Source organism: Triticum aestivum, chromosome 1A (genome assembly GCF_018294505.1).
Source record: "Triticum aestivum cultivar Chinese Spring chromosome 1A, IWGSC CS RefSeq v2.1, whole genome shotgun sequence".
NCBI lineage: Eukaryota > Viridiplantae > Streptophyta > Magnoliopsida > Poales > Poaceae > Triticum > Triticum aestivum.
In genome coordinates, this window is record NC_057794.1 from 161854341 (window position 1) to 161998519 (window position 144179).

Sequence of the window (144179 nt, forward strand, 5' to 3'; positions counted from 1 at the left end):
ACCGCCCGTTTGGCCGTTAAGCCGACGATGACCTCTCGGGCCATCAAAATCCTCTTTGTATAGACCCCAAACACTCCAAGCAGATGGATCCGGCGGAGTTTTAGTCTTTAAACGAGCTCCTTGATCGTATTGCCGCCCTGGGAATCGGCACAGATTATGATCGGATCAGGCTCAAACCCGACCAAAGAGAAATCAAATCTCCACTGATCACACACAAGATAGCGGTAGTCGAGGAGCAAGACGACGACTCTTCCCCTATACTGAAGACAGACTACGTCTGGAGTGCCGACCCTGCAGAGCCGGGTACCCACACGCAAAAGGAGGTGACCGGCCTTTCGAACATAGAATCGGCCGGCGGGCAAAGGCAACCAAAAGATAATCCGGAGCACGGACTGTTAAGTTTAGAAAAACATCAGACTCCGGATCATCGATCGGGTCAGGGTCCAGATCCAATTCCACCCACCCACCCAGACATAAGCGCTCTCACGAGCATACAATAGCAGTCTCAGGAAACAGTCCACCACTTCTGGGCCACATTCCTCCTTGTCAAGGACAAGGTTAAAGATTGCCACGACGAGGACGTGATATCAGCGTTCCGTAACAATTGCACGAACGAAGGAATCCTCAACGCGATTAATCATCGCCGCATACTACACTTCGCTGACTTGGCAACTATCATACAGAAGTACAGTGCAATGGAAAGCGCCTGGAGGGATTAGGAAGCTTGTTGGGAGCCATCGGTCCCAACTCAACCAGTGGTCCAGGCAAAAAGGGCACATCCCCGTGACGCGCCCAGTCCAATAGCCAAGAAATACAAACCCATCATGTGGCGCGGAACCATTCTGGATGGATGGCTCGATGGCCCATCTAAAATACACACAACACTGGATAACATACCAACCCACAGCGTTAGAGCATGTTGGATACTCCGGCAGGTATCCAAAAGCGGCGTGGACATCCTTATCAAAAACACCCCAAAGCAACACCCTCTAGAAGATAACGACCCTAGAGTACTGACGGTCTTTGAGACATTTGCTTGAAACAAAAAACACAAAAGGGCCCTTCGCGGCCTCGCCGAAGTCTGTCAAGTCACCATAGTAAATCCTTGGAACAACACGGCTATAACCTTTAATGTCGGCGACGAACCAAACTACAGGACAGTCCGAGCACTAGCCGCTTTAGTCCTCAGCTCTATCGTGGACGGATTTCGACTTACCAAGGTCCTCATGGACGGTGGCAGCAGACTAAACCTCATCTATGAGGATACACTCCACAAAATGGAAATAGACATGAGCCGCACCAAGAAAAGCAGCACGACCTTCCGATGAATCATTCTCAGGCCGGAGGCGCGGTGTGTGGGAAAAATCACACTTGACGTGGTATTCGGCACGCCGGAGAATTATCAGTCTGAAGAAATCACCTTCCAAGTGGCTCCTTTCAGTAGCGGATACCACGCCCTATTGGGAGGGATGCTTTTAAACACTTCCAAGCTATACCTCATTATGGGTATATGAAGCTCAAAATGCCCGGACCAAACAACATAATCACTCTTGTCAGTTATCCGGACATAGCACTGCGCGCCAAAAACAAAACCGCATCCCGGGTCCTTGAGGCATTATCTGAAGCCCTCGCGGCCGAAGAATTAACTGCACTGTGCTCCACGGTGGATAGGGATGATGTAATCTTAGACAAACGACCCAAATCCACCTCCTTCAAACCGGCAAAAGAAATAGTCAAATTCCAGGTCCACCCAACGGACCCCAAGAAGACAGGATCTAGTGGAGCACAACTAGACCCAACGGTCGATGCCGCACTAAGGGATTTCCTTCATGAAAACTGGGATATATTCACCTGGCACCCTTATGACATGCCTGGAATCCCACGTGAGCTAGCCGAACATAGCCTTAATATCTTAAAGGGATACAAACCAATCAAACAAGCACTACGGTGCTTTTATGAGACCAAACACCAAGCTATGGGGGAGGAGCTGGGCAAGCTAATTGAGGCCGGATTCATCAGAGAAATAAAACATCCAGACTGGCTGGCAAACCTGGTGATGGTACCAAAGAAGGACGAATCCTGGCGGTTGTGCGTCGATTTTAAAGACCTCAATAAGGCTTGCCCTAAAGATCCCTTCCCCCTCCCCGCATCGATCAAATAATTGATGCTACCGTAGGACACGACTCACTGTGTTTCCTTGATGCATATTCCGGATACCATCAAATCAAAATGAAGGAGTCCGATCAAGATGCAACACCATTCATTACCCCATACGGGCCATTCTGCTTCAACACCATGCCCTTCGGGCTCAAGAACGCCGGCGCCACATACCAATGCATGATTCAAACATGCCTAGAGAAACAGATCGGCAAGACAGTTGAAGCTTATGTGGACGATGTTGTCATCAAAACTAGGCGTGTCAAAACACTAATAGACGATTTATGTCTCACCTTTGATAACCTCCGCGCGTATGACATGAAGCTCAATCCGGAAAAGTGCGTTTTCGGCGTCCCCACTAGAAAACTGCTGGGCTTCATCGTTTCCAACAGAGGAATTGAAGCTAATCCAGCCAAAATTCGAGCTCTAGCACAATTGGCCATGCCAACAGACCTCAAACAACTCCAAAAGCTCCCGGGTTGCATGGTAGCTCTAAGACGCTTTATGTCCAGATTGGGAGAAAAGGCACTGCCACTCTATTGCCTTCTACGGCGAACTGATCACTTCAAGTGGAAGGACGCGGCAACAGCCGGACGGGAGGAAATAAAAACCCTTCTTGCGAGCAACCCAATCCTGGCTGTGCCAAATGTCGGTGAACCGATGCTATTATATATATTGGCAACACATCAGGTGGTGAGTGAGGGAGTCCTGGACTAAGGGGTCCTCGGGCGTCCGGCCTGTTAGCCATGGGCCGAACTGATGGGCTGTGAAGGTACGAAAACCGAATACTGCACCCATATCTGGATGAGACTCTCCTTGGTGTGGAAGGCAATCTTGGTGTCGAATATGTAGATTCCTTTCTTTGTAACCGACCTTATGTAACCCTAGATCCCCCTGGTGTCTATATAAACCGAAGGACTTAGTCCGGATAGGAGAGATTCATTATAATAGCCATACAAGCTAGACCTCTAGGGTTTAGCTATTACGATCTCGAGGTAGAGCAACTCTTGTAGTACTCATATTCATCTATATCAATCAAGAAAGATGCAGGGTATTACCTCCATAGAGAGGGCCCAAACCTGGGTAAACATCGTGTCCCTTGTCTGCTGTTACCATCGACCTTAGACGCACAGTTCGATACCCCCTACCCGAGATCTGCCGATTTTGACACCGACATTGGTGCTTTTATTGAGAGTTCCACTATGCCTTCGTCGAAAGGTTTGATGGCTTGACTTATCATCAAGAAAAATATCACCTCCGGACAAGCTCTAGCCTCAGGCCAAACCCTTCGGCTGGGCGGTTTTACCATGATCGCCCGCTCGGCCTTTGAGCCGACGATGATGACCTCTCGAGTCATCGAAAATCGCCTCTACATTGATTCTAAATACACCAAACGGATGGATCCGACGGAGTTGTCGTCCTTGAATGAACCCCTAGACCGCATTGCCGCCTTGGGGGTCGGTACAGACTATGATCAGATTGGGCTTAAACCCGACCAGAGATAGATTAACTCTCCACCAATCACCCACCAGATAGCGGTAGTCGAGGAGCAAGATAACCCCTCCTCTATATTGAGGACGAACAATGTTCGGATATCCGACCTCGAGAAGCCGGACACCTACCGGCAAAAAGGCATGCCTTGTCCTGCGAACATAGAGTCGGACGATAAGCTTCAAAAATCAGAAGATACTCCAGAGCCCGGACTATTCAGTCTGGAGAAACCTCAGACTCTGGATATCGATCGGGTCAGGGTTCAAATCCAACTCCACCCACCCACCAAAACATAAGCGCTATCACGAGCATACAACAGCAATCTCAGGAAACGGTCCACCACTTTTGGGCCAGATTCCTCCTTGTCAAGAACAAGGTTAAAGATTGCCGCGACGAGGACGCGATCTCAACGTTCCGCAACAATTGCACGAATGAAGGAATTCTCAACGCCATTAATAGCCACTGCATACTACACTTTGCTGACTTGGCAAATATCGTACAGAAGTATAGTGCAATGGAAAGCGCCTGGAGAGATCAGACATCTTGGGAGCCACCGGTCCCAACTCAACACTGGTCCAGGCGAAAAGGGCGCACCCCTGTGACACACCCAGTCAAACATCCAAGAAATAAAAACCCATTACGCGGTGCGGAACCGTTCTGGAGGGATGGCTCGATGGCCCATGCAAAATACACACCACACCGGATACCATACCAACCCACAGTCGTAGAGCATGTTGGATACTCCGGTAGGTAGCCAAAAGCGGCGAGGACATCCTTACCAAAAACACCACAGAGCAACACCCTCCAGAAGACGACGACCCCAGAGTACTGATGGTCTTTGAGACATACGCTTCAAATAATAGTCGCAAAAGGGCACTCCGCGAACTCGCTGAAGTCTGCCAGATCGCAACAATAAACCCTTGGAACGACACGACGATAACCTTTAACGCTGGCAATGAGCCAAAACATAGGACAGTCCGAGCACCAGCCGCCTTGGTCCTCAGCCCAATTGTGGATGGCTTTCAGCTCACCAAGGTTCTCATGGACGGCGGCAGCACACTAAACCTCATCTATGATGATACAATACGAAAAATGGAAATAGTGATGAGCCGCATCGAGAAAAGCCACACGACCTTCCAAGGAATCATTCCCAGTCGGGAGGCAAGGTGTGCGGGAAAAATTACACTCGATGTGGTATTCGGCACACCGGAGAACTATCGGTCCGATGAAATAACCTTCCAAGTGGCCCCCTTCAATAGTGGATATCATGCCCTCTTAGGGCGAGATGCTTTTACACGCTTTCAAGCAGTGCCCCATTACGGGTACATGAAGCTTAAGATGCCCGGGCCCAATGGTATAACCACTCTAGCTAGTGATCTGGACATAGCACTCCGCACCGGGAATAAAACCGCGTCCCTGGCCCTCGAGGCATTATCTGAAGCCCTCACGGCCGAAGAGTTAACTGCGCTACGCTCCATGGTGGATAGGGGTGACGTGGTCCTAGACAAATGACCTAAATCCACCTGCTTCAAACCGGCAGAAGAAATAGTAAAATTCCAAGTCCATCCAACGGACCCCAAGAAGACATCATCCATTGGAGCACAACTAGACCCGACGGTTGACGCCGCTCTACGAGAGTTCCTGCACAAGAATTGGGATATATTTGCCTGACATCCTTCTGATATGCCAGGAATCCCACGCGAGTTGGCCGAACACAGCCTCAATATATTGAAGGGACATAAGCCAGTCAAGCAGACACTGGGGTGCTTTTCGGAAGCCAAACGTCAAGCTATGGGGGAAGAGCTAACCAAACTAATTGAGGCCGGATTCATTAGAGAAAGGAAACATCCGGACTGGTTGGCAAACTTGGTAATGGTACGAAAGAAGGACAAATCCTGGCGCTTGTGCGTCGATTTCAAAGATCTCAATAAGGCTTGCCCCAAGGACCCCCCCCCCTCATTGATCAAATCATTGACGCTACCGCAGGACACGACTCATTGTGCTTCCTTGACGCATATTCCGGATACCATCAAATCATAATGAAAGAGTCCGATCAAGCCGCAACAACATTAATCACCCCATATGGGCCATTCTGCTTCAACACCATGCCCTTTCGGACTCAAGAACGCAGGCGCCACATACTAACGCATGATTCAAACATGCCTGGAGAAACATATCGGCAAGACAGTTGAAGCTTATGTGGACTACGTCGTCATCAAAACTAGGCACATCGAAACACTAATAGATGATTTACATCTCTAATTCGACAACCTCCGCGTGTATGACATTAACCTCAACCCGGAAAAGTGCGTTTTCAGCGTCCCGGCCGGAAAAATGCTGGGCTTCATTGTTTCCAATAGAGGAATTGAAGCAAATCCTGCAAAAATCCGAGCTTTGTCACAATAGGCTACGCTAACAGACCTTAAACAAGTTCAAAAGCTTGCGGGTTGCATGGCAGCTCTAAGCCGCTTCATCTCCAGATTAGGAGAAAAGGCACTGCCAATCTATCGCCTTCTACGATGAACCGATCACTTCGAGTGGACGGACGTGGAAATAGCCGGACTGGAGGAAATAAAAACCCTCCTCATGAGCAATCCAATCCTGGCCGCGCCAAACGCCGGCGAACCGATGTTATTAAACATATCGGCAACACATCAGGTGGTGAGCGCCATGCTCGTCGTTGAACGAGAACAAGACGGACATAAATTCCCAGTTCAGAAGCGAGTATACTACGTATCCACTGTCCTTACAACATGCAAATCCCGGTACCCCCATTATCAAAAGATAGCATACCCGGTCTTCATGGCATCCCGAAAGCTCGATCACTACTTCCAGGAGTGTTCGATTATGGTGGCTTCCGAAGTACCACTCAATGACATTATAAACAACGGCGATGCCTGTCGGGGAACGTAGTAATTTCAAAAAAATTCTTACACACACGCAAGATCATGGTGATGCACAACAACGAGAGGGGAGAGTGTTGTCTATGTACCCTCGTAGACCGGAAGCGGAAGCGTTATAACAACGCGGTTGATGTAGTCGTACGTCTTCACGGCCCGACCGATCAAGCACCGAAACTACGGCACCTCCGAGTTTTTGCACACGATCACCTCGATGACGATCCCCAGACTCCGATCTAGCAAAGTGACGGGGATGAGTTCCGTCAGCACGACGGCGTGGTGACGATCTTGATGTTCTACCGTCGCAGGGCTTCGCCTAAGCACCGCTACAATATTATCGAGGATTATGGTGGAGGGGGGCACCGCACACGGCTAAGAGATCAATGATCAATTGTTGTGTCTCTGGGGTGCCCCCTGCCCCCGTATATAAAGGAGTGGTGGAGGGGGCCGGCCAAGGAGGGTGGTGCGCCCAAGGGGGGGAGTCCAACTCCCACTGGGAGTAGGACTCCCCTTTTTCCTATTAGGAGTAGGAGAGGGAAGGAAGAGGAAGGAGGGAGGAAGGAAAGGGGGGGCCGGCCCCCCTCCCAATTCGGATTGGGCTTGGGGGGGGGCCTCCCTTCCTCCTTTCCCCTCCTTTCCACTAAGGCCCAATAAGGCCCATATACCACCCGGGGGGTTCCGATAATCTCCCGGTGATCCGGTATTGTCCCAATCTTACCCGGAACCTTTATGGTGTCCAAATATAGTCGTCCAATATATCGATCTTTATGTCTCGACCATTTCGAGACTCCTCCTCAAGTCCGTGATCACATCCGGGACTCCGAACAACCTTCAATACATCAAAATATATGAGCTCATAATGAAACTGTCACTGTAACGTTAAGCGTGCGGACCCTACGGGTTCGAGAACAATGTAGACATGACCGAGACACATCTCCGGTCAATAACCAATAGCGAAACCTGGATGCTCATATTGGCTCCTACATATTCTATGAAGATCTTTATCGGTCAGACCGCATAACAACATACATTGTTCCCTTTGTCATCGGTATGTTACTTGCCCGAGATTCGATCGTCGGTATCTCAATACCTAGTTCAATCTCATTACTGGCAAGTTTCTTTACTCGTTCCATAATACATCATCTTGCAACTAACTTATTAGTTGCATTGCTTGCGAGGCTTAAGTGATGTGTATTACCGAGAGGGCCCAGAGATACCTCTCCGACAATCAGAGCGACAAATCCTAATCTCAAAATACGCCAACCCAACATGTACCTTTGGAGACACCTGTAGAGCACCTTTATAATCACCCAGTTACGTTGTGACGTTTGGTAGCACACAAAGTGTTCCTCCGATAAACGGGAGTTGCATAATCTCATAGTCATAGGAACATGTATAAGTCATGAAGAAAGCAATAGCAACATACTAAACGATTGGGTGCTAAGCTAATGGAATGGATCATGTCAATTACATCATTCTCCTAATGATGTGATCCCGTTAATCAAATGACCACTCATGTCTATGGTTAGGAAACATAACCATCTTCGATTAACGAGCTAGTCAAGTAGAGGCATACTAGTGACACTTTGTTTGTCTATGTATTCACACAAGTATTACGTTTCCGGTTAATACAATTCTAGCATGAATAATAAACATTTATCATGATATAAGGAAATAAATAATAACTTTATTATTGCCTCTAGGGCATATTTCCTTTAGTCTCCCACTTGCACTAGAGTCAATAATCTAGATTACACAGTAATGATTCTAACACCCATGGAGCCTTGGTGCTGATCATGTTTTGCTCATGGAAGAGGCTTAGTCAATGGCTCTGCTACATTCAGATCCGTATGTATCTTGCAAATCTCCATGTCTCCCACATGGACTAGATCCCGGATGGAATTGAAGTGTCTCTTGATGTGCTTGGTTCTCTTATGAAATCTGGATTCCTTTGCCAAGGCAAGTCACAAAAGATTTTCATTGGACCCGATGCACTAGATTTGACACCTAGATCGGATATGAACTCCTTCATCCAGACTCCTTTGTTTGCTGCTTCCGAAGCAACTATGTACTCCGCTTCACATGTAGATCCTACCATGATGCTTTGTTTAGAACTGCACCAACTGACAGCTCCACCGTTTAATGCAAATACGTATCCGGTTTGCGATTTAGAATCGTCCGGATTAGTGTCAAAGCTTGCATCAATGTGACCATTTACGATGAGCTCTTTGTCACCTCCATATATGAGGAACATATCCTTAGTCCTTTTCAGGTATTTCAGGATGTTCTTGACCGCTGTCAAGTGATCCACTCCTGGATTACTTTGGTACCTCCCTGCTAGACTTATAGCAAGGCACACATGAGGTTTGGTACACAACATTGCATACATGATAGAGCCTATGGCTGAAGCATAGGGAACATCTTTCATCTATCTTCTGTAGTGATCGGGCATTGAGTCTTACTCAACTTCACACCTTGTAACATAGGCAAGAATCCTTTCCTTGCTTGATCCATTTTGAACTTCTTCAAAACTTTGTCAAGGTATGTGCTTTGTGAAAGTCCAATTAAGCATCTTGATCTATCTCTATAGATCTTAATGCCCAATATGTAAGCATCTTCACAGAGGTCTTTCATTGAAAAACTCTTATTCAAGTATCCCTTTATGCTATCCAGAAATTCTATATCATTTCTGATTAGCAATATGTCATCCACATATAATATCAGAAATGCTACAGAGCTCCCACTCACTTTCTTGTAAATACAGGCTTCTCCAAAAGTCTGTACAAAACCAAATGCTTTGATCACACTATCAAAGCATTTATTCCAACTCCGAGATGCTTGCACCAGTCCATAAATGGATCGCTGGAGCTTGCACACTTTGTTAGGTCCTTTTGGATCGACGAAACCTTCCGACTGCATCATATACAACTCTTCTTCTAGAAATCCATTCAGAAATGCAGTTTTGACATCCATCTGCCAAATTTCATAATCATAAAATGCGGCAATTGCTAACATGATTCGGACAGACTTAAGCATCGCTACGGGTGAGAAGGTCTCATCGTAGTCAATTCCTTGAACTTGTCGAAAACCGTTTGCGATAAGTCGAGCTTTGTAGATAGTAACATTACCGTCAGCGTCAGTCTTCTTCTTGAAGATCCATTTATTTTCAATTGCTTGCCGATCATTGGGCAAGTCAACCAAAGTCCACATTTTGTTCTCATACATGGATCCCATCTCAGATTTTATGGCTTCAAGCCATTTTGCGGAATCTGGGCTCGCCATTGCTTCTTCATAGTTCGTAGGTTCATCATGATCTAGTAGCATGACTTCCAGAACAGGATTACCGTACCACTCTGGTGCGGATCTTACACTGGTTGATCTACGAGGTTCAGTAGTAACTTGTTCTGAAGTTTCATGATCATCATCATTAGCTTCCTCACTAATTGGTGTAGGTGTCACAGAAACCGGTTTCTGTGATGTACTACTTTCAATTAAGGGACCAGGTACAGTTACCTCATCAAGTTCTACTTTCCTCCCACTCACTTCTTTCGAGAGAAACTCCTTCTCAAGAAAGGATCCATTTTTAGCAACAAATGTCTAGCCTTCGGATCTGTGATAGAAGGTGTACCCAACAGTCTCCTTCGGGTATCCTATGAAGACACATTTCTCCGATTTGGGTTCGAGCTTATCAGGTTGAAGTTTTTTCACATAAGCATCGTAGCCCCAAACTTTCAGAAACGACAACTTTGGTTTCTTGCCAAACCATAGTTCATAAGGCGTCGTCTCAACGGATTTTGATGGTGCCCTATTTAACGTGAATGCGGCCGTCTCTAAAGCATAACCCCAAAATGATAGCGGTAAATCTGTAATAGACATCATAGATCGCACCATATCAAGTAAAGTACAATGACGACGTTCGGACACACCATTACGCTGTGGTGTTCCGGGTGGCGTGAGTTGCGAAACTATTCCGCATTGTTTCAAATGTAAACCAAACTCGTAACTCAAATATTTTCCTCCACGATCAGATCGTAGAAACTTTATTTTCTTGTTATGATGATTTTCAACTTCACTCTGAAATTCTTCAAACTTTTCAAATATTTCAGATTTATGTTTCATTAAGTAGATATACCCATATCTGCTTAAATCATCTGTGAAGGTGAGAAAATAATGATATCCGCCACGAGCTTCAACATTCATTGGACCACATATATCTGTACGTATGATTTCCAACAAATCTGTTGCTCTCTCCATAGTACCGGAGAACGGGGTTTTAGTCATCTTGCCCATGAGCCACGGTTCACAAGTACCAAGTGATTCATAATCAAGTGGTTCCAAAAGTCCATCAGTATGGAGTTTCTTCATGCGCTTTACACCGATATGACCTAAACGGCAGTGCCACAAATAAGTTGCACTATCATTATCAACTCTGCATCTTTTGGGTTCAACATTATGAATATGTGTATCACTACTATCGAGATTCATCAAAATAGACCACTCTTCAAGGGTGCATGATCATAAAAGATATTACTCATATAAATAGAACAACCGTTATTCTCTAATTTAAATGAATAACCGTTTCGCATCAAACAAGATCCAGATATAATGTTCATGCTCAACGCTGGCACCAAATAACAATTATTTAGGTCTAATACTAATCCCGCTGGTAGATGTAGAGGTAGTGTGCCAACCGCGATCACATCGACTTTGGAACCATTTCCCACGCGCATCGTCACCTCGTCCTTTGTCAGTGTTCGCTTAATCCATAGTCCCTGTTTCGAGTTGCAAATATTAGCAACAGAACCAGTATCAAATACCCAGGTGCTACTACGAGCTCTAGTAAGGTACACATCAATAACATGTATATCACATATACCTTTGTTCACCTTGCCATCCTTCTTATCCGCCAAATACTTGGGGCAGTTCCGCTTCCAGTGACCAGTCTGCTTGCAGTAGAAGCACTCAGTTTTAGGCTTAGGTCTAGACTTGGGTTTCTTCTCCTGAGCAGCAACTTGCTTGCTGTTCTTCTTGAAGTTCGCCTTCTTCTTCCCCTTGCCCTTTTTCTTGAAACTAGTGGTCTTGTTGACCATCAACACTTGATGCTCCTTCTTGATTTCTACCTCCACAGCTTTTAGCATTGCGAAGAGCTCGAGAATTGTTTTATCCATCCCTTGCATATTATAGTTCATCACGAAGCTCTTGTAGCTAGGTGGAAGTGATTGGTGAATTATGTCAATGACACAATCATCCGGAAGATTAACTCCCAGTTGAATCAAGTGATTATTATACCCAGACATTTTGAGTATATGCTCACTGACAGAACTGTTCTCCTCCATCTTGCAGCTATAGAACTTATTGGAGACTTCATATCTCTCAATCCGGGCATTTGCTTGAAATATTAGCTTCAACTCCTGGAACATCTCATATGCTCCATGCCGTTCAAAACGTCGTTGAAGACCCGATTCTAAGCCGTAGAGCATGGCACATTGAACTATCGAGTAGTCATCATCTTTGCTCTGCCAGACGTTCTTAACATCGTCAGTTGCATCAGCAGCGGGCCTGGCACTCAGCGGTGCTTCCAGGACGTAATTCTTCTGTGTAGCAATGAGGATAATCCTCAAGTTACGAACCCAGTCCGTATAATTGCTACCATCATCTTTCAACTTTGCTTTCTCAAGGAACGCATTAAAATTCAACGGAACAACAGCACGGGCCATCTATCTACAATCAAACATAAACAAGCAAGATACTATTAGGTACTAAGTTCATGATAAATTTAAGTTCAATTAATCATATTACTTAAGAACTCCCACTTAGAAAGACATCCCTCTAATCTTCTAAGTGATCACGTGATCCAAATCAACTAAACCATAACCGATCATCACATGAAATGCAGTAGTTTTCAATGGTGAACATCACTATGTTGATCATATCTACTATATGATTCACGCTCGACCTTTCGGTCTCAGTGTTCCAGGCCATATCTGCATATGCTAGGCTCGTCAAGTTTAACCTGAGTATTCTGCGTGTGAAAAACTGGCTTGCACCCGTTGTAGATGGACATAGAGCTTATCACACCCGATCATCACATGGTGTCTGGGCACGACGAACTTTGGCAACGGTGCATACTCAGGGAGAACACTTTTATCTTGAAATTTAGTGAGAGATCATCTTATAATGCTACCGTCAATCAAAGCAAGATAAGATGCATAAAACATAAACATCACATGCAATCAATATAAGTGATATGATATGGCCATCATCATCTTGTGCTTGTGATCTCCATCTCCGAAGCATCGTCATGATCACCATCTTCACCGGCGCGACACCTTGATCTCCATCGTAGCATCGTTGTCGTCTGGCCAATCTTATGCTTCTACGACTATCACTACCGCTTAGTGATAAAGTAAAGCATTACAGGGCGATTGCATTGCATACAATAAAGCAACAACCATATGGCCCCTGCCAGTTGCCGATAACTTGGTTACAAAACATGATCATCTCATACAATAAAATTTAGCATCATGCCTTGACCATATCACATCACAACATGCCCTGCAAAAACAAGTTAGACGTCCTCTACTTTGTTTGTTGCAAGTTTTACGTGGCTGCTATGGGCTTAGCAAGAACCAATCTTACATACGCATCAAAAACCACAATGACAGTTTGTCAAGTTGGTGCTATTTTAACCTTCGCAAGGACTGGGCGTAGCCACACTCGGTTCAACTAAAGTTGGAGAAACTGACACCTGCCAGCCACCTGTCTGCAAAGCACGTCGGTATAACCAGTCTCGTGTAAGCGTACGCGTAATGTCGGCCCGGGCCGCTTCATCCAATAATACCGCCGAACCAAAGTATGACATGCTGGTAAGCAGTATGACTTATATTGCCCACAACTCACTTGTGTTCTACTCGTGCATATAACATCAACACATAAAACTTAGGCTCGGATGCCACTGTCGGGGAACGTAGTAATTTCAAAAAAATTCCTACGCACACGGAAGATCATGGTGATGCACAGCAACAAGAGGGGAGAGTGTTGTCTACGTACCCTCGTAGACCAGAAGCGGAAGCGTTATAACAACGCGGTTGATGTAGTTGTACGTCTTCATGGCCCGACCGATCAAGCACCGAAATTACGGCACCTCCGAGTTTTTGCACATGTTCAGCTCAATGACGATCCCCGGACTCCGATCCAGCAATGTGTTGGGGATAAGTTCTGTCAGCACGACGGCGTGGTGACGATCTTGATGTTCTACCGTCGTAGGGCTTCGCCTAAGCACCGCTACAATATTATCGAGGATTACGGTGGAGGGGGACATCACACACGGCTAAGAGATCAATGATCAATTGTTGTGTCTCTGGGGTGCCCCCCTGCCCCCGTATATAAAGGAGTGGAGGAGGGGGCCGGCCAAGGAGGGTGGCGCGCCCAAGGGGGGGAGTCCAACTCCCACCGGGAGTAGGACTCCCCTTTTTCCTATTAGGAGTAGGAGAGGGAAGGAAGAGGAAGGAGGGAGGAAGGAAAGGGGGGCCGGCCCCTCTCCCAATTCGGATTGGGCTTGGGGGGGGGCGCCCCCTCCCTTGCTCCTTTCCCCTCCTTTCCACTAAGGCCCAATAAGGCCCATATACCTCCCGAGGGGTTTCGATAACCTCCCGGTGATCTGGTATTGTCCCAATCTTACCCGGAACCTTTCCGGTGTCCAAATATAGTCGTCCAATATATCGATCTTTATGTCTCGACCATTTCGAGACTCCTCGTTAAGTCCGTGATCACATACGGGACTCCGAACAACCTTCGGTACATCAAAATATATAAACTCATAATGAAACTGTCATCGTAACGTTAAGCGTGCGGACCCTACGGGTTCGAGAACAATGTAGACATGACCGAGACATGTCTTTGGTCAATAACCAATAGCGGAACCTGGATGCTCATATTGGCTCCTACATATTCTACAAAGATCTTTATCGGTCAGACCGCATAAAAACATACGTTGTTCCCTTTGTCATCGGTATGTTACTTGCCCGAGATTCGATTGTCGGTATCTCAATACCTAGTTCAATCTCGTTACCGGCAAGTCTCTTTACTCGTTCTGTAATACATCATCTTGCAACTAACTTATTAGTTGCATTGCTTGCAAGGATTAAGTGATGTGTATTACCGAGAGGGCCCAGAGATACCTCTCCGACAATCGGAGCGACAAATCCTAATCTCGAAATACGCCAACCCGACATGTACCTTTGGAGACACCTGAAGAGCACCTTTATAATCACTCAGTTACGTTGTGACGTTTGGTAGCACACAAAGTGTTCCTCTGGTAAAAGGGAGTTGCATAATCTCATTGTCATAGGAACATGTATAAGTCATGAAGAAAGCAATAGCAATATACTAAATGATCGGGTGCTAAGCTTATGGAATGGGTCATGTCAATTACATCATTCTCCTAATGATGTGATCCCGTTAATCAAATGACAACTCATGTCTATGGTTAGGAAACATAACCATCTTCGATTAACGACCTAGTCAAGTAGAGGCATAGTAGTGACACTTTGTTTGTCTATGTATTCACACAAGTATTACATTTCCGGTTAAGACAATTCTAGCATGAATAATAAACATTTATCATGATATAAGGAAATAAATAATAACTTTATTATTGCCTCTAGGGCATATTTCCTTCAATGCCATGGGCCGGATTGCTAAATGGGCCATTGAGTTCCTCCCATTTGACATTACATATAAACCATGTCAAGCTATTAAAGCTCAAGTACTGGCTGACTTCGTCGCCGAATGGACAGAGGCCAAACTCCCTGAAGAGTATGGCACATATTACAATTGGGTTATGTATTTCGATGGCTCCAAAATGCTGGCTGGGCTAGGAGTGGGCGTCGTTTTAATGTCCCCTACTGGAGACGTCGTTCAGTACATACTCCAAATACTATACATAGACTCCAATAATGCAGCCGAATACAAGGCCTTATTGCTGACGTAAATATGCCCTACAGGCAATAATAAAGTTATTATTTATTTCCATATTTCATGATAAATGTTTATTATTCATGCTAGAATTGTAGTAACCGGAAACATAATACATGTGTGAATACATAGACAAACATAGTGTCACTAGTATGCCTCTACTTGACCAGCTCGTTGATCAAAGATGGTTAAGTTTCCTTGCCATAGACATGAGTTATTATTTGATCAACGGGATCAAATCATTAGGAGAATGATGTGATTGACATGACCCATTTCGTTAGCTTAACACTTGATCGTTTAAGTTTACTGCTATTGCTTTCTTCATGACTTATATATGTTCCTATGACTATGAAACTATGAAACTCCCGAATACCGTAGGAACACTTTGCGTTCTACCAAACGTCACACTGTAACTGGGTGATTATAAAGGTGCTCTACAGGTGTCTTCAATGGTGTTCGTGTAGTAGGCATAGATCAAGAATAGGATTTGTCACTCCGATTGTTGGAGAGGTATCTCTGGGCCCTCTCGGTAATGCACATCACTATAAGCCTTGCAAGCAATGTGACTAATAATTTCATTGCGGGATGTTTTATTACGGAACGAGTAAAGAGACTTGCCGGTAACGAGATTGAGCTAGGTATTGGGATACCGACAATCGAATCTAGGGCAAGTAACATACCGATGACAAAGGGAACAACGTATATTGTTATGCGGTTTGACCAATAAAGATCTTCATAGAATATGTAGGAACCAATATGATCATCCAGGTTCCTCTATTGGTTATTGACCGGAGACATGTCTCGGTCATGTCTACAAAGTTCTCGAACCCATAGGGTCCGCACGCTTAAAGTTCCGTGACGATCGGTATTATGAGTTTATATGTTTTTATGTACTAAAGGTAGTTCGGAGTCCCAGATATGATCACGGACATGACGAGGAGTCTCGAAATGGTCGAGACATAAAGATTGATATATTGGAAGCCTACATTTGGACATCGTAAGAGTTTCGGGTGAAATCGGGATTTTACCGGAGTGCCGGAGGGGTTACCGGAACCCCCCGAGGGTTAATGGTCCTTATTGGGCCCTAGTGGAGAGAGAGAGGGGCCGGCCAGGGAAGGCCACGCGCCCCCTCTCCCTCTGGTCCAAATTGTACTAGGAGAAGGGGGGCACCCCCCTTTCCTTCTCCTTCTCCCCCTTCCTTTCCCCCTCCTAGTAGGAGTAGGAAAGAGGGGAATCCTACTCCTACTAGGAGGAGGATTCCTCCTCCTGGCGCGCCCTCTAGGGTCGGCCTGTCTCCCCCTTGCTCCTTTATATACAGGGGTAGGGGGCACCTCTAGACACACAAGTTGATCATTGATCTCTCCCAGCCGTGTGCGGTGCCACCCTCCACCATAATCCACCTCGGTCATACTGTAGCAGTGCTTAGGCGAAGCCCTACAACGTACCTTCATCAACATCGTCACCACGCCGTTGTGCTGATGAAACTCTTCCCCGAGCTCTACTGGATCGTGAGTTCGTGGGACATCACCGAGCTGAACGTGTGCTGAACGCGGAGGTGTCGTACGTTTGGTACTGAGGATCGGTCGATCGTGAAGATGTACGACTACATCAATCGCGTTGTCATAATGCTTCCTCTTAACGGTCTACGAGGGTACGTGGACGACACTCTCCCCTCTCCTTGCTATGCATCACCATGATCTTGCGTGTGCGTAGGAATTTTTTTGAAATTACTACGTTCCCCAACAATTGCATGGTCTCCGGATGGCTGTGCGTGGGGACTCAAACCTTGCAATATCTCAAATAAGTGGAGACTTCGATGCTAAATATCCGAAGATGGCAACTTATCATAACGCAGTCATAAAAATGTCAGCCCGGTTCGAGGGGCTCGAGTTCCATCATGTGGCTCGAGAAAGTAATCAAGCGGCAGACGTTCTTGCTTGTATCGGCGCTAAGCGCGACCCCGTCCCACCTAATATCTTTCTGGAACGTCTTTTTAAGCCATCTGTGTTGTGTCAAGGGGAAAACAGCAACACTAGTCCGGATCCAAACATAACCCCAGATCCCAGAAACACCGACGTCATCGGAGGCTCAGCCACCGAAATAACACCATCGGTGCATCTCATAACACCATCATAACGCAGTCATTGCCCCGTGGACCAAACCCTTCCTGGCCTACCTTAACAGGAAGGAGCTTCATGAGGACCGGAATGAGGCCCACTGCATTGTCCGGCGATCAAAGGCGTACAAGGTTCATAATGGAGAGGCCCACAAGAAAAGCGCTAACGGGTTCTTCAACGATGTATCTCCGAGGAAGAGGGGTGGCAGCTCTTGGCTAAAATTCACCCCGGACTCAGTGGTCACCACGCCGCAGCTCGGGCCCTTGTTAGAAAGGCCTTTCGTACAGGGTTTTATTGGACGACGGCCCGAGAAGATGCACAGGACCTTGTCCAATGTTGCGTCGGATGCCAACGCTTTGCCAACCAAAGCCATATGCCCCCCAGTGCCTTACAAACAATCCCCATCAGTTGGCCTTTCGTGGTCTAGGGATTCGACATGGTCAGACCCCTTAAACAAGGAAGCCATAAGAGAAAGTATCTGCTGGTCGTGGTGGATAAATTCACTAAGTGGATAGAGGCCAAACCAGTCAAAACAGCCGAAGTGGGGCCAATAATAGATTTCATATCCGGCGTGGTACACTGTTATGGTGTCCCGCATAGCATAATCACCGATAATGGCTCTAATTTCACAGCCAATGAAGTGGAAACCTGGTGTACTAATCTAGGCATTAAGCTCGATTACGCCTCTGTCTATCACCCGTAGAGAAACGGTCAAGTCAAACGGGCTAATGGTCTTATTATGAGCGGCATCAAATCTAGACTAGTGCGGTCTTTGAAATAATCAGGCAAGCACTAGGTGGAGGAACTTGACTCCATACTGTGGGAGCTGCGGACCACGACCAACCGCACTACTAGATATACACCTTTCTTCATGGTGTGCAGTGTAGAAGCAGTGTTACCCTGTGATATTGTTCATGACTCACCTCGAGTGGGCGTGTACGAAGAGAGAGAAGCCGAGCTTGATTGGCAGGACAACCTACATGCCTTGGAGGAGGAGTGTGAGGTCGCAAAAGCCCGTTCCGCATTTTATCAACAGCAGGGTCGCAGGTATCAGAGCAGAGACGTGCGGGCCAAGACTTATAACATTGGTGAACTTGTTCTACGCCTGTTGGAGAAGAAAAAGGACAAACTCAAGCTCAAGTGGGAGGGTCCCTTCATCATTGACGAAGTTCTCACCGGAGGAGCGTACCGCCTGCGTGATGCGTCAGACAATCAACTGGAGCCGAACCCCTGGAATGCGGCCAGACTATGACGATTTTATGCCTTGCACCAAACACTGTGTTCGTCTCCTCCCTCATGTTATTAACATTATTTTGTCTCTCTTTTCATTTTTATCATTTTTTTCATTTGCTCTTTAGCATTACGGCTTCAGTACGGATAGACCGTCCTTACCTGATGCGTACATCTCTACATATGTACGTTCATTATACCTGGGGGCTTCTCGTACAGAAGCTTGCTATTATTCTTCGAGCATCAAGCTCACCACATATGCGCTTTTCCATATGTACCTTTTCTTCGCCACTATATGCATCGATATGACTTAAGTTTTGGCCAAGCTGGGTTGCCTGGCTCCTGTGCTTATGCCCTACATTCCCGTTAGTTCGGCTAGGGCATAAAGGCAGCACCTCTACGATTGTTAGTGCCGGGTCATCCGAATGTGTACCTCAGACTAGGTGAAGCCGAAAGCTAGCATTCTTAAGGGAATATTTGGTCGACGAATTAAAGACGTTTCTGCATTCACTCCATTGTGAAACCCCAAATGTTACTTACTCTATGATTTTTTCAATCACAGTTCGTACATGCACATTAAACGCATGCACACCCAGGGAAAGGAACCCTTAACGAAACTATTCTCTCTGGAATATGTTTCTTACATAATGTAATATAACATAACTAGCCGGATACACATTGTCTGTTCAAGAAACTATGACCCCTACGTCTGGTTCCCATGCATACCCTGATATATTCTACCGATAGGGTATTCGGAAACACTTTGCACCTTCGGGTCCAGAGGTCGAAGCGAAAAGGTCGGCCATGACAATTGTCTTTATTATCCAGCTAGAAGGAAAGTACATAGTCACTCAAGACTTAAAGACTTTCTCCTCTATACCGTCCAACAGGCAGTCTAACATACAATCCTATTGGGAATATCTAGCGGCCACCTCCACTTGGTCATATACTAAACTAACGGGAATTTGTTCCCCATTCGACCCTAATGGTCCAACCCGGGCCATGTGATTCGGATCCATCTTGGTATATCGCATTTTTACCATAGCCCAGGCCTCTCGCACACCCTCTCGGCAGGCCGATACCTTTCATAGTCGGATACGCCACTGCGCTCCCTTGAACAGCTCTACCAGCTTCTCCATACTCCATGGACGGGAGTCGGATGGCCATAAGGCCTTGGCTACACTCCGCATTGCCTGCCGAGCTTGCTCGTCTAACTGCGACAGCCCTTGCAGAAGATCACTTGATGATCCGGACACCTCCTCTTCGGGGCGGCCCGTCAATACACCTGCAATCACAGATATATCAGCTATTGTTACTTCCAAACTGTTATAAGATAAATGCGGCCACATACTGAATATGTTGCCTCGTAGTTTTTCATTCTCCTTCACGGAGTCAGCTAGCTGAGCTCGCACATCTTTCAGTTCTTCACCCATTTTGGTGTTTGAATCCTGGAGCTTCTTCTTCTCGTGAACGTCTTTTGTTAACACACACTCGCCAGCTGCTAGCAGTTTTTTGGCTCCGTGTTCTTTGCTTCGAGTGGCGTCCAGCTGCTCTCGCAGTTGGTCTAACGATCCAATACAAAGATAAGCAACTGGATTAGCATTATTAGAGTGCAACTATGATTTCTCGATGGATGGAAACATTACCGAGGGATGCCTTCTTGGATTTCTCCAGTTCGGCATTGGCAGTAGACGGCTGGCTCCGACAGTTTTCTAGTTCCTGAGTTAACAGGGTGTTCTTCTCCGTAAGCACCTGGTTGTACATTGATTCTTCAATTAGTTGTTTCACTACTTTAAGTCTCGGGGGCTACTAGCATATGGTTATCATAGTCAGACAAAACAATCTTACCTGCACATCTTTTAAATGTTGTTTTGTGGCTCTGTTAAGCCCATCTCGAGCATCTCGGATATATGCATCGGCCGAGCTGAAGGCGTTAAATGACTCTTCTGAAAAGCAAGGGTCTTATAAAACGGCCCTGCGGCACCGATGATTCATGGTGCTCTCCACTTCCGAGTTGGTGACGGATACATCATCCGAGTCCTCGGCTGGAGGACAGTCCAGCGTCACCCCCGCATCAGCCCCCGTCTTCACCGCAGGATTTGTATCCTGACTGTGGGAAGTATGATTGGCCGGACCCCCGGATATAGTTCGGCACACCTTTTTCCTCATATAGGGTAAACGAAAAGGTCACATTTTGATGTGACTGCCAAGGTGCATACTTGCAAATTCATACCTCTTTGATGAAGGCTCGGCCGTATCTTCATTTGCCTTCCTCTTAGAAGGCTTGCCTGGTATGGGGGACGCTCTCTTCAGAGATGCTCCTGGGGCAGCATGGCGCGCCGAATGCTTCCCCTTCTAAGCACAGGAAAGTGTAGTGGGTAAGGAGGAATGAGAAAACTCTTTTGGATAAGGTGTCTTCGGATTACTTACACGTGAAGCAAGAAGGAGGCCGGGGTATGGGTACATATGTACCGTTGTAGCTCATCTGATAGAATATTCCATCCTCAAGCTCCACAAATATGTCCGGATCATCCTCATATCTGGGGTCAAGATCCCGGTTGCGATTCTCCGGCTGAGGGGAAGGATCATGGGACAAGTGTAAAATAGTGGAGGTGAACCTTAACCAGTTGGGAGGATTATACGTGGAAAATACTTCTTGATATTGCAGACGGGTGAACTCCTCCTTCTCCCCTTTATACAGCTCGGCTAGTATTTTGGCCAGGGCGGCAGGGGTCTTCAGGCCCTTCCGACCATAGCCTGAGGCATCGTCTTCCCCGTTATAATGCCACATGGGTAGCCCTCTGTATTGGAGTGGCTGGACCCCCCGTGTTATAGAGATCGCCGTTACCTCAATTATTGACAATCTGGACTGGGCAAGCGCCTTAATCTTGCCCAGCAGCAGGCTGACCTACACACTATCCTCTTCCTCGAGGCTCCGAGGACGCCAGCTATGGCGTTTCTTCAGAGGAGCAATTGAAAACTCAGGAAGGCCCATATGGACGGGGTCGGGCGGAGCGACATTGTCGATGTAGAACCATTCGGAAGGCCACTCTTTGGGAGATTTCTTCGGCATGCCAGACAGGTATCCAGTCCCAGCGATGCGCCACACTTTGGCTCCTCCCACTTCAAAAATTGACCCACCTTGATTGCAAGGGATGAGGAAGAACAGTCTTCTCCACAAATCGAAATGGGCCTCGCAACCCAGGAATAGTTCGCATAAAGCGACATAACCCGCAATGTGCAGGACGGAGGCCGGCCATAGTACTCCAGAAGCCCTCGGAGGAATGGGTGAATTGGAAATCCCACGCCCCTCTGCAGATAGGGGACGAAGCACACTCTTTCTCCCGTAGACGGATTGGGGAAATCCTCCGCCTAGGTTTTGCCATTGAAGGAGGCTAATCCCGCTCTAACAAGGACAGTCTGTGCACCAAACACCTCGACATTGAAGCCTGGTTCGGGGGCAACTAAGGGAGTCCTGGGCTAAGGGGTCCTCGGGCGTCTGACCTGTTATCCATAGGCCGGACTGATGGGCTGTGAAGATACAAAGACCGAAGACTGCACCCGTATTCGGATGGGACTCTCCTTCGCATGGAAGGCAAGCTTGGCTTCGAATATGTAGATTCCATTCTTTGTAACCGACCTTATGTAACCCAAGATCCTCCCGGTGTCTATATAAACCAGAGGACTTAGTCCGGATAGGAGAGATTCATTATCATAGCCATACAAGCTAGACCTTTAGGATTTAGCCATTATTATCTCGAGGTAGATCAACTCTTGTAATACTCATATTCCTCAATATCAATCAGGCAGGACGTAGGGTATTACCTCCATAGAGAGGGCCTGAACCTGGGTAAACATCGTGTCCCTTGTCTCCTGTTACCATCGACCTTAGACGCACAGTTCGGGCCCCCCTACCTGAGATCCATGGTTTTGACACCGATAGTGAGCGCCGTGCTCGTCGGTGAACGAGAACAGGACGGACACAAATTCCCGCTTCAAAAGCCAGTATACTACGTATCCACTATCCTTACACCATGCAAATCCCGATACCCCCATTATCAAAAGATAGCATACGTAGTGTTCATGGCATCCCGAAAGCTCCGTCATTACTTCCAGGAGTGTTCGATCATGGTGGATTCCAAAGTACCACTCAATGACATTATAAACAACCGCGATGCCACGGGCCGGATTGCCAAATGGGCCATTGAGCTCCTTCCATTTGATATTACATATAAACCACGTCGAGCTATTAAATCCCAAGTACTAGTTGACTTCGTCGCCGAATGCAAAGAGGCCGAACTCCCTAAAGAGTATGGCCATATTCAAATTGGGTTATGTATTTCGATGGATCCAAAATGCTGGAATGGCTTGGGGCGGGCGTCGTTTTAACATCACCTACTGGAGACGTTGTTCAGTATGTACTTCAAATACTATACACAGACTCCAACAACGCAGCTGAATACGAGGCCTTATTGCATGGTCTCCGGATAGCTTTCTTCATGGGCATACAATGGCTAGAAGTGCGAGGGGACTCAAACCTTGCAATATCTCAAATAAATGGAGACTTCGACACCAAAGATCCAAAGATGATAGCTTATTGTAATGCCGTCATAAAAATGTCGGCCCGGTTCGAGGGGCTCGAGTTCCATCATGTGGCTCGAGAAAGTAATCAAGCGGCGAATGTTCTTTCTCGTATCGGCACTAAGCGCGACCCCATCCCACCTAATATCTTTCTGGAAAGGCTTTTTAAGCCATCTGTGGTGTGGCAGGGGGAAAAAGGCAACACTAGCCCAGATCCGAACATAACCCCAGATTCCGAAAACACCGACATCATCAGAGGCTCAGCCACCGAAATAACATCGATGGCGCATCTCATCATGGCAGTCATTGCCTCATGGACCAAACCCTTCCTGGCCTACCTTAACAGGAAGGAGCTTCCCGAGGACTAGAATGAGGCACGTTGCATTGTCCGGCGTTCGACGGCCTACAAGGTTCATGATGGAGAGCTCTATAAGAAAAGCGCTACCGAAGTTCTTCAACGATGTATCTCCGACAATTTTTTTTTCATAGATGTGTCATAAGCATGAATGATTTTTTTCGTTTGGCCCAAAATGTCACGAATGTGTCTTTATTTTGTAGTGCACCACGCCCTTATCCCTGGCCACGTATACTGCATGCATCTTGCGGGGTAGGTACTGGAGGTGTGTGGCGTGAGAGAGCATCAAGGTGAGGGCCCGGCCGTCTTGAATTGGCGGAGGAGGACGGTGGCCGCCCGTTGGTGGAGCGGCTCCCCTCCCCTGTCTGCCTATAATAAGAGGGGTGGAGGAGGGCGGAGTCACCCATCCTCGCATTCTTCCTCTCCTGTCTTCGTCTGGTTATGCTGATAAAAAGAGCTTCAGGATGTGCGACATGCTCCATCTCGAAGCCTTCCGTGGATCTAAAAGGGGGACTCGGGCGGTGTGGCGACAACGCCGGGAGTGGTGACCCCGGCGTGCTCATCGCCGGGCCACTCCTGTCCTTGACTTCAGTGGGAGGGGATGCAAACGACACCATGTCGAAGCCCGTGGCTGGCATGGCGCGTGGTAGTCAATCGCTCCCCATTCTTCTTCCCTTCATGGCACATGGGAGGAGTCATGGAGGAGATTCGCCGTTAGTAGGGGCGAATCTGACTCCTCCCGGGCGTCGTCCTCTTGCCGCGCAGGAGGGGTCCTCCTTGCTCTCATACACTTCTCCAGGACGTGAAGTGACTTCTAACGTCAGGGCTCCTGGGGATGACCATGCTCTCTGTGGGAAGACCCAGATAGCATGGCATCTGACGTGATGGCCGCGCCAAGGTCTTCATGTGGTAGTGATGCAAACAACACCGACAACCCACGACGCACCAAGAACGGGGACGATCGTTCCGACAAGTCGTGTTTTCCGGTGACTCTGCATCCCCCATCTGGTCCTCCGGCAGCGTCACCATCAACGCCTACCCTCCGGTTTCTTCCTCCCTATCGGGGAGCGGCACCAGGCGCCGAATCCCAGTTGGGACCGTCGTCGGCCTCTTCGACCTCTTCCGGGGATCGCAGTGCCGGGCAATCTTCTCAACTCCTTGTCAAAGCCTAGTTCGCGGTAGGAACCTGTAGGTTCATGCAGATGAGAATGAATGCAAGATGCGATCCTGTCTATGTGAATATGCAAATGCTCATGAAATGCTTATGAAGTGGTCTTAGAATGCTCATGCATGCATGCGATCTTGGTCGGGGGCCCTCCACAATGCTTCTTTATTTTATCTTGCATAGGTTCAACGCCTGGCTTTGTATAGGGGTTACATGCAGCTGACGCAAGGCCTGTACAAAAGGGTGGCTACCGAGCAGGGCCTGACAGCCGCGCCTTACTAGTAGAACTTGCGGAGATGCTCAATATTCCATGAATTTTGCAACTGAGTGCCATCTCTGGTCTCTAGACGGACTGCGCCAGGTCTGGTGACTCGTACTACCCGGTAAGGGCCTTCCCATTTTGGTGACAACTTGTTCGAACCCTTGGCGGACTAAACACGCCTAAGGACAAGGTCACCTTCCTGAAAACAACGGGCTTGAACCCTGTGGCTATGATAGCGACACATGGCTTGCCGATAGCGTGCAGCACGCGTAGCAGCCCGAAAACGGTTCTCCTCGAGTAGCACAGCGTCGTCACGCCGGTGCTGATCTTGCGCTACTTCATCGTAGGCAACCACTCGAGGCGACCCATAAATGAGTTCCATGGGGATAACTGATCTACCCCGTAAACCAAGGAGAAAGGATTCTGCCCGGTAGCTCGATTTGGTGTCATTTCGAGGGACCAGAGAACTACCGACAACTCCTCGATCCACCGCCTGCCGTGTTTATGCAGCGTATCAAAGGTTCTCATCTTGACTCCATGCATCACTTCAGTGTTCACCCTCTCAGCTTGTCCATTGCTCCGGGGGTGTGCCACAGAGGCAATTGAGATCTTGCTTCCGAGGGGATGAACATATTGCATGAAGGCGCGACTCGTCAACTGGGTGCCGTTGTCGGTAATGATCCTTGCTGGAACTCCCAAACGACACACCATGTGCTTCAAGAACTTGATAGCTGACTGACCAGTCACCTTTCTCAAAATAGTCGCTTCTGGCCACTTTGTGAACTTGTCGATAGCAACGAACAAGAATTCAAAGCCTCCGATTGCTCGGGGGAAGGGGCCGAGGATATCGAGCCCCCTGACCGAAAATGGCCATGATAGAGGGATTGTTTGAAGAGCTTGGGTAGGCAGGTGGGTTTTCTTGGAATGGAATTGGCAGGCTTCACATTTGGTGACTAGCTTCACCGCATCTTGGAGGGCTGTGGGCCAATAGAATCCTTGCCAGAATGCTTTCCCAACTAATGCCCTTCATCCAATGGGGGAGCCGCACATGCCTTTGTGTATCTCAGCCAGAAGTTCCTTTCCTTCTTCCCAACAGACGCACTTCAATTTCACACCGTTGGGCCTCCTTCTGTACAGAGTGTCATCGACAAACTGATACATACTAGCCCTCTAGGCTACTTTTTCAGCTTTATCTTGGTCGCCGGGATGCTCTCCAGTCTGGAGGTAGTGGACAATGTGCCTTGCCCAAGTTGGAGCTTGGGGCTCGACAACGAGAACTACCGGCACCTTCTCTGCTGCGGGAGCACATGCCTCATTCGCAGGGTTCATGGGCCCGGCTGGAGGGTGTGGTCCGGCAGGCTGTGAAGAGTTGTTTCCGGGAGGGTCTTTGCGAGGAGCGGATGGCTCTACCAGGAGTGGCTTACGGAGTCCAACTTTCTCCTTTTCTTGGCCATCGTTGCTGGGGATACGGAGGGTTGAGTGAGATGGTTCCATAGGAAGCTTCTACGCAACACACTTTGATAGATGATCAGCTATGTTGTTTTCTGCATGGGGTACGTGCTCTATTTGCAATCCGTCAAAGCGTTCCTCCAATCTCTTCACTTCCACGACGTAGGCCTCCATCAATGGACTTTGGTAATCCTTGTTGACTTGTCTCACCACAAGCTGTGAATCTCCTTGAATGATCAACTTCTTAATTCCCAATTCAGCTGCAATCCTGAGCCTGGCAAGGAGCCCTTCATACTTAGTTGTATTGTTGGTCGCTTCTTCCCGGGCAAAATGCATTTGGACGATGTACTTCAAGTGCTCCTCGGAGGGGGCGACAAGTAGCATGCCAACTCCTGCACCTTGTAGGAAAAAAGCACCATCAAAATACATAATCCATTCTTGGGGGTGATTCCTTGCCGGGGATAAATGTCTCCATCACTTCCTCATTAGGGGTTGGCGTCCATTCTGCAATAAACTCTACCAATGCCCTGCTCTGAATAGTTGATGTGCTCTCAACCTTCAAACCAAAACTGGATAACTCCAAAGCTCACTTCACTATTCTGCCAGTAGCCTCAGGGTTTTGGAGTATCCTCTCCAACGGGAAACGAGTGACAACCGTGATCTCATGGGCTTGGAAGTAGTGGCGCAGTTTCCTTGAGGCCATGATGGGATCAAAGATCAACTTTTGGACGCCAGAGTACCTTGATCTAGCCCCCTGTAACAGGGAGCTAATGAAGTACACTGGGCGCTGCACCACCTTCTTCCTTGTCGCGCCCTAGAGTTCCTCTCGTTGTCGTGCTTGTTGCTGTCTTGATCCTTTTCCGACTCTGCCGGTCCCTGCTCACTCTCTGCCTCATCCACTTCTCACTGCGCTACCAAGGCTGCACTGACCACCAGGTTGGTTGCCGCTAAGTACAGCAGCAACGTGATACGCCCATTGTGTATCATGCTTTTATATCGATATTTATTGCATTATGGGTTGTTATTACACATTATGTCACAATACTTATGCCTATTCTCTCCTATTTTACAAGGTTTACATGAAGAGGGGGAATGCCGACAGCTGGGATTCTGGGCTGGAAAAGGAGCAAATATTAGAGACCTATTCTGCACAGCTCCAAAAGTGCCGAAACTTCATGGAAGTTATTTCCATAATATACAAAAAATACTGAGCGAAGAAAGTTCTAGAGTGGGGCTACACCCTGGCCACGAGGGTTGGGGGCGTGCCCTACCCCCCTGGGCGCGCCCCCTACCTCGTGGGCCCCTGGTGGCCCTCAGATGACCATCTTCTACTATATGAGGTCTTCCGTCTGAGAAAAAATTATAAGCAAGTTTTCGGGAAGAAACTCCGCCGCCACGAGGCGGAACCTTGGTGGAACCAATCTAGGGCTCCGGTAGAGCTGTTCTGCCGGGGAAACTTCCCCCCGGGAGGGGGAAATCATCACCATCGTCATCACCAATGATCCTCTCATCGGGAGGTGGTCAGTCTCCATCAACATCTTCACCAGAACCATCTCATCTCAAACCCTAGTTCATCTCTTGTATCCAAACCTCAGATTGGTACCTATGGGTTGCTAGTAGTGTTGATTACTCCTTGTAGTTGATGCTAGTTGGTTTACTTGGTGGAAGATTATATGTTTAGATCCATTACGCATATTAATACCCCTCTGCTTATGAACATGAATATGCTTTGTGAGTAGTTATGTTTGTTCCTGAGGACATGGGAGAAGTCTTGCTATAAGTAGCCATCTGAATTTGGTATTCATTCGATAATTTGATGAGATGTATGTTGTCATCCCTCTAGTGGTGTCATGTGAACGTCGACTACATGACACTTCACCATTGTTTGGGCCTAGAGGGAGGCATTGGGAAGTAATAAGTATATGATGGGTTGCTAGAGTGACATAAGCTTAAACCCTAGTTTATGCGTTTCTTTGTAAGGGGCTGATTTGGATCCATATGTTTCATGATATGGTTAGGTTTACCTTAATACTTCTGTTGTAGTTGCCTATGCTTGCAATAGGGGTTAATCATAAGTGGGATTCTTGTCCAAGTAAGGAAAGCACCCAAGCACCGGTCCACCCACATATTAAATTATCAAAGTACCGAACGCGAATCATATGAACATGATGAAAACTAGCTTGACGATAATTCCCATGTGTCATCGGGAGCGCTTTCCTTCATATAAGAGTTTGTCCAGGCTTGTCCTTTGCTACAAAAAGGATTGGGCCATCTTGCTGCACCTTATTTACTTTTATTACTTGCTACTCGTTACAAATGACCTTATCACAAAACTATCTATTACAGATAATTTAAGTGCTTGCAGAGAATACCTTACTGAAAACTGCTTATCATTTCCTTCTGCTCCTCATTGGGTTCGACACTCTTACTTATTGAAAAGCTATGATAGATCCCCTACACTTGTGGGTCATCATAATGGCTCATGGGGTTTGGGAGCCACCAAGGTAGGAACAGAGGACAAGAAGGCCTTCAATTCTTGCAATGATGCATCTGCTTTCGGGGTCCACTTCATAGGCCCTGCCTTCTTTAAAATTTTAAAGAACGGCAGGGCACACTCGGCAGACTTGGAGATGAATCTGCTTAGCACAGAAACACAACCTGTAAGACGCCTCACATCCTTAACTGTCCTTGGCGCTTGGATCTGCTCAATAGCTTTGATCTTCTCGGGGTTGGCTTCGATCCCGCGATGTTATACGAAGCACCCAAGCAGCTTGGCAGAGGGAACACCAAATACACACTTTTCTGGGCTGAGCTTCAAATTGATTTTGTGCAGAGTAGCAAACGTCTCCTCCAAATCCTGAATAAGGGTGGACCTATCCTTGTTCTTGACCACAGTGTCATCCATATAAGCTTCTATGTTCCTGTGCAACTGTGGCTCAAAACCAATCTAGACCGCCCTTGCAAAAGTGGACCCGACACTCTTTAATCCAAATGGCATGCAGACAAAAAAGTATGTACCACATGGAGTAATGAACGATGTCTTCTCTTCATCTTCCTTGGACATGAAGATTTGGTGATACCTAGAATATGCATCCAGACAGGACATCAAATCAAAACCTGAAGTGGAATCCACAATCTAATCAATATGCGGCAAGGCAATGAGCGCACTTTCCTATTTGTCACCAAGGATATCAGATGGTTGCAAGCAAACACATCGACATTCGCCCGCGGGAAGGCAACGAGCGTACTTTCCTATTTGTCATCGAGGGTGGCGCTGATAGTGAAAGTACAATCAATGCCAGCCAGCCCTGCCGGGACCTTCTTCACTTGGGGTGCAGTGACCTTGGATTTCTTACTGTTGGAACACTCTGACATGTTGTCAACGGGTGTCATTCACTCGGTGGGGGCACGCTTCCCAGGCTCCTATCGGAGGCCCTACAATCCCTATTTTTTGCTTTGCTTTCCTTGGCGGGAGCTGCTGCAGCCGCTGCCTGTGCCGCGACTGCGTCCTGGTACATCTTCTCCACACAAATGATTGCATCCTTCTCATCTGATGGGATGGTGATGACTCCCAGTGGCCCAAGCATCTTCAAGGTATTGTAGGCATAGTGGGACGCGGCCATGAATTTAGACAAGGCCGAGCATCCAAGAATCCCATTGTATGGCAGAGGGAGGTCCACCACATCAAACACAATCCTCTCAGTCCAGTAGTTTAGTTATCCCCCAAATGTTACTAGCAACATGATCTTTCCCTTAGGATGGCTCCTGCCGGGATTAACTCCTTGAAACGTGCCGGTAACCTCTAGCTCTTCCTCTGCTATCTGGAGTCCGCTGATAACTGCTGGGGTGATCAGATTCGGCCCCATCGTCCACCAACAACTTTGTGACCTTGAGGTTTTGAATTGTTGGGGAGACAAACAATGGCAAACACCCTACCGCAGTGGTACGGCTAGGGTGGTCATCCTTGTCAAAGATGATGGGTATACGGGACCACTTGAGCGGCTTCTGGGCCTCTGGCGCTGGTTCCACGGCATTGACCTCTCGTGCCCACCGCTTGAGTTGGTGGTGAGAGGTGTGCAGAGATGCACCCCCGTCAATGCACATGGCATCAGTGGCCTTCTGAAAGTCTTGCTCACTGGTTTCCTCTTCATCCCATCCATCACTCTCATCATCCCAAGCTTCCTTCTACTGACCCCTCGTGGGCTTTCCATGGTTCCGAAAGGGTTTGCCAGGGCGATTTACTTCACTACCCTGGCCCTTACCGCCTGCAAAATTTCGACCGTTCTCCTTGTCACGCTTCTCATACTCTGCTCTCTGTCTCTTGACAAGTTGCTCAGCCTGATAACACTCTTGAAGGTCGTGGCCCATGGTCCGATGAATCTTGCAATATAGCCCATCACCTTTCCCGGCTTTCTCGGCAGCAGCGGCTTCCCGGCAGTCAGCGCACACGGCAGCTTCCTTGCCGGGGGCCTCAACTTTGGCCTTCTTGCCGGTACTAGGCGTACCCGATCCTTCAACAGTCATCACGCCCTTATCCTTATGCTTCTTACTGCGCTTCTAGCTCTTCTTCTGGCTAGTTGCTTCATCATCATCTTCTGAATCAACCGTAGTGCAGTGTTCCTCTCTAGGCAACTTCCTCCCCTCCCACATCCGAGCACACATATCCACTAGGGTGTAGAACTCCTTCACAGTCTTGGGCAACCACACGTTCATCTTGGAACGAATCCGGCGGTTGCGCACATTGGACTGGAAGGCAGCCATCACAGCTGCCAGATGGATATTTGGGATATTTCTATAAACTTTGCTGAACTCTGTAAATACTTACGGAGGGTTTCTCCTTCCTTTTGTTGGAAAAGCTGCAAGTCACTGAGCCTGCCAGGTTCTTGATGGCTGCCAGTGAAGGCACCAATGAACTCGGGGCATAGGTCAGCCCATGACGAAATGGAGTTCTCCGGTAGGTGCATCAGCCAAGACCTCACATTGGACTTGAGGGCCAATAGGAAGTAGTTGGAAAATACCTTCTCATCTCTTCCCCCGGTAGCTTGAACAATGATGGTGTAGAGGCTGAGGAACTCTGCCGAGTTCAGCCTCCCATCATACTTCTCCGGTATCCTTGGCTTGAACGTGACGGCCAACGGACTTGCCGCAACTCACGAGTGAAGGCATGGCAGCCAACCTCGAAAGGTAGGCACCCATCAACACCGAGCGCGAGCTCGTCGACATCGGGGCCGTTGCACCCGTCAGTCTGACGAAGGTCATCGCGCCGTTGCTCAGCAACGACACACGTCCCTTCTCTTCTCCTATCCTCCGGGGCTCTCCGTTGGCCTGGATGCGCTTGAGGGTCAGAAGAGGCCATCGAAGCATCGTCGGGGTCTTGATTCTGTTGTGCTCACGCTGGCTGCCGCGGCGGGGACTGCACCATGGGGATAGCCCCTTCCGCACGGTCAGCAGCACGAGCCTTTCCTGTTGTTTGAGGAGGTCGCGGCGGGCCAGCTCACCATGAGCCCCCAGCTTCGGCGAAACCGAGAAGACTTTGGATGGTGGCACGCCATTCGTCCATCTGCTCGGCCACTGGCGGAAACCTCAGCAACAGTTGAGCCCGCGCCATGGCCTCCGAATCTGTACTTGGCAGGGATGATGATGAAGTCGAGCGCACCATTGCTCGGCTCCTGACGATGCCGGCGGCGGCAGCGGTGTGCCCCTGCTGATGCTGCGGGGCGCTTACCTGGATGTGGTGTGGCGAAGGCGCTCTAAGGCTAGTGGCTCCGTCGGGCGTAGCAGCTTGGTCGACCCGTCCCGAGGGAGGTGCATGTGCTACGGCCGAAGCCATGGTGGGAGCGGCGGGAGGGCGACGATTCGCCTCGGTCCATGTGCCATTACTGCGGCTATGCCTGTCGGTGAGAGAGAGGGGCGCAGATGGAGTGGCACCATCGCCCGTACCTTGTGGAGCATGGCCGTGGGGGTGTTGCTGATGCTGCTGTCCTCCAATGCCTCTGGCTCCTGCGTCGGCCGCAAGGGAAGTGGTGACGGTGCCACCTGTTCCGACCACATCTCCAGTAGCGTCCGCATCCTCGCGTGGCTCTGCACCTCCCATGGTGTTAGAGGCCGCAGGCAGCGGAGCCTTCGAGGTGGATGGGTGAGCTGAATGGCTGGGTTTCTTCTTGGGTGCCATGGTCGATGGCGCCGTCAAAGATGAAGATGGTGATGAAGATGACGCGCTGCACATGCCTTCAGGTTCGCGCAAGCGAGCCCCCTACCTGGCGCGCCAAAGATGTCGCGGGCAACCGCGGCCACCTATGGGACTAGGATGCCCCTTGCTGGTTCGGCAGGAGGACACTGCGTTGCACAAAGAGCAGAAGAGCATGGGGTAGCACATCAGAGATCACGCGAGCAGTTTTACCCAGGTTCGGGCCGTCGCGAGGCTTAAAACCCTAATCCTGATTTGGTGGACTGATGGTGGAAAGGTGGTGGTGGAGTGTGGTACACTTGCCCACATGGGTTGCCTTATGGCGACAATGGCTACATCCGTACGGGGTGTGTGTTATCCAACCTTCTAACCCTGTCTACCGTTGCCATGGGCCTCCTTTTATAGATCAAGGGGTTGCCACAATGGCAAAGTAGTCATTATGCACTGATAAGATGGCAAATAGTGCTATCATACCTTACTCTGCGGGTTGGTAGGGCTTATTTAATGCACCGCTCAATTTCACATCGTTGGTTTCCCGGCAAGGCTTGTTGGGCCATCTTGCCAGCTCCACGCCTGCTCGTTTGACACATGGCAGGACGAGTGTCATCTGTGGGTTTTTCCTGTAGAGAGAGACTGGCATGTGGCTAAGGGCTGCCACTTAGTCACTCTGCGGCTCGACATCGCACTGATCGACGACGGGGGTCATAGCGGAGTAGTTGGTGAGGTGGTCTCATCTCCGTGAGTCCCGGCAGGCCCTGCCGGGATGCCTTCGTTGGCTCCTTCTAGGCATGGCCTCGCCCTTTGCCGGGCTCGCCTGCTCAGCAAAGGAGGCCTGTCTCTTGGTGGTGTCTTGCTTCTCTAGCTCGATCCTAGTTTCTCTGATCTGTATGTTGGTCCTTAGAATCCCATAGTCTCTTGAACTCTGACTTGGGCCGATGCTTCAATCTTGTTCCCGTGCCTATGCACAGTCTGGGCAACAGACCCAGGGTTTGTTGCACCGACAATAGGAATATAGTAAGAAAATGGAATAACAATTGGTTGCTTAAATACTACACACTTCATTTGATATTGCTGGGTAAGTCAACATGCAGATACTTGAAAAGAAAACTTACGTCGAACAAAGTCTGGATGGAAGATATCACCGGAGAAGTTAGCATATATCTCATGACGAGGCTCTTTTATATGCAGTGCAATTTTAGTGCCAGCTTTGAGTACATAAAACTTAGAAATTTGTTTCCAAAGGCTAGTGCCAAAATAGGAGTCACCACATTGATCAAGTCTTATAGTAGCAACGATTGTAAATCCATGGTTTGTGTTCAGTATGACATCCCTGCAGTCTTGATTTATGTAAAGGGAAAGATTGTGCACTACAAATTATGTCACTTAGCAAGGGACGTGCTGCAGAAAATGGTCAGATTGTTAAAGAAAATATGGTAACATGCAAATATGGGCGCAAATTGAAAGAACTGTACAAACTTGAAATCGAAGGACAAAAATCTATAATTAAACAGATACGGTAAACTTGATGTCATGAAAATATGAGAGTAATCGAAAGAACAATACATCATTAATTTTCCTAATATAGAAAGAAGAGGGGGAAAATGTATGGTAATCGAAAGAAGTGGCACCTTTTATCCAAATGTAGCAATATTTAGTATATATTTATGAAAGTAGGCCATGCCAACCGATTTTGGTTGAGATTGAACATATCGCGCGCATCCTCAAGTCATCTGGTACGGTGAGATGGAACTCCATGGATGTCTGGCGGAGGCCGCAAAGTCATGATGTGTCCACGCACTATACACTCTATGAATGAAAGAAAACCCTAAAATTAGCTCGAATAAAAATGAATTCACGATGATGTCGGTCGGGTGATTAAAGGAGGTAGATGAACTGGGATAAGAGATGCGATAATATCTCGTTAAATTAGTTACCTTGTTGTCCATGAGAAAGAACCCTTAGTACAACGGATTCCCGAGCCGAGCGGAGCTAGGTCGACCGCGAGCATCGTCGAGAATGTTGATGACAATAGGCAGCGGCAAGCGGATGTGGCGAAAGGTGGTGGGGTTTGCCGGCAGCCTGGCAGCGCCGGCAAGCGTCGAGCTAAGTGGTTGCCACCGCAATAGGCGGTGCCATACATAGACGTGGAGGAGCTAGTGCAGGTGTGAATGGGGACCGGAGGGGGTGGCGGGTGGGGTGAGGGTTTTATTTTTTTCTTTTTTGAAATGGGTGGTGAGGGTTTTCTGTCGCACAAAGAATTTTGGAGGCAATGGTTTGCTAGAGCCAACCATGTGTGATTGATGCAACAGAAAAAATAAACGTCATTGCACCTGGTTCCAATTTTGGGAACCGTGTGTGATTAACGTACTACCTCCGTCCTGGTTTATTGGTCCCCTTTGTAATTCGTACCAAATTTTTACCAAATATTTAATAAGAAATGTTTATGCATGTCACCAAAAAATATATCATTGAACACTATGTTCAAATACGCATCCAACGATATAATTTTGGCTGACGTACACTAACATTTTGTTAGTTAAATCTTTGGTCAAAATTTAACACAATTTACGAATGGGACTGATACACCAGGACGGAGGTAGATTCCATCAACTGAACTGATTGTATCCATATCCCACATTTAGACATAAGTAAACATAGATTAAACATACTCAGACATAGAAAATAAGCATACACAAGTATAATTCAACCATAAGTACATAGTTTAACCGTCATTAAGCATACTCAAGCGTACATAGTTCGATCCCACATCAAATCTCATCTACCGCCACGATCCCGAAGCTTCTCAAAGTACTTGGCATACGCCACCCTACGAGAATACTTCTGCTTGAATGAGCCAACGGCTCGTCCTCTTGCATGCGCCAAAACACTTTCATACACGTCATGAAGCTCTTGGTTACAAAATGGGCATTGATAGCCTCCATCCCATGTTCTAATACGCCTGTTATGCATTCCCGCATAAAGCTCCCTCAGTATTTGCTTCTTGTACCTCCTCTGGCCATCTTGATCCTCATTGTCCACATCGTCAAACAACACCTATACAAATAGTAAAAAAATGTGGTGTCAAATTATTGTGTGCAAACTAATCTCTAGCGAACATTTGGCAGTTGCCAAAATTTGGCATCAAATCAATGTTTACATGTCGTGAAGTAGGATTGGGAATTTATGGCTATTCTTTATACATGTTCAGAGATTATGGTTCGAATTTTAAGCACAATCATCTATGTACAGACCAATCTTGAAGAAAATAATGGCACAAACATATATGTACACTACTGTAGGATGCTACTAACACGACACTACGATCAGAGACCCTTCGATGAAACTGTGTGCGATGCAATAATCGCAAACGGTGGTGTAAAAGTACCGTTAAAAAAGGCGCAAAACATTTGCGATGACAGATGCATTAAACACATTTTTGATTTTAATTGCGTGTGCGATGTAGGGCATACGGTTCAGTTCAATGAACTGTTTATGATGAGGCGGAACAAAAGAAATGGGCAGCCAGATGAAGGCATGTCCGATATACAGCATACGATTCACTCGGATTAACTGTTCGTGATGAGGAGGAAGAATAGAAACTGGCAGCTAGATAAAGGTGTGTGCGATTGACGGCATACGCTTCAGAAGGATTAACTGTTTGCAATTAGGTAATAGAACAGAAATGGTCAGCAAGATCAAAGTGTATGCGGTTGATGGCATACACTTCACACAGATGGACTGTTTGCGATTAGCCACACCAAACATAAACAATTAGATAGATCAACGTGTGTGCACTAGATGGGCACACACATTCTAATTAAAAGAAGCATGTGTGATGGTAATAATGAGCGTACACGGTTGTTGGAACAAGACGTGTGCTGACATTGCCTATTGCGGTGCACCCTATGGTGCAAATGCCACGTACACAGCAGAGAAAGCGTTCCCACATTACGCCTGCTGGGAATAGTGCCACACTTAGAACTGTCAATAAATTTTGAGCCCATGTCCCCTCACATTCCAAATTACTGCCACACTATATTTAATTGCATACTTGTTCACACCGATCAAAACCTAAACGGTTTCACACTTAGGAGCGTATTAGTACTCATGACTACACATTCCTCCTCAACTCCTCATCCACAAAAACAAACAAGTCATTCATCATCATTCCCTTGGGTCTTCCATGGCCAACGTGAGTTCTGGGTCGATAAATTGCCACCAAGGAGAGGCGAGCATGGAAGCGGAAGCACGAGAGATGTACCGCCTCGCCGCGAAAGAGCCGGCATGTCCCGCCGCGCGGCCGTAGCAGCACAGAGGTCCCGCCGTGCCGCCAAAGCAGCACGGAGGTCCCGCCGCACCATCGATGCAGCAGACTGGTCTGGTCATGCCGCGGATGCACTAGAGCTATAAGTTTATCAAGTCATAAATTTCTTGTTTCAAAACTTCATCACAAGTTTCAGATTCACGAATTTCAAGGAAAAACCTCATAAAGATAATCTAGTGTACTCAACTCACTAGAAATAGGTTCGTCATAATTGGATCTTTTAAAAAGATTAGCAAGTGCATGGTAACACGAGCAAGCGGAAGGACAAACGGAAGAAGTGCATAGAAAAAGGAAAATCTTTTCGAAAATCATTTTAGAAGTGGGGGAGAGGATAATGACAGGCGAATGGTGAATACTGTAATGAGAGGGATGAGAGTTTATGGTGGGTACTAGGTATGTCGCGGCTTGCCGTAGATCTCCCCGTTAACGGCGCCAGAAATCCTTCGTGCTACCTCTTAAGCTTGCATTGGTTTTTCCATTAAAGAGGAAAGGGTGATGCAGCAAAGTAGAGTAAGTATTTCCCTCAATATTGAGAACCAAGGTATTAATCGAGTAGGAGACAACGTGCAAGCCACCGAATACCTCCACAAACAAACACCAACTTGCACCCAATGCGATAAAGGGGTTGTCAATCCCTTCACGATTATTTGCAAGTTGAGATCTGATAGAGATAGATAAACGGTAAAGTAATATTTGTGGTATATTTGGTTTATTGAACGGAAAGTAAAAGATTGCAAATAAAGTATATAGGAAACTAGAATTATAGATCGAAAACTTATATGATGGAAAATAGACCTGGGGGCCATAGGTTTCACTAGAGGCTTCTCTCAAGATAGTAAATAATACGGTGGGTGAACAAATTACTGCCGAGCAATTGACAGAAAAGCGCAAAGTTATGACGATATCTGAGGCAATGATCATGAATATAGACATCACGTCTGTGTCAAGTAGACCGAAATGATGATGCATCTACTACTATTACTCCACACATTGATCGACTCATGCCTGCATCTAGAGTATTAAGTTCATAAGAACGGAGTAACACATTAAGTAAGATGACATGATGTAGCGGGATTAACTAAAGCAATATGATGAAAACCCCATCTTGTTATCCTTGATGGCAATAATACAATATGTGCCTTGCTGCCCCTACTATCACTGGGAAAGGACACCACAAGATTAAACCCAAAGCTCAGCACTTCTCCCATTGCAACAAAAAGCAATCTAGTTGGCCAAACCAAATCGATTGTCCGAAGAGACTTGCAAAGATGTCAAATCATGCATAAAAGAATTCAGAGGAGATTCAAATAATATTCATAGATAAGCTGATGATAAATCCACAATTCATCGGATCTCGGCAAACACACCGCAAAAGAGTATTACATTTACTAGATCTCCAAGAACATCGAGGAGAACATGGTATTGAGAACCAAAGAGAGAGAAGAAGACATCTAGGTACTAGCTAAGGACCCGTATGTCTGTGGTAAACTACTCACGCTTCATCGGAGAGGCAATGGTGTTGATATATAAGGCCTCCATGATCGAATCCCCCTGCGGCAAGATGCCGGAATAGGCCCCTAGATGGGATCTCACGGGTATACAAGGTTGCGATAGTGGAAAAGTGGTTTTGTGGCTCCCCTGGGAGTTTTCAGGGCAGGAGGTCACCGAGGGGCCCACAAGGTTGGGGGCCGCCCCCTACCCCCTGGGCGTGCCCTCCACCCTTGTGTCCACCCCGTGGCTCTTCTAACTTGCACTCCATGTCTCTTGGGTGTCTTCTGGTCCAAGAAAAATAATCGCAAAAATTTTGTTCCGTTTGACTCCGTTTGGTATTCCTGTTCTGTGAAACTCTAAAACAAGAAAAAAATAGAAACTGGCACTGGGCTCTAGGTTCATAGGTTAGTCTCAAAAATCATATAAAGTAGCATATTAATGCACATAAACATCCAAAATAGATAATGTAATATCATGGAACAATAAAAAATTATAGATGTGTTGGAGACGTATCAGAGGTCGCTATGGCTGCCATGCATGCCGACCGCCAGATCTTGGAGGAGCACCTCGTCTTCGAGCCCACCGTCGACACCGCCACGTGGTTTTCTATTTTAAAATATAGTTCATGCTATTCTCTCAAGGCCGACGCTAGTGCCTTCTAGTGATTTGTCCTCTGTAATGTTAATATACAATCTGATGTTCAGTTAACAGTTTGGTCCTCTGAAATGTAATGTCCAGCTAACACTTTGGTCCTCTGAAATGTAATTTTCAGTTAACAGTTTGGTCCAACAATTGCTACATTTCGTAGTACCATTCTGAAGCATTCTTCGTTTTGTTAACTATCTTATCTTCTAGTACATGTTTCTATTCTGCAACGTCATGCTCAGTTAACTATTTTGGTTCATTTGGTCTCCTATCCATTGAACTGTTTGGTTCTGTTTTGCAATTTGATTTCCATTTGCTGTGGGTACAATTTTGTATTGTTATGCATGTGAAATAAATTGAATTTGGTTGTACTCAGTACATATTCTACTAATAGTATGGCAACTCTCAGTTAACCTATTCAAGGTCTTCCTTATGTCTGTTGAAGGGAAACAATGGGAGACACCATGGTTTACCATCCATGTTTGTTCAAGCATGGTCCTTTGGCTAATAGCACATTATTGTGTAGTTGCATGAATCATTCTAACATTTAGGTTTCTTACAATTTGGCCTTGCACATGCAGGTCCTGCTATTAGAGGCATAAACCCATAGTTCGACCCATTTTGCATATGGGGAAATGAGATGTCCATGATTATCAGTCAAGTCATGAAACTCAGAAAGATTGTTAGGATGAAGAAACTTGCGACAAATAATAGCAAGATCTTCATTTGCACAATGAAGAAGACATCAATTAACTATAGGATGGTACTAACTCTTTTACCTTGTTTTTATCCCTTGCGCCATTTCAAAATTTATAACAGTGATTTATGCATATCTTTGCTTTCAGTACTTCTCAAATCAGTTCACCGATGATTAACTCTCAAACCACCTGCATGGTCAAGATGCGAGGAAGGTATTCATTCAACACCCATGGTACAACATTGAAGTCTTGCTTAAGTGGACGAAGGTTGGGCGGGCAATTATCCATGGCCACTGGCCAAAAGTTGCAAGGACATTCAACATCACTGAAGGCTAAATATTTGCCTTCCGCTTCTGCAGTTTCCCACATGAGATTCATTTGTCAATTTACCATGTATGATGCTACTTTCCAAAGGTTTTTGATGTTGCATGTGAAACTTGGTGCTGTTGTGTAATGGCGTAACTGAGTGTTGAAGCTATCTGATGTAATTCGATTATGAAATCATGGTTGCTGTTATACGGATATGAAATATCTAGAGTGTTTTATAAGAAATATCAATTTGATTAGTACATGGATTATCAATACTATGCTAATTACGCTGCTTATTGGGGTTTTCTATTGGAGACGGTTAATCAGACAACACCGTGGGCGATGAGCCCAAACAACCCGCACAGTTTCTAGAAAGTAGGCATGTTCGATCAACTAACAATCACACACGGCTTCTGGCAGAGAACTGTTTGCGTTAGGCCACCTTGCTCAAATGTTTCCACACAAAAAATTGTGTGTGATATACATATGAACTGAAATGATTTTCCGGGGTTCACCATGTGGGATATACATACTAAAGGAAACAATTGAGTTTTGATGCCCTTCTAGATCGCACACGAGCTCATTTTGCCCCAGCCTGTGTACCAGGAGGGCCTATCCCCAACGGTTTTTCTGGGTCGTGTGGGAAGGCCCCCGCTATCGCCCACACTCACTCGGTGATGGTTCCAAACGCCATCGCGGAAAGGAGTTAAATACCGTTTGTATGGCACGTCGTTGTACCAATGGTAGGTCATTCAAAATAAATTGTCAAGTCCTGGCTCGGAATTATTCGCACGAACACTAACCCTAGTCGGATTTCGTTTAGAAATCATTTGCACAGATGAAACAACTAATCACTTATCACTTGTACAATTCAAACAATCAATACGCTACACGGATCTAATGAAACTTACTTAGATTTCATGGATTGGGAACATAACCATAGGATTTCTATTCCAAAAAGGGGGAGGCAGGAGTAACCATAGAAACCCAAGGATCTACTTGACATATAAATGGGTATAGATGACTAACCAGTTGTCTGTCGTTGTCGGAGTCGTTGCCGGAGTGGTTGTCGGATTGATCGCCGGGGTCATTGCTCGAGTGGTCACCAGAGTTGGTGTGGAACTACGCAACCGTCTATGGAAGATCGATGCCGTCGACGACGTCAGGGTGCAGCGATACCTCACTGGCGGTGACGGCAACCTCTGTCTCCATCTCCATGCTGTGCTCCGGTGCTTTAGCAGCCTCAGCGTTGCCACTCCCTCTGATGGGGTGCTTCGGCGGCATCCTCATACATTGATGGCTTTGAGGACTGAGAGCGGCATCGAGGAGGCAAGCGGAGAGAGAGGATTGCGTGTGTGGCAAGGATGGGGGTGCGGCCGCTCGGACGCACCATTAATATGGGGTAGTGGGAGAGAGGCGGACGACGGTCAAACTGCTGGCTCGCCTCCCGGTTAGCCTGTGCACTGGACCGCTGGCATGCCTACCGTCATTTCATAGAGCTACTTGCACGCCTCCCGATGACACTGCGCAGCGAGCACGCCTCCGTCAATTCACACACCTGCACACACGCCTCCCGGTCTGCCTGTGCACCGGACTGCTCGCATGCGTCCCATCAACTCACGCCTGCTCGCACGGCACATAGCTCTTGTGGTGGCACATATATTCTTTTTCTATTTGGATGATTAATGTTTCTGCTTTATTACTTAACCGAAGCATGGCACGTATCCATTGTTGGTCTAACACTCATGGTTCGAATAAATAATCCGTTTGGGATATTGGTTCCCAATTATTAATAATCTCCTGTTTGCAAGAAGATAAAGATTACATCAAAACTGGTCTCAAATTTGACAAAAAAGTACAATGCCACTTTGTATTGGTGTCCATATGACAACACGATAAGTTTCGTGAACTTCAAATAAGTTTGGGATGTACTAGAATTTAAAAATCAAGATTCTCAATGTTTGAAATTTCTTGCATAGGGAGTAAACATGCACCTAGTGAGACACATGTGTTTTTGCAATCCATTTAGGTGCACTGTCACGTGTGCATGTAGCTCAAATTTGATTTTTGCACATTATACCACTAGAAAATCAATGAATGTACTAAACTGTCTTAATGATCTCTGTTTTTTTCGAAATTAAAACATCCCTCCCTTGGTAACATATGTTAACCACAGAATAATTTAACATGCATCGTAGTTGCGGTGGATTCGTGGTGTGTGTCTGGGTGTGTGCGTTTGGGGTTGGTCGGTGGCTCACAATACACTACGAGTTGTGAGCCACAGTGTGGGTTGGTCATTTTGTTAGGCATGTGCCACATCAGAGTCATGAATTCATTATTTAAAATATTACACAACCCTTTCATAAATACATGTTTTGGCCACATGCAGCCGATGGTTGTCCTACATGACACTCGATACTCTCGTGTGACGCTTTCTGTGGGCCCGCAAGGTCGTCGTCCATCACTTTGACGAACAGACGGCGGTGAGGTTAATTTGACCAGCAAGGTAGAATCTTTTTTGTTTGTGTTATGGTGGTAGTATATATATAGTACGCGTCAAAGAGGTGGGCGGGGACTAGCATACATACTATACGTACGCATCCGTGAACAAGTACACCTCACTCGATGTAGGGACTTTTTGGTTTCTGAGGCACGTGCCACATCAAAGTTGTGAGATTGGCTATTCAAACATCACACAACACCTCTTTGGACCACATGCATGCAGGCGGTGGTTATCCTAGCTAGGACCCTCACGTGTGACGCTTCCATCTATGGGCCCACGAGGCCATCGTTGATGCATGCATCACTTTGACCAACATCGGGAGAGGTTAATTAATTTCACCACCGAGGAGGATTCTTTCTGGGTTTTATTACGGTAGGAGCATATAGTATACGTCGAAGAAGGGGAATGGGACCATAATATGTAGTAAGCTTCATGAACCTCGCTCTGTGTGGGGACTTTATGGTTTTTGAGGCATGTGGCACATCAAAGTTGTGCATTTTGGGTATTCAACATATGTTTGGCCCACATGCAAAGCAATGGTGGTTGTCCTCTCGCACCCACTTATAAGCAGTTGTCAGCGATATCGATGCTTTCCATATGTGGGCTTGCTTGGTCCATGACTACTTTTTGCCAGACAACGAGAGAGGTTAATTTGACTTAGGAGGGGATTATTTTTTTGTTTGTAATACAATATATATATAGGTCACGATCTGGGATGACATGATACAGCTTGAGCACACACACATGAATCCCTCCCATCGAGTGAAAGTGGCCAGTACAACGACATGTCATGAACCGATCTCGACCTATGTGGTGACTGTACGATTTTGGACGCACGCGCCACATCAATGTTGTGAAATAGTATTCAAACATGCATGCACGCAGCACCTCCATACATATGCATGTAGTGGTTGTCTTTGAACGGTACACTCCCTCGCATGGTTATCGGTGACAAGCCTATATATTCGTGGGCCCGTGTGGACATCCATGATCACCTTGACTGACAACAAGATAGGTTACCATGGCAGATTCTTCCTTTGGTTCGTGTTATCATAGTATAGGTTATGGTGAGATTCAGACCTAATTAAGTTTGAGTGCATACGATGCACGCATGCATGCATGAATCCCCGTCATCGGCTTGAAGTGTTGTGTGACATACATATGCATCGTCAACCTAACCCTCACTCAGTGTGGGGATTTCTGGTTCGAAAGCACGGTGCCACATCAAAGTTGTTCCATTGTGTATTCAAAACACACCTCTCCATACATATGTTTGGGCCGCACGCATGCAGTGGTTTTCCTTGGGGTCTAGCTACTTGCGTGATTATTGGCGAGCTAGCCCATCTCCGGGGTCGCATGGACGGACATCACTTTGAGCAACAACAAGAGCGAGGTTGTACGACTAAGGTGGATTATTCTTCGTCCGTTTTACGATCCATCTTGGTGAGATGCCTCTCTGGCCCACCGACGGAAAGTGGGTGTGGGGGAGGGGGCTGCTACTTTGCACTTTGCTAGGTGAACCTCGGTTGGGGTGGCATGCATTCATAGCTTAGGATTCCCTGCGTGCCGACACGAGGGGGGGCCAAGCAATACCATACGCTTTGCGAGATAGGTGCCACATCGAAGTTGCGATTGGTATTTGAACATCAAACCACCCTTTTCATACATAAATTTGATCCACATGCAAGTGTGTTCGTGTTCTAACCCTCTCCCGCGTCATTTTTCGCCAAATTTATGAACATTAGAAAAGTCAGATGGCACAATAGACACGGGTCATCACACTAACCATGTGTCATGCCAGTGCCCCTGTCACACACATCCGCACAGTACATTGGGCTCCACAAGGCTTCCCCTCTCAACAATATCTACCCGCCTGCACCTTTTTTTGTTTGATAACATGCTCTTATAATGTTTCGAGCGTGTGTGATGTTTCTTGTTCCCAATCCTGCCTACATCCCTCAAAAATATCTGCCCGCCTCGAGGGTTTTTCTATTTCATAACACACGGTTGTTATCTGCGAACCATGTGCGGTGCACCATCATCCAAATTTTCAATAGCCCCGGCATTTGACTCCTGTGTAGTTAAATTATCAGTAACCGCGTCATTTCCTCAAACACGCCCCCACCGCCCCTCCACACACACACACACACAAACAAAAACCTCCTCGGGCACGCGTGCGCGCACACACACACACCCTCCCTCGCTCAAAACCCTAGCAAGGTCCCGGCCGCCGCTGCCGCAAGGCCTCCATTGTCAACATATCCCGGTTTGCCCTTGTAGCTTACCCATCGACCTCCATATCCAGGCTGCCCTGAGTTTCTTAGATGACGCCTGCCACACCCCGTTTCCCAGAGATCCCCATCCCCATGCCCCACTCTAGAGCGTCACAGCCTAAGCCCGGTTACACTTTCCATGGAGCTCGAGGAGCGACTGGCCCAAAAGAGGTGTATCATTGTCTCTTCGCTCGATGTCGCCGAGGAAGCTGACGACCATTACTGGTCGTAGGCAATCAATCAGCGTCCTAGAGTATGCGGGTATGTCGTGGATGCCGACTACGACATCGAGGTCATTGACAGCGACGACCTAAGGCGGGCTATGTCACAGGTTAGGTGGCCCACCCCCAACCCCTCGGGTTCAACAGCCGTCGATCTCATTCATGGCCCCGCCACTGATCTCCTCTAGCTCACTGTTAAGAATTTTCCATCCTACATCGCCATCGAGCCCCTTTTGTCATTTCAAAAGGACACGTTCTGTGACGCTGGCTTGGGATCCACAGCTTCCAAGTCAGACCTCATCGACAGTGACCACGAGGTGCGCACCCTCTCCAGCTCTTCCAAGGGGGAAAGAGCCCGTCTACATATGAGGGAGGGCACCCTATAGCCATGCTCTTCGAAGGGGAAGGAGCCCATCTGCGACAACATGGAGCGCATCTAGGGTGTGTGCTCTTCCCACGGGAACAAGCCCATCTATGACAAGTGAGGAAACCCATGATTTGTTTTGCTGTGCCTCTTCATAGGGGGGAACCCATGATTTGTTTTATCGAGTCCCTTTTGTCGTGTAGTGAGAAAATGTCCAGTTTTAATTGCTATATTTGGTTGTTTGTAGTATGCCTTGTTTATTTCAGTTGTTCACAATGTGATGCTCTATAGGTGTAATTATTTATTTTGCAGTACATTTCATCAATCCAGTTTTAAACATACCGATAGGAAAGCATATATTTGCTTGTTGTTAAGCCTGTTATAGCTAGCATATGCCTCTTTTAAAGTTTTGTTGATTGTTCGGATGTTTGTAGATAGCATATGTCCAGTGTCAAATGCTATCTTTGGTTGTTCGTAGTATGCCTCGTTTATTCTAGCTATTCATAATGTGATGTTCTATATGTGCAAGTATGAATTGTGCAGTTCAATTTCATCAATACCAGTTTCAACAATACCATTATGAATGACTACATTTGGTTGCTGCATCTTGTAGTTAACACACCTTTCCATTTCTATTTAATAATAACCAGTGTACTTAGACTGGCACAATACCAGTTTGAATGACTATGTTTGCTTGTTGTTCTATGTTAGCCCTATTGCAGTTAACACACCTTTCCACTTGTTTTATTTTACTAGGATTCTTAAACCTGCACACTGAAGCTATCTTTTGGAGATTATTTTATCTATCATGGATAATTTTGGTTGATGTTTAGCTTCTTGTGCTTAGCATGCCTCTTTATGTACCTGCACAGGACAATTTTGTGAACGACTGCTGTTTTCCATTGAGGTTAGTTTCATCCCATGGCTTATACATACTCACTGTTCAGGATATCGGTAGTTGGTATCATATAGGCCGAGGGCTGATAAGGGACTAATCGTTGCATCATACTTTTAACTGAATATATCTGTAACCCATTTATCGTTAGGTTAACTAGGGCCATATGTAATATATCAGAGGCTACATAGCAACATGCACTGTACTTCATGTCTAAATATGCAATCTTAGGCTACATAGAAACAAGGAAGAGTGTTACCTTAATGTTCTGATGATGTCTAGATATACGTAGAAGAGCAGCAGTATCAACAACAACACAACCATGTTTGGATACTCAACTTAGCTAGAGATTAGAGTTAGTTTCTAGCTCATGTCTAACCTTGAACTAACTCCATCCAAAGAGGTGTTTGGATGATAGGTTTAGATTGACAATAAATGCACTAGGAGAACTAGCTCCAATTGGCACCTTTTGGGTTGTATAGTTTTTTGGGTGGGTTAGGTGCAACTAGCTCAAACTAGCCCTCGTGTTTGGATATACTTTACAGCTATTTGAGCCTGAACTAGCTCAAACTAACTCTAACCCATGGATACAACAACAGTTAATCAGCCGATAGTTTGAAAGAATGCAATAAACTCCTTCTGGCCCATAATATAAGATGGTAATTCATCTAATATGTGAGTATATTGGATGTTATAAGATATTATAAAAGAGTGTTGTACTACATCATTGTGCAATTGCTGTTTAGCTTCTAATATTAACTTGGTGCTTTTAGGTACATACGTCATTGGTAAAGATCCGTGCTTCGACCCTTTCAGCGTATGGGGCAATGAGATATCAATAAACCATCATCAAGTGAGGAAGTTGATAAAGATTGTTAGTAAAATGGGTCAAAAGATGGCAATTACACTATATTTTACACTTTATCCAAGACAATAGCAAACAATAGGATGGTAAGTAAGAACTCTTCAGCCTTCTTTTTACTACCCATAATGAGTTGTGTTAGATGACAATGTATGAATCTTTTTCATTTGAAGTGGTTCCCAAAGCAGTTTACTCAGGATTACCTCTCAAACTACATGATTGGTGGGCATGCAAAGGTTAAAGTATTTCTACCAGAACACGATGATTATCTAGATGTTTTCATGAAGACCGTGAAGAAGGGCGGTCGTCCATCACAAGAGGTTGGACTAGAGTCGTGTGTGCCTTCTGCATGGAGGAGGGCACAATATGGGCATTCTGCTTCACCTTGTTCAGCAACCAGAATGTATTTTGCCTCTTTCTTTACCGTCTTTAACATTACAAGTATACAACTATGGTTCATCATTCTTTATTTGGTTTTTATGTAATTCCTGAACATATGTACCTATGAATTGAATAATGCATTGGTTGTTTGAACCTGATGGATATGAATAAAGCTGTAGTATACATTCAAATTCAAATTCAAATTCAAATCCCATATAATTTTAAATAGCAGCAATTAAATTATGGTGTAATTTCTCCCTCTAGGTCATTATAGCACACACTATTGGTAAAACACAAACGTTTGTGATATATACTATAATCCGACATGGTTCATAGAGAGGAAATGTGTGCAAGCATGCAGACAGTTGCTGTTCGCAAAGCATGTGTGTCGGTGTCAAAACTGGCGGATCTCGGGTAGGGGGTCCCGAACTGTGCGTCTAAGGCGGATGGTAACAGGAGGCAGGGAACACGATGTTTTACCTAGGTTCGGGCCCTCTTGATGGAGGTAAAACCCTACGTCCTTCTTGATTTATTGTTGATGATATGAGTATTACAAGAGTTGATCTACCACGAGATCAAAGAGGCTAAACCCTAGAAGCTAGCCTATGGTATAATCGTATGTTGTCCTGCGGACTAAAACCCTCCGGCTTATATAGACACCGAAAAGGGCTAGGGTTACACAAGGTCGGTTACAAAGGAGGAGATATACATATCCGTATTGCCTAAGCTTGCCTTCCATGCCAAGTAGAGTCCCATCCGGACACGAGACGAAGTCTTCAATCTTGTTTCTTCATAGTCCAACAGTCCGGCCAAAGGATATAGTCTGGCTGTTCAGAGAACCCCTAATCCAGGACTCCCTCAGTAGCCCCTAAACCAGGCTTCAATGACGATGAGTCGGGCGCGCAGTATTGTCTTCGGCATTGCAAGGCGGGTTCCTCCTCCTAATACACCACGGAAGAATTTGAATACAAGGATAGTGTCCGACCCTGCAAAATAAGTTCCACATACCACCGTAGAGAGAATAATATTTCCACAAATCTAATTTGCTGACTTGTTTTGGCAACACGACATTGTGCCATGCCCCGGTGATCTTTCGAACCATTTCCTTTAACTAGCGGCGGTTTCTTGACACGTCTTGTCAAAGTAGATATCGTGTTCCCCCAATTACGGGATTCTCATCAATATGGTCGTGGGTAATCCAACTGCGCCATCGATTACGGCGCTTTGGGGATAAGCGAGTTATACCAGGCTAGTGGGGACGCATAGTTTTGTCCGCCCATATAAAGGGATAAGGATTCACCTTTTCATCCACACGTTCTTCCTCCTTTGCTCATCCATTTTCGCACACTCGAGCTCCAGCGCCCAAGTCCACACTTCCCACCTCAAACCTCTCCAACCATGTCTGGAGCGGGAGGCAGGTGGATGGTCTTCTCCATCACGAAGGGACACATCAAGAAGCTGAGGAGAGTCGGATACCTGTCCGACGACATAGCGCACCGGCTCCCAGATGAGGGGCATCTCATCCCCAAACCCAGGCCCCATGAGAGGGTAGTGTTCCTTACCCATTTCCTCCGCGGATTGGGATTCCCTCTCCACCCATTCGTCCAGGGGCTCATGTTCTACTATGGCCTGGATTTCCACGATCTGGCCTCGAACTTCATCCTCAACATCTCGGGTTTATCGTCGTGTGTGAGGCCTTCCTCCGCATCAAGCCCCACTTCGGCTTATGGCTGAAGAACTTTAATATCAAGCCGAAGGTAGTGAGAGGCCGCCAGGCAGAGTGCGGAGGCGCCATGTTGGGCAAGATGCCCAACGTCACATGGCTCGAGGGCTCCTTCGTGGAGACCATAAAGGGGTGGCAATCAGGGTGGTTCTATATCACCGAACCACGTGACCCTGAATGGGCACCGACCCCCGAGTTCCGATCCGGCATCCCCACGTGGCTCACCTCCTGGCAAGAGAAGGGCCTGTCCTGGGGTAGTTCGGGAGAGCTGACCGTACTCCAAACATGTATCCAAAACATGGTGAGCAAGAAGCTCAAACTCGTCAACGTAGTCCAGGTTATGCTCATCCGACGGATCCTCCCGTGTCAACGACGGGCTTTCAATTTGTGGGAGTTCGACCCGGCCCAGCACCAAACTATGAACAGGCTCTTCGACACAACACATGAGGATGCCTGGAAGGTGCTATTCAAGGGCGCCGAGGTCCCTCCCTTCCTCACCGAGGACCACGGGCTAAGCGCGAAGCGTCGAGCGCATTCGGTGAGTTCTATACATCCGGTAGGATATTTTATTTCCCTTAGCTTAATTATGTGCGGGGTCTGATCTCCATGCCTTTGACAGGACTGGGTGGAGACGTCGGGGCAAATTAACTGTCCGGCCCCTCTGCCCGAAGACACTGCGGACGCTCTCCTTACAGAGATGCTGACTCCGGCCCCTTATAAGGTGCCGGAGAAGACCAAGAAGGCCAAGGGAACCCGAAAGAGTTCCCGATGCCTGGCGTTATCGGACTCATCGTCCGATAACTCTACGACACACTCCTCCCCCGAAGACGAGGAGGAAGAAGAAGATGCTCCCCCTTCAGTTGGGGGAGACAAGAAAAGGAAGGCCGCCCCAACCGGGGGGGGGGGGGGGCGAAGGGTCCAAGAAGGGAAGGACTCTCCCTCCGGACTACTCCACCACCGCCGTCAAAGGCGAAGACGAGTAGCTGCTCAGGGCCAAGCCCGTAGTGAAGTCGTAAGTATTCGGATGCCAGAGTAATTCATAGCATACCTTTGTCGCACCGCTTCTCCTAACGCCGAATTATAATTATGCAGACCACCACGAGCCCGTATCGACGTATCATCGGACGGCTCCCTCGGCTCGTCGGATATGGATAGCGATCCACCTCTGACCGCCCCCTCCCCTTGCCCTGCGGACGATGTCTTGGTGTTGTCTCAAGAGGCACTGGGTCGAGGGGAGACAGTCCCGGAGGCGCCTCAAGGCGACCTTCCGGACTCCGGGAGCGAAGGGAGGAAAGCTCCTGAGGGCTCCGAGTTCGGCCCTCAGCCGAACACTGCGCCGGAACCTCCAATGGTTTCGGACTCAGGCAGGGGGCCTCCTTCCAAAAGGGGCAAGACGCCTGTGCCGGTGACCCCTGTCCAACCAGAGGCACCGGACACTCTGCTGGGAGCGCTTCGTAGCGCTTCCATCGACTAAGAGCACCGCACTATTATGAGTGCGGTGATCTAGAAAGTTCAATCCGCCAAGAGCGGATTGACTGAAGCATGTGCCAGCCTTCTAACAGGCTTTGAGGTAAGTTTTTAAAATATGGGGAAAAATATTACCGCATAGACAGTAGCCCCTCATGCTCTGTTCGGTGTTCACAAAGAAAAGCCGAACAGAGGATCAAACAATATCGCAGGAGTCTAATATAAGTATGTCAATATGCGTATGCAGGCTTCGCTGCTGGCATCTGCCGCACTGACTGCGGAGGTCGCCGCACTAAAGCAGGACCTTAAAGGGTCCAAGGACGAGCTCGGCCTTGCCAAGAGGCAGCTCGAGGAGAACAAAGGTAAGTAGTACCTAGTGTATAGAGATAAATATATAAAAAAGGTGCGATTACAAAATGATAGGATCATCGTAAATTTGCCAGGGGCCACGACCGAGGTGGCAACCCTGAAGCAAGCGCTATCCGAGGCCGAAAACAAAGCGGCCAAGGAGCGCACTAAGCGGGATAAGCAAGAGGCTCGAGTGGGCGAGGTGCAGCATGAGCTCCAAGCTCTCGTGACGAAGCACGAGGCGTTGGAGCTTGACTCAAAGACGTGAGAGTCTGAGCTTGCCGTGGCCCTTGAGAGCGTGAAGAATGCCAAGGCTGAATCCCAAAAGGCCCTCCAGGAGATTAACACGATGAAGAAAATTGCAGCGGGTAAGGCATTCTATATGCAACGCAAGCATGTGAAAGTAAATTACCTATTACTTACCCGAATCCGGAGCTCTCCAGGAGCATTCGCAGATTTGCCGCGCAGCGTGTCGGATGACGCACAGTTTTACCAGGCCGAGGAGGGAAGCTCAACGGAGAAGCTGTTCTGGTCCCAGTATACTGGGACCGAACAACCGGTGCCTATGAGCGACCAGCTGAAGCTGCTGGTCGAGCTACACAAGGCGGCCGAACAGGCCATGAAGGGCTTTATAGTCCGGTTGTGGCCTGGCGACGTCCTTCCGAACAGCTACTTCGGCCTGGTGAGGCGGCTTGTGGATGCCTTCCCACAGCTGGAAGTCGTCAAGCGGTCCGTCTGCATCGAAGGTGCACGCCGGGCTTTCGCCCGTGTGAAAGTGCAGTGGGCCAAGCTAGACGCTGTGAAGCTGATCAAGGAAGGGCCGCTGGAGGGCAAGGAGCATCGCCACCCTGAGATGTACTATGAGGGTGTCCTGAAGGGTGCCCGTCTCATAGCGGACGAGTGTACCAAAGATATAATATTCGAGTAAACTTGCTTGTGTAATCCTGTAGTTATGAAAACTTGTTCATATGCGCTATGCAATGCTTGTTTGAATTTAAAATATTACCTTCTGTTTGGCTGTTTATCCAATCTGAGAGATGGCAAGTCCTTGGCTTCTGCCCCCATGCCATGAGGCTGGGGTGTTCGGGATAAACCAGAGCACTCTTGTTCCCATTTTTGGGAACTTCGAGGGAGGTGCTCAGCACAACGAACAAGGCAACTGGACTAATAATGCTTTATCACTCTCACTTAGCCATAGAATTCTATAATTTTAAATTTCGGCGAAGCCCCTGGTATTCGGAAGGCCGAATTCGGGGCGTGATACACGCCTTTAAGCCGGACAGGACTGACTCCTTGCTCTAAGCGGCATAAGCCTTTAGGGACTCGAAAACCTCTCGAACAGCGACCAGTCTCTCGCCTTATCATGACAGTCAGTTTTAGCTTTCTCTACTGAGGTGCTTAGCCCAGCCGAACCGGGTCACAATCGCAGTAGTTCTCCTAGTGCTACCTTAGCCGATAGAGCAGAACGTAAGGTACCAAAACATAGGAGCCGGGCAAACCCAACATTTGACCAAAGACATGATTCAGAGCTGATGCATATAATGCTATAAGTTCGGGGTGTCGCACTTGTGAAAGTGTTCGGACTTCTCACACCATATTGTGTGGTATGCGTAAGCCCCTAGCATATTGTCCGCACTAGAGTATACGGTTGCAAGGTGTCATTAATGAACACATATATAAAAAGAAGAATGCAATAATAGTCTTAATGCTATGCATTGTTTATTCGAAAAGGTGTGTTAAAGCAGAATGATACATGCAGTGCAATAAGCAAAAATTAGGACTGTTTGACATGTCCCTTCCAAGGGCAAGCTGAGGAATAGTATTAAAGCAAATATTTCACTCGTTATCGTAATCCACCTGGGAGTTCCGTGGTGTGACGTAGCTTTCTGCCTCCTTGGTTGCTGTATCATGTGTTCAGCAATCATGCTGCTGGTTAGGGTTTCCAGAGATTAAAGTTCTGAAAAGAGAAAGATAACAAAGCGGGAAGCCACTATTGCGGTTTAATCCGCGTCTTGGGGCGTGCCATAGCTGTGCCCCCCTCCCCACCTTTGCCCATGGTATTTTTAATGTGTAATTATGTACGCGTGGCATGGATTTCACCGTTTGGCTAGGACTGGGGTGGGGGCCGCATTGCTATGCGAGCTCAGATCGTGCCAGGCTGTCTAGTTGCCGATTACTCTGAGCGCGCTTGAAGGTGTCCGGGTCTTGAAACGACGAACTGGTGGATTGCCTTGAGAGGCTGCTTTGCGCTTCTGCTGCGAGGGCCGCAGTGTGCTCCTCCGTGCGGAGAGAGCGATCTGTGTTTCCATTAACTATGATGACCCCCGAGGTCCTGGCATCTTGAGCTTGAGGTATGCATAATGCGGTACCGCATTGAATGTCACAAATGTGGTTCACCCGACCAGTGCATGATAGACACTGTGGAACGAGACCATATCGAAGATTAATTCTTCGCTTCGGAAGTTATCCAGGGATCTGAAGACCACTTCCAGTGTAATTGATCCTGTGCAATGGGCCTCTACACCTGGAATGACGCCTTTAAAGGTCGTGTTTGTGGGTTTGATCCTTGAGGGGTCTATACTCATTTTGTGCACTGTGTCCTGGTAAAGCAGGTTCAGGCTACTGCCGCCATCCATAAGGACTCGAGTGAGGTGAAATCCATCGATGATTGGGTCTAGGGCTAGTGCAGCGAATCCGCCTTGACGGATACTAGTTGGGTGGTCCCTGCGATCGAAGGTGATCGGACAGGAGGACCATGGGTTGAACTTTGGGGCGACTGGCTCCAACGCATATACGTCCCTGAGCGCACGCTTCCGCTCCATCTTGGGGATGTGGGTTGCATATATCATGTTCACCGTCCGCACTTGTGGGGGAACCTCTTCTGTCCTGTGGTGTTCGGCTGCCGGGGCTCTTCCTCGTCATCACTATGTGGCCCCTTATCTTCGTTTTCAGCAATTAACTTGCCGGCCTGCTTGAATACCCAACAATCCCTATTGGTGTGGTTGGCTGGCTTGTCGGGGGTGTCGTGTATTTGACACGAGCGATCGAGTATGCGGTCCAAACTGGACGGGCCCGAAGTGCTTCTTTTAAATGGCTTTTTCCGCTGACCGGGTTTAGAGCCTTTGAATCCGGAATTGACTGCCGTATCCTTGGTATTGTCGCTGTTAATGTGGCGCTTATGTTTATTTCGACATGACCTGCCATTGCCGTCCTTGGTATCCGAAGTACCACGGCTCCTTAATATGTTATTACTAGGAGCCAGCCAGCTGTCTTCTCCCGCACAAAAGCGGGTCATGAGTGTCGTGAGGGCTGCCATAGATTTCGGCTTTTCCTGACCAAGGTGCCGGGCTAGCCACTCGTCGCGGATGTTGTGTTTAAAAGCTGCTAAGGCCTCTGCATCGGGACAGTTGATGATTTGATTTTTCTTTGTTAGGAATCGTGTCCAGAATTGCCTGGCCGATTCCTCTGGCTGCTGAATTATATGGCTTAGGTTATCGGCGTCTGGTGGTCGCACGTAAGTGCCCTGAAAGTTGTCGAGGAATGCGGCTTCCAGATCTTCCAACAGCCAATGGACTCTGTTGGCAAGCTGTTGAGCCAATGCCGAGCTGGTCCTTTGAGTTTGAGTGGGAGGTATTTAATGGCGTGTAGATCATCACCGCGTGCCATGTGGATATGCAGGAGGAAATCCTTGATCCATACCGCAAGATCTGTTGTGTCGTCGTATGATTCTATATTTACGGGTTTGAAACCCTCTGGGATTTGATGATCCATGACTTCGTCTGTGAAGCATAAGGTGCGTGCGGCGCCTCTGTATTGGGCAATATCACGACCAGCTCAAATGGGTCTTGCCCGCTGTGTTTGGCCCGGCCGGATTTACTTTTACTGTATCCGGCGTGACGTTTATCGTCTCGCATGGTGGCGCGCCCTCGTGATCCGTAGATCGATCTTGCATGTTTTTCTTTGTCCTCCCATACGTCTCGCAGGTCTGGTGTATTTCCCCATGCATTTTTATTTGAATGATGTCGGGGTGCGGGCTGAGCTTTTGGCTGGAATGCCTCTCTATCGCGGCCACAAGGTGGCCGGTCAGTCGCGTCATACGCTTCTTCCTACAGTTGGGGTAGCAACCTGCATTTTGGGTAACTCTTGGAGGGGCATTCGAGTTTATATTCCTCGGCTGCGAGGACTTCAGTCCATCTGTCACCTAGCAGATCTTGATCAGCTTGAAGCTGCTGCTACTTTTTCTTAAGGCTATTTGCTGTGGCTATAAGCCGGCGCTTGAAGCACTCTTGTTCGACGGGATCCTCTGGCATGACGAATTCATCATCGTCGAGGCTTGCCTCGTCTTTGGAGGGGGGCATGTAATTATCATCCTCCACCTCTCCATCTGCCGCTCTCTCTGGAGGGCTGGCCTTTCCATCCTCCTGTCCTGGATCGTGTTGGAGGGGATTGTTGCCATCTTCGGCACTATCCGGAGTGTTATTGTCTCCTGTGCCGGTATCACCACTTTTGCTTTGGCGGGACTTAGAGCGGTGCCGCTGACGTCGGCGCTTGGGTTGCTTCTTGGAGGGGGCATCCTCCGCTGTCTCGTCGCCATTGCCTTCTTTGGGTGTGTCCACCATGTATATATCGTATGATGAGGTGGCTGTCCAGTGCCCTATGGCAGTGGTTCCTCTTCGTCTCCCGCATCGCCGTCCATACCGTCGATGTCTTCGGAGTCAAAGTCGAGCATGTCGGTTAAGTCACCGACAGTGGCTACTAAGTGGGTGGTGGGTGGGCAGCGAATTTCTTCGTCATCTGCATCCCAGTCCTGCCGGACATAGTTCGGCCAGGATTCTCCAGACAAGGAGAGAGACCTTAATGAGTTCAGTATGTCGCCAAAGGGCGAGTGCTGAAAAATATCCACGGAGGTAAACTCCATGATCGGCGCCCAATCGGATTCGATAGGAATGGGCGCAGGCAGTTCAGAGTCCATGGCCGGAGAAGGATCCGGCAGTCTAACAACACGGCTCTCGTGCAGGGGAAGCTCGATGTTTGGCTCGATCGCCGCTAAGGGTAAGGCCTCCATGGCGGGGTCCATCCACGCGTCCATGGACGGCACAACTGGCTCCGAGTTGAGGGTCGGAGCAGCTGCCGGTGCGATCTCTTGAACATTGTCTGATGGTAGAGCTAAATTGTACTCATCATGAGCGCGTGGCGCACAAGGCAGAGGCTCGAATCCGTCGAAGTTCAAGTCTCCCCGGATATCGGCCATGTAGTTTAAGCTTCCAAACCTGACCTGGTGGCCAGGGGCGTAATTTTCAATCTGCTCCAGATGGCCAAGCGAATTGGCCCGTAGTGCAAAGCCGCCGAACACAAAGATCTGTCCGGGGAGAAAAGTCTCACCCTGGACTACATTGCTATCGATGATAGAAGGATCCATCAAGCCTAACGACGACGACACAGAGGAACTCTCAATGAAAGCACCATGTCGGTGTCAAAACCGGCGGATCTCGGGTAGGGGTCCCGAACTGTGCGTCTAAGGCGGATGGTAACAGGAGGCAGGGAACACGATGTTTTACCCAGGTTCGGGCCCTCTTGATGGAGGTAAAACCCTACGTCCTGCTTGATTTATTCTTGATGATATGAGTATTACAAGAGTTGATCTACCACGAGATCGAAGTGGCTAAACCCTAGAAGCTAGCCTATGGTATGATTGTATGTTGTCCTACGGACTAAAACTCTCCGGTTTATATAGACACCGGAAAGGGCTAGGGTTACACAAGGTCAGTTACAAATGAGGAGATATACATATCCGTATTGCCTAATCTTGCCTTCCACGCCAAATAGAGTCCCATCCGGACACGAGACAAAGTCTTTAATCTTGTATCTTCATAGTCCAACAGTCCAGCCAAAGTTTATAGTCCGGCTATCCGGAGACCCCCTAATCCTAGACTCCCTCAATGTGCGACGTCAGACAATATAAAAACGGTGCGAGCGAACTAAACATTTGTGATAGTTGCCTTATCGTACATGATTCGCATCCATGAACTCTTTCTAATGAAGTATGCCTCGTAATGTCACACCCTAGCTAGTTCAAGCATTAGAATGTGCATCATGTCTATTTTTCTCTTAAATTTGAAATGGGGATGACAGAACCCCCAACACCGCCCTGGAAACAACTAGCGTTTACTAAAATTATTTTCAATGAACCTGAAATGCCCTTCTAAAAAGTTCACCCTATTTGTCTTAGGTTAGAACCTCTGGCAAAATTGGTGTACAATTTTCTAGGTCAACAGAAGGTCATTGAATTAAATCATAAGTATTTGAATTTGGGCATTTAAATGCCATAAAATAATTTAAATGCTCAAATAATTCTGGGAATAAATGTTTCCTGTTGGAAATATTCTAAACAGAGCTTACATTTATTTTCAGGATTTTTGGAAATGTTTTAGTATTTTTAATAAAGCTAAACAGTTGCAGTTAAATAGAAAACAGAAACAAAATCAAAAAAAAGAGAAGGAAGCCACCTGGGCCTTACCTGGCTCGGCCCAGCCGACTGGCCAGCGCCAGTCACCCCCTACCTCGCGCTAGGAGGCAGGGGCGCGTGCTCGCCACGCGCCGGCCACGCGCCGGCCACCTCCTGCTTCTGCCGACGCCCGGGAGACGCCTAGAGGTGCCACGCGACCCCCACGTCCCCCTCTCATCCTCGCTCACTCTCCCCCTCGTCTCCCTCATCCTCTCCCGCGATGGCCGAGCGCGTGCCTCGCTGCCGATCGCCGTAGTTGCCACCACAGCCATCCCCTCACCTCTCCGACGAGCTCATTAGCTCCGCCTCGACTCCCTCGTCCTCCACACCGAGCCACACATCGCCGGAGGCCCTACAACGCCGCCTTCACCCTCGTCTTCAACCTCGGGCACCCGAGCCTTCTCCGGTCGATTCGCCGTCGCCAGGACCTCCCCGAGCTCGCTGACCCCCTCCCCGACTCCGCTGTGAGCTCCTGCTTCTTTCCCCATGCTTGCCCTCTCCGTTTCCGTCCCCTAGCTCCATCTTCCACCACGGCCGAAGCTCGTCAGTGTTGTGCCTCATCACCGTCGTGGCCAAAGCCACAGTGGCTTGAAGCCGGGCACACCACCATGCTCCACACCTCACCAGGAGCACGTAGCACACACCAGCGCCTCCCCTAGCGCCCTGCATCGCCTAACCCGCCGTTAGCCGAACTCCGGCCGCCGCTGTCGAGCTCGCAAGTGTCGTTTCCGGCGTCACCGCCCCCTTCGATGGGTTCTACGTAGACCTTGACGTCGATGAGTAACTAGCCACCCAGGTGGTGATCCTGGCCATGGAGGGCCCTATGTAGATAGACAAGCTTCGAGAAGCCTTCTTTCTTTCTAGAGTCTGTATTCAGACTAGTTGCTTCTGCATGTGCTTGTATGAGTGTATGACTTGAGTGTCGGGTCATGTGACCCCTATCTGTATGAACATGTTATGTATGGCTCTCTGGAGCCTTTAAATAAAGTACTTGAGTTGTAGAGTTTTGTTGTGATGCCATGTTGTATATACTCATATCGGGCATATTGTGTGTATGATTGAAATGCTTGGTATGAGTGGGATCCGACAATCTAGTTGTTTATCCTTGGCAGCCTTTCTTATGGGGAAATGTAGTCTAGTGTTCCTCGAGCCATAGTAGTCCACTACAGCCCGGTTCACCGGAGTCCTGCTAGCCCAGCACTACTGTTCAGGACACTTGACTGGCCGGCATGTGTTTCACTTCGTTCCTATGTCTGTCCCTTCGGGGAAATGTCATGCGGTGACTTCCGGAGTCCTGCCTAGCCTGCTACAGCCCGGGTTCCCCGGAGTCCTGTTAGCCCAGTGCTACAGCCCGGAATCACTCGCTGATGACCGACATGTTTGATGTGATTCATGTATGCCTATCTCCATAGGTCTGTGCCGCTTTGGGTTCACGACTAGCCATGTCGGCCCGGGTTCTCTGTCATATGGATACTAGTGACACTATCATATACGTGAGCCAAAAGGCGCAAACGGTCCCGGCCATGGTAAGGTGACACCCGTGGGATACCGTGCGTGAGGCCGCAAAGTGATATGAGGTGTTACCGGCTAGATCGATGTGACTTGGAATCGGGGTCCTGACACCGTTGGCATCAGAGCCGGACTGCCTGTAGGTTCGTTGAGCCAAACTGGTCGATGTCGAGTCTAGAAATGCTTTATTTATATGTAGGGGAATTGATTATGGGAGGGAACGTAAGGCTCTTTTACTCCTTTACCCTATGCCTCTGATCTGAGTCATTCTCTTCTCATTCAACGTGGGTTAAGGACTGGGCTCTCTTCTTCTATCAGGTTCACGTGTTACTAATCCGTAGTAGCTTATAGGATTGTTGTTACCAGTCCCAGTTCAGTTTCTACTATTCTTAGTATGTTGCTAATTGGATCAGAATCTTGATATGATGTTGTTGAGTGGTATTGCGAAGTGTTGTGGATGTCTCAAATCTTTTTCTGAGCATTTACAGCTGTTATGCTGTCCGATTTTCCCTAGAAATTCTGATGTCCTTACATTGTGGTTGTGCTTTCAGATGGCCAACCATGTTCAAAACCAAGTGGTTCGCCTGACCCGGTGCCTCGACGTGCCCGGTCATACTGCTAGGTTAGTCCGGGTAATGATCGAGACGGGCTACCTTTGGTATCCTGAATACACCGTCGAAGAGCAGTTCCGCGACTTTAATCAAAGCCAATATCTCTGCACCATCAGGATATTTCCTTCTTATCCTGGATCTATCGAGCCCCTTCACTGTTCCTATGGACTCGGGGTTACTGTTGAGATGGTTGTGCAGGATGCTGCCTATTCCATGATGACCATCTTGCGAGTCTGGACTGGCCTGCTTCGGAACACCGACTTCCGTTACATGCCAGCTTCACTTCCGGGAGCGCAAGGGTATCTTCAGGCTATCTATGCTGACTCCACTCAAGAGGACTCATTAACTCGTACCACTGCCGAGATGCTCGAAGATAAGGACTGAGAGAATCGGGCCTTGAGGCTGGAGCTTTTAAATACCCGTGCTGATCATTGGGCCACATTGACTCGGTTTGCACCTGCGGTGCAAGCTGGATGTATGGATACAAGGGATCTGTATCCTGTGAGATCAGATCTGCCAGACATGGTGGATTGGCGTGATGTGGGAGGCATCACCCCACCCCGTGGTCCTCGCAGGCCACCGTTTGTTGGTCCAAGACCTCATCCTAGCCTCTATGGTCCACAGGCTCCTCAGGATCGTCTGTTCCCGGATGGTCACGTTGAACTTCCAGGCTATGGAGGTGACTTCTATGAGAACTACTATGGAGCTGTCTGAGTTAGTAGTAGTACCACTAGTATTGTAATAGTTGTATCTCCACTGTCCTGCGTGATTTGTGGAATATGACTTTGTGTGTAATCAATTCCAGAGGTGTAGACAAATAATGTATAGGAGCTTGGAATGCCTCCGATGAGATGTAACGTCTTTCATCATAGTTGTACTATAGCCTGGGCTTGTACTAAACTATGTATGATGTGTATGACCGTTGGTATATATATGGCAGTTTTATATTACCATGATATACGGATGAACATCTTTGCATTCCGAGTTATCCATTACATTCTGCACTCCTTGCTAAGTTTGAGCCATCCTTATCTAAACCATTGACTTGTTTTATCCTAGGATGGTCAACACCCGCAGCAACCCTGCTGCCTCGGAGCAGGGGGAAGCCAGTGCAGCTAGGGGTGAAAATCTGCCTCACCCGCCTTCTCTGGCTGAAGTGATGCTGGAGGCAGAAAGAAACAAGTGTGAGACTAACCGCCTGCTGGAGCGGATTGAGCAGAACACTGCCCGCCACCCGCGAAATGACCTGGTGTCAATCAATGACTTTATCAAGCTGTACCCGCCAAAGTTTAACCATTCCGTCGAGCCCCTCGACGCGGATGACTGGCTTCGCAGCATCACTCACAAGCTACGTTCTGCCAACGTAGCTGAAGCCGACAAGGTTACCTATGCTGCCTATCACCTCGAAGGCCCTGCTAGCCTTTGGTGGGAAAACTTCGAAGCTATGCGCCCGGTCAGCCAAATTACTACTTGGGCTGAGTTCAGTGAGGCTTTCCGTGAGCATCACATTCCGGAAGGTCTCATGGATCGCAAGAGGGAGGAGTTCTGCAACTTCACCCTAGGAAGACTGACTGTGGATGCTTATAGTCGTGAATTTGGAAATCTGGCATGCTATGCTACTGAAGAAGTATCTACTGACGCTAAGAAGCAGGCAAGGTTCCGCAAGGGACTTAGCCCTGAGCTTCGCCGCGATCTTCGTCTACACGAGTGCACCTCCTTTCAAAAGTTGGTCAATAAAGCCATCAGTGCTGAGACATGCCAGACTGATTATGACGCTTCATGCAAGCACTCCCGTGACTTTGGCTCTTCATCCGGCTCTGGAGCTCAGAAGCGCCGGGTGTGGATTCCAAGCACGGCACTGCCACCCAGGTTCATTCCGAGGCCATCCTTTGAGGCGCCTCGTCCCAACAAGAAATTCGCACCGCCCAAGCCCTATGGTGGCCCCGCCGCTAATGCTGCTCCACACTCCAATGTGGTGACATGCTTTAAGTGTGGAGAGCCGGGTCACTATAGCCGAGAGTGTCCCCTGAACAACAACCCCAATCAAACTGGGAAGTCCGTTGGCCGTGGTAAGCCCGCGGGAAAAACATTCTACGCCAAGCCGGCCACCACTACACGTGGCCATGTCAACTATGTTTCAGCCGAGGAGGCTCATGAGGATCCCAACATCGTCCTTGGTACGCTCCTGGTTAACTGCCATCCGGCATCTGTTCTTTTCGATACTGAAGCATCTCATTCATTCATATCCGAGAACTATGCTCGATTGCACAACACGACATTCTGTGGCATGCCCTCTACCATGGAAATTCAAACCCCTGGCTCTAGATAGCAAACTTCTAGAGTAAGCCATGGGAACGAAATCCTTGTCGATAGACTTGTTTTCCTTGCATCCTTAATAGCTCTCAAGTCCTTGGACATAAACATCATCTTGGGTATGGACTGGATGTCAGCTCATTATGCTAAGATCGATTGTGCAACTAGAACCGTTCAACTTACTCACCCATCGGGCAAGACAGTCAATGTCTTAACTCGAGTGGCCAAGCGCCAGTTTTACTCCTTAAATGTCAACCCCCTTCCAGACCTTGAGGATATTCCGGTAGTCCGAGATTTTTCGGATGTCTTTCCAGAAGAACTGCCAGGTGTTCCACCTGACAGGGATGTCGAGTTTGTGATAGACCTTGTTCCAGGAACCGTTCCAATTTCTAGAAGACCCTACAAGATGGCACCCTTAGAACTAGCCGAGCTTAAGAACCAACTGGATGAGTCCTTGAAAAAGGGTTTCATCCGTCCTAGTTCCTCTCCTTGGGCTTGTCCCGTCCTCTTCGTGAAGAAGAAGGATGGAACGGATCGAATGGTTGTAGACTACCGCCCTGTCAACCTGGTCACCATCAAGAACAAATACTCGCTTCCCAGGATTAACGATCTGTATGATTAGCTCGCTGGATCCTCAGTCTTCTCCAAGATGGATTTGAGGTTGGGCTACCATCAAATCAAAATCAGAAACGGGGACATTCCCAAAACGGCCTTTGTTACTCGTTATGGCCAATACGAATACACCGTGATGTCCTTCGGTTTAACCAATGCCCCAGCCACCTTCTCCCGGTTAATGAACTCAGTTTTCATGGAGTACTTGGACAAATTTGTCGTAGTATACCTCGATGACATACTCATCTACTCCATGAATGAAGAGGAACATGCCGAACATCTAAGGCTGGTATTGATGAAACTTCGAGAGCATCGCCTTTATGCCAAATTCTCCAAGTGTGAATTTTGGTTGCCAGAAGTGACCTATCTAGGCCATGTAATCTCTGGCAAGGGTATTGCTGTCAATCCCGAGCGAGTTCAAGCCGTCCTTGATTGGATTCCACCTGAGACGGTTAAGCAAGTTCGGAGCTTCCTTGGCTTAGCGAGCTATTGGCGCCGCTTCATCGAGAATTTCTCCAAGGTTGCTAAACCTCTAACTGAACTCCTGAAGAAAGATAAAAAGTTCGAGTGGACTCCACAGTGCGAGTTCAGTTTTCAGGAACTGAAAAGATGCCTGACATCTGCTCCCGTACTGGTACCACCAGATTTCTCCAAGGACTTTATTATCTATTGCGACGCCTCGCGACAAGGACTAGGTTGCATACTCATGCAAGATCGTTAGGTAATTGCCTATGCTTCACGGCAATTACACCCACATGAGGAAAATTATCCCACACATGATCTAGAGCTTGCAGCTGTAGTCCATGCACTTAAACCTGGCGACATTACCTTCTCGGTAATCGTTGCGAGATCTTCACCAATCACCAAAGTTTGAAATATATCTTCACCCAACCAGATTTGAATCTCAGGCAAAGATGTTGGGTTGAGTTGATCTCGGATTACGACTTAGGAATAACTTACACCCCGGGCAAAGCCAATGTCATGGCTGATGCGCTAAGCCGTAAGTCCTATTGTAACAACCTGATGTTACAACAAAGTCAACCATTTCTCCATGAGGAATTTCGTAAGCTAAATCTTCACATTGTTCCTCAAGGATTCCTATCCACCCTGGTGGCGAAACCTACCCTTATGGATCAAATCATCAAGGCACAGAAGGTAGATCCGGGAATCTCCCGTATTAAGAGAAACATTAAGAGAGGAGTCGCGAATTGCTTCTCCATTGATGATCAAGGTGTCGTATACTTTTGTAATCGCCTAGTTGTTCCAAAGGCACGAAACCTGAGGCGGCTGATCCTTAAGGAAGCTCATGAATCCCCTCTCACCATTCATCCCGGTAGTACTAAAATGTATCAAGACCTACGCCAGAGGTTTTGGTGGACTAGGATGAAAAGAGAAATTGCTCAATATATTGCTAATTGCGATGTTTGTCGTCATGTTAAAGCAGAGCATCAACGGCCTGCTGGCACCCTTCAACCTTTGACTATTCCCGAATGGAAATGGGATAAAATTAGTATGGATTTCATCACTGGGTTTCCCAGGACCAAGAGAGGGAATAATGCCATTTTCGTCATGATCGACCATCTTTCCAAAGTAGCCCACTTTCTACCTGTTCGTGAGAGTATCACCGCTAGCCAGCTAGCCGAATTATACATCTCCCGAATAGTGTCTCTTCATGGTGTTCCATTGGAAATTAACTCAGACCGTGGGAGTCTCTTCACCTCTCGATTTTGGGAAAGTTTCCAAAATGCTATGGGAACTCGTCTCTCCTTTAGCACTGCCTTCCATCCTCAATCAAGTGGTCAAGTAGAGCGACTCAATCAAATTCTGGAAGATATGCTCCGAGCTTCTGTCATCTCGTTCGGAATGAGTTGGCAGAAATGCCTTCCATTCGCGGAGTTTGCTTATAACAATAGTTATCAAGCCAGCTTAGGCAAGGCTCCTTTTGAAGTTCTCTATGGACGAAAATGTCGAACGCCTCTTAACTGGTCAGAAACCGGGGAAAGATAACTCTTTGGCCCGGATATGATTCAGGAAGCAGAAGAGCAGGTTCGCGTTATTCGTGAGAAATTGAAAACAGCCCAATCTCGTCAAAAGACTCAATATGATCGTAAACATAAGCCTATGACTTAAGAAGTCGAAGAGAAGGCTTACCTTCGAGTTACTCCATTAAAGGGAACCCATCGTTTCGGTATCAAAGGCAAATTGGCTCCTCGTTACATTGGACCCTTTCGCATTCTTGCCAAACGAGGAGAAGTTGCTTACCAATTGGAACTACCTCCGCATCTTTCCAGAGTTCACGATGTCTTCCACGTTTCACAACTCAGGCGTTGCTTCGTGGATCCTATCCGTGGAGTGGACCACGAAACGCTTGATCTACAAGATAACCTCTCCTACCGGGAATATCCCGTTCGTATCCTTGATCAAGCCAAGCGTACCACTCGACGTTAGAATATCAAGTTTCTCAAGGTTCAATGGTCACACCATTCCGAGATAGAAGCCACTTGGGAAAGGGAGGATCGTCTTCGACTTGAGTACCCCCACCTTCTTCCTGGAGGATCCTAAATCTCGGGACGAGATTCTTTTGAGTGGGGGTGAGTTGTCACACCCTAGCTAGTTCAAGCATTAGAATGTGCATCATGTCTATTTTTCTCTTAAATTTGAAATGGGGATGACAGAACCCCCAACACCCCCCTAGAAACAACTAGGGTTTACTAAAATTATTTTCAATGAACCTGAAATGCCCTTCTAAAAAGTTCACCCTCTTTGTCTTAGGTTAGAACCTCTGGCAAAATTGGTGCACAATTTTCTAGGTCAACAGAAGGTCATTGAATTAAATCATAGGTATTTGAATTTGGGCATTTAAATGCTATAAAATAATTTAAATGCTCAAATAATTCTGGGAATAAATGTTTCCTGTTGGAAATATTCTAAACAGAGCTTACATTTATTTTCAGGATTTTTGGAAATGTTTTAGTATTTTTAATAAAGCTAAACAGTTGCAGTTAAATAGAAAACAGAAACAAAATCAAAAAAAGAGAAGGAAGCCACCTGGGCCTTACCTGGCTCGGCCCAGCCGACTGGCCAGCGCCAATCACCCCCTACCTCGCGCCAGGAGGCAAGGGCGTGTGCTCGCCATGCGCCGGCCACGCGCCGGCCACCTCCTGCTTCTGCCGACGCCCGGGAGACGCCTAGAGGTGCCACGCGACCCCCACGTCCCCCTCTCATCCTCGCTCACTCTCCCCCTCGTCTCCCTCATCCTCTCCCGCGATGGCCGAGCGCGTCCCTCGCCGCCGATCGCCGTAGTTGCCACCACAGCCATCCCCTCGCCTCTCCGACGAGCTCATTAGCTCCGCCTCGACTCCCTCGTCCTCCCCACCGAGCCATGCATCACCGAAGGCCCTGCAACGCCGCCTTCACCCTCGTCTTCAACCTCGGGCACCCGAGCCTTCTCCGATCGATTCGCCGTCACCAGGACCGCCCCGAGCTCGCTGACCCCCTCCCCGACTCCGCTGTGAGCTCCTGCTCCTTTCCCCATGCTCGCCCCCTCCGTTTCCATCCCCTAGCTCTATCTTCCACCACGGGCGAAGCTCGCCGGTGCCGTGCCTCATTGCCGTCGTGGCCAGAGCCACAGTGGCTTGAAGCCGGGCACACCACCGTGCTCCACACCTCACCAGGAGCAAGTAGCACACACCAGCGCCTCCCCTAGCGCCCTGCATCACCTAACCCGCCGTTGGCCGAACTCCAGCCGCCGCTGTCGAGCTCGCCGGCATCGTTTCCGGCGTCCCCGTGTCCAACCACTTGCCCCACTAGATCCGCACGAGCCCCAGCTACGTGTAGCACTTCTCCGCCGTCGTTTTGGTCGCCTGAGGGCCTTTTCCGAAGCCCTCCACCGTCTCGGCCTCGCCGGCGACTCAACACCGGCGGGATTAGCCCTGTTGACCGGTGTGTTTGACCACAGAGGTGGACTGGGCGGGCCCAGTTGACTTCCCTGAGTCAATGACAAGTGGGCTCCCTCTGTTAACTAAATCAGATTAGTTTTAATTAAAGATAATTAGCTTAATTAACTACTGACACGCGGGACCCACCAGTTAGGTTTGACCTGGACGTCCCCGTTGACCACTGACGTCACCCTGACGCATTGCTGACATAGTAATTGAGTTACTGGATTTATTTTTATTCAGGAAATTCCAGAAAATGTTTAAAACTTCTAAAAATCATAGAAAATCAACCATAGCTCCAAATGCAAAGATTTATATATGAAAAATGATCAAAAAATTCAATCTATCCATCTGTAATGGTTTCATGAATGACAAAACAAGTTTACCTTGCTGTTTAAGCAGAATAAGGAAATGCACTATTAAGGCCATGCTTAATGAGCTAATATTTGAATCTTTGATTCAAATGAGTTCATTCCTTTCTATTATAACTTGCATTAGGCCAAGACACACATATTGCCATGTCATAGCATGCATCATATTGTTGCATATCGTCATGTGTTGATTGTGTTCCGATGTGTTCTTCGTGGTAGGTTCTTCCTCCGAGGATATTCACGAGTATCCAACCGAAGGGCAGTATCCCACTACCACTCCATCAAGCAAGCAACCATTGATCATTCCGATACAAACCCATGTTCTCGCTTCTGCTCTTGTTTACTGCATTAAGACAACGCGATTCAAACTGCTGTGTGCTACGGTAGTTGAACCCTTATCCTCTGCATGACCTGTCATTGCCACAGTAACTAGATGAAACCCACTAGCATGTGTAGGAGTTGATTGAGCCATGTATGTGATTCCTACCTTTCTATGCCTGCTATGCTTAGAGTTGTGTCAGGTCTGGTTCATCTGGGTGATGGGCTAGAGTGAAATACTTATGTCGGTAATGTGAGGGATATGTTGAACATGTTTGGGTAAAGGTATCGATGAGAGGCCATGTAGGAGTACATGGTGGGTTGTTTCATTGAGGCCGTCCCTAAGAACTGAGATCTGTATGTGTGATTTAAGATGCAGTTACTACCGTACATTGGGCCCGAAACCAATGGTCCCTCTCGGCTTCTTAATCACCTTAGTAGTCTGTCCAGGAGTTGCAAATAGTTTCTGGTGTTTGTAGGTTATGTGTTGGCGGTCGTGCGTAGCGCTGACCCTAGGGGTGGGCTATGTTGCGGTAGATACACCGTGGCCAGGTATGCCGGGTGCCCGTTAGGCGTCTCGGGACCCTGTTCACATCGTTCGGGGCTGTATGTGGAAACCTCGGCCAGACTCCCTACGGATGGTACCTGGATAGGCGATAAACCTGGACTAGAGACTTAAGTGTTTAGGTAGGCCGTGGTCGACACCCTCGCTGGTCTTCCACTTGAAGGTTGCCGAGTACATGTCGTGTAAGCAGCGGTAAGTGGTGAAAGCGTGTATGAAGAAGTACACCCCTGCAGGGTATAAAACTATTCAAATAGCCGCGTCCGCGGTAAAGGACTACTTGGTTGCCTACACAGTTCATAGACAAGTTAATGGATACTACTAAAAGACTCAAGATAAGTGTGAGTACCGAGGATGGCCCTCTCGTAGGATGACGAGGGAGGATCCCCGGTGGATTATTGTGTTGGTGATTAGTGGACTCGTGTGCGGAAACTATTTTTACTGGTGAAGTTCCGTAGGATAGCTTAGCCAAGAGTCAAAGCTGGCTTGCTGCATTAACCCCACCACCTTCTTGAGAATAAGCATGTATAGTAGGTTCTGATGTAAGACTTGCTGAGTACCTTTGTACTCATGTTCGCTTAATTACTGTTTTCAGACAACAACACCGCCCCCTTCAATGGGTTCTACGTAGACCTTGACGTCGACGAGTGACTAGCCACCCAGGTGGTGATCCTGGCCATGGAGGGCCCTGTCACGACCGGTTTTTCCGGGTATAAATTTCCAGAAAAAGACCGTCGTGCTCATCAGCCCCAGGATTACTGTTAGCTGATGAGGCTCCAACTTGATACAGAAATTCCAAGCAAAATACAAATATGAAGTACAAGACCATTCTGGCCTGTGAGTACAACAAATGGTTTCTAGTGGTTGATGGCGGAAGCGGTTTGTGGATCATCAGTGTCTATGGGACTCCAATTCCCACAGGAACAGCTGACCAGGCTAACTCCTATCTTCACGAGGCTGCTATCATCGTTGCTTAGGTTCCGGGGCTGTCATCGCGTCGCTCCTCCCCGTGCAAGAAAATCTGGCCAAGACAATAGCCAGGGACAAGCCAGTGAGTACTTTGAATGTACTCGCAAACATTACGAACACAGGTATAATATAACAATGATGTGCTGAAAATATTTATGCTCATGACGTCAGTCACAAAAGATAAATAAAACTCTGATGCGTGCAAGCAAGTTATTTATAAAAGTGCAATAACATAGTAGTATTAGAATGTATGAAATAACAAACAATGCCACAGTCGGGCGTCTGAGCGACACCACAAAAAGGGCTTTAAGAGAAATGCCACAGTCGAGCGTCTGAGCGACACCACATAAAGGGCTTTAAAAGAAATGCCACAGTCGGGCGTCTGAGCGACACCACATAAAGGGCTTTAAAAGAAATGCCACAATCGGGCGTCTGAGCGACACCACATAAAGGGCTTTAAAAGAAATGCCACAATCGGGCGTCTGAGCGACACCACATAAAGGGCTTTAAGATAGACAATCATAGTGAATATCCCGGAGGTAGAACCATCCCAGAGATACTCGATAATAACAATAATGTCACGGGTTAGTCAACAATAATAATAATCATGATCATCATAAGTCACAAGTCACAATCCATGTTGTTCCAGTGCTGGTTAACAGTTTCACCTCCGAAGACCGACACTAAGACCGATACTTGACCCATCCCAGACTGTAGTCCTTAACCATGGACACGGCTATTCGAATAGGTTTAATCTCTGCAGAGGGTGTACTCTTTACCCACGAGTAACGGATTTCTTTAGTCCATCGGGACTAATTCCGTCTACGGTCTTTTTGTTGAAAACACACCTAACTTGCACACACCAGCTTAACTCACCGGTGTTTGGAATCACCCACGACACCTGTCAAGCAAAACTCTAAGTGGGGAGGCTACAACCTCGCGTAGCATGGGATCAAATTTATACCGCGCGCTCTAAGGGGTGCCCCCCTCTCGGTCCCAACCGGAAACACCCATGCCCCCGGACCAGGTGGCCTGCCTACCAGCTACAACCGGTATCTTCCACCCTGGCCTCTCTGTACGGTGTGTGCTAGAAAGAGGTTGACAACTTACTGAACCGTACTCTACTTGCTGTAGAGACGAGTGGTAGTACGAAACAAGTATGGGGGTTACTGGAACAAGACTCGATCTACGGTCGACTCAGGAGGTTTAAGTATTCCCTGCATGATTAGCATAACGAATATATTTCAACCAACAGAGTCACCGCTCATATCACCTTGCCATGCCATACCAGACATAACCGTCCCGACAGAGACCAGCGACAAACTCATGCCTACCCAAGGCTGAGGTTTTCCCGGGTTCCTGCCGGTATGCATGCAAGGCACATGAGGGTGAATACTATCACAAGTGTGTTCATTTCCAACAGCATGGAAATCAATAACATGCACCCATGCATATGATCATGTCACATGAAATAACAAGTTCCTCCGAAGTGAGGTGATGTTATAAACGTGTCATCGAACACACAAAAATATTATGCCGGGGTTCAGAATGCTTGCCTTCAATGTGTGGTAAGGCAGGGTGTACTTCAAAACTTTTGAAAGTATATCTCCTCTCTTCAAAAATCCTATTTAGAAATAAATGATTTAACACACAAAATAAAAACAGCACAAAAAGTTGTTCTGAAATTTTTTCAAATAAATCTTAAAATAAACTAGACAATATTTGAGAGAGGTAGGAAAAAGAATTAATTCATTTGGAGTTATATATAAAAAGATAAAGCCAGTCAAAGTTGTGGTCAAAAATCTGTTTTTAAAATAAAAATAGAAAAGAAAACGTTTCAGACAAGAATATGTTTTCGGAGCGGAGGAAACGTACTTTGCGATTTCACGTCTTCACTTAAGTCACGTGGTGGCAGGGCTAGGTCACTGAGAGTGGGTCCAGGGGGCCCACTAGTCATGTTTGACCAGTCGCCCTCCCTCCCCTTCCTCTGGCCGAACAGAGGCCGGAGCTCCGACGATGTTCGCCGGCGAATGGGGGCACTGTTAGGGAAACGGAGGCCATCTGTGGGTTCAGGGGATCGAGACGGTCACTCCGGTGGTCGATACGGTCTCTGGGGTGGGCGGAGCTGCCGGCGGCGAGCTTCACAGCGGACGGTGGTCGTCGGGCAAAGTGCTTTGTCTCCCGCAGTGAGTCCCGATCGAAATCGAGCAAGGGGATGGATTCACGAGGTGGAGAGGAAGCTCCTGGTGAAGAGAGTGGGGAGGGGGAGGCTTTGTTGGCGCCGGAATGGTCGAGACAGCGGCGGCGGCTGGAGTTGCCGGAGACGAGGAAGACGGCCTCCTCGGGTCGATTGTCTGCCATGGGGGAACTGGAGGAGTGTACTGAGGCCGCCTGCGAACGGAACATGCTCGGGGCCTCCTTAAATAGGCGCTCGGGGTTGGTTCCGACGGTGGCCGCGGATAAGGTCGCCGGCGACCGTCTTACTGTGCTGCAGAGCGACGTGGCGGTGGTTGGCTAGCTCCAGGGGCTAACGACGATCACTCCACTGTCGAAGGAGGCGAGCTGGCGCGCTGTGGTGGTTTGGGCGGCGCTGCTCATGGCAGTGGCGGGTGCGGCCACGGGCGTGCCGCCAAGCCGCTTGCTGGCTACGCTGCAGGGGGCGCGGAGGCGGTCGTGGCTTCTAGCGTGACGTGGCGAGAGGGAGAGGATTCGGATGAGCTCGGGGAAACTTATCCAGGGGGGTGAGTTGGCTCGGGCGCGAGCACGTGCAAAATGCACGCTCTGCTCGCGCTCTGGGCGTACACGGCACTCGTTCGACGAAATGCCAGGGCGAGCCAAGTTGCTAGGAAGCTAATGCAAATCCACAAGCCTAGGTTAGAGACATATAGAAGGCTACTAGACAACTTGGTTTGGACAGATGGGAAAGTTCACAACACAAACTTACAATCATGCCAAATCTGTCCATGCCCACAGGGTGTTTGATAAAATGCCAGAGGCATCTAGGCAGGTCTTGGAGGGGCAAATTCTTCCAGATCAGTGCCTCTTTGGAGGCACAAGAGGTTGGTGAGCTTAGTTAGTGAAAAGCATAAACTTGCTAGTGCAAGTTTTGCAGAACTTCAAATCTGGACAGGAGGTGAAGGGCATTATTTCATGAACCACAAATGTGCCAATGGTTGCATGCTCCTGGACTTAGGAGTTTAACATGGAGGACTACAAGTAGGAAGAGGAATCATGGATAAAGGAGCAACTAAAAATGTGGTTGCTGTACAAACCATCATGTTGGGCCAGAATAAAGATGAGGTTGTTTCACTCAAAATTTTCAAGGAACAACCCTGGATTTTTGCATATAATGAAATGGTATGCTCCTACTGACATCCCAAAATTTTGGTGTAAGCTAGAAACAAATATTTAAAAGGGTTGTAGTGCAAAATTGCTCTCTGGACCAGAGAAGAAAATTGGGTGTAGAGCTCAAAATATTTCAAGAATAAAAGATATTTTTGTATAAAAGTGATTTAAAAACATCATATGACATCTCCAAATTTTGGTTGGATTTTTAGATAAATATATCAAATGGTTGTAGTTCAAAAAGAGCTCCAAATTTTAAAACAAGTCATTTAATGAATAAAGCTCAGGGTGAAATAATTTTATAAATAAATCTACTGATTGAGGGATGTTTTTTAAATGAGAGGGAAAATAAGTCCAATATGTTTTGGAAGGATCCACTTGGGAAAAACTCCTTAATATTAAAAGAAAAGTTTTGAAATCAACAGATATATTCTTGCAGGCAAAAATTTTAAACTCTTGGCAAAATTTTAATAACTAAAACCTGGTTAAATTTTTGGGGTGTTACAATACTACCCCCCTTAAAAAAATCTCGTCCTCGAGATTTGCTAAGAGTTGTAAAACAAAAACACTTTTACTTGGTCAAAAGATCATTTTACACAGGCGGTAAAAAGAGGCTACAGTGAGAGGGCAATAAGTGGTGAGTAACTACAGTGTGGTACTGGCGCTGTGTGAAATAAAATAACCCATGTCGTGAGAAGATGCAGATGCAGCAGATCAGGGAAAAGAAATCTCCCTCCAGGATTATATGCGGAATAAAACAGTAATGCAACAGAATCACTCATATTAATTGAAGCTAAAGATTTACTTGCCGCGCAAACTCGGGGTACCACGCATAAGTTACAACACGTAAATAAAAGTTGCGATAATAAATATAACAGTGACGTCTAAATCGAAAACGGTTACTAGATGGGGCCCTGAGGAAAATGTCTCTGTCACAGGGATACACTCCTCTTCTATCGGGGAAAGTGGATTGACTAGAAAATGAATGTGTCTTTCCTGGTCGGGCCTCCGTGATCTGCCGATGGCGATCTGAGGATTTAAATCTGCGAGACTCTGGAGATAACTCGTCACGTGCTGGGCTAAATGCTCTTTCAACGCATAGGCACGACGGGTGAGGTTTGCGAGTATGGTCACAAAACCTCCAAGGCTGGTTGTTGTGGTCTCGTTGTGCATGACGGGACCAGGTATTGTGGCTCGGTTTGGGGTAGAGGCTGTGTTGTGCTGGTTTGGGGCTAGCATGCCCTCTTTATAGCAAAAGGGAACGGAGTCTTCCTTCGCACGCTTGCGAATGAGATACCTTGGTGCTGGCTACCGGTGCATGACCGACAGGCTAGGTTGATACGTTGGGCACCGACTGCCAAAAGTGTCGGGGTCACTGTGTGGCTATCTTGTACGAGAAGCTTTGGCTGGGGTTTGGTTATGGTCTGGTGGGTTGTTTTGCCTAAGTTTTTCGACCTGGCTAAGATAGGATTAGCCAATGGTCAGCCTGGCTCTGATACCAAGTCTGTCACGACCGGTTTTTCCGGGTATAAATTTCCAGAAAAAGACCGTCGTGCTCATCAGCCCCAGGATTACTGTTAGCTGATGAGGCTCCAACTTGATACAGAAATTCCAAGCAAAATACAAAATATGAAGTACAAGACCATTCTGGCCTGTGAGTACAACAAATGGTTTCTAGTGGTTGATGGCGGAAGCGGTTTGTGGATCATCAGTGTCTATGGGACTCCAATTCCCACAGGAACAGCTGACCAGGCTAACTCCTATCTTCACGAGGCTGCTATCATCGTTGCTTAGGTTCCGGGGCTGTCATCGCGTCGCTCCTCCCCGTGCAAGAAAATCTGGCCAAGACAATAGCCAGGGACAAGCCAGTGAGTACTTTGAATGTACTCGCAAACATTACGAACACAGGTATAATATAACAATGATGTGCTGAAAATATTATATGCTCATGACGTCAGTCACAAAAGATAAATAAAACTCTGATGCGTGCAAGCAAGTTATTTATAAAAGTGCAATAACATAGTAGTATTAGAATGTATGAAATAACAAACAATGCCACAGTCGGGCGTCTGAGCGACACCACAAAAAGGGCTTTAAGAGAAATGCCACAGTCGGGCGTCTGAGCGACACCACATAAAGGGCTTTAAAAGAAATGCCACAGTCGGGCGTCTGAGCGACACCACATAAAGGGCTTTAAAAGAAATGCCACAATCGGGCGTCTGAGCGACACCACATAAAGGGCTTTAAAAGAAATGCCACAGTCGGGCGTCTGAGCGACACCACATAAAGGGCTTTAAGATAGACAATCATAGTGAATATCCCAGAGGTAGAACCATCCCAGAGATACTCGATAATAACAATAATGTCACGGGTTAGTCAACAATAATAATAATCATAATCATCATAAGTCACAAGTCACAATCCATGTTGTTCCAGTGCTGGTTAACAGTTTCACCTCCGAAGACCGACACTAAGACCGATACTTGACCCATCCCAGACTGTAGTCCTTAACCATGGACACGGCTATTCGAATAGGTTTAATCTCTGCAGAGGGTGTACTCTTTACCCACGAGTAACGGATTTCTTTAGTCCATCGGGACTAATTCCGACTACGGTCTTTTTGTTGAAAACACACCTAACTTGCACACACCAGCTTAACTCACCGGTGTCTGGAATCACCCACGACACCTGTCAAGCAAAACTCTAAGTGGGGAGGCTACAACCTCGCGTAGCATGGGATCAAATTTATACCGCGCGCTCTAAGGGGTGCCCCCCTCTCGGTCCCAACCGAAAACACCCATGCCCCCGGACCAGGTGGCCTGCCTACCAGCTACAACCGGTATCTTCCACCCTGGCCTCTCTGTACGGTGTGTGCTAGAAAGAGGTTGACAACTTACTGAACCGTACTCTACTTGCTGTAGAGACGAGTGGTAGTACGAAACAAGTATGGGGGTTACTGGAACAAGACTCGATCTATGGTCGACTCAGGAGGTTTAAGTATTCCCTGCATGATTAGCATAACGAATATATTTCAACCAACAGAGTCACCGCTCATATCACCTTGCCATGCCATACCAGACATAACCGTCCCGACAGAGACCGGCGACAAACTCATGCCTACCCAAGGCTGAGGTTTTCCCGGGTTCCTGCCGGTATGCATGCAAGGCACATGAGGGTGAATACTATCACAAGTGTGTTCATTTCCAACAGCATGGAAATCAATAACATGCACCCATGCATATGATCGTGTCACATGAAATAACAAGTTTCTCTGAAGTGAGTGATGTTATAAACGTGTCATCGAACACACAAAAATATTATGCCGGGGTTCAGAATGCTTGCCTTCAATGTGTGGTAAGGCAGGGTGTACTTCAAAACTTTTGAAAGTATATCTCCTCTCTTCAAAAATCCTATTTAGAAATAAATGAATTAACACACAAAATAAAAACAGCACAAAAAGTTGTTCTGAAATTTTTTTCAAATAAATCTTAAAATAAACTAGACAATATTTGAGAGAGGTAGGAAAAAGAATTAATTCATTTAGTAAAGCCAGTCAAAGTTGTGGTCAAAAATCTGTTTTAAAAAAATAGAAAAGAAAACGTTTCAGACAAGAATACGTTTTCGGAGCGGAGGAAACGAACTTTGCGATTTCACGCCTTCACTTAAGTCACGTGGTGGTGGGGCTGGGTCACTGACAGTGGTCCAGGGGGCCCACTAGTCATGTTTGACTGGTCGCCCTCCCTCCCCTTCCTCTGGCCGAAGAGAGGCGGGAGCTCCGACGATGTTCACCGGCGAATGGCGGCGCCGTTCAGGAAACGGAGGCCATCTGCAGGTTCAGGGGATCAAGACGGTCACTCCGGTGGTCGATACGGTCTCTGGGGTGGGCGGAGCTGCCGGCGGCGAGCTTCACAGCGGACGGTGGTCGTCGGGCAAAGTGGTTTTTCTCCCGCAGTGAGTCCCGATCGAAATCGAGCAAGGGGATGGATTCACGAGGTGGAGAGGAAGCTCCTGGTGAAGAGAGTGGGGAGGGGGAGGCTTTGGTGGCACCGGAATGGTCGAGACAGCGGCGGCGGCTGGAGTTGCCGGAGACGAGGAAGACGGCCTCCTCGGGTCGATTGGCTGCCATGGGGGAACTGGAGGAGTGTACTGAGGCCACCTGCGAACGGAACGTGCTCGGGGCCTCCTTAAATAGGCGCTCGGGGTCAGTTCCGACGGTGGCCGCGGATAAGGTCGCCGGCGACCGTCATACTGTGCTGCAGAGCGACGTGGCGGTGGTTGGCTAGCTCCAGGGGCTAACGACGATCACTCCACTGTCGAAGGAGGCGAGCTGGCGCGCTGTGGTGGTTTGGGCGGCGCTGCTCATGTCGGTGGCGGGTGCGGCCACGGGCGTGCCGCCAAGCCGCTTGCTGGCTACGGTGCAGGGGGCGCGGAGGCGGTCGTGGCTTCTAGCGTGACGTGGCGAGAGGGAGAGGATTCGGATGAGCTCGGGGAAACTTATCCAGGGGGGTGAGTTGGCTCGGGCGCGAGCACGTGCAAAACGCGCGCTCTGCTCGCGCTCTAGGCGTGCACGGCACTCGTTCGACGAAATGCCAGGGCGAGCCAAGTTGCTAGGAAGCTAATGCAAATCCACAAGCCTAGGTTAGAGACATATAGAAGGCTACTAGACAACTTGGTTTGGACAGATGGGAAAGTTCACAACACAAACTTACAATCATGCCAAATTTGTCCATGCCCACAGGGTGTTTGATAAAATGCCAGAGGCATCTAGGCAGGTCTTGGAGGGGAAAATTCTTCCAGATGAGTGTCTCTTTGGAGGCACAAGAGGTTGGTGAGGTTAGTTAGTGAAAAGCATAAACTTGCTAGTGCAAGTTTTGCAGAACTTCAAATCTGGACAGGAGGTGAAGGGCATTATTTCATGAACCACAAATGTGCCAATGGTTGCATGCTCCTGGACTTAGGAGTTTAACATGGAGGACTACAAGTAGGAAGAGGAATCATGGATAAAGGAGCAACTAAAAATGTGGTTGCTGTACAAACCATCATGTTGGGCCAGAATAAAGATGAGGTTGTTTCACTCAAAATTTTCAAGGAACAACCCTGGATTTTTGCATATAATGAAATGGTATGCTCCTACTGACATCCCAAAATTTTGGTGTAAGCTAGAAACAAATATTTAAAAGGGTTGTAGTGCAAAATTGCTCTCTGGACCAGAGAAGAAAATTGGGTGTAGAGCTCAAAATATTTCAAGAATAAAAGATATTTTTGTATAAAAGTGATTTAAAAACATCATATGACATCTCCAAATTTTGGTTGGATTTTTAGATAAATATATCAAATGGTTGTAGTTCAAAAAGAGCTCCAAATTTTAAAACAAGTCATTTAATGAATAAAGCTCAGGGTGAAATAATTTTATAAATAAATCTACTGATTGAGGGATGTTTTTTAAATGAGAGGGAAAATAAGTCCAATATGTTTTGGAAGGATCCACTTGGGAAAAACTCCTTAATATTAAAAGAAAAGTTTTGAAATCAATAGATATATTCTTGCAGGCAAAATTTTTAAACTCTTGGCAAAATTTTAATAACTAAAACCGGGTTAAATTTTTGGGGTGTTACAGGCCCTATGTAGATAGACAGGCTTCGAGAAGCCTTCTTTCTTTCTAGAGTCTGTATTCAAACTAGTTTCTTCCGCATGTGCTTGTATGAGTGTATGACTTGAGTGTCGGGTCATGTGACCCCTATCTGTATGAACATGTTATGTATGGCTCTCTGGAGCCTTTAAATAAAGTACTTGAGTTGTAGAGTTTTGTTGTGATGCCATGTTGTATGTACTCATATCGTGCATATTGTGTGTATGATTGAAATGCTTGGTATGAGTGGGATCCGACAATCTAGTTGTTTATCCTTGGCAGCCTTTCTTATGGGGAAATGTAGTCTAGTGTTCCTCGAGCCATAGTAGTCCGCTACAGCCCGGTTCACCAGAGTCCTGCTAGCCTAGCACTACTGTTCAGGACACTTGACTGGCCGGCATGTGTGTCACTTCGTTCCTATGTCTGTCCCTTCGGGGAAATGTCACGCGGTGACTTCCAGAGTCCTGCCTAGCCTACTACAGCCCGGGTTCCCCGGAGTCCTGTTAGCCCAGTGCTACAGCCCAGAATCACTCGCTGATGACCGACATGTTCGATGTGATTCATGTATGCCTGTCTCCATAGGTCTGTGCCGCTTTGGGTTCACGACTAGCCATGTCGGCCCGGGTTCTCTGTCTTATGGATACTAGCGACACTATCATATACGTGAGCCAAAAGGCACAAACGGTCCCGGCCATGGTAAGGCGACACCCGTGGGATACCGTGCGTGAGGCCGCAAAGTGATATGAGGTGTTACCGGCTAGATCGATGTGACTTGGAATCGGGGTCCTGACACGTAAACATTGCACCACATAATAGCTTGTGTGATAGTTGTCGTGAACGACGATGTTTTGATCGTCCGATGTATCGTAATCCTATCCGACACTAGTACGACGATTAGCTAATCTTCTTAATTAGTTGTTGCATACCCTTTGGGAAAATCCAATGTCTGTGATTGTCTTCTTATCATACACGTTCTATAAGAGTGAATCATTTGTGATGGGTCGCGCATTGTAAACGTATCACCACAGAATACTGATTGCGATGGCAATGCGAGCACAAATGAGTTGGAGTATTGTATATGCCTCTTGGCTCCCTATCCCCGACGGTTTATGGGTCGTGTGGGAAGGACCCCCTATCGCCCACACTCACTTGGTGACGGTTCCAAATTCCGTCGCGGAAAGGGGTTAAAACCCGTTTGTATAGCACCTTGCTGTACCAGTGTATAGTACCAAAAAAGTGGTAGATGTAAAATTTACATCACCAAAAAACATCTCACTACAATAGATGACGTAAAAACTATTGACTCTGAACTTAACTGTCGAAACTGAAGTTTACTATGGAATCTGAATGTTACTATCGAAACTGAACGCACTAGTAGCACAGATACACTTGACATGTAGTTTAGGCCACTCGAGCACTAGTAGTAGTGAAACAGTGATCTAAATCAGCAGGTGATCGATGAGGAACACGGTAGCAGATATCAGCTGAAGCAGCTGCGCTAGGAGCAGCTGCGCGAACTAGAGCCAGAGTAGCAACTTGTGTAGCTACAGCAGCCCGTGTAGCAGCATCATCAGCGTGAGCGAGAGCAAGAGCAGAGCAGCAGCATGAGCCAGTGGAAGAGCAGAGCAGCAGCGTGAGCTAGGGGAAGCCGGAGCAGTAGCAGCTCCGGCTGGTATGGATGTCGCCATCAAGGGAGCCTCGTACTAAGGGAGAGCCGCCAAGGATATTTCATTGACGGCGCCGACTACGAGGTAGCTATGCCATGGGGGAGTGGGATCAAGCACCGGCGGCGCCAGGAGGTCAAGTCTAGGAGAAGGTGCGATGCGATGAGTGTACAACCTCTTTATTGGCGCTGAGTAGGCCTCGGCTTTGTCCGAGGAGTCGGTGAGGATGATGCGGTTTTGATGGAGCAGGTTAAGGCGGCGCTATGGGGATGGAGCAGCTGCGATAGACGTGGCAGCTCATTGGAGGTGGAGGAAGGGGTGGCTGAACCGGCGGGAAGATGAGATCAACGACGGATCCTCATCCATGTCAATGTATGAGGGACGTCGAGCTGTTGCAGTGGACGACGTCGTCGGGGAAGAGGCTCCGGCTGGGCCGCGGTGGGGTGGCGGATAGCAGAGGGTGGGGTTTCGCGGCTAGAGTAGAGAGGTTATGGCAGCCTGGGTTTTTGAATGGCGAAAAGGAGCTGATGGGAGGGGGAACCATGACTTAGGGATGCGGTTGTCCAAAATGTAGGGTGTGTTATGAAAGTACGCCCACCGATTTGAACTTGCCGATGTTTCGGCTCGGGATTAGAAGGGGGATTTCACTTGTCGGGATTTGGCAGGTGGAGGGAGTTTTCGCACGCGTTGTAATTTCAGGATAGCAAGGCGCGAGTTTTGGGAGCATGATTTCTGAAATTTCGGGATAACAAGGCATGGGTTGAAATTTAGGGACAAGCCTCATGTGTACTAATGTACATACCAAATCAATTCGCACTTCCCTTAATGAAAAAAATGAAAAAAAAACTATTCGCACCACACAAAGAGAGAGTCTTGTCCGATTTTACTGTACAAATGCTAATAAAAGCTATGAATCCATGTTATGTCCAATTAATTTTTTTGCTGGCTGAATAATTCATGTAATCTAGTCATACCAACATTTTGGTGCATTCCAAATGTCTATGCTGCTGCTGCAATTCAAAATAAATTTGAATTCTGTTCTCTATTTGAATAAGAATCTACAATAATGATTGTTGCCAACTTAAACTATCATTCGTGTCTTATCTTAGAAACACACCACATGATTAATATTGAGATATATATGAACTATGTGTACTATATGAACTCGAAGTAAAAAATTTGAATACACTTGATGTTGATTCCAAATAATAGTACATTTGATGTACTAACTATATCTTCATAATCTAAACCATGTTTCATACGTACAATGTGTTTATCGCACATAGTATAGTGCCCCGCCCCCTACATTATGACAAGTATTTAGCCCTGAGCTGCGAACGCCACACATTATCACAAATTCAAATAAATGTTATATTTATTATATGTAGTGTAACATGTTCATAACCACACCATCCGTACCACCATTATATATATTCATGGATGTGTCGGTTTATAACACTATGATATCTTCTTCGAATATCCGAATCCACTTTTTTATAATGAATATGATCTCTGTTCGTCTTTTACACACACACAATCCTCTTCTCTTTGTAGCTAGCACTAACTTTCTCTCATGCATGCACACGCCCACCCCCTCTCACCCTCCCTCGGCGTCCCCTCCATCGCACACATTCGTTGTTTCTCTTTAGGTCATTCACCCATGGTGTGTGTAGGCCACCCGGCTCCTTTCCGGCAGACACTGGTTGATATACCTCTCTTAACAAGTGTGCCTACCACAAACACACACTTCTCCTCTTCTCTTCTTACCATCCATGCCCCCTATGTCCAATACGGTTCCACGCACCACCTCATAGCCACCCCTCTTTTCATCGATCTCATAGTCGCAAACTCCTCCCCCTAGATATAGTAGGCCTCACACACCACCTCATAGCCGCACCCCTCGCCCCCTCTCCGTCTCTCTGGAACTTATTTGCTTCTAACACATGCATGCATGTATAACTACTGATCTCCCTACATACAGCTAGGTCGACTACAAGTCTTTTTCCCCATGCACTGATTGACATACCTTAGTAGTTATGTCTCCCCCTTTCTTCGACACACGACAACTGATCCTCCTATGTAGTTATGTCTCCTTAGCACAACCATATTATCCCCGCTCATCACCCTTGCATACCTCCCGACCCGTCTCTCACAAGGACGTGCATGGATAGGCAGACATCCCCTCTGTTGTAGATATTGCACTCGTACCCTCCGTTTGTCTAGCAGGCCTCTCCCACCATTTGTGAGAAGCAACTCCACCACCAACCTTCCGACACTCTACCTTTGTCTCTCTCCCAACCTTATTCCTCTGCTACACATATGCATGGATACCGATCGATCTCCCTCAATACATAGCTAGGTTTCTCTCCTTCTCCACACATATACCAGTCGGTCTACCTCTCTATAGTTAGGTCTCTGCGCCCTCACCCCCCTACACACACTGATAGTCAAACGTTGTAGGTAGGTATCCAAGCCAGAGGGGCAAACTACACCTCTTCCCTCTCACATTCTAGTAGGCCAGCCACCCTGTATCTTTGACGTGGGCAAACACAAAATCTATGGCACTCTTTATCGATCGCGCACCCACACAACCTTCTTGTGGATCGCTCCCTCTATATATGATATATCCATGACTCTGTTTCACACACATTGCATATGTTACATTTTTTTGTTTGAGATATCATCGACACATTTCCTCTGTTCTGCACAAACCATCTCTGTCACCACTACAAAAAGAAGACACATCTGTGACATTTTGGGTCCAACGAATTTTTTTCCGGTCATGCTTATGACACTTCTATAATGATAATTGTGACAAAAAATGGTATCATCATAAATGTGGTGGGCTCCTACTTGTATGACAAAAAATCATGATAGAAAATGGGCTTCTCTTCCTGGGCGGGCCGGAGACGCAGTTGCATGACATTCTTTAGGCCGTCCACGATGGAAAAAATCATGGTAGAAGCGAGTGCAAGGAAAATATCAGGGAGTTCCCAGTTACGGTGGGTGGTCGGGGCCGAGCGATGCATGGAGGTTTGCACGTTTGTCTCGTACACGTACGCGCGTGTGTGTGAGGTGTTGCACTCTAACTGAACCCGAGCGAGGCGTTGGGCTCTAACTGAACCCGAGTGATTGAACTAGCTACGTTACTGAATCCCGATCGATCCCATGCTGTTAACTGAACCCGAGTGATTCCTTCGCTACTGCTGCTAACTGAAGCCGATCGAAGCTGCCTCTTGATGAAGAGTTCTCGGTGGGGGTTTGATGAACAAGATCACATGGTAGTAGAAGCCATTGCCGCTGGATGAGCAGGACCCCGACCCAGGAGGCGTGGGGGTGGATGAATAGTAGCTGGTGGAGGGACCCCATACTTGGAGGGCTGATTGAGCAGGACCTAGTGGAGGGCTGGTTTAATAGGACCCCGTGGAGGGCTGGTTGAACAGTAGCCAATGGAGGCTGGATGAAAAGGACCCCATGGATGGCTGGATGAATAGGACCCCGTGGATGAATAGTAGATAGTGGAGGCTCAATGGAGTCGACGGTGGATGAACAATAGCAGGTGGAAGCTAGAGGAAGTTGACGGTGAATGAACAGTAGCCCGTGTAGTCCCGTTTTGCGGTACGCCACACACCTCCCGATCAATAGGACCCCGTTTTGACCGTAGGCACCCCAACACTAGTCCGTTTCCTCTGTTTTGCATTACGCCACACACCTCCCGATCAACAGGACCCCGTTACGACCGTACGCGGTCGAACACAAGTCCGTTTCCTCCGTTTTGCGTACACCAGACCCTTCCCGATGAACATGACCCTGTTTCAACCGTACGCGGTGGAACGCAAGGCACGTTTTCTCCGTTCTGCGTATGCCAGACCTCGTTTCGGCTGTTCCTTCCAAGTCGGTTGGCTCTCGATGAACATGATGTATTTCGTTGCCTCCCGATGAACACGGCACATTCCGTTGCCTCCCCATGAACACGACACAATTTCTCTGTTTCGAGCCAGCCGGTTGGCTTCTGATGAAAAGGATTAGTCGATGTACGCATTAGAGACCCCGTCTGTATGTACGTACGTATCCGTATTTACTATCTTGCAGCTTGGTCGTACGTACGTGTACACTATTAGACGGGATGCGTGACATGCTACGTCGGTGCCTCTACTTCCATATGTGCTGCTCCTTACTGGGTCATGGTATATCGCTGTAGAGACACCGATCGATCACTATGTACGTACACGTTCGCGATCGGACAGGTAACGCTACCTTCGCTTCAACCTGGTGGGTCCCAGCTGTCAGGGGGTAAGAAGGCAGTTCATTCCGTGCAAAGATAAAGCCGGTGGGTCCCAGCTATCAGGGGGAATCTTTTTCGCGAAATACAGAGGCCCTTCTGGTAGGTCCGAGGTGTCAGGTGGAAGAATCATTATTTTGCGCGTAATAAGGAGGCACTTCCTTGCGTGTGGCCATGGACCCAGCTATCAGCCTCTCTACTTACAGTCCTCTTTTGATGGCTATTGTTCATTTACCACGTTAACGATGTCGTACCACCCGAGAGCACCAAGGTGGTGGACGATAGTGTGACCTAGGAAGGGAACGACCCGGAGCCAGGGAATACGAAGCAGTGGATGCCCACGCAGAGGGGTGTACGAGGGTTGACTGCTTCAGCTCCGGTTTGAGGCTGCCGTCTCCGAAGAATAACAGGGGGTGTGGGTGAGTAGAGGAAAGGCATGGCCAGTAGTAGTATGGTCGGGCGGTGAGGCCTGCAAGACAGCACAGCCGGCCAGTGGAGGCTAGAGCAGGCGGTATGACAGGCGCAGATTTGGGCGGCTAGAGCAACAAGACCAGAGGTTGAAGACGCAGCTTAGCCATTGGATTAACATCGAACAACTAGTGCATCTAGAATTTTTTATTGACTAAGTTGACAAAGCCCTACGTACGCATTAACTTTGTAGGCCTGCAAGTCAGCCTCCAAATTTGGTGGGTCCCAGCTAGCAGGGGAAATCAATTTTTTTTGTGTAATAAGGTGGCACGTCCTTGCATGCAAAGATGTTTTTTGGTTTATTTATTTCTTCTTTTTCGAGTTAGAATAAAAGAAATCAATTTAGCATCTTTGGTACAGTCTTTATTTTCACAAAAAGGATCATAATGAAGCTTGTGGGTCCCAGCTGTCAGGGAGAGGAAACTTTTTATTTCCGCGTAATAAAGGAAGCACTTCCTTGCGTGCTAAGATGTAGATGGTGGGTCAAACTTGTTAGGGGGAGAAATTATTTGTTTTCACATAATACGGGGGCACTTGCTGCGTGCGGCCATGGGCCATGTGGGTCCCTACTTTTAGCCAATCCACGTACATGCCTCATCCGATGGTTGTCGTTTGTTGACAAAGTTGACCATGCCGCGTCGAGAGAACCAACCCAGTGAACGATGGCCAGTATTACGAAGGGAACGACCCGGAGCCTGCAAAGACACAACAGTGGATGCCCACGTGGATGGGAGTACGAGGGTTCACTGGTTCAGCTTCTGTGTGAGGCTGCTGTCGCTGGTGAAGAACATGAGGTGTTGGTGAGTAGAGGAATGGCTTGGACGGCGTTTGGGAGTATAGTGGGCCGGTGAAGCCTGTGTGGCAGCACAGCCGGCCACGGGAGGCGGTACCGACGGTGGTGGTTTGGGCGGCTGAAGCAAGAATATCCAAGATTGAAGAAGCACTCCAGCCATTGTATGGACATCCAACGGCCACTACTGCTAGAATCGTGTCTTGACTATAAGCCTTCCGTACACCTTAGTAGGCCCACAAGCCTTGCGTACGCATCACTGACTACAATTCTAAAAAAAAGTAGGCCCACAAGTGAGCATCACATCTGTGGCAGAGAACATATAGCCCATTTGCGATTTGTAATAGTGTACCTCCCATTTTTGAATTCTAATGGAATTTACTACAACCCACTTACAGTCTGTTAAAATTACAGCCCATTTTCTAGCCAGGATAAAGATTAATAATTTCCACCAACCTCTCAAAACAGAATTCAACCAAAAATCCCACATTTTGGTGGGATCCAAAAATTTTATCCCAAAATTTCGAGTCAGATTAAATATAATTTCAAAATGAATTTGTATTAGGTAAAAATCTAAAGAAATACTGCGCGCGCAATATGTAATGAAATTAAAATTTCCAAATTCAAGCAAAAATATTTTTGAAGCTAATTACCTGTTTGGCGCATTTTTGTATATTTACATCCCATTTTTTATAATTACATCCCATTTATTATTTCTTAAAGCCCATTTTCTTGTTAGGTCTAATGCATCCCTCATAGGAAAGATTTTCAGCCCAGCGGGGCGGAGAATAACAAGTTGACCTAGGTTGGGTATTCCACAAAAAAAGTATAGCTGGGCTAGCCATTTTCACCTTGAAACAAAAATATCTCGACTGGATATTTGGTCGACATAAAATAATAGCCTGGGCTGGACGGGCCACAGCCTGCCCAGTTGATACCCTGCTCCTTTGAAGAAAACAAAAACATCTCTCAAGAAAAACTCCGCTTACACCTAAAAAAATACTGCTCGAGCTGGTGGGTCCCAACTGTCGGTCGCTCCTTGTGCTATTCTCTTGTTTATTGACTATATAGGTTGACAATGATGTGGGACCATGATGTCAGGAAACCAGGAAGAAGCAAAAAAATATTACAGTTGTATATATTAAGGAGGAACTTGCGTACGTATGGCTATGACCCTAGTGTGGGTCCCTACTGTCACCCAATCCAAATAAAGTCATCTCCTGATTCCTCTTGTTCGTTGACAATGTTGACAATGCTCGGCTCCACGGTGAGCGCAACAACCCGAAGGACGACGAAGAGTGCCTCGCGGGCCCTACAGATGGTCTGATACGGCGCCCACCGCTCATACAGGAAGCCAGATTCATCGGACACCTATGAGCACCTTCAAGAGACTAAGACGGCATGAAACGGTAAGGCGCGCTTGGGAGCTCTGGATTGCTTCACACCTGTATTAAGATACAAGTGTAATTTACTCCTCATCAGAAACAATGCATAAAATACAGGCGCAATGAAACCGAGGGCCCGAGGTCTGTAACGAAAACCAACGAGTTAAGCGTGTAATTTGAGAGACCATTGTATATTTTACTAGTCGAAATCAACCAACAAAGCGCTTCGCCCAAGACCATCTGCTCTTATTTACAAGCGGTTTTGGTTGGAAAACGATGATCCAATAACGGCCTAAGATGATGAGTTGGTCGGAAGAACATATGGTTTCACCTCTAACCTACCCGAGTTGTCGTATAGGCTATTAATGAAACTTAAGACAACGAACTTCTTAAGCACAGAAACAACAGAAGAGGATGATCTTCTTAACAAGCAAATCACACGCATTAGATCAACATGCAAAACAATATGAATCATTATTCTCAAGAGGCACGGTGAACAGCTCGTGATGCCGCATGCCACGGCATTCCAAGCTCAACTTTGCAATCAAACTCACAAGGCCTGGCATTACATAGACAACATTCAGAACAAAATCTTAAAATACGTTACACAAGTCAACATTCATGTGACTATGCATCTCAGCACAGTAAATGTTTACTTCTAAACAGAAGAAAGGAATAGGAAAAAACGATCGATGTTGTGCACAACAAAGGGCATCCCACGCAAAAATATCAAATGCATGTCTTCTGGCTAAACTAATGTCCTCTTGCTAACATCAATGATTAAACTTTGACATGCTTTTCCCATTCAAAATATGTAATGCCTACGATTGCGGAACGGGCAGGGATTGTTATCAGTTTGTCATCTGATAGTCTGGTGGCTCAAGGTGACGACGAATGATTAGAGAACCATTTGATGTATTGTGCATGATGAAGTATTATGGAGGACACGAACCATCTCAACGTTTTGTACAGTTCCACAAAAATCAAGCTGAGCATCCCTGTGGATTTCGTATTTATATGCTGCAAGAAAACAAAGACACATCAGCACACACATGAATATTGGCCCCAGTGACAACCCACCAATCAGTGGACTGACAAACTAAAAGTACGGTAAACGGATTACCATACCCAGATGCCCCATCATTGTTGGTTAGAGTGACATTGACAGACTTGGAGTCCTGTCCTGGCTTCTTGTACTTATTTGGGCACTTGTTTGCCCAGTGTTCCTCTGAACCACAAGTAAAGCAGCCATCTCTCCTTTTGTCTTTCTTCCTACCCTTCTTAAAGGTACTATTCTACCTTGAAGACATTCGTAGCTCCATTCAGACTGGCATGGTTTGTCATCTGTTCGCAAATTGAAATGGCACATGGAGCCCAATTAACCAGCGTATCTTTTTGTGTAGATTCCACTGAAATCAAATGATGTCTTGAGTAGCATGGTGGATTTCATATTTATATGTCGCAAGACATTGAACACGTTGGCAACTCCATTCAAATAGATTGTCCAGTGGCTCAAGGTGACGACGAATGATTAGAGAACCATTCGATGTATTGTGCATGATGAAGTATTATGGAGGACACGAACCATATGAACATTTCACACACTTCCACTAAAATCAAGCTGAGCATCCCTGTTTGCATAAATGCAGAAAAATTGTGATGAATATAATAGTGGTACTAGTTGATTAAACATACGCTTATAAAAATAATCATATTGATTATCTTAAAAGGAAAAGATAGCAATACAATAGCTTGAATTAAACATTTATTCAAAACAATACAACAATATAAGTAGCACAACATAACAAAGCCTAATCATGTAGATGAAGGCCGATACTAACCTCGTTTGTTACAGGTGCGTCGACAACTGACTTGGTCATACCTTTCCTTGTGGAGTGAATTTTGCACTCCATGTGTTGTTGAGTTGCCCATGCTCTCTGCAGACTAGTCATGTCACCAGTGTCTACTAATACTCTGTAAAGCTTCTCAGTCATCCCTTCTGTAATGTAGTGCAAACAGTGATTGCTTCTTTCTGCAAAGTGGTAAGACAAACAGGACCCACTAATGCAGCAGTTTGCCTTAAACACATTGGCTCCTTTTGTGCAGTTCAACTAAAATCAAAGTCAAAATAAGACTGAGCAGAAACTTTGATATCCCTGTACGCAACAATAGGTATAAGGGAAACAATTACTGAGAAATAACGGTTGATGACTTATACTCCCAAAAGAAAAACATCTACTATTCTACTTATCTTAATGGGAACCAAAGCAAGAGAGTAGCAATTCTCAATCAATGTGATTCATTCATATTAATTGAGACATTATCTTAACAATGCCTTGTTTCGACATGTATAAACAACGACAAAGCAGGAAAGTACCATTCCTAAAACAATGCGACTAATTCATATTAACAGAGACATTATCTTAACAATACCTTGGTTAAACATGTAGAAAGAACTACAACGCAGGATATCACCATTTGTAAAACACTGTAACTGATATATAATAACAGAGACATTATCTCAACAATAAATTTCTTAAACATATACTTTGGCCGATCGCTATCACCGATCCCTAACAAGTGTTGCAGTTTTGAACTAAGATCCAGTAGTTAATTCTGAGAGTGGCATTGCTTAATCTTACCAGCGGTATAAGATTAACAAAAAGCATAAACAATAACAACGGAGAGTGGGTGCAACAACACCATGTGCTTGCATCTTCTTATAAAGGGGGTGATGTAGAGTTTTGTTGTAACAAAAAAACAAGCATCATGTCTGGGTTGGAACAATTTTTGCTCTCTTAATGGTAAAAGACAATAGTTCAATAGCTTCAATTCAACATTTATTCAAATAGTACCAATACAAGTAGCACAACATCTCAAAGCACACTGCAGCATCATGTGGATGAAAGTCGGTACTGACATTTCTTGACCAAGATTTGAAACAAATCACGAGGAGGACTTGAAATAAATCTCAACACATGTATGGAAATCCGATCTCCTTTTGTGCAGTTCCACCAAAATTAAGCAAAGTCGACAGTGTGACATTCAAGTTGAACTACATAAAACATTCTTAAAACAAAAATGTTTCGCGTAGCAAAGCAAAATGTCGCAATAGCAACAAGTTGAATAGATATCCCTGTTTTAACAGAGGTAAAAGAGGAACCAATTACTGGCTAATAAAGGAGGATGAACATGCGGCCACAAAAATAAGAATCTACCTTATCTTGATGGAAAAAATTATAGGAGAGTAGCATTTCTAAAATGGTCGCATTGATTCACATTAACAGAGAAATTCTCTTAAAATAACATTCATTAAAAATGTAATTTACTTTTAACAGTGGCATTGCTTCAATTTTCCAGCGGCATTCTTAGATTTACAATAGCAAAATAGTTGTATGGAACATGGGACATGCCAGCACCAAGTGCCTCCACACGCATAAATGGGTGATGCAGAGTATGTTGCAAAGCAGCATATCTGTGTTGGTCCCATATTTGTTCTCTTTGAACCTTTTTCCTATGCGACAATAGGTATAAGGGAAACAATTACTGAGAAATAACGGTTGATGAGTTATACTCCCAGAAGAAAAACATCTACTAATCTACCTTATCTTAATGGGAAATAAAGTAGGAGAGTAGCAATTCTCAATCAGTGTGACTCATTCATATTAAATGAGACATTAGCTTAACAATGCCTTGTTTCAACATGTATAAAGAACGACAAAGTAGAAAAGTACCATTCCTAAAACAATGCGACTGATTCATATTAATAGAGACATTATCTTACCAATACCTTGGTTAAACATGTAGAAAGAACTACAAAGCAGGATAGTACCATTTGTAAAACACTGTTACAGATATATAATAATAGATACATTATCTCAACAATACTTTCCTTAAACATGTACTCTGGCAGATCCCTAACAGAAATGTTACTCCCGCCGATCCCTAACAAGTGTTGCAGTTCTGAACTAAGATTTAGTAGTTAATTCTGAGAGTGGAATTGCTTAATTTTACCAGCGGCATTACATTAGCAAAAAGCATAAATAGTTCTAGGGGAGAGTGGGCGCAAGAAAACTATCAACTTCCATCTACTTATAAAGGGGGTACTTTGTTGTAACAAAGCAACAAGCATCATGTCTAGGTTGTTCACATTTTTGTCCACTACTTAATGGGAAAACACAACAAGTCAATAGCTTCAATTCAACATTTATTTAAAACCGTACCAATACAAGTAGCACAATATCTCAAGGCACACTTCACGATCATGTGGATGAAGGAAGGTACCAACCTTGTATGACGCACACAAGATAACGTACGAATCTGCCAACACGAATAGGAAATCCAATCTCTTTTTGTGTAGTTGCACTGAAATCAAGCAAAGTCACCGGTGTGACATTTAAGTTCGCTATAACAACAAGTTGAATAGATATCCCTATTTTAACATAGGCAAAAAAGGAAACAATTACTGGCCATTAAAGGAGGATGAAACATACGGTGACAAAAAGAAGCATCTAACTTATCTTGATGGAAAACAAAGTAGGACAGTAGCATTTCTAAAATGGTTGCATTGGTTCTTATTAACAGAGACATTCTCTTAAAGCAACATTCGTTAAAAATGTAATTTACTTTTAACAGTGGCATTGGTTCAATTTTCCAGCGGCATTCTTAGATTAACAATAGAGAAATAGTTGTATGGGACATGGGACATGCCAGAACCATGTGCGTCCACATGTATAAATGGGTGATGCAGAGTATGTTGCCAAGTAGCATATCTGCATTGGTCCCATATTTGTTCTCTTTGAACATTTTTCCTATGTGATGGTAGCAAATCTAGTCCTGCACAAACTACCCGACCCCTAGTTTCTTTCCTTTTTCAACAAAGAGATCGGTTCCTTACAGATGTGTGTACTGGGTTACCCCCTTTTTCCCTTTTCGACCAACAAAGCGGCTGGATAGCTAGTCTATACTACTTTCCCTCACTCCATTCCTCATTGAACCACGTCCTAGATTCATGCTCCACCCCACCCCACCATTTCCTCTTTGAACCAGGGCCTAGATTCGACTACATAATTGGAAAAGATCCGCATGCAGCTAGAGCAATGACGGTTTCAAAGGAAATTATACCTTAGGGTCATCGGGATGTGGCTAGGTGTGCGGCGGGAGGCCAGATCTGCCCACACTATGTAGGGAAGTAGGTTAATTTACTTAGGTTTTAGTTATGGCAGTATGAAACCTAGGTTTTAGTTATGAACCCTAGGTAGTTTTTTTTGCGGTGATGTATTTAGTTATGAACCCTAGCTAGGTATCAAATTTAGTTATGAATTTAGCTAGGTATGAAGCCTAGTTATTAATTTTGCGGTGATGAATTTATCGAATTTAGTTATGAACCCTAGGTATCAAATTTAATTATGAATTAAGCTAGGTATCAAACCAGGACATAAATTTTATTGAAGGAATTTTTATTGGTATTTAGCTATGTATCAAATTTTATTCAAGGAAGTTTTATTGGTATTTAAAGAAACAACAGAATTGTTGCTATGTGATTTTTTAGTTAAAGCTAGTGTTGCTATATGAACCCTATATGATATGTGGACATGTGATTCAAATAGGGCCGTGGTGGAACAACCCCCCACTAGCTAGCTTATATTTGAAGTGGACATGTGATATTTGAAAAATAATGGTTATGTGTAGGGTAAATGATCCGAGTGGCCTCTGCTTTGCCGGCATGTTGATTCGTTTCCATTCCAGCAGGCGCTCGATATGTCCACTTTTTAGCAAAGGTCATGCCAAAATTTCCCATCAATTTTGGCATGACTTGTGCTAGACAATAGGCATATCAAGTGCCGGGATTTGCTGCGACGGGAAAGAAACGACATTCCGGCAAACCATAGACCTTTTTTATGTCATTTCTCATTTTATTATAGTTTAAGAATTAAACGAGGAGACTTAATCATAGGAAGCATGTCGAACAACGAAGAAACCAGGCCTTCTGAATACGATGCAGACGAGATGGATTATGAGAGTGAACAATAGTCCCTCGACTTTTTGTCTGCTAAGCACATTCAAGGTTTGCAGCGTGGCCGCGATGATGGTATTGACGCCGACATCGACACCGATGGCGCCGGCATCAATGGCCGTGCCGAGACTGGCGGTGAAGGTACTGGCAGGGAAGGTACCGGCACCAAAGCTGCTACCGAAAAGAAGAAGCAGAGGATACGAAAGCCTATGAAAATCGGCATCAGACGACTGGTGATCACAAAGATTGCCCCTGGCAAGTTTGAGCCATTAGAGCCGAAAGAACCTCACAAGTTGTCAGAGTAATGGGCCACGGGTAGGCCAACCCGAGTCCCATAACCTTTCAAGACATCGGGGCAGGCTGCGCCCCTCAAGACCCGAGGACAAAGAGCCGCCTCATGAGGAGTCGACAGCAAGGCGGCCGACTGCCCTCTCACAGCCGAGTCCTAGGGACGACTTCCAGAGAAGCCAGCTTTGGGGAGTTGGCATGCGACTCCAACAAACCCCATGACCTCATAAAAGGGGACGAGGCAGGGGCTTGGCTACAGCGAAGCCCACCGCTACCCTCACCAAGGGCAGGCATGGCCACAGCACGCCGTACCCCGGAAGATCTCCGCGCGACGTGGCACTGTTGCCATGCCGGCCGTGACATCAGCACCGCAGGGCCGAATCCTGCACCCACGATGGCTTGTCTGTACGGCCTGGAGGCAGCAGGCCCCACCAGTCAGTGAGACCTCGGGAGACGGCAGGAGAACCACCAGTTGGACCCGTCGGGAGTCGGCCCGGGGGAGTCGGCCAAGCCCTCCCCCGGGGCCCACGCACCATTAATCAAGACGTGATGGGGAGTGGCAACTGTGATCGCCCGCCAGGAGGCGGGGCTGTTGACACGACCTCATGATCAAGCCCGCGTCATTAGAAGCACGGCTACAGTAATTAGTAGCCGGCAAGACCCGCCCGTGGCGGATGCGGCATGTCGGCTCCGTACCAGGCCAGTCGGCGGGCCCCAGCGGTCGGCAGAGAAGACGGAGGCCAGAGGCACTGACGGCTGGGCCCGCGTCCTACCGGATTACCATTGTACCCCTGGGGTAGGCCTATATAAACCCCCCCAGGGCACCCATGCAAAGGGTTGGAACCCATTAGCTCTAGACCAGACCGTATAGAAGGGAGAGAGCTAGCCTTGCCCTCTCCCACCATCAGAAAACAGCTCAAGGAGCAACCGTGTAAACACTTTCACCATAGTGATCATGTGGAGACCCCGCAGAGTAGCAGTAGGGGTATTATCTCCCCGGAGAGCCCCGAAGCTGGGTAAGATTCGCCGGCGTGCATGTCTTCGCCTCATCCCGTTTCCAGGCACCGGCGACGTTCTACTCGCCCCCACCATGATAAGCCATCCGTTGGCATATGTCGCACCAAACCCCCGACATTTGGCGTCCACCGTGGGGCCTGGTGCACCGCCGCCCAGATATCTACTCTGGATGGGAACCCTTTTCCTCCCTGGCGAGCGCAACCAGCCAGGCACACCAGACGGAGTTTGCGCCGTCATGCTAAGCGGCGTCGAGATCGCCTGCACGGCCAGCTCCTTGGCCGAACTTGCCGGCGAGGTCCGCCTCTCCGACGAACCTGCATCCAACGCAGGCACGGGCGGCCCCGAGAACCTCCTTGCGGGCCTCCTCGATCAACTCCACGTTTCTGGCGAGCCTGCCGTAGACTTGGAGTCTGTAGGCTCCACCGACCCGATGCTGGTCGACTCCGACACCGCGTCGCTCGATGTGTTCCCCACCAATGTGGTGGTCTACGACGAACCTCTCCCCCACGTAGAGAGCAATGGAAGCACCGTCACCGAGGTGCTAGTCATCAGTCATGACGAGCTCCCCGGTGGAGGAGCGCACGACTCGCTCGGCGCGGCGCTGCAAGACCTAACTGCGCCCATTCCAGAAGACGATGATGCAGAGACGTTGGAGGCGCGCCGCCTTCAGCTCGTTGAAGGCGCGAAGAAGCTGGCCAGCATGAGGCGCTTGTCAGAAGCCTACCAGCGGGAGATGGATCGCGACGTCGGCGGCTCTCCAGCCCCGGCGGGGCCCAGCCGCCTTGGCGCGGTCCGGCAGCGCGGCGTAGCCATCGCCAACCTGTTTGGGGCAAGCCACCCTGTGTACGCTACACCAGCAGAGAACATCCGAGCCACCTAGGTAGCGGCGGACGAGCTGGACAATTTCGAGGGCGAAGAACGCTGCCTCATGATGGAGCGAGTCCAGCGGCTTCTCGAGGCGGTTGCCGCGCAGAACGAGGCCGACTGCCGCGCGGAGGCGCCTCAACGGCCCGTCGACGACCTTCACCGAGACCAAGGCGCGACGTCTCGGACTCGCATTACCATAGAGCGCGACCGAGACGGCCGCCCAAGAGAAGTGGAATGACGGACGACTGTCCGCCTCCCCCTCCCCGCAAGGAGAGGCGAGTCTCCCTGCCGCCTGTTAACCATCCGACTCTCGGTGACCGCCTTGGCTGCCGAGAGGGAGTTGGAGAGAACGACGCCCGCCACCGGATCGACTGACTCCACCGATCCTTAGCGCTGGAAGAAGAAGACGAGCTGGGTCTGCCTTGTTTCGGGCCCCGCATTCGGGATGAACCCTTTCCCAGAGGGTTCACACTCCCAAGAGACACGCCCAAGTATACCGGCTCCGTGAAGCCGGAAGAATGGCTAGTCGACTACTCCATGGCTGTCAGCATAGCAAACGGTAACAAGCGTCTCACCGTAAAGTATGTTCCACTCATGCTCCAGGGCACGGCCCGGACATGGCTGAACAGCCTAAAGCCCCGCCGCATCAACAGCTGGGTCGACTTCACCGAAGCGTTCGTCCGCAACTTCACCAGCACGTACAAGCGTCCTCCCATGCCTCGTCAACTCTCCTTGTGCGTGCAAGGCCCCGACGAGTTGACTCGCGATTACCTCACGCGTTGGGCCGAGCTCCGGAACTCCTGCGAGGGCGTGCACGAGGTGCAGGCCATCGAGTACTTCACGGCCGGGTGCAGAGAAGGCACCCTCCTCAAGCACAAGCTCCTTTGCGACGAGCCAAAAACCCTCGACGAGCTGCTGATCATAGCGGACAAGTACGCCACAGCCGACTCCTCCATGAAGGCGGAAATTCAAATCAGCACAACTGGCAAAGTGGCTCCTCAAGCTCCAAGAACTCCGACGGCAGATGCAGGCTGGCGACAACAGCAGGGCGACAACAAGCGCAAGGCCCCGCAGCTGGCTTCCAGCAGCCGGCAGGTCGCGACCGTTGAAGCCCAGCAGCCAGATGAGCAGCCCCCGCGCAAGCGACAGAAAGGCGGCAAGCCAAAATGGTTGCCTGCCTTCTCCTATGAGCAGACCTTGGATGGACCTTGCAAGTTCCACAGCGGCGCAAAGCCGTCGAATCGCACCACCTGGAAGTGCCACTGGCTCACCAGGATCGCCAAGGGAGACGGCCTCCTGCCTCCCCAGCCTGCTGGGCAGCCGCCTCCGCCTCCGCCCTAGTAGCCGGCTGTTGGCGTACCGCAAAACGGAGGAAACAGACTGTGTTGGAGCGCTACGGTCGAAACGGGGGTCCTGTTCATCAGGAGGGGTGTGGCGTATCGCAAAACGGGACTCCACGGGATACTGTTCATCTCGAGCATCCACCTCCTCCAGCCTCCACGGGCTCCTGTTCATCCACTATCGACCTCCTCTAGCCTCCACCTGCGACTATTCATCCACGGGCTCCTGTTCAGCCAGCCTCCACCGCGCGCTCCTCCACCTGCTATTGTTCAACCAGCCCTCTCCACGGGGTCATGTTCAACTACCCCTCCACGGGCTACTATTCATCCAGCCCTCCACCGGCTACTGTTCAACAAGCCCTCCACTAGCTCCTGTTCATCCAGCTCTCCACGGCGTCCTATTCATCCAGCCCTCCATGGGGTCCTCTTCATCCACCGGCTCGATCGATCGGGGTACTGTTCATCCAGCGGCAATGGCCTCTACTACCAAGATATCATGTTCATCTAACCCCCCAACAGGAACTGTTCATCCAAAGCCCCCAACAACGTTCACTGTTCATCCAGAGGTAGCATCAATCGGCTTGAGTTAGCCACACTAGCAAAGGAATCACTCGGGTCAGTTAATAGCAAGGGATCGATCGATCGCTCAGGTTCAGTAGCGCGTAGCCTGCAGTTCAGTCACTCGGGTTTAGTTAGAGCCCAACCCCTCGCTCGGATTTAGTTAGAGCCCAACGACTCACACACACGCGCATACGTATGAGAGAAACGCGCATCGCTCGGCCCCCGACCACCCACCAGAACCAGGAACTCCCCGATATTTTCCGCGCCGTTTCTTCTACCATGGATTTTCCCATCATGGACGGCCCAAAGAATGTCACGCAACTGTGTCTCCGGCCTGCCCAGGACGAAAAGCCCATTTTCTGTCATGATTTTTTGTCATAGAAGTAGGAGTCCACCACATCTATGATGATACCGAGTTTTGTCACAATTATCGTCATAGAAGTGTCATAAGTATGACGGAAAAAATTTCGTTCAGCCCAAAATGACATGGATGTGTCTTTTTTTTGTAGTGCGGGCTGCTACGTGTGCTGCACACTATCAGCAAGCCCTGCATCGCTATCATAGTCGTAGGGTTCATGCATGGTGTTTTGAGGAAGGCGACCTTGTCCTTAGGCGCGTTTAGTCTGCCAAGGGTACAAACAAGTTGATGCCGAAGTGGGAAGGCCCTTAGCAGGTAGTACGAGTCACCAGACCTGGCGCAATCCGTTTGGAGACCGGAGATGGCATTCAAATGCAAAACTCATGAAATATTGAGCATTTCTGCAATCTCTACCCGTAAGGCGCGGATGTCAGACCCTGCCCGGTAGCCACCCTTTTGTACATGCCTTGCCTTAGCTACATGTAACCCCTTGTACAAAGCCATGGAGATGACCCTGGGCAAGAGAGAAATAAACGAAGCATTGGGGCCCCCCCGACCAAGTCGCATTCATGCATGAGCATTCCAAGAGCATTGCATAAGCATTTCATGAGCGTTTGCATATGCATATAGATAGGATCGCATTTTGCATCATTCCCATCTGCATGAATTTGCAAGTTCCTGCGGTGAACTTGGCCTCGACAAGGAGTTGGGAAGATGAATCAAAATTGCGATATCGGGCAAGCCAAACGGATAAGTTCTACCTCTTGTCCATTAGTGTTTTGTAAGCTATAACTTGTGCATGAGAAACCTCGCCACTCTCTTGAGACTTAGGTGCTCCCATCCTTGACTCGAATGTTGCTTCGGTCAGGATGGTCATAGTGGCCTTTGGTAAAAGGAAGTTAGCGGGGGCTCGTCCCTTTATTTTTTTACCGGTAGACACGTTCTCCGGCAAACAAAAGGGTGTCGGCAGGATAGCCTGCTGGAGAAAACTCATTTATTTAAACAAGGGAGGCATCCCACCTCTGCATGGACATATACATGCATGGGTTCCTGGCAAGATTCATCTTTTTCATTAATATGTTGATAATACAAGTACAACCATTACAGAACACAAACATGGACCCAAGAGATTACATTATTTGAATTAAAATTTGGCGAGTGCCCACAGATTTAAGATTGAAAAAAGATAAGTGCTCCATAAACTCCTCTCTCTGGCCCTTTTGTCCCAGGTATTGCGATGGGAAGAGAGGAGGGTGGCACGCGCACCGACACAACGCCACCCCGATCCCATCAGGGCGTGCCAAACGCAGCCTTACAAGGTCGAGAGTGGCAAGGCTGTGATGGAGGAGGGCGGAAGGAGCACCACAGCGGCCCCTAGTCACCACTTCCAGGACCAGTCGGAAGACTCTAGCACAAGCCCCGGCAGACGAGGACATCGAGGCCCAGCTGGAAGACTATTGGAGGAAGCAGAAGCACTGGAGGGGCAAGCCTTTCCCCAGGAGCCGGGGAAACGGCGATGACGGCGCGAGGGCAAGGGGGGAAGAGGAAGACATACAAGCAGTGCTACATCTTGAGCATGCGTTGGTTTTCCCTTGAAGAAGAAAGGCTGATGCAGCAAAGTGGCGTAAGTATTTCCCTCAGTTTCTGAGAACCAAGGTATCAATCCAGTAGGAGACAACACACAAGTCACCTAGTACCTACAAAAATAATCGATAACATTGCAACCAACGCGATAAAGGGGTTGTCAATCCCTTCATGGTCACTCGCAAAAGTGAGATCTGATAAAGATAGTAAAATAAATATTTTTGGTATTTTTTGTATAGAATGGAAAGTAAAGATTGCGAAATAGTAAATGAGATTTGATGTAAATAAAGGAGATGCAATATAATAAGAAAGAGACTCATGGGCCATAGGTTTCACTAGTGGCTTCTCTCAAGATAGCATGTATTACGGTGGGTGAACAAATTACTGCCGAGCAATTGATAGAAAAGTGCATAGTTATGAAGATATCTAAGGCAATGATCATGAACATAGGCATCACATCTGTGTCAAGTAGATCGAAATGATTCTGCATCTACTACTATTACTCCACACATCGACCGCTATCCAGCATGCATCTAGAGTATTAAGTTCATAAGAACAGAGTAACGCTTTAGGCAAGATGACATGCTGTAGAGGGATAAACTCAAGCAATATGATATAAACCCCATCTTTTTATCCTTGATGGCAACAATACAATACGTGCCTTGCTGCCCCTACTGTCACTGGAAAAGGACAACGCAAGATTGAACCCAAAGCTAAGAACTTCTCCCATTGCAAGAAAGATCAATCTAGTAGGCCAAACTAAATCCATAATTCGAAGAGACTTGCAAAGATATAAAATCATGCATATAAGAATTCAGAGAAGAACCAAATAATATATTCATAGATAACCTTGTTCATAAACCCACAATTCATCGGATCTCGATAAACACACCGTAAAAGAGTATTACATCGAATAGATCTCCAAGAACAGAGAGGAGAACCTTGTATTGAGAATCAAATAGAAAGAACAAGCCATCTAGCTAATAACTATGGACCCGAAGGTCTATGGTAAACTACTCACGCTTCATCGGAGAGGCTATGGTGTTGATGTACAAGCCCTCCGTGATCTATTCCCCCTCCGGCAGATCACCGAAAGAGGCCCCAAGATGGGATCTCACGGGTACACAAGGTCGCGGTGGTGGAAAAGTGGTTTCATGGCTCTCTGCGGTCGATCTAGTTTATAAGAGTATATATAGGCGGAACAAGTACGTCGGTGGAGCTACGAGGGGCCCACGAATGAGGAGGGCGCGCCTACCCCCCTGGGCGCACCCTCCTGCCTCGTGGCCGCCTCGTGGCATTCCAGACTTCAACTCCAAGTCTTTTGGTTTGCTTTCAGTCCAAGAAAGATCATCGCGAAGGTTTCATTCCGTTTGGACTCTGTTTGGTATTCCATTTCTGCGAAACTCTAAAATAGGAAAAAAACAGAAACTAGCATTGGGCCTCTGGTTAATAGGCTACTACGAAAAATAATATAAAAGAGCATATTAAAGCCCATTAAACTTCCAGAACAGATAATATAATAGCATGGTGCAATAAAAAATTATAGATACGTTGGAGACGTATCTGGCAGTAGGTCGCCAGTACAAGACAAATGCGTCAGTGCTATCGTACTCCGACTAGACGACCTACCTCCCATGTTCTCATTCTCCCCTGGCTTCATATTCGTCAACACCATCCCTGGGGAGCGCCAGCCTCGCAGTCCGGCACCTTCCCCGGTGAGACGGCAAGCGAACAAGACGGCCAGGGGGCCCGAGGCGCATCGCTCCCCACCTCGGCGGGCAGGAAGGCACACCTCTCGTCGCCATCAGCCCCAAGACCTCCGGGAGGGGCAGTGCCGGGATGACCAACGGTCTCCGCCCTGCCTCCCAGGTGAGCCCCGAAGATGCCGAGAAATTTGCCACAGCATGGACCAGGCTCACTCCTCAGGCACCAACATTTGACGACACCAACCTCAAGCAAGAGCCTGGGGGATGGCCCCAGGCCCTTCCCTTCGACATGACCAGCAAGAAGTAGAGAACAGAGGAGGGGGAGCGCAAGGATGAATGGCTCCATCTTTTCTCCACCTCCCCTTTTTATACGCGGGCCGGGGAAGGGAGCCGCTCCGTCAACGGGCGGTCACCGTCCTCCTCCATTAATTCAAGAAGGCCGGGCCCTCGCCTTGATGATCTTCAACACCACACACCTCCATCACCTACCCCGCGTGATGCATGCAACATACGTGGCTAGGGATAAGGGCGTGGTGGGAAGAGTGAATTGGAAGTTTCTACCCCGTGTGTTAAAGTCATCCACGGGCCATTACAAGAGCGGCCCCACCACTATTTGCTTTACGCAACGCGCGAGGAAATCGGAAACTGGCCCGAGCTCAAGATTAATGAAGAAGGAAAAAAAGACCTCAAGAGGCCATCCTCTTCAGCACCTCCGCCTATGCACTTATTAGGCCCTACCCCGAAAATGCCCGGCAGCGCGTTCGGGGCAGGCCCAGGGGCTTCTGTCGGTGCAACAAACCCTGGTTTTGTTGCCCAGACTGTGCATAGGAACGGGAACAAGATTGAGGCACCAACCAAACTTAGAGTACAGGAGACCAAGAGCTTCGAAGGACCAGCATGTAGACCAGGAGGACCAAAGTCAAGCCATGGGAGCAAGATACCACCAGGAGAAAAGCCTCCCTTGCCGGGAAGACGAGCTCGACAAGGACAGGGCCACCCCCGGAAGAAGACATCCCGGCAGGGCCTGCCGGGACTCGGGAGGGCAAAATCGCCTCACCCAACTACTCTACCATGACCCGCGTCGACAATCAGTGCGGTGTCAAGCCGCAAAGTGACTAAGTAGCAGCCATTCGCCACATGGCAGCCTTTCTCGGCAGAAGATCCCCTGGAACGACACCCGTCCTGCGACGTGTCAAGCGAGCAGGTGTGAAGCAGACAGAATAGCCTGGCAAGGATTGCCGGGCAACCAACGACGTGACGTTAAGCGGTGTGTCGGGGAAAACAAACAGGGGTATATATTTCCCCCTGACTATGCACAGACAAGCCAAGGCCAAGCCAGAGCACAAGAGACCAAGAACTTCGAAGAATCAACATGCAGATCAAGATGACCAAGATCAAACCAGAGAAGCAAGATGCCATCAAGAGAAAAGCCTTCCTTGCCGGGCAGGCGAGTTCGGCAATGATGGGGCCGCCCCTAGAAGAAGACGTCCAATACGTCCCGGCATGGCCTGCCTGGGCTCACGGCGGCAAAACCACCTAACCCAACCACTCCGCCATGACCAACATCGTCAATCAGTGCAGTGTCAAGCCGCAAAGTGACTAAGTGGCAGCCATTCGTCACATGGCGGCCACTTTCTATAGGAAATGCCTACAGATGACACCAGTCTTGCGGCGTGTCAAGCAAGCAGGCGTGGAGCTAGCGACATAGCCCGACAAGGCTTGCCGGGTACCCAATGACGTGACACTGACCGGTGCATTTTATGCACCCTGGTAGCCTACAGAGTTAGGTATGATAGCACTATTTGATATCTTATCAGTGCAGAATGAATACTTTGCCATTGGGGTGACCCCTTGATCTATAAAAGGAGGCCATTGGCATCTGTAGAAAGGGTTGGAAGCTTGGATAACTCATACCCCCATATGCGCGTAGCCACTGCCATCCCTTACTGGCAAGTGTCCTACGCTCCACCACCTCTCTTCCACCATCAATCCACCAAAGTAGGAGTAGGGTTTTATGCGTTGTGGCGGCCCAAACCTGTGTAAATTGCCTGTATGATTTCTGTCACACTGCCCCATGCTTGTCTTCTTTTTGTGCAATGCGACGTCCCCCCTACCGAAACAGCAAGGGGCCCTCCGGTCCCATAGGTGGCCGTGGTTTCCCACGACATCTTTGGCGCGCCAGGTAGGGGGATTGCTTGCACGAACCTGAGGGCGTGTGCAGCGCGCTCTGTCCGTGGTCGTCCTCTCGAAGCTCCTGGCGTTCGCGGCACCCACGAGGACACGCAAACTAAGCGGGGTCATCCCCACGCCCTATTGCTCATCTTCGCGCCTCGCCGCAGCCACGGCTACGGCGAAGATCGCCGCTGGTGGTAGTATACTCATCACAGCGGCGCATATGGCGTACCCGTTGTTCGGGCGCCGTTCAGAGAAAGGGGATAAGACGTGTGGGCGCGAGCTCCCTCCTTCCCACCCCTTCCCTTCTTTAGGAGTTGAGCCATCTCAGCCCTGGCATCATAAATGTCAATGACTACCATGTTATGCTCGGTCCAGTATTTCCCCTGTTTCAGGAAATCTTGAGTGAAGGCATTGGTACGAATCCGTTGGTTGATGTCTCGACAAGCACGCCTCGGCAAGGCCCCTGCATCAGGCCACTCATTGTACACTAACGGAAACTTTCCCTTTGTACACGACATAGTACTGCTTCTTCCCCATCAAGAATCTAGGTACCTGTTAGAGATGCATCTTCATCCCGAGAATGTACAATCATATGCAACAAAATATACTTGAGCAACACGAAAAAGAAAGGTTTAGCACCTAGATGCAACACATAGTAAACATATAAATAAGGAAAAAGTTAGTTGCAATGCACGAGCATATGTGCTAGTAGCATATTAAAGCATATAAAACATCCAAAACAGATAATATAATAGCATGGAACAATCAAAAATTATAGATACGTTGGAGATGTATCACTTATGCAATTACCAGTGCCTGTAGTGTCGGGTGAGTGCGGCGGACGACATGAGGAAGGGGTTCCAATAGTGGCTCATGTAATCGCCCCCGTAGAATAAAGAATGGATGATGAGATGGACAAGGATGACCCTCTTCGGTTCCTCAATATAGGTGCCTATGACAACGACTTACATATGATGAGTTAGCCATATGACGACTCGAGCTATCAGCTTGCTGATGAGGAGATGGATGATCTGCCTGAGCAGGAACGTCCTAGAAGGGTTGATTGCAAGAAGTCTCTCTTCATGCAATCCTCACAGGACATGCATGAAGATGCCGCCACAACACAGGCTCAACTAGCCAAGGGTTGTATAGTGCTTAGCCAAACAACAGTACTAGGGCAGGGTTTAAGGAAGGGTCTGGAAGGTTAGACCAAGAAAAGGAGAGGAGGAGACCGGCGAAGAAATGCTTTGCTGCCTACAAACAAGCCAAAGCACATAGCAGCCAGGCAGAGGATTTTGAAGAGCGTGTATCCGTCAAAGGTGACGCCATGTTCCATGTCACGGGCGAGCCGATGCTACCGCCGATACTGCTGGAGGCAATATCAGGGGATCTCAGGTATAAAACTAAATTTTGATGCATCTAGGTCAGGTACAATATCAGAGCGTGTATTCTAGATGATGCACTCCAAGGCTACAGCTTGAGGCGTGGCCACCTGTAGATCAGGAAAAAAAGGAACCGCAAGATGACATCGGCTCGCCCGTGACATGGAACATGGTGTCACCTTTGACGGATACACGCTCTTCAAAATCCTCTGCCTGGCTGCTATGTGCTTTGGCTTGTTTGTAGGCAGCAAAGCATTTCTTCGCCAGTCTCCTCCTCTCCTTTTCTTGGTCTAACCTTCTAGACCCTTCCTTAAACCCTGCCCTAGTACTGTTGTTTGGCTAAGCACTATACAACCCTTGGCTAGTTGAGCCTGTGTTGTGGCGGCATCTTCATGCGTGTCCTGTGAGGATTGCATGAAGAGAGACTTCTTGCAATCAACCCTTCTAGGACGTTCCTGCTCAGGCAGATCATCCATCTCCTCATCAGCAAGCTGATAGCTCGAGTCGTCATATGGCTGACTCATCATATGTAAGTCGTTGTCATAGGCACCTATATTGAGGAACCGAAGAGGGTCATCCTTGTCCATCTCATCATCCATTCTTTATTCTACGGGGGCGATTACATGAGCCACTATTGGAACCCCTTCCTCATGTCGTCCGACGCACTCACCCGACACTACACGCACTGGTAATTGCATAAGTGATACATCTCCAACGTATCTATAATTTTTGATTGTTCCATGCTATTATATTATCTGTTTTGGATGTTTTATATGCTTTAATATGCTACTAGCACATATGCTCGTGCATTGCAACTGGAGATAAAATAGTATGCATTTAAAGTTAGTGAGAATTGTATATGCAAGAAAAATCCTATGTGCACAAGAAAAAAGAAACGATTAGCTTCTCGGTTTCGCAGAGTGTGGAGGAATCAATCCGTTATTTTTCCATTCATTGATCGCTGGTGTTTAAGAGTTTTGTTATGTCATCGTACTTCGGGGAAGACCCATGAGTTATTCAATCTACTTTTCCTTTCAATCCTTCCAATCCAGGGGACTTTAAGGTATGAGGTTTCTGAATATTCTAGGAAACGTGAACAATATTTTAAATCTGGAATAGTTTTTTGAAAATAATGTACACTTTTTTAAAACGCGAAAAATATGAAAGGAAACATCTTCTTCAATTTACAAATATTTTCTGAAAACACCAATTTTTTTATAAAAACATTAACATTATTTGACTTTGTGAACATTTTTGAAAAAGGAAACATATGTTCAAAATTCGTAAGCTTTTAGAAAATGTGTATCTTCTATGCAAAATATTATTTTTAATTATGAAAATTTCAGTAAAACAGAATTTTTTTTTTCGAATTTGGAGCATGTTTTAAATGTTATTTTCTTTTTAGACATCTCAAACTATTTTGAAAAAAAATTGTTTTTGAAAAAATGGGAACCTTTTTGCAAGTTCCCAATATTTTTTAAAAATAGTAAACAAATTGAAATTGTTAACATTTTCAAAGAAACAAATCTTAAGTCTGAACTTTTTTGAGAATTTTTTATTTACGAAATAAATTCTAAAATAAAAATAAACTTGGAAGGGAATAAAAATAGAAGTAAAACACATAAATAAAGAAAATTGGGCCAGCCCATTATTTGTTGTCCTGGGCGAAATTCCAACTAAAAACGTGAAAAATATTTAAATTTGTGAACATTTTTTAAAAAGAGGAACATGTGTTGAAAATTCAAAAAATAGAAAATGTGTATCTTTTTTAAATGAAAATCAATTTTTATTGTGAAATTTCATGAAAACAAGAATATTTTTCGAATTTGGACCATTTTTTAAATGCTATTTGATTTTTAGACATCTCGAAGAATTTTGAAAAACAATATTTTTGGAAAAAATGTGAAACTCTTTGCAAGTTTGGAATATTTTTTGAAATAGTAATAAAATTTTGGAATTTTGAACATTTTCCAAAAAAATTAATTCTGAACGTGTTTTGAGGATTTGAAATTTAAGAAATTAATTCTAGAAGATAAATAAACCTGGAAGGGAAAAAAGAGATACGAAAATAAGAATAAAAATAGAAGTAAAACACAGAAAAAAAAGAAGCCCAATATTGCTTGTCCTGTGGGAAACTCAACTATTTGTTGCCCTGTGCGGAAAATAGAATTTTTCCAAGTCCGTGGGCAGAAAAATACGTGGGCTGCTTTGCTGGGCCATAGCATGCGACCCACGTACGAAAATTCTTTTTCTAGCACACAAACATATACTGTATAAATTTAGTACCACCTCGGATATAGGAAACAAAATTATTTTCAGCGGTGAACGGATGAAAAAATTGGCGAAATGCACCTTACTTTATTAGTAGGCATAGATTGTATATTATTTTGGGACTAACTTATTAACCCAGAGCCTAGTGCCAGTTTCTGTTTTTTTCCTTCTTTTTGAGTTTTGTAGAAAAGGAATATCAAACCAGTCCAAACGAGCCAAAAATTTACGGTGATTTTTTATGGACAAGAAGAAGCCCACAGAGCTTCGAAGTTGGGCCAGAAGCTTCACGAGGAAGCGGCAAGCGTGGAGCACGCGCACCCTGTCTTGTCGCTGCCTCGTGCACCCCCCCTGACGTAAAACCGATGCCAAATGTTCATTTAAATCATGAAACCCCACGAAAGAAACCTAGATCGGGAGTTCCGCTAATGCAAGCCTTTGTAGCCATGAAAGACCAATCGGGAGACCGTTCCGGCACCCTGCCGGAGCAGGAAACCATCACCGGTGGCCATCTTCATCATACCGGCTGTCTCCATGACGAGGAGGGAGTAGTTCACCCTCGGTGCTGAGGGTATGTACTAGTAGCTATGTGTTTGATCTCTCTCTCCCTCATGTTCTTGATTTGGCATGATCTTGATGTACCATGAGCTTTGTTACTATAGTTGAATCATATGGTGTTTCTGCCCCGCTACCTTCTTGTGATGAATTGAGTTTTATCTTTGTGGATTCACTATTATCGGATTGAATATTTCTATGGATTTGAGAACACTTGATGTATGTCTTGCGTGGGATACCTGTGGTGACAATGGGTTGTTCTATTGATTCACTTGATGTAAGTTTTGGCACAGAACTCATGGATTCCCGAGGTGATATTGCGGTAATCTATGCATAGGGGTTGATGCAAGTTTTCGTCCTTGTTTCTCCAGTAGGAATCTTGGGGGCACTCTTTGAGGTTCTTTGTGTTGGATTGAATATTATGAATTTGAAATTGTTCGATGTATATCGTAAAATTGACCCACAGATACTTGTGGTGACATTGGAGTATCTAGGTGACATTAGGGTTGATTGATGTGTATCATATGGTGTTATTTTAATACAAACTCTATGGATGTTTGTGACACTTATAGGAATAGCTCAATGGATTGATCGGAAAGAATAACTTTGAGGTGGTTTCGTACCCTGCAAGCAATTTCATCTTATGTTCTCCGCGATAAGAACTTTGAAGTGCCTTTTGTCGCACATTGAGGGATTGCAATATGATCTAATTATGTTATCATTGTTGACAGAACATCACTACTAGGGAAAAGCCTAGCAGCAGCGCGGGTTTTGGGCCTCTCAGTAGAGCGGGGACCGGCGCTACTAATAAGGCGCTACAGCTAACATATAGCAGTAGCGCCTGTTGTCCCACGCTACTGCTATACATGAATAGCTATAGCGCTCTTTAGAAAAGGGCGCTGCTGATATTATCTGCAGCGCTGTTTACTAGGAAGCACTACTGGTAAGGCGGCGCTACTGCTAAATTTTCCCCCTCGCTACTACTAGTTTTATTAGTTTTTTTCCCTGCATATTTGTTTTGTATTTGAATAGGCTTTATACAATAATCTTTAGTGTATCATACACATACAAATGTAATCATAGCATATACATACAATTAGTCTCATCAAATCATGTCATCATCATAATCATCATCAAACACAAAGTGGTCTCTCGTCATCATCTCGAAAATAGCGATACAAGTCTCGATTACTTGCAAATACATCATCATTCATCTAAACAATGTTATACACGAGAAGAGCTATCACTTTGAGTACATGAGTTCGTATCCCTCCTCGCATTAGTGTGAAACTAAACTAACTACTGCTTATTGCTCAGAAACCGGAAACCGGCACACCTAGGCCTGACACTCCGGCCACCTGTCGTATATATACTCCTGGTGTAGCACTTCTTCGCCATCTATGATCTATGCACCTGCATCGTGACATGAGTCGATGATATGCAACATATATAGTTGAGCAACAGAAAGAGATAGACTTGGCAAAAATAGAAACAACATATCATAAGCATAAATAACAAAGTTCATCGTACCCCAAAATGCCCTAACTAGAGTGATTTTTGCTAGTCGAGGAGGAGGACGGTTTAATTACATCACAAATAAAGTTTCACCATGCATAAATCAAAGTTTTGTCATACAGAAAGTATGGACTAAATGGACACATTGTCATATATAGACAATCACTCCAACATGTCGGTCCATCCATCCAAGTGAGGGAGATAGTCCTCGAGCTTAGTGAAAGGCTTCATGTCGAGATGCTGAGAGGCTATCCATGTTCGGACGTCTTCCTGCGACATTTGTCCTTCTCCGTAGAACATCCCTATTTTTCCGACGACCTTCTTCATGATGATTTGGGTAAGTTCGCGATGGATGTTATAGAACTCAGCTCGAAGTCGATGATCCTCGATATCTCCTATGTCCTTTGCCCATTGCAGAATATGGGCATCGCCAGATCTAGGTGACATGCGAAGGTTCTGGTGATCCCATCTGTACTCTAGTATGTGGTGAGGACATAGAATCCATCATTAAGAGAATCGTCCGGTTGCTGGATGTAGCAGAAGTCGGTCTTATGGCCGAAGGCGACCCTGCCGCCCTTCTCTTCTTATCCCTGACCTCTCCACCCCTGCTTGGTAGTAAAACATAGCACTGTTGAGAACATCCTTTATGTGGGTGTAATCATTTTTGTGAATGTTCTTCGACGAGTCCAAGTAAAGAGCGTGGGAGAATCGGGGGTAGAGGATGATGAGTACGGCGTGCCCGCCGCTGTGCAAAATAAGTACACCTCAAATTAGTTAGCCTCCACTGTGCAAATGAATGATTGAAATTGAAGGAAGGATAGCAGTGCGGATGACTTACACGGGATGATAAGGCACGAGAATCGCCTCCTTGTCCTTATTGGCGAGCATGGAATTGACGATGTAATCCCTCGCGTATTCATTGTGCTTTGCGCAGACTCCCAAGAAGCCCTCGTGCATGTAGTACGGGTCAGCGACACAGATATGAATATCTGCTCAACCCCGATGATGTAGTTCATGTGCAAGGCATAAAGGCGGACAAACGTAAAATCCAGCTTCTTCACGTGAAACATGTCGAATATGTAATCGAATCAGAGGAAGAACTTATCCGCGGGGAAGCTGTCGACGTACGACATTTGCTGCGGAACGTTAACTACGTAGAGTGGGTATCCTGGTTCTTTCGAGGCGATGAGGCCTTTCTCTACCCGCAGCACATCGTCATGAAGTCTCCTTAGATTGCCGAGTCTGGCTCGTAGCGCTGTTGCAGGTAGGATTGGTTGACCGGGGATATGACATTTATCCGCATCGGGGATATCTATACGGTCCTGAAGCCGAGGCTGCTGAGGCGGCTAGATCATAGAATCAGCTTTTTTGCCTTTCCTCGCTCTCTTCCTAGAATTCTTTACTACCAGAAGGTCGTCCATAATATGTTGAGACGGCAATTCAGGCACCGACTCATGATGCTTAAACCCTGAGGAGGCGCCAGTATAGACATACTGTTCAGCGCCATCGTCGTCCTCATCCTCATCCATGGTGACGTCATCAGCGACTAAAGGAGCCTCCTCCTTACCTCGTCCGCTATCACCCAACCCAACACCCGACGCTAATTGGGTAAGTGGGGTGTTGATGTTCATACCTTGCTGAGGCTGCGTGCTCGTGGGTGTGCTCCCGGCCGCCTCCAAACGAACCAGACTCTTTGGCCACAACAGGACCCACCCATTGCAACAATCACCAACCCATGGCGGTGTCTTGTCGTCATCCCCCACTAGTATTGGAGGAGGCAAATTCTCGTGGCCCGGTTTGACACTGGCCACGGAAACCTTGAAGACGTTCGGGGGGATCGGCCAGCTATGGAACAATGGTTCTTCGGCTCCATTATCGTCGCCTTCCCCACGTCCACCTTCTGGTCGCCGATGGTGTACAATATGGTGCACGGGGTTTCGACGGCCTGCAAAGAAAAGTCTGCGACATGAGACATCTGAAAGGCAACGAAAATGGAAGATTATACATTTATATTGAAGGGGGCCGGTGTGATAGATACCGTGAGGGCGTCGAGCTCATCCAAAGACGAAGCACCACCGAGCACGTCCGATGCGGGAGCAGGTGCGGGAGCCGGTGCTGGTGCAACGCTAGTCGAGCTGCTCCCCAAGAAGTCAACAAGGGGAAAGTCCTCTGCATTTTTTTTGGATTTTGCCTTGTCCAAGTGATAACGCCCGTCACCAAGGAAGTAGACAAATCTACAACCACCTGTTTTGCGGCAGCTACCGCTGTTGCAACTGACTAAGATGATTTCTTCTCAACCGCAATCTCAACCTTCTTGTCGATGTTTTCTTCAGTTAACCTCCGTCTTTCCTTTCTCTCCTCCGTTGTCTCACGGTAGTACTTCTTCCACGTGGCGCCATCTCCGACACCGTGCACGCGTCTATATGACGGTCGAGTATCCACCGGTTGTCGTTTCAATATGTTCAATGCCCGGTTGAATGGAGTGTCCCACTTGGGCCTCGCCAATGCCTCAGACGGCGAGTCGCTTTCGGCCGCAATCCGGTGCTGCTCTCTCTGAAAAAGGCACAAGGATCGTTTACAAATATGACTAAGGTGTGCAGTCGAATTGATCAGAAACTAAAATTACCAGCAGTCTCATGAACTCCGTAATGACCAGTTTTGTCCCGTACACCTTCTTCACTGGGTCCCAACGGTGCCTGGCCCTGAGGACGTCACGCTCCTACGGGACGGTGAAATCCGCCAAGGGGGCTGGGATGCCCAGACTCGCGGCTTCCACGTCCTCCTTGGCCCATTTGGACCTCTTTCCGCCGTAACCACGGCTTCCAAGGTGGTGGCTCCCAATGTTCCTCTCTTTAAGCCCCTTCATGTACTTAGACTTTTTTTGGCAGCTTCAGCCTCACAAGCCTCCTTGAATATTTGAAAATGCTCTTCCTTGATTGTTCCTTTACAATCTCGGAGTAGGGTTCCTTCTTGTCGATGATCTTTGCTTTCACTCGATTTTTCCAGGCGGCCAACGCGTTGCTAAACTTGGTCATGGCGTGTCTGTTTATCTTCTTCATTGCCAGGTCCTCATCTGGATCTTCATAATCCTTCTCATTCCGGCCCGGGAACAAGAATATCTGGTGAAACTTCTTTAGGAGGGAGCTCCCCATATTTTCTATCTTCATTAGTTTCTCATCATTGATGGTGGCGGTTGTCCGTATGATGCAGCCTATTTGATTGCCGTAGCATCAACGTGCTTCCTCGGGCGCCTTTGGCTCAAAATTGTCGTCGTCCACCTCCATGACCACTAGTCTAGTAGTCTTGAGTTTGTTAGGAAGCCATTGCCGCTTTGCTTTCGGTTCTAAACCGGCTCTGCTCCGCGAGGCAACGCCGGTCTTGATGCCGGTCTGAGTCTCAGTGCCGGTCTCAGTCTCAGCACCGGTCTGCGTGTCGGTCTCAGTCCCTGATGCTACCGGTTGATCGTCGGCAAGGCTAAAAAAATTGTCTGCTGCCCGATAGACGTCGTCGCAATCACCAGAACCCTGTCCTTCATCGTTGCTAGCCATATTTCCTACGATTAAATCTATTAAATTAATTCTAGACCTAATAAAATGAATAATGACATACAAAAGGCCTATGTTTTGCAGGAACGTTGACTCCTTCCTGGTGCGGCAAATCCCGGGCACTCGATATGTCCTAGTTTATAGCACAAGTCATGCCGAAATTCACGGAAAATTTCGGCATGACCTTTGCTAAAAAGTGGACAAATCGAGAACCTGATTTTTGCCAGAATGGAATTGAATCAACATTCCAGCAAAACATAGGCCACTCAGCTTCATTACCTGGAAACAACAAAAGGCCACTTGGGCACAATCAAAACATGGGCAAACACAATTGAGGAATTTGCATATATCATGACCACTTCAAATTTGCATGTCCTAGCATTTGACACTTCAAGAAAATCTACACAAATCACATGCTCTCTCAAACTCAATTCAAAAACCAAATATAGATTATATTTAGTTAACTACTAAACTAAACTTTACTCTAAACTAAACCCTACTGCCCTAATTAACATCTAGTTAAACAAACTCAATTCAAAAACTAAACCCTACTAAACTAATTAACATCTACATTATCTACTACTTAACATCGTCTATTATTACCCTAACTAAAAAACATCAACATTATCTACTACTTAACATTAACATCTATTAACTAAAAAGGATGGGTTGGGGGCTTATAGAGAGGGGAGAGACGGTGGCGGGGAGGTGCTTGGCAATGGAGATAGGGGCGGGGTGGGCGGGCTCAGGATCGGGATGCGGCGGTCTTGGCGGGCTTGGGGGCGGTGTGGTCGAGGGCGGAGGTGGTGAGGTCGAGGGAGGCGACGGTGAGGTCGAGGGAGGCCCGAGAGGCGGTGGCGGTGAGGCTGGGCGGCCTCGGGCGACGGCCGTGAGGATGAGCGCGGCGTCGACGCCGGCAGGAGATGGCGGCGAAGTGGGGGCAACGGCGAAGTGGGGGAGACGGCGGAGAAGTGGGGCGAGGGATCGATTTGGGGGAGAAGTGGTGTCCGGGGGGAAACCGTTTTTGGTTAAGTCAAAAGTAACGGTAGCGCGTTACAGAAAACGCGCTATAGCTAAGTTAGCTATAGCGCGTTTCAGACAGCGTGCTACTGCTACATCTTCATCATTTTCCCCCTTTTTCATTTATTTTTCTTTACATTTTATATTTTTCCTTTCTCCTTTTTCTATTTCTTTCATTTTCATTTACTTCTCTATTCGTTTTTCATTTCATTTTCTTTTCGTTAGCAGTAGCGATTTACACATAAACGTGCTGCTAAAAGTTCATTAGCGGTAGCGCGGTTTTTGGAAGATCGCTACTACTATGTGTAGCCAATCGGCTAAGTGATTGGAATTTTAGTAGTAGCGAGTTATCGGTGAGACGCGTTACTGATATATGTCCATCTGCAGCGCGCTGATTTTGCACGCGCTACTGCTATCTAGCAGTAGCGTGCTCTTTTAACAAGCGCTACTGCTAAAGTTCTGTGTATAACGTTTTCCCTAGTAGTGCATGCACTATTGAAAGTATGACCCCTAGGCCTTGTTTCCAAGCATTTCAATACCATTTTCACTCACTTTTTGTTACTAGTTACCTGATGTTTTTATATTTTCAGATTACAAAAATCCATATCTACTATCCATATTACACTTGTATCACCATCTGTTCGCAGAACTAGTGCACCTATTCAATTTACTATTGCATTGGCTGTGTTGGGTACACAAGAGCCTCTTTGTTATTTGGTTGCAGTGTTGTTTGATAAACCTTAGGTCATCCACTTGAGGGAAATTTGCTACTGTCCTACAAATCTTTGCACTTGGAGGCCCAACACGAGTCGACAAGAAGAAGGTGCGTAGTAGACACCAAGCTCTTTTCTGGCGCCGTTGCCGAGGAGGTGTGTGCTTGAAGGTATATCTTTACATCTTGTAATTGAATCTTTTTGTTTCATGTTTTATCACTAGTTTATTCTATAAAAGAAAGCTATAAAAAATGGAACTGAGGTTGCCTCATATGCTTCATCTTTTTAATGTCTTTTGTGAAAATGATGGAAAGTAAAATTGTGCTCAAGTGTTAGAGGAAGAACTCAATAAAATGTTTGGCTCAAAATATTTGATTGATGAGCATTATTGCAATGTGGTTGGTGTGAATTCTTTAAATATTCATGATGCTAATGATATGCAAAGCCACAAGCTTGGGAATGCTATGTTTTGTGAAGATGATATTTTTTGTCCCCCAAGTTTTGATGAGAAAACTTATTATGATGATAGCATACCTCCTATTTATGATGATTATGTTGATGAAAGTGGATTTGGAGAGGTCGTGACTTTATTTAGTGATGAATCCACTATTTTGGAAGAGGTTGCAATTTATTATGAGAACAAAGTTGCTATCTATGATGTATGACATGTTGATAACCCACAAGTATAGGGGATTGCAACAGCTTTCGAGGGTAGAGTATTCAGCCCAAATTTATTGATTCGACACAAGGGGAGCCAAAGAATATTCTCAAGTATTAGCAACTGAGTTGTCAATTCAACCACACCTGGAAACTTAGTATCTGCAGCAAAGTGTTTAGTAGCAAAGTAATATGATAGTGGTGGTAGCGGCAACAAAAGTAAAGACGGCAAAAGTAATGTTTTTGGTATTTTGTAGTGATTGTAAGAGTAGCAGCGGGAAAGTAAATAAGCGTAAACCAGTATATGGAAAACTGATAGGCACCGGATCAGTGATGGATAATTATGCCGGATGCGGTTCATCATGTAACTGTCATAACCTAGGATGACACAGAACTAGCTCCAATTCATCAATGTAATGTAGGCATGTATTCTGTATATAGTCATACGTGCTTATGGAAAAGAACTTGCATGACATCTTTTGTCCTACCCTCTCGTGGCAGCAGGGTCCTATTGGAAACTAAGGGATATTAAGGCCTCCTTTTAATAGAGAACCGGAACAAAGCATTAGCACATAGTGAATACATGAACTCCTCAAACTATGGTCATCACCGGGAGTGGTCCCGATTATTGTCGCTTCGGGGTTGCCGGATCATAACACATAGTAGGTGACTATAGACTTGCAAGATAGGATCAAGAACTCACATATATTCATGAAAACATAATAGGTTCAGATCTGAAATCATGGCACTCGGGCCCTAGTGACAAGCATTAAGCATAGCAAAGTCATAGCAACATCAATCTCAGAACATAATGGATACTAGGGATCAAACCCTAACAAAACTAACTCGATTACATGATAAATCTCATCCAACCCATCACCGTCCAGCAAGCCTACGATGGAATTACTCACGCATGGCGGTGAGCATCATGAAATTGGTGATGGAGGATGGTTGATGATGACGACGACGACGAATCCCCCTCCCCGGAGCCCCGAACGGACTCCAGATCAAGTCTTGTTACCCTCTCTACTAATTAAAAAAAGTATAGAGAGGGTACAGAATGTTGTGCTTCTAGTTTCATCCATCTCATGCTCATCAAAAAGAATCCACTAACAAGGTTGATCAAGTCTTGTTAACAAACTCATTCCGATTAACATGAAACCGGAGAAATTTCGAATAACACTAGGTTACCTCAACGGTGATATGCACATCCCCAATAATAAGTATATCATATTTCTTCTTGACAGTAGGAAGAGGAAATTCAAAACCTCCAAATATAGTCGATGGAATTTTTCCGATAGAATTGATACTATGAACTTGAGGTTGTTTCCTCGAAAAGTGTACCATATGCTCATTACCATTAACATGAAAAGTGGCATTGCCTTTGTTGCAATCAATAACAGCCCCTGCAGTATTAAGAAAAGGTCTTCCAAGAATAATAAAAATACTATCATCCTTAGGAATATCAAGTATAAGAAAGTCTGTTAAAATAGTAACATTTGCAACCACAATAGGCACATCCTCACAAATACCAACAGGTATAGCAGTTGATTTATCAGCCATTTGCAAAGATATTTCGGTAGGTGTCACCTTATTCAAGTAAAGTCTACGATATAAAGAGAGAGGCATAACACTAACACCGGCTCCAAGATCACATAAAACAGTTTTAATATAATTTCTTTTAATGGAGCAAGGTATAGTAGGTACTCCGGAATCTCCAAGTTTCTTTCGTATTCCACCTTTAAAAGTATAATTAGCAAGCATGGTGGAAATCTCAGCTTCCGGTATATTTCTTTTATTAGTAATGATATCCTTCATATATTTAGCATAAGGATTTGTTTTGAGCACATCAGTTAGTCGCATACGCAAAAAGATAGGCCTAATCATTTCAGCAAAGCACTCAAAATCATCATCATCCTTTTCTTGGATGGTTTTGGAGGATAATGCAGGGGTTTCTGAACCCAAGGTTCCCTTTCTTTACCATGTTTCCTAGCAACAAAGTCTCTTTTATCATAACGTTGATTCTTTGATTTTGGGTTATCAAGATCAACAACAGGTTCAATTTCTACATCATTATCGTTGCTAGGTTGAGCATCAACATGAACATCATCATTAACATTATTACTAGGTTCATGTTAATTACCAGATTGTGTTTCAACATCATACATAGAGATATCATTTGGATTATCAGGTGGTTCAGCACTAGGTTCACTAGAAGTTTGCATAGTTCTATCACTTTTCTTTTTCTTCTTTTTGGAAGAACTAGGAACATCAATATTATTTCTCTGAGAATCTTCCTTGATTCTCTAAGGGTGGCCTTCAGGATACAAAGGTTCCTGAGTCATTCTACCAGTTCTAGTAGCCACTCTAACATCATAATCATTTTTCTTACTATTCATTTCATCAAGCACTTCTTTTTGAGCCTTAAGTACTTGTTCTACTTGCGTGATAACCATAAAAGCATGTTTGCTAACAAGTTTAAGTTCACCTTTAATATTAGCCATATAATCACCCAACCGTCTAATCATATAAGAATTTTTTTAATTATCTACCAAAATAAGCATTGAAGTCGTCTTGCTTAAACATAAAGTTATCAAACTCATCCAAGCACCGACTAGCAATTTTAGTAGGAGGGACTTCAGCTTTATCATATCTATAGAGAGAATTAACCTTTATTACCTGTGTCGGGATATCGGGATCAGGAGGTTCTTCAATAAATAAAGAATTTAGATCATATGTTTTTCAATAGGCGGTATATTAAGTCCATGTATTTCTTCAATAGGAGGTAAATTCTTAACATCTTCAGCTTTAATACCTTTCTCTTACATAGATTTCTTTGCCTCTTGCATATCTTCGGGACTGAGAAATAGAACACCTCTCTTCTTCGGAGTTGGTTTAGGAAGAGGCTCAGTAATTGGAGCGGGAGCTGGCTCAGGAGGTGCCCAATTATTTTCATTTGTCAACATATTATTCAATAGAATTTCAGCTTCATCCGGTGTTCTTTCCCTAAAAAGAGAACCAGCACAACTATCCAGGTAATCTCTGGAAGCATCGGTTATTCCATTATAAAAGATATCAAGTATTTCACGTTTCTTAAGAGGATGATCAGGCAAAGCATTAAGTAACTTGAGAAGCCTCCCCCAAGCTTGTGGGAGACTCTCTTCTTTAATTTGCACAAAGTTGTATATTTCCCTCAAAGCATCTTGTTTCTTATGAGCAGAGAAATATTTAGCAGAGAAGTAATAAATCATATCCTGGGGACTACTCACACAACCAGGATCAAGAGAATTAAACCATATCTTAGCATCACCCTTTAATGAGAACGGGAATATTTTGAGTATATAGAAGTAACGCGATCTCTCATCATTAGTGAACAGGGCAGCTATATCATTTAACTTAGTAAGATGTGCCACAATAGTTTCAGATTCATAGCCATAAAATGGATCAGATTGAACCAAAGTAATTATATCAGGATCAACAGAGAATTCATAATCCTTATCAGGAACACAAATAGGTGAAGTAGCAAAAGCAGGGTCGGGTTTCATTTTATCTCTAAGTGATTCTTTGTTTGATTTAATTAATAACCTCTTAAGCTCATATCTATCTTTGCAAGCTAAAATAGCGACAGAAGATTCCATATCAAAAAGATAGCCCTTAGGAATAACAGGCATATTTTCATCATCACTTTCATCATCGTATTCAGATTCAATAATTTCTTTTTCTCTAGCCCTAGCAATTTGTTCATCAAGAAATTCACCAAGGGGCACAGTAGTATCAGGCATAGAAGCAGTTTCATCATAAGTGTCATGCATAGCAGAAGTGGCATCATCAATAACATGCGACATATCAGAACGAATAGCAGAAGCAGGTGTAGGTGTCACTAGCTTACTCATAACAGAAGGTGAATCAAGTGCGGAGCTAGATGGCAATTCCTTACCTTCCCTCGTAGTTGAGGGATAGATCTTGGTTTTTGGATCTCTCAAGTTCTTCATAATGATAAGTAGATATAAATCCCAAGTGACTCAAAGAATAGAGCTATGTTCCCCGGCAACGGCGCCAGAAATTAGTCTTGATAACCCACAAGTATAGGGGATCGCAACAGCTTTCGAGGGTAGAGTATTCAGCCCAAATTTATGGATTCGACACAAGGGGAGTCAAAGAATATTCTCAAGTATTAGCAGCTGAGTTGTCAATTCAACCACACCTGGAAACTTAGTATCTGCAGAAAAGTGTTTAGTAGCAAAGTAATATGATAGTGGTGGTAGCGGCAACAAAAGTAAAGACGGCAAAAGTAACGTTTTGGTATTTTGTAGTGATTGTAACAGTACCAGCGGGAAAGTAAATAAGCGTAAACCAGTATATGGAAAACTCGTAGGCACCGGATCAGTGATGGATAATTATGCCGGATGCGGTTCATCATGTAACAGTCATAACCTAGGGTGACACAGAACTAGCTCCAATTCATCAATGTAATGTGGGCATGTATTCCGTATATAGTCATACGTGCTTATGGAAAAGAACTTGCATGACATCTTTTGTCCTACCCTCCCGTGGCAGTGAGGTCCTATTGGAAACTAAGGGATATTAAGGCATCCTTTTAATAGAGAACAGGAACAAAGCATTAGCACATAGTGAATACATGAACTCCTCAAACTATGGTCATCACCGGGAGTGGTCCCGATTATTGTCACTTTGGGGTTGCCGGATCATAACACATAGTAGGTTACTATAGACTTGCAAGATAGGATCAAGAACTCACATATATTCATGAAAATATAATAGGTTCAGATATGAAATCATGGCACTCTGGCCCTATTGACAAGCATTAAGCATAGCAAAGTCATAGCAACATCAATCTCAGAACATAATGGATACTAGGGATCAAACCCTAACAAAACTAACTCGATTACATGATAAATCTCATCCAACCCATCACCGTCCAGCAAGCCTACAATGGAATTACCCACGCACGGCGTTGAGCATCATGAAATTGGTGATGGAGGATGGTTGATTATGACGACGGCGACGAATCCCCCTCTCCGAAGCCCCGAACGGACACCAGATCAGCCCCCCCCCCCGAGAGGTTTTAGGGCTTGGCGGCGGTTCCGTATAGTCAAACGCAATGATTTCTTCTCTCTGATTTTTTTCTCCGAAAGCGAATATATAGAGTTGGAGTTGGCGTCGGAGGGTTTCCAGGGGGCCCACGAGGTAGGGGACACGCCCTAGGGGGGGGCCTCGTGAGAAGGGTGTGGGCCCCCTGGTCTTCATCTTTGGCAAGGATTTATTATTATTTTCCTAAGATATTCCGTGGAGGTTCAGGTCATTCCAAGAATATTTGTTTTCTGCACATAAAACAACACCATGGCAATTCTGCTGAAAACATCGTCAGTTCGGGTTAGTTCCATTAAAATCATACAACTTAGAGTCCAAAACAAGGGCAAAAGTGTTTGGAAAAGTAGACACGACGGAGACGTGTCACATGTATGCTATAAATAATAAGGATAACCATGAGGCTTGTCATCATGATTTTAATTTTCAATTGGATTATTCCTCAAATGATAGTTATTTTGTTGAATTTGCTCCCACTATTATGAATAAGAAGAATTTTTATTATGTGGAGAGTACTAAATTTTCTATCCTTATGGATCATGAAAAGAATGCTTTATGTGATGGTTATATTGTTTATTTCATTCATGATGCTACTGAAAATTATTATGAGAGAGGAACATAAGATTCTACATATTGCAATAATATCAAGTTTCCTCTCTATGTGTTGAAAATCTTGAAGTTATGCTTGTTTCACCTTCCTATGCTAGTTGGTTATTGCTCCCATAAATTGTTTTCTCACAAAATCCCTATGCATAGGAAGTAGGTTATACTTAAATGTGCTAGTCATATGCCTCATGATGATCTCTTTGTGTTTCAATTCTTATCTTTTATGTGAGCATCATTGAAATCATCTTGCCTAGCTAAAAGGCATTAAAGAAAATCGCTTGTTGGGAGACAACCCAATATTTACCCCTACTGTTTTTGTGTGTTAACATGATTTGTCTATTGTATTAATCATGTTTTATAGTGTTTGTTTCAGTAAAGTGCCAAGTACGACCTTTGGGATGGTCTATGGTGATAGTTGATTTGATCTTGCTAAAAACAGAAAATTTCGTGCCCAGTAAAATAATTTTAATTTTTACATAAGCGTGATAAAATAACGATTCTTTTTGAAAAATATTGATATACAAATTGCCCAGGTTGTCCTAATTTTTTGGAATTTTTGTAGTTACAGAAGTATACGAAGTTTACAGATTACTACAGACTATTCTGTTTTAGACAGATTCTATTTTCATTGTGTTGTTTGCTTATTTTGATGAATCTATGGGTAGTATCGTAGGGTATCAACCATGGAGAAGTTGGAATACAGTAGATATAACACCAATATAAATTTAGAATGAGTTCACAACAGTACCTAAGAGGTGAATTGCTTTATTATACTAACGGAGCTTACGAGTTTTCTGTTGAGTTTTGTGTTGTGAAATTTTCAATTTTTGGGTAAAGTTTTGATGGACTATGGAATAAGGAATGGAAAGAGCCTAAGCTTGGGGATACCCAAGGCACCCCAAGATAATATTCAAGGACAACCAAGCATCTAAGCTTGGGGATGCCCGGGATGGCATCCCCTCTTTCGTCTTCAATCCATTGGTAAATTTACTTGATGCTATATTTTTATTCACCGCGTGATATTAGTTTTTCTTGGAGCATCATTTTATTCTGTTTCGAGTTGCTTGCTACTATTTAGAGTAATGTTTTGCATCTTTTAGTTTACTAAAAAGGTCAATTATATGTTGCTGTTTTGAAAACAGAAAGTTTTCTACCTTTGTCTGAATATTTGTGAATAGTCAGAACATGGTAAAATCTTGAAATTTTTACACAGTGAGTAAAAACAAATTTTATATAGTGTGGTAATTTTTCAGAATTTTTGGAGTTAGAGAAGCATGACTTCTCTTGCATTATTTACAAAATGTTCTGTTTAGACAGATTGCTATTATGTTTGCATTGTTTGCATATGTTTGCGTGTTTAATGATAATATTCGAGGATAGGAGTATAAAATATGTAGAGGCATTTAGTAAGCAATGTTTAATAATAATTTTAGTGATTTTCTACAATAGAGAATAGTAAGGTTATTCATTTATTTCTACTAACTTATCTCATGAGTTCTTGTTGAATTTTGTGTGCATGATGTTTTTAAGATTTTAGGAAACTATGATATGAGAGGAATTAAGGAGACACAAGAGATCAAGATTGGGGATTCCCAAGGCATCCCCAATTAATATTTCAAGAAGTCTCAAGCAGCTAAGCTTGGGGCTGCCCTGGTTGGAATCCCACCTTTCTTCTTATTCAACAATGATCAACCAATTTGGTTGAACCTAAGTTTTTGTTTCTTCACATGATATGTGCTATTCTTGAAATGTGATTTTATTTTTTTTCCTTGATGTTTGCATAAAATATTAAGATCTGCAATTTTTGAATGAGACAGATGATACGTCCATTTTGCATCATGCTTTTATATCGATATTTATTGCATTATGGGCTGTTATTACACATTATGTCCCAATACTTATGCCTTTTCTCTCTTATTTTACAAGGTTTACATGAAGAGGGAGAATGCTGGCAGCTGGAATTCTGGGATAGGAAAGGAGCAAATATTATAGACCTATTCTGCACAACTCCAAAAGTCCTAAAACTCCACGCAAGTCCTTGGGCGCGCCCCCTGCCTCATGGGCCACCTGGCAGACCCTTGATGCCCATCTTCTGGTATAAGGTTTCTTTTGCCCTGGAAAAATCAGAAGGAAGCTTACGGTATGAAGCACCACCGTCTCGAGGCGAAACCAATCTAGGGCTCCGGCAAAGCTGTTCTGCCGGGGAAACATCCCTCCGGGAGGGGGGAATCGTCACCATCATCATCACCATCGATCCTCTCATCGGTAGGGGGTCAATCTCCATCAACATCTTCACCAGCACCATCTCCTCTCAAACCTAGTTAATCTCTTGTATCCGATCTTTGTCTCAAAACCTCAGATTGGTACCCGTGGGTTGCTAGTAGTGTTGATTACTCCTTGTAGTTGATGCTAGTTGGTTTATTTGGTGGAAGATTATATGTTCAGATACTTTATGCATATTAATACCCATCTGATTATTAACATGAGTATGATTTGTGAGTAGTTACATTTGTTCCTGAGGACATGGGAGAAGTCTTGCTATAAGTACTCATGTGAATTTGGTATTCGTTCGATTTTTTGATGAGATGTATGTTGTCTTTCCTCTAGTGGTGTTATGTGAACGTTGACTACATGACGTTGCACCATTGTTTGGGCCTAGGGGAAGGCATTGGGAAGTAATAATAGATGATGGGTTGCTAGAGTGACAGAAGCTTAAACCCTAGTTTATGTGTTGCTTCGTAAGGGACCGATTTGGATCCATATGTTTCATGCTATGGTTAGGTTTACCTTAATTCTTCTTTCGTAGTTGCGGATGCTTGCGAAGGGGGTTAATCATAAGTGGGATGCTTGTCCAAGGAAGGGCAGTACCCAAGCACTGGTCCACCCACATATCAAATTATCAAACAAACGAACGTGAATCATATGAGCATGATAAAAACTAGCTTGACGATAATTCCCATGTGTCCTCGGGAACGCTTTCCTTTATATAAGAGTTTGTCCAGGCTTGTCCTTTGCTCCAAAAAGGATTGGGCCACCTTGCTGCACCTTGTTTACTTTTGTTACTTGTTACTCGTTATGAATTACCTTATCACAAAACTATTTTTTTATCGATAATTCCAGTGCTTGCAGAGGAAACCTTACTAAAAACCGCTTGTCATTTCCTTCTGCTCCTCGTTGGGTTCGACACTCTTACTTATCGAAAGGACTACGATAGATACCCTATACTTGTGGAGAACTGAGTATCGGGTATGGGCACTCCCCTTGGCAACTGCCAAGCTTGGGGGAGTTCCCCGGTATCGTATCACCATCACACTTCTATCTTTGCCGGTTTTCTTAGTTCGATCCTTTTGGTTATATCTTGATCTAGTAGAATAAAGTTTAGTAAGATCTAGCTTTTAGTTTTGTGTTGATCCTTATCTATGTAATCGAGTCCGTGAGCTATATATAATAGAGACTAGTTTTGAGTCAAGGGCTTCTTTATCTTTTTATGATCTTGAGGGAATAAAAAATAAAAGAAAAGAAGGAATAAAAAGAAATAAAGAGATCATATTGATCTTATAGAGAGTAATGACTTCACATATAAAGAGTATGATGAATAAAAGTTGTTGAGAATTGACAAACATAGTTTTGGTCATTGTTGCAATTAATAGGAAGTGATAAAGAAAGAGAAGTTTTCACATATAAATATACTATCTTGGGCATCTTTTATTATTGTGAGCACTCATTAAAATATGACATGCTAAAAAGTTGATGTTGGACAAGGAATACAATGTAATGGGTTATGTCTTCTTATATTCTAAATAAATTATATTGTCATGGATCATCCAACATGTTCAGCTTGCCTTTCCCCCTCATGCTAGCCAAATTCTTCGCACCAAGTAGAGATACTACTTGTGCTTCCAAATATCCTTAAACCCAGTTTTGCCATGAGAGTCCACCATATCTACCTATGGATTGAGTAAGATCCTTCAAGTAAGTTGTCATTGTTGCAAGCAATAAAAATTGCTCTCTAAATATGTATGATCAATTAGTGTGGAGAAAATAAGCTTTATACGAGCTTGTGATATGGAAGAAATAAAAGCAATGGACTGCATAATAAAGGTTCCTATCACAAGTGACAATATAAACTGACGTACTTTTGCATTAAGATTTTGTGCATCCAACCATAAAAGCACATGACAACCTCTGGTTCCCTCTGTGAAGGGCATATCTTTTATTGTTGTCCAATACCTTATACAAGAGTCATAGTGATCTTCACCTTTCCTTTTTACATTTTATCCTTTGGCAAGCACTATATGTTGGAAAGATCCTGATATATATAGCTAATTGGATGTGGGTTTTCATAAAGTATTATTGTTGACATTACCCTTGAGGTAAAAGGTTGGGAGGCAAAACTATAATCCCCTATCTTTCTCTGTGTCTGATTAAAACTTCATACCCATAAGTATTGCGTGAGTATTAGAAATTGTGAAACATTAAATGATAGTTGAGTATGTGGACTTGCTGAAAAGCTCTTATATTGACTTTTTCCAATGTTATGATAAATTGCAATTGCTTCAATGACTGAGATTATAGTTTGCTAGCTTCCAATGAAGTTTCTGATTCATACTTTACATTGTGAATAGACTGTTACTTTAGCATAAGAAATTATATGACAATATATATATGTTGTTGTTCTATGAATGATCATGATGTCATCATGTCCGTATTTTATTTTATCGACACCTCTATCTCTAAACATGTGGACATATTTTTCGATATCGGCTTCCGCTTGAGGACAAGCGAGGTCTAAGCTTGGGGGAGTTGATATGTCCATTTTGTGTCATGCTTTTATATCGATATTTATTGCATTATGGGCTGTTATTACACATTATGTCACGATACTTATGCCTTTTCTCTCTTATTTTACAAGGTTTACATGAAGAGGGAGAATGCTGGCAGCTAGAATTGTGGGATGGAAAAGGAGCAAATATTAGAGACCTATTCTGCACAATTCCAAAAGTCCTGAAACTCCATGAAAGTCAGTTTTGGAATATATTAAAAATATTGGGCGAAGAAAGCACCAGAGTGGGGCCATCCATCGTCCACGAGGGTGGAGGGCACGCCCTACCCCCTAGGCGCACCCCCTGCCTCGTGGGCCACCTGACAGGCCCTCGACGCCCATCTTCTGATTAAGGTGTCTTTTTCCCTGGAAAAATTCAGAAGGAAGCTTTCGGGATGAAGCGCCGCCGTCTCGAGGCGGAACCAATCTAGGGCTCCGGCGGAGCTATTCTACCGGGGAAACATCCCTTTGGGAGGGGGAAATTTTCACCGTGGTCATCACCATGAATCCTCTCATTGGAGGAGGTCAATCTCCATCAACATCTTCACCAGCACCATCTTCTCAAGCCCTAGTTCATGTCTTTTATCCGATCTTTGTCTCAAAACCTCAGATTGGTACCTATGGGTTGCTAGTAGTGTTGATTACTCCTTGTAGTAGATGCTAGTTGGTTTATTCGGCGGAATATTATATGTTCAGATCCTTTATGCATATTAATACCCCTCTGATTATGAGCATGAATATGATTTGTGAGTAGTTACGTTTGTTCCCGAGGACATGGGAGAAGTCTTACTATAAGTAGTTGTGTGAATTTGGTATTCGTTCGATATTTTGATAAGATGTATGTTGTCTTTCCTCTAGTGGTGTTATGTAAACGTCGACTACATGACACTTCACCATTATTTGGGCCTAGGGGAAGGCATTGGGAAGTAATAAGTAGATGATGGGTTGCTAGAGTGACAGAAACTTAATCCCTAGTTTATGTGTTGCTTCGTAAGGGGCTGATTTGGATCCATATGTTTCATGCTATGGTTAGGTTTACCTTAATTCTTCTTTCGTAGTTGCGGATGCTTGCGAAGGGGGTTAATCATAAGTGGGATTCTTGTCCAAGGAAGGGTAGTACCCAAGCACCGGTCCACCGACATATCAAATTATCAAAGTAATGAACGCGAATCAAATGATGATGATGAAAACTAGCTTGATGATAATTCCCATGTGTCCTCGAGAGCGCTTTCCTTTATATAAGAGTTTATCCAGGCTTGTCCTTTGCTACATAAAGGACTGGGCCACCTTGCTGCACCTTGTTTGCTTTTGTTACTTGTTACTCGTTATGAATTACCTTATCACAAAACTATCTGTTACCGATAATTTCAGTGCTTGCAGATAATACCTTATTGAAAACCGCTTGTCAGTTCCTTCTGCTCCTCGTTGGGTTCGACACTCTTACTTATCGGAAGGACTACGATAGATCCCCTATACTTGTGGGTCATCAATATAGTCTTCATGTAGCTACTTAATTATTTGACTACTCATTGATCTTCACTTATATCTTTTTGGAGTAATTTGTCAGTTGCTCTAGTGCTTCACTTGTATCTTTTTAGAGCACGGGAGTGGTTTTATTTTGAAGAAATTTATGAACTCTAATGCTTCACTTATATTATTTTGGGAGTCTTAAACATCATGGTAATTTTCTTTGGATATGAATTTACTCCTAATATGATGGGCATACAAGAGGGATATAATAAAAACTTTCATATAAAGTGCATTGAATACTATGAGAAGTTTGATTCCTTATGATTGTTTTGAGATATAAAGATGGTAATATTAAAGTCATGCCAGTGGATAATTGTGGATTGGTAGAAATACTTGGGTTAAAGTTTGTGATTCCCGTAGCATGAACGTATGGTGAACCGTTATGAGATGAAGTCGAAGCATGATTTTTCTTTGTTTTGAGTTTTATAGAAAAGGAATATCGAATGGAGTCCAAACGAGCTGAAAATTTACAATGATTTTTTATGGACCGGAAGAAGCCCACGGAGCATCGAAGTTGGGCCAGAAGCTTCAAGAGGAAGCGACAAGGGTGGAGGGCGCCCCCTAGGGTGCAACCCTGTCTTGCCGCTTCCTGGTGGACCCCTCTCACGTGAAACCGACGCCAAAAAATCCTATAAATCATGAAACCCCCAGAAAGAAACCTAGATTGGGAGTTCTGCCGCCGCAAGCCTCTGTAACCATGAAAAACCAATCAGGAGCCTGTTCCGGCACCCTGCCGGAGGGCGAAACCATCACCGGTGGCCATCTTCGTCATCCCAGCGGTCTGCATGACAAGGAGGGACTAGTTGACCCTCGCGGCTGAGGGAATGTACCAGTAGCTATGTGTCTGATCTCTTTCTCTCTCATGTTCTTGATTTGGCACGATCTGGATGTACCGCGAGCTTTGTTACTATAGTTGAATCATATGATGGTTCTCCCCCTCTACCTTCTTGTGATGAATTGAGTTTTACCTTTGAGGTTTCACTATTATCAGATTGAATACTTTTATGGATTTGAGAACACTTGATGTATGACTTGCGTGGGATACTTGTGGTGACAATGGGGTGTTCTATTGATTCACTTGATGTATGCTTTGGCACTCAACTCGCGGATTCCCGAGGTGACATTGGGGTAATCTATGCATGGGGGTTGATGCATGTTTTCGCCCTTGTTTCTTTAGTAGGAATCTTGGGGCACTCTTTGAGGTTCTTTGTGTTGGATTAAATATTATGAATCTGGAATTGTTTGATGCATATCGTAAAATTAACCCACAGATACTTGTGGTGACATTGGAGTATCTAGGTGACATTAGGGTTGATTGATGTGTATCATATGGTGTTACTTTAGTACGAACTCTAGGGCTGTTTGTGACACTTATTGGAATAGCTCAATGGATTGATTGAAAAGAATAACTTTGAGGTGGTTTCATACCCTACAAGCAATTTCATCTTATGTTCTCCACGATAGGAACTTTGGAGTGGCTTTTGTTGCATGTTCAGGGATTGCCATATTATCTAATTATGTTATCATTGTTGAGAGAACTTGCAGTAGTGAAAGTATGAACCCTAGGCCTTGTTTCCAAGCATTGCAATACCGTTTTCACTCACTTTTTGTTAGTTACCTTGATGCTTTTTATATTTTCAGATGACAAAAATCCATATCTACTATCCGTATTACACTTGTATCACCATCTCTACGTTGAACTAGTGCACCTATACAATTTACCATTGTATTGGGTGTGTTGGGGACACAACACTCTTTGTTATTTGGTTGCAGGATTGTTTGGGAGATACCATCTTCATCCTACGCCTCCCACGTATTGATAAACCTTAGGTCATCCACCTGAGGGAATTTTTCTACTGTTCTGCAAAACTCTGCACTTGGAGGCCCAACACGAGTCTACAATAAGAAGGTTGCATAGTAGACATCAGTAGTCGGGGTGGTGCTATTCACACCTGCTTGCTAATGTTTGGTTGTTGGTGTGCTCTCGGCCGGCTCCAGACGAAGAAGATTCTTTGGTCATAGCAGCACCCAACCCTTGCAGTTTCCATGCCGCGGCGGGGTCTCGTCATCCTCTTCCCCTAACCTATAGGAGGCAAATCCTTGTGACCAAATTTCAGACTCGAAAAGGTAACCCTAAAGTGCCCTCCAGGCATCGGCTGGCTGTGAAACATGAGTTCTAAGGTCTTCGTTATCACTGCCTTTCCCACGTCCACCTTCTGGCCTTTGATCAAGTAGAGTACGGTGCACAGGGTTTCGCCGGCCTGCAAACACATGTCTGTGGCGTAAAACATCCGGAAGGCAACGAAAACGGAATATTCTAGATATATGTTGGTGCGACATTTAATTATCATGAGGGCGTCGAGCTCAGCCAAAGATGAAGGCCCGCCTAGCACACCAGAGACTGAGGACGGGTTGCTATGAGCGGGTGCGGGTGGGGGGCGCGGTTGCGTTAGTAGGAGATGGTGTGGTGGTGTTGTTGATAACACAAAAGTATAGGGGATCACAACAGATTTAGAGGGTAGAATATTCAACCTAAATTTATAGATTCGGCACAAGGGGAGCCAAAGAATATTTGCAAGTATTAGTAGCTGAGTTGTGAATTCAACCACACCTGGAGATTAATTATCTGCAGCAAAGTGATCATTAGCAAAGTAGCTGACGGTGTCCTGGACTAGGGGGTACTCACCACGTCATTTCCCGATCTGTTAGATTGGGCCGAGGACCCTCATGGTCGTATACTCATGGGCTAGTTCGGACAGCTACCGCATACAAGGAGGATTCCACAAGACTTGGCGATCAAGACATGGACTCCTCCCCACCGGCGTATTCGCCTAGGACTCTTGTTATTCTAGGCCTCTGGTGAATTATATAAACCGAGGCCAGGCTAGTCGATAGATCATATACAACATACAATCATACCATAGGGTAGCTTCTAGGGTTTAGCCTCTCTAATCTCGTGGTAGATCTACTCTTCTACTACCCATATCATCAATATCAATCAAGCAGGACGTAGGGTTTTACCTCCATCAAGAGGGCCCGAACCTGGGTAAAACATCGTGTCCCCTGACTCCTGTTACCATCCATCCTAGACGCACAGTTCGGGACCCCCTAACCGAGATCCGCCAGTTTTGACACCGACATTGGTGCTTTCATTGAGAGTTCCGCTGTGTGTTCGACAAAAGGTTGATGGCTCGCCTGCAGATCAACTGCGACTTCGGCATCTTCGTCACCAGCTCGACTGGTCACCTTGGTTTGACCAAGGACTGCACCCTACCTCCGATCGTCATGTTCGGATGAGGGACTTTATGAACATAAACTCCGATCTCTATCAAGATCATGGAGGAATCATCCAGAGAGCCCGGGGGCTCAACGTCAACATTGACCTTGGGCGACCGTGATGTTTTTCTGGATAGCAAACTTGTGTCCGCCGCCATCGCCTCCTCAAGTGTCTTTTTAACGATCACTTTGGTGGAATTGTGCATAATTAAGTCTACAACAACCCTGGAAAATTTCGTCGAGTTCCGTTAGAGGAATCTGTGGCAATCCACGATATACCGGAGCCTTGTCAAATCTGGACGGGAATCTGGATGAGTTTAGGGCGTGGTGTCCACCTTCTAGTTCGGACGTCCTTTGGAAGATCCAACCTTTGATCGGCTGCGGAATTCCTATATCTACCACCTCTCAAAATTTCAGATCGATCCGACCGTCGAAACTCCGGGATCCTTCCGATTAGTGCATCACTTTTCGGATCTGTTTTCTGCGTGAACACGAATCTGACCCGAGTTCGTCTTTTTTATGAACGGGATTTCAGACATCCCTTTTGAAGGAAGTTTTGTATGGGGTATTGTGTTTTGTTTCCGAACACATCCCACTAACTTTAAGATCTTTTAAACATGTTCTTCAACATCATGCTGGTGTCAAACCAGTCCGGCAATATTGCTCCACGGCTGCTGACCTGCGCTAGACACCGTCAGTTTGTTGAGCTGAGCTCAACTTCTTCGGATCATTATCTCGGCAAGCCGAACAAGAGTCCGGCATCGCGAAGGATAAATCATCACTAACATCGCTGCCCCACGGATTACACGGAGTGGGCATACCGGCATCGCCACACGGTCGCTTCATCAAGCCGGCATCGACCACGTCACGACCTGCATCGGCAGGGCTGCACTATTGCTTCTTCAAGCTGGTGTCCATCATGCCGACCTAATTCGACTCATTGGCTGACATCGAGGCTTCGACATCTCGGCTGGACCGGAGGCTTCGCCATGTCTTCAGCAACCTACTCCGGACACTTCGACGTCACTAACCGACCAGCTCTTTGCCTCGGAGAGCCAACCTTTGCCAGCATTGTCGTGCCGTCATTTTATCACCCATCAGGCAATGGGTGTGCGGATCGAGTCCCAATTTTAGGAATCACCTTCCTTCGGATTGCTACAACTAATAAACTAGGTGCTATTAATCCCAGTATTTTTTGCTTGTTTGGTTCATTTTTCCCAAGAAATTATTACTCTGGTTTGTCCATCATATGTACACAGGTCTATCAATTGGTGGCCACATTAACGACAGTCGCATGGTGGTTCGGTCAGTTTCCGTACATAGTCCGGCGAACGCCGCATCTGGAGCTCGGACCGACCTATGAATTCAGGCTTTGTTACGCCTTCACCGCATCACGCCGACGCCCTGCACCAACATTGACTTCGGCGCGAGGCCATATTTCTTTTATTAGTCACTTTGCATAAATTATTTATTATGCAACATTTTTTTAATTATCATTATTACTATTATCTCCGGTTTAAACTATTTTTTGTGCACAGGAAAATGATCCGGGGACTTCGGCATCACTCTGCCGGTCTGCATTGACCGTGCTATGTCACCACTTCTGCGGGTCGAGCTCTCCGCTTCGCCGCCTCGGGACCGGCTTGGGGGATGGAACCTTGTCCCGCATCAAGCTCGGATCGCGTCATCAATACCGAACACATTAACCAGCTAAGTCGCTTTCATGCTCAAAGCTTTAATTTCTAACTTGTGTTCGGTTCGACCAAGCATTATACTTTTTTGGAAAAAAGTTGATTGTAAAAAATTTTCCTTGTCCAAACTTTGTTTGTGACGCATAAATTCAAATACCCAATTCATTTGGGGGCTTCCTTCATGAAGCTTTTCCTCTTGCATATGATTATACTTGTACAACTTCGTTCCTTGTTCATGTATTACGCCACAATATGCACCATATTGACTTAAGCGATTTGCAAGCTGGGTTGCCTCGCTCCTATGTTTACCCCTACGTTCCCGATTGTTGGGCTAGGGAGTAAAGGGAGCACCTCTGCGACTATCACGATCGGGTCACCCGAGCCGGACCTCAGACTGGGTGAAGCCGAAAGCTAGCACTCTTATTGTTTTCAATTATGGTCGGCACACAACGGAACTCATGAGTACAAAAAATCTATTGCACAAGTCTCATAATAACAATGAGCACCGAAGAAACGTATCAGTGGGGGTACTATTTTCTTCAAAGATGCTTCTTACACTTCGCAGTAATATAGCATAAGTTCCCTGAGCGCGCTTTGTCTGTTACATCCTTATGGCCTGATTGCCTGGTTGTTGGAAACACCGTCGATATTCTCGACAGATGGAGTACATAACACTTTTCGGTCCTTGACCGACGAGGGAGACGCCGATGGTCGGTTAAGACGCGTTTAAAGTTTGGTTGAACACAGATATGATGTAAGTACTTCGATACATGCAATCATTCTTTTACCCAAGTCACTTGAGGGCTCTTAAATTTATTTGAGCTGTTTTATAATAAGTGTTCTTCTTCTTAGTCATTGCAAAGTTTTTTTTATTATTTATCACTCCTTTTTTCGACACGAGTGTGTGGTCACTAGCCGAGGAGCCTAATTTCTCACTCAAAGCCGCTAGAGTTTAGTTTGCTAAGCTGGCCTAACGAGAAGTACTCCTCCTTCGGGATAGGAGGTTGAAGCCATAGGCTGACCCGCTTGAAGTCTTGAGATAGGATGTGTCATGTTAAAGCACGACAGAAGCACTTTTTTTCTAAGGCCAATTTTCGGATTGGCACCGAACACTTGATCTTGTTCGGACGTCAAGTTTTTACTGACGTTTTTTGGGTTTCCAAGCTTGTGGCACTTTTAAACTATTTTTGTGTTTTCAGCACAAGTCTCGCAGTGCAACGCCGGACACCTTTAGAGATCCGGCAAAAACATTCTCGGATATTGCTATATATGCATCGGTTTCGAATTGTGTCTTCGGTCAATAGTTGGGTTGCCCGGCTCCTGCGCTTGCCTCCTACGTTCCGCTTTGTTCGGCTAGGTGTGCAAAGGGAGAACCACTGCGATTGTGCTTCTAGCTCACATGGTTAAGCACCTCAGTGGAGAAAGCCGAAAACTGGCTGTCACAATAAGCGTAAACTGGTCAGCGATCCGATGACGGTGTTAAATGACGGGCCATTCATAACAATGGCCGTAGTGTTTACGGCTTGACCTCGACTGTCGCCGAACACTACCGGGGGCTATTAACTAGCCTCCCAAACTAAATCCTCGATATTTTGCTCTTACATTGGAGCTGAGGTTTCATGATCATGCTTAGCATGACAACCCAAAGAAAGGAACCGATAGCGGGACTATTTTCATTGGAAGACATTTCTTCTGTTAAACAGTAATATAACATATCTCTCGGCGTACCTTTGTTTATAAAACCGTATGGCCAGATTGCCTTGTTTGTTGTAAATCTTTGCCCTCATAAAGGCTTTATAAAGTAGGACAAACACTCCTCGGCTATTGGCCGAGGAGGTGGAAGCCGATGGTCGGTCAACAAAGTTTTGTACAATGCGGATCCGAGAATTAATGACGTAAAGTACTTGGATACATAGAGTCATTACATAATTTGTGATTTTACTATGGATATCAATCCTTAATTCGGCCACCCGTGCCCGCATTAAGGCTCGGGGGCTACTAGGCTTCGGCCTTATTATTTACAAATATTAAAGGGGCACATCGATCCCCTGATCTGGTGTTGCCACCTGACCAGTGTCTCAGGGGCTACTGCATTGCCTGTCCAATGCAGAAAATTTTAAGTGTAATACAGTTTCCGAGGAGATTTTGATCCTCAAGTTGGTCGGCCGCACCCAACCTGAGTCTCGAGGACTGAGCACGCCGCTTTTTGTGTCCCGAAGTATTCTGCCGAGCTAGGACTTGATCCTCAGACCGATTTTGCAAATCAACTTGAGTCTCAGCGGCTACTGGGATTAGCAGTCTTAGGTGGGTTTTAGACCGATACCCACCTTGAGGGCTACTGGCTATATATCTTGACAGAGAATAAAATGCACCAATAAAAAATATTGACAAAAATCGGCCCACATTCGGGTACAGTACGGCGTTGGAGCTCGGATACATAGTCCGGCGTTGGAGCTTGGATACAGTCCGGTGTTGGAGCTCGGATACATTCCAGCATTTGAGCTGGGAAGCGGTCCGACGTTGGTGCTCGGCTGCAAAAGATACCTCGAATGCAGTCCGGCGTTGGAGCTCGGACGCGAGAGGACACTGCCGCCTGGGAACAATTTCAAACCCGAGGTGTGGCATAAAAGTAACAAGGCATTCATAAAGGCCAGAAATTTAAAGGGGCTCCTCAGATACCCGACGTGTAAACTCGTCGAATGCATTTCGGTGATCCTCAAGATCGAAGATGAGAAGATTTGTTGAACCAGTTTTCAAGACCGACGACCGAAGATGAAGAACGGTTCGGAAGAATCAAGGAGCGTCCCTAACTTGAAGACCGGTTCACGGGGCTATTGACGGTGTCCTGGACTAGGGGGTACTCACCACGTCATTTCCCGATCTGTTAGATTGGGCCGAGGACCCCCATGGCCGTATACTCATGGGCCAGTTCGGACAACTACCGCATACAAGGAGGATTCCACAAGACTTGGCGATCAAGACAAGGACTCCTCCCCACCGGCGTATTCGGCTAGGACTCTTGTTATCCTAGGCCTCTGGTGCATTATATAAACCGAGGCCAGGCTAGTCGATAGATCATATACAACATACAATCATACCATAGGCTAGCTTCTAGGGTTTAGCCACTCTGATCTCGTGGTAGATCTACTCTTGTACTACCCATATCATCAATATCAATCAAGCAGGACATAGGGTTTTACCTCCATCAAGAGGGCCCGAACCTGGGTAAAACATCGTGTCCCCTGCCTCTTGTTACCATCCGGCCTAGACGCACATTTCGGGACCCCCTACCCGAGATCCGCCGGTTTTGACACCGACAGTAGCAAAGCAGCATCAATGGTAACAATAAGAATGATAGCAATGATTTTGTCGCAAGTGTAATAGTAACAACAATGGTAGTAACTTGGCAAGAACAATATAAGATAAATTCATAGGCATTGGATCAGTGAATTCGCCGGATGATATTCATCATATAATAGTCATAATCTAGGGTAATACGGCACTAGCTCCAGTTCATATATATGATGTAGGCATGTATTCCGTAAATAGTCATACGTGCTTATGGAAAGAACTTGTATGTCATCTTTTATCCAACCCTCCCGTGGCAGTGGGGTCCAATTGGAAACTAAGGGAAATTAAGGCCTCCTTTCAATAGAGAACTGGAAAAAAGTAGTAACACATAGTGAATACATGAACTCCTCAAACTACGGTCATCACCGAAAAGTATCCTGACTACTACCACTCCGGGATTTACGGATCATAACACGTAATAGGTGAGTATAACTTGCAAGATCGGATCTAGAACATAGATATAATGGTGATAACATAAATGGTTCAGATCTAAAATCATGGCACCGGGTCCCAAAGTGACAAGCATTAAGCATGGCAAAGTCATATCAACATCAATCTGAGAACATAATGGATACTAGGGATCAAACCCTAACAAAAATAAGTCGATTACATGATGAATCTCATCCAACTCCTCACCGACCAGCGAGCCTGCGAAGGAATTACCCACTCCCGGTGGGGGCATCATGGAATTAGCGATGGAGAAGGCTTGGTGTCGTGGGTTTGTCACGGAAGATGTCCTTGTGAAAGGACTTAGTCATGGAGCCATCGCAACGGGTTAGCTTAAAGGGATTAAACCGGACAAGGGGACACGGGAGTTTATACTAGTTCGGCCCCTTCGATGAAGGTAAAAGCCTACGTCTAGTTGTGATTGGTATTGCTAGGGTTTCGATGGCCAGGGAGCGAATCCGCTTTGTCTGGCTCTCGAGTTGTTGTCGTCTGTCTCTAAACCGCGACATAGGTTGATGCCCGCCGGGCTATAGAGTCCCGAAGCCGGTTATAAACGTATCCAGTTCGACCTCTCTCTTTCTATCTTACTATACACGTTATATGACTAGGCCGGTTTACATTTACATACTGTAACTCGCCTTTGGGCCCTCCGTAAAGCGCCAGCATCTTTACATCTTCATGGGCTTCTAGTCTTCAAAGAGTCAACCCGGCTACATAAGGCCGGTTTACCTCCAGTAGTAATATCCCCAACATTAGGCCCCAGATTGGTTTGAACTTGTTCATGTCAATCTTCCACACTTCAGAAAAAATCTTCTCTCTTGTCTTCATTTTTGATCTTGTAAACCGCCGTGACGTCATACTTCAAAATTATGATAAACCGTCATGACGTCATCCATCCGTTAATAACGGAGATTTCCTTCGTATAATATATATCTAGTTATCGAGGCGACACCTTTATTAACTTATCCATTTTTTGGACTCCTCGATTCCCGCACTTGCCGTTTTTCACTTCGCCTTATAAATAGGACCAAGGGGTCATTTTCACTGTTTCCCCCCGTGCCTCTTCGCATCGTCTTCCTCGTACCGCTCAGCCTTTGGAACTCCGCCGCCACCATCGACCGCCGTCTCTGCTCCGACCTCGGCCGCTGCATCGCCTTGAACGCACCAGAGAACTGAGGCGCCCTTCCGCTTCCTTACTAGCTCCGGTAAGTTCTCTGCTTTTTTCACCATAGATCTGTTCTAGGGTTTCGATATTCCTCGCAGTTCTTCCGAAGTTCATTAGCGCTATTCTTCCCTATTCTTCCTTTAATAGATGGAAACTTCATGCTTGATGCAGCTCTTACCATATCTTACCTACCATGATCATCACAAATCTTTATGCGCAAAGAACTGATCTGTCTGTCAAAAATTGCTTCAGTTTTGCACCCCTTCAAGATCCAATTATTTTTGCTTTTCTGTCTTATCTCTAGATCCGAAAATTTTATACATCACTATGAGATCTGTTTCACCTCGCACCAATATAAGTGATTTGACATTGGATAAATAGTCTATGCCATTAGCCCTCTGATAAACCGGAAGAACATGTTGCCTTCATAATTTTACTCCGGTTTAATAGTATCTGATCAATCCTGCGCTAGCATTACCTTCTTTCTCATTATACTAGTCTCCAGGTTGTACCATTTATTATATCAGTATGTTTCTCACTCCCTTGTCTCTTGTGTATGATCATGCATAATTTATTACCGGCCTTTCATTTTCAGTCTATTCGCTTTGCAATGGCCAAACAATTCACTGCCTGCAACTGGGCTCGTTCCCGGGTTACTATTAAACCGGACCGGTATACCTACCGGATTTTCTTCATAATACTAGTGATTTAGTCAAACTAGACCGGGTCAGTGACCACCGGTTTATAATTGATCATGAGCCAACAACTGGTGGTTGGAAAGCAAGCCGGATCAAGGATGCCGGTTTATCAAAAAAATACTTATGATTGTCAACAAACAAAATTCAAATAGGAAAATATGCGGGGCTTTTTACGAGCTGCCAGGCTCCAAATCGAGGCTTTTCATGGGCTACCAGGCCTCTGAGTTAAACCATTTAACAAAGCCTTTTAAGATGGGCCTCGAATTAACCAATCACCGTTTTAACTATGACAAGTTCAGGGTCTGTAAAAGATTGACTTGTCAAACGTTCGATTACGAGGGTCCTTTCAAACTCTTTGTTGCTTTGCAAAAAAGAGCCCCCAAGTAACTTTGCGAGCGATGCTCAGCGTGTGCCTATGTTTGAGTTTGTACGGTGTACAATACTCTCTTTGGCTCCACAAATTTTTCCTTGTGTGGCTAAAATGCCTATCAAGAGGTGTAGCTGTGGTTCAAACATGACCAAGCCCCCTAGTGATTTTCTTTATTTTTATGCAGTTGCTAAATCCGGTTTAACCAAGATTCCGCTTTGACCGTTAACTTGTAAAAGCACACATATGATATAAGAAAGAACAGATACCCCGCTTATAACGGAGGCCCCGGTTTATTATATGGTATATACACTGTCATAAATATGTACAGGTGAAAAAGCCTATGGCTTCAAGTATAGTAAAGCCGAAGGAGAGCTATGTTCCATGGCCGCTTTGTCTCCTCCTCCGATTGACGTGAGTCTTCATGCTCTCGAACATCAATGAGGTAGTAGGATCCATTGTGTAGATTTTTACTGACCACAAAGGGTCCTTCCCAAGGGGGGATGACTTATGCATATCCATCTGATCCTGGATGAGCCGGAGCACCAAATCACCTTCTTGAAAGGTTCTAGTTTTAACCCGGCGGCTGTGATAACGTCGAAGATCTTGTTGATAAATCGCCGAATGCGCTGCTGCAAGATCCCACTCTTCATCCAACAGGTCTAGAGAATCCTGACGTGCTTTCTCATTATCAGCTTCAACATAAGCTGACACACGGGGCGAATTGTGACGGATGTCACTAGGAAGAACCGCCTCTGCTCCATGAACCATGAAGAAAGGCATGTAACCCGTAGACCTATTGGGTGTGGTGTTGATGCTCCATAACACAAAAGGTAGCTCCTCGACCCAACAACCCGGCGTCCGCTTTAAGGGAACCATAAGCCTTGGTTTGATACCCCACAGAATTTCTTGATTTGCCCTTTCCGCTTGACCATTAGATTGGGGGTGAGCCACTGATGCTAGATCAAGCCGGATGTGCTCACGTTGACGGAATTCTTCCATCTCTCCTTTTGACAAGTTAGTGCCATTATCTGTTATAATTCTATGTGGAAAGCCAAACCGGAATATCACCTTTTTGATGAATTGAACCGCCGTGGCTGCATCACAATTGCTGACTGGCTCTGCCTCTACCCATTTAGTGAATTTATCAACTACTACTAACAGATGGGTCTTCTTGTCCTTGGAGCGCTTGAAGGGTCCAACCATATCCAGCCCCCAAGTGGCAAACGGCCACGTAATTGCAATCATCCGCAACTCTTGAGCCGGAACGTGCGCATGGCGGGCAAACTTTTGACATCCATCACATCTTTTGACTAAATCCTCCGCATCAGCATGCGCCGTCAACCAGTAAAAACCATGGTGAAAGGCTTTAGCAACCAACGACTTTGAACTGGCGTGGTGACCGCAATCCCCTTCATGAATTTCTCACAAAATCTCACAACCTTCTTGAGGAGAAACGCCTGTTGAATCGCTCCTGAAACACTGTAACGATGTAACTCCCCATTGAGTATGGTCATGGACTTCGAACGCCGGATTATCTGTCGAGCCAACGTTTCTTTAGCTGGCAACTCGCCCCGGTTCATGTAGTTCAGATATGGGATCGTCCAATCCGGTATGGCATGCAGAGCTGCCACCAATTGAGCCTCCGGATCAGGAACAACCAAATCTTCTTCGGTTGGTATTTTGACTGACGGATTGTGCAATACATCAAGAAAGACATTGGGCGAAACCGGTTTATGTTGGGAAGCAAGACGACTTAAAGCGTCCGCCGCTTCATTCTTCCGCCGGTCTATATGGTCCACCTAATAACCTTTAAAGTGACCAGCCATTGCGTCCACCTCTCGCCGATATGCAGCCATGAGTGGGTCCTTAGAATCCCAAGTGCCAGACACTTCCTGAGCCACTAGATCTGAATCGCCGAAGCACTTAACCCGGCTCAAATTCATCTCTTTAGCCATCCGAAAACCTTGGAGTAAAGCCTCATATTCAGCTGCATTGTTAGTACAAGGGAACATTAAACGGAGGACATAACAAAACTTATCACCTCGTGGGGAAGTTAATACGACTCCAGCCCCCGAGCCTTGTAGCTGTTTGGACCCATCAAAACGAATAGTCCAATATGTATTATCTAGTTTGTCCTCAGGTGCCTATAACTATGTCCAATCATTGATGAAATCTACGAGTGCCTCGGACTTGATCGCCGTGCGGGGTATATATTTGAGCCCGTGGGCTCCAAGCTCGATGGCCCACTTGGCAATCCGGCCAGTTGCCTCTCTATTTTGAATGATGTCGCCCAGAGGAGCTGAACTGACTACTGTGATAGGATGGCCCTGAAAATAGTGTTTGAGCTTCCGGCTTGCCATAAACACCCCATACACCATTTTCTGCCATGCGGATACCTCTGCTTTGACTCAATGAGCACCTCACTGATATAATAAACCGGTCGTTGAACCGGATACTCTTTGCCAGGCTCCTTGCACTCTACCATAATGGCTATGCTGACAGCCCGGGCATTCACAGCCACATATAATAATAATGGCTCTTTATCGATCGGTGCTGCCAGCATGGGTGGTTCCATGAGCTGTTTCTTCAGATCTTCAAACGCCTTATCAGCTGCTTCACTCCAGACAAAGTTATCCGTTTTCTTGAGCATCTGATATAAGGGGATGGCCTTCTCTCCAAGGCGGCTGATAAACTGGCTCAAGGTTGTAATCCGGCCGGCTAAACGTTGCACATCGTTAATACACGCCGGTTTAGCCAAGGACGTAATTGCTGCAATCTTTTCCGGATTAGCCTCAATGCCTCTGTTTGAAACCAGAAACACTACAGGAATCAGCTACTTTGCCATCTACCACGACAGACGGCAAAGGCATGGATGGCTGACGGCAAAGGTCTTTGCCGTCCGCCACGGACGGCAAAAGGTGACGGAAAAGTAAGGTTCGGCAAAGAGGTACTTTGCCGTCTGCTTCGGGCGGCTGACTGCAAAGGAGCCTTTGCCATCAGCAGCGGACGGCAAAGAGTGTAGACGGCAATAAATGCGCTGTTACTCTGTTAGGTGGTTAACGGCAGGCCTTTGCCGTCCACCGCTGACGGCAAACTTCGGAAGGCCTTTGCCGTCTGCTGAGTGATGTCAACCGATGTCACTACACGGCAGGCCTTTGCCATCCGCCACTGTAGGCAAAGTTTTTAATCTTTGCCGTCCGCCGCCGACGGCAAAGCCTTTGTCGTCAGCCACTATAGGCAAACTGACCAAATTGGTCAGCCTCCCAGGAAGCACAGTTGCCTGCCACGTGGCCTCTTTGTCGTCCGCTGCTGATGGCAAAGAGCCCTTTGCCGTCGGTGGCAGACGGCAAAGAGCCTGCATATTGTCTCTTTTTTCTGTTTTTTCTTAATCCAACAATTTTCACAGCAAATATATATGACATATATAGATATATTTAACAGCAAACATATCACATATCCTGCACATATTTCCATATACATATGACATAGCAAAGTTTCATCAACATAGCAAGTTCCATCAAGTTCCATCCATACACATTGTTCCATATACATATTACATAGCAAAGTTTCATCAACATAGCAAGTTCTATCATAGCAAGCTAGATACAATGCAAAGTTTTAGCAAAGAAAAAGCAAGCACTCCATCATAGCAAGCTAGCTTCCATGAAGTGAGTGAAATCTGCAAAATGGTAAATAAGAAAGTTAGAAATAGGTGAATAGAACAAGAAGAAGACAAGAACAAGAAGTATATGTCATTTATGACCTAACTTAGGTGGAATGGATCATTTATGAGCTAACTTAGGTGGAATGGATCATTTATGAGCTAACTAAGTTGAAATGGGTTGCTTATGAGCTAACTTAGTTGAAATGGATCATTTATGAGCTAACTTAGTTGAAATGGGACGTTTATGAGCTAACTAAGGTGAAGGGCATCATTTTTGAGCTAACTAAGGTGAAATGGATCATTTTTGAGCTAACTAAGGTGAAATGGATCGTTTTTGAGCTAACTAAGGTGAAATGGATCGTTTTTGTGCTAACTTAGTTGAAATGGGTCGTTTATGAGGTAACAAAGGTGAAATGCCACGTTTTTGAGCTAACTAGGGTGAAATGGATCGTTTTTGAGCTAACTTAGGTGAAATGGACCATTTAAGAGCTAATTTAGGTGACATGGATCATTTTTAGCTAACTTAGGTGAAATGGATCGTTTAGGAGCTACTCTAGGTAAATTGGGTCATTTTAGAGCTAACTTGGATAAATTGGATCATTTATAAGCTAACCTAGGTAAGATGGGTCATTTTGGAGCTAACCTAGGTGAAATGGGTCATTTTGGAGCTAACCTAGGTGAAATGGGTCATTTTAAAGCTATTGTAGGTAAAATGGATCATTTAGGAGCTAATCTACGTAAAATGGGTCATTTTAGAGCTAACTTGGATAAATTGGATCACTTATAAGCTAACTAAGGTAAAATGAGTCATTTTAGAGCTAACTTAGGTAAAATGGATTGTTTATGAGCTAACTAAGTTAATTATGCAATTTTTGACATAAGTAAGCTAAGTACATATCGTTTTAGAGCTAACTTAGGTAAAATGGATGGTTTAGGAGCTAATCTACGTAAAATGGGTCATTTTAGAGCTAACTTGGACAAATTGGATCACTTGTAAGCTAACTAAGGTAAAATGAGTCATTTTAGAGCTAACTTAGGTAGAATGGATGGTTTATGAGGTCAGTAAGCTTATTAAGTCATTTTGGAGGAAAAGAAGCTAACTCTAGGTCATTATGGTAAGCATATTGGAGGAAATAAAGCTAAGTCTAGGTCTTTATGCATTTGTTAAGCAAAACACTAGAGAAACTTACTGTGATCACGGAGATGTAGGAGCGGGCTGGCTCGCGCCGGTAGCTGGAGAAGGAGCGGGCTGGCTCACGCCGGTAGCTGGAGAAGGATTGTGTGATGCGTTTCTGGAGTTAAGCTGCACCAAAGATCATTTCCAATGTCTCGTTAGCATTATGACACTCAAATGTTAAGACTAGCAAGTAATGTCCATTCAAATTAAACTCCCCGTGCTCCCAGGAGCAATCACTGGCATTGGCAGAGCGGTCTGACCGGACTTCTCGCACACAGACTGCACATTTGGTTTTCACAACAGAGTCATACTAGTTAGTAATGAGACTCAAATGTTAAGACTAGCAAGTAATCTGTAGAAGAAACTTACCACAAGGAGCTCGTACATGGCCCTTGCCTGCAAGTCATTCCGTGCCCTCTCCTCCTCCAACATCTTTGTCGTCCTCTCCTCCAACTCCCGCTGCCTCTCCACCGCCTCCGCTAGAAGTTTCTCCGTTCTATCTCTCTCACTCTGTATAGCAGCCTGCAACACCACTCACATGACCATTTGTAATCATTGATGGAAGCGCACAAAATGTAATGGAGAAAGATAGCTGAGTACGTATAACTAACCTTGAAGGCGAGTTGGACTGGCCATTCACGAGGCCTTATCTCAGGAGCGGAGCTCGACTAGCGCGCCTTGATCTCCGGGAGAGTGCTAGGACAACGGATAAGTCCATCTCCCATGGCTATGGAGCCATGGGACCTCCCGCCACCAGATATCATCAGCAGCTCTGTCTCAATGGGACCCTGGCTCGGGTTAAAGTCCTCCCCTTTCCTCGCCTTCCCCTGATCTCTATATTGCACGAGCTTGTCGTGGGCGGAGATGTTGGTGAAGTTCTTTGGATCATCGAGGTCAGACGCAGAGAATGCCTTGACTTTCTTGTAAGGGCCAGTGTGGGCCATGGCATACAAGTCGTACACCTCTGGCACCTTATCCGCCTTATTGTAGCGTGCCTGAAAGAGAGAAACAAAGTAAATTAGTAATTAAAGGGCTAAAGCTAGCATGATGAATGAATTGCATGAATCATGAAGCAAACCACATACCCAGTTCCGCCCGTACTGAAATAAGTTGGAGCTGCCTTGGTGGTGTGGCACACCTTCCATTTGGGCACGTTTGTCCTTGGCATCTTTGTGGGTGGCCAGCCATTCTTTTGAGCACCATGCATTGACCAACACCTCCCAACAATCCATCTGATCTGCACACCATCTCGGAGGGGCCTAAGTTAGCAAATAGAAACTTGAGCTCTACGGCTATGAATTACTAAATGAAGGAAGTAAGTACAAGGCCTTAAGAATTACCTTCATGTACTTCTCCTTACTCAAGAACTTGTCGCGGCACTCCTGCTTGGGCTTCTTGATACCACGCCCGGCGTAGTAGTCTCGAACAGCCTGCACCCGAACCTCATGCCGTAAGTTCTGAAGTAGGTGCTTGCACTCCTTGTGGATAACATGATCCGCCTCCTCCTCGTATCCCTCCTCACACCTGTAGAATGTCTGCAATCAAGTGAGACAATATTGATTAGTACAATTAATAACTAGATAGTTGAAGATTTTTAATTGTGTAAAGGAGCAATACCTAGAACTTTCTGATCACGACGTCTGCCCTCGTCTTGCACAAGACACCGTCGATAATCTCACCCGGCGGGGCCGGGGCAGCCAAGTAGTGCTCCCAAGTCAATCCAACCTCTGGAAGCCGACCCTCACCAGGCAACGTGACAAACCCCGGGAAGTTTTGCCGAATCAGAACTCCAAGGACGGAGTTGGGCCGGCGGACACTTTCATGGTGGTCCCAACCCCTGCAGCATGACAAGGCCAACACATCAGTTATTTGAACAAATGTGAATGCAGAAGGTACAAAAAGATTAAATGCACTTACCTCTCCCCATCAGGGAAAATCAACCACCTCTGCTCGCGGGTCGCCAGCACGGACGGGAGCCGTGTAGCACCACGCCGGTAGACGTTGCCCCCCTCCTCCCCCTCCTTATCAGTCGGCTCCCCACCATCATTAGCATGGCCACTC